Consider the following 131,911-nt stretch of genomic DNA (forward strand, 5'->3'; position numbering starts at 1 on the left):
ATGTTTTCACAGAAGACCTGACAGGATTTGCTGACAGAGTAGATGTGAGCTGTACAAGAGAGAGGAGTCAAGGATGACACTGAGGTGCTTGGCAGAGCAACTGGAAGACTTGCCACAACTCAAGCAGGAAAGACTGCATGAGGGTGGCATGAGAAGGTCAGCAGCAGCTCAGTCACGGACCTGAAGAGTTTGTGATAACCAATAGCTAACCCAAGAGAGGTGTCAAGTAAGAAGTTCAGTGTGTAGGTTTGGAATTAGGGAGAGACATCTGGGCTGGAGATATAAATTTGGAAATCATTAGCATAGACAAGGTAGTAAAAGTCATGAGAAAGCTGATTGAGGACTGAGTCCTGGGACAGTTCAATGAGTAAAAGGTGGGGGAGGAGGAGAAGCCCACAAAATAGACGAAGACGGATGGAGAGGCAGGGGGAAAGCCAGGAGAGTGAGTGATATCCTGAATGCCAAGTGCAGAAAGAGTTATGGAGGAAAGAGTTTTCCACTGGGCCAAATATTGCTGATAGGTCAATACAATGAGGTCTGAGAAATTATGTCTAGATTAACAAAAGGAGAAATAAGTGGTAATCTGGAGAAAAACAATTTTGGCTGAGTGATGGGAGTGAAAATTACTCAAGTGAAGTCAAAAGTAAATGCAAGCCAGGCGAGGTGCCTCACGCCTGTAATCCTAGCCCTCTGGGAGGCCGAGGCGGGTGGATCGCTCGAGGTCAGGAGTTCGAGACCAGCCTGAGCGAGACCCCGTCTCTACTAAAAATAGAAATAAAAATTATCTGGACAACTAAAAATACATATAGAAAAAATTAGCCGGGCATGGTGGAGCATGACTGTAGTCCCAGCTACTCGGGAGGCTGAGGCAGTAGGATCGCTTAAGCCCAGGAGTTTGAGGTTGCTGTGAGCTGGGCTGACGCCACGGCACTCACTCTAGCCCGGGCAACAAAGTGACACTCTGTCTCAAAAAAAAAAAAAAAAAAAAGTAAATGCAAATATGATCCAGTGAGTATAGAGAATTCTATAAAGGGTATCATACCTAAGCAGCATGATCATGAATGACCTAATTTTCTTCTTCCTCAGCTGCATTTTTCAATCCTCATATAATAACTATATAGTATATTTCAATACTTTAAGCATTTTTAAGATTATATACATGACAATTTTAGAAATGTCAGACTGTTATTCAATAATAAATTTATAAATTAATACAATTAAAAGACTATTTGAACATTTCTATATTACAAGAGATTATCATTTTGCTCATGTTTATAAATAAGACTAAAGAATGACTGAAAATTTGAAGGGAAGTAGTTATTGTTCGATAAAAGTCAGCCAACTGTAGGATATTTTATACTCATCCAATATACAAAGTAATTAGTCACATTAAAATATTGAATTCTGTAATGGAAATTAAAAGGGGAGAAATGCAAAAAATACTCATATTTTTAAACTGAAATTTTATAAATTATATAACATGAGGTCTGTTGAATACTATGGTGTGGTGCATACTGAAATACATAATCTGTTCAAAGGAAGGATGACGCGTGCCTGCAGGGTAACTTGAAAAACAAAATTTGCTGCATTAGCAGCACCTTGGTTTTATCAGAAGGGTCAGAAAACAAGTATATGCAAGCCAAATGCAGCCTACTGGCTGTTTTTGCAGGCAAAGTTTCATTGGAACACAGCCGTCCCCATTCACTTGTTTTCTATGACAGATTTTGGACTACAACAGAGACCTTATGGCCCACAAAGCCTAAAATATATTTACTATCTGGCTCTTTATAGAAAAGTTGGCTAACTCCTGTTTTAGTAGATCAAACATCCTTTGATATATTGCAATAAGTTTTATCCAATATACTGAAATGTTTATTAGAAATATGGGTGTACATATAGAATCATTTGGTAATATTCAGATTAATTTGAGGTTCCAATATCTGAATACTCATGCATTGAGAACAAGAAACAAAAATGTAATAGCCTGTAACTTTCTTGGTAATACAGAGAGTGCCAGTATAGCATATAGTTGCCTTTTGCAACTCAGCAGATATTACAAAAAATTCTTAGAAAATTTGCTGAAGTTGTGTCACTAAACTAAATGATTTAAGCATATTTTAATTAGGAAATCATCAGTATACTGTAGCTCTAACTTCACTTTTAAAAATGGTTGCATACCACATTATTTTATGGGTATGGCATTTTAACTATTTCCTTATGGATGGGTAGTTAAATTATCTCCTTGGCTGGGGACAGTGGCTCACATCTGTAATCCTAGCACTCTGGGAAGCCGAGGTGGGAAGATCGCTTGAGCTCAGGAGTTCAAGATCATCCGGAGCAACAGTGAGACATTGAGTCTACTAAAAATAGCAGAAAAAATTAGCCAGGTATGATGGCACACACCTGTAGTCCCAGCTACTCAGGAGGCTGAGGCAGGAGGAACACTTGAGCCCAGGTGTTTGAGGTTGCTGTGAGCTAGGCTGACACCATGACACTCCAGCCCAGGCAACAGAGCAAGACTCTGTCTCAAAAACAAACAAACAACAAAAAAATCAAACTATCTCCAACTTTTTGATATGACAATGCTATAATAAATTTCTATAACATACATATACATAACATATGTATAAAAATATCCTTAACATACATATTATATATCTTCACATGTATTATATATACATTGGCCTATCATATGTATGTATCACAGATAATAAATGTTCTTAACATGTCTGTGTGTTTCCACGTGTCATGTTTTCCTGTAAGATCAAGTCTCAGAATTGGAGCTGCTAAGTTAAATGAATGACATTTTAAAATTTTGATGCCCACTGCTAAATTACCTGTCCAAAAGGTTTTACCACTTTTATTGACCAACAGTCTATGAGGATACCTTTTTTCTTACATTTCCCAATACTGGTTATTATTTTGTTTATACAATATCAGGATGAATGAAAAAAATGGTATCTCATTGCTTGTTTATTTGCATTTTTCTAATTATCAAGAAAGGATGAATATCCCTAGTAAAAGTATAAAATTTGTTAATCATAAATATTAGCCCAAATTAGAACTCATTTTGTAGTATAATAACAATTATCTACTGTTAAACATTGCTACAGGCTCACCTATCCCGCTCTTCATTCTCTTTCCTAGCAAACTGCTGATGGTCAGTTTTTCCAACAGTTCTTTGTTGGACTAATCTGTCACCATCACTACCATCAGTCACATCATCACAGAAGTTTTCAAATACTTCTCTCTCAATAGTTTTGTGCTTCTTCCTTGCTTTTTCAACCTAGAAGAAAAGATTGATATAAAGAATAATTTTTACTACTTTATTCAATAAAAAGCACTTTTTTGTTTTCACTGGTTTTATGCAACATTAATAACAATTTAATTGTCATGATTATAGACAGAACTATTTTGTCCTCATGTTAATTTTATCATTATATATAAGTATTATCATATAATTATGGGATGCAATTGTTATAATTTTTCATTGAAATATTCAGAAAGTCTGCTTCATTTCTCTTGGAGTAAATGAAACCGAATTTCCCCAAGTATCAAAAAGGGACCTTTATTAATTTTTCGCTTGTATGGCCATCTACTCTTTGCTATCTAATATGAATTTTCACCCCATTTGACTGACAGAAATTGAAAAATAAAAAGACAAAGACACAAAATGTGTCATCTTCTATCTTTAACACCTGGATTTTACATTAAACAGCCAGATTTAGAGATGTGACACTGTGGGCCTTCAGGAATGGAAAGGAAGATGCCCCTTTCTGCACTAAGCCATACTTTCCCCACTACATTTTATCAATCTTTTTTCAAGTGGATCCTGGAATATTACAAAATTGAAGGTGCTCACTGAAACCAAAGTTTGCCACAACACAAAAAGCAAAATAAAACTGTCGAGTTGCAAGTGTGAAATTCGGAGAAATGAGATGCTTTCCAACTTCACTTTCAGCAGCCATCATATTTGATAGCTGGAGGATTTATAACTAATTATCTGCTTCAGCCCCAGTATCTACTGGTAATGGAAGTAAAGCCAACAAAGAGCAATTGGTCCAAAGCTCCTAGAGTGCCATTATCTAGCATTTTACGGCACCAAAGAGATGACACAATTCCACAATGCTGAATCAGAAAAATCAGCTGATAAATTCAGCAAAGTAATCAAGAAAGTTAAAAGTGTGATTTTGGCAAAGTAATGTAGTGCCTAGCAGGGGGTGGGAGGCCTCGCCTGCTTTACTTTTAAAGAAGAGAATCTCTAGATTTTGTTTTCAAAACTCAATGTACTGAACTCACCTTTCTACTTTGGAGTCAAATGGTAAACTTTAGTCTGAGAAGAAAATCATACATGCCAAAATGTACCATTTATTAAACAACATACTATCATCGCCTGATGCAATAGAAATATTTGAGAGTGGTGATTTTTTTAAAAAAATGTATGGAAATATATATATTTGCTGTCAAAAATATTTAAAGTGGTAGTGATGGATTTATAAGTTCCAACAGTTTGATTTAAACAGATAAACTTGTACATATGAAAGTACAATAAACAGATTCCTTTGGCTAGGAATACTTATTGCAACTCTCAAGCCTAGATACATTTTTTTAAACTGTTTTCAGTCATTGTTTCCTTCCCATTGTGATCCCATTTTATTGTTTAAATAAATGCAATTCACATTCAAGTCAATAGGGAAAAAATGCTGGAGCTTATTATATTTTTTAGCAATTTCCTTTATGCCTGTCCTGGTGTACAAAGTTATGTGGTATATGGCTCAATTATGTTCCCAGTTCATAGACCACATTGATTGATGACTAACAGAGAGACAAAGGATGGTTAAGGAACAAAGATTATGAGAAAGTTTTCCTGAACTCCAATCATTTAGATAGCAGAAATTACCTATTTCTACACACAATAACATAGTCCAATAATGCCATTTTACACATGGCCTTTCCATAAGCAGAAAATGAGACTGGATCACACAGTTGACAGGGAGAAAAAGAGTGGCAGTGAGGGGGCCCCTACGTCTTTTTGAAGTTGAACTTTTTCTTGCTGTAAAGCCATGAATTCTACTTGTAACATGCCTACTGTTATGGTCTGAGATGCAAGAAATGACCACCTAAAGACCGAATTGAGCCAAATCAAGAGTCTTTATTAGAACTGGCCAGCGACTACTCTCTGCACTGCCCAAAGGCGGCTAATAGCTTCATGCAAAATGTGGGGGCTGTAATCATTTTATGCAGAACATGGGTGTTGTAGTCACTTAGGAATTTCTGTGTTGGGGGTAGCAAGCAGGAGCAAGTAGGTTTACAGAAGCAGAATGGCAGATTACTGATTTTTCAACGCAAAACTCAGACTGTAACACCTACCTCATTTATAAACCTTTGCATATATTCCTGTAATTCCTTTTAATAAGCTTTTGGTGTTCTGTCACTATATGGTGGGCAAGAACTCACATTTTCTAATTAAGTTTTCATGCATTTATATTTATTAGCATCGTGGTTCTCATATAATGGTCCCTGGAACAAGTCCTGCATTGGTTTTCTTTTCTTGTAAGTGTCTGTAACAGCAAAAATAGTGAGCCTTTTTGTTTGAATTATATGTTTCACTTCTTTATGATAGGTAAGCTACAAATTTAAAAGACTTTTTAGATTACTAGACTGAGGCATATTTCTGATGTCTTATTTCCAGTTAGTGGGTTTGGGGTTGATATTTTTTGTAATTTGCATATCAAACTCTTGGTGTTCTTTCAACTGTAACATCTTCTGAGATCCCTGCTTTTATAATTTCTGTATCATTATAAAAATTCTCCTCATCTTTGTTAAAAACATGTTCATTGCCGGTTATCATTTTCACAGTACAATTTATTTCCATTTCAATAAAGTTTAGAAGATGACAGAAGCACATTCCAGGGACCCAGAGTATGCGTCATAGGAAAGGCATCTCTGAGACTGAGGCCTTGTTCAGGAAATGCCACAAATACTACCAAGATACATACTCGAGGTGCCTATTTTTCCTCCCACAATCAAGTATATTATTTGTCAAATAAGAGGGTATTTCCTTTAAGGTTGTTCCTCCTTTAGAGTTAGTTCACCTGCAGAAACTCCTCCTCAGGGCAACAATAATTTTACATTTTTCACAAATTTCACCAAACCTCTGTTTTAACTCATCTGTGATGAGCTTTAGTTTATTCCTCCACTCTACTTTGTCTTGTTTGATTCATATTTCCTCATATTTTACACACAGGGACAACCTGAATATACAGATATATTCACTCTATAATAATCCTTATTTATTTTTAGTTCTTGAGATATTTTTTCCAAAGAAAAAGTAAATGATTAATTTGCTAATTTTGTTTCTCAGGTATCTTTTTTGATAGAGCGCATGTATTAAAAATAACTTTAAGTAATCAAGTATGGGCAAAGAAATATTAGAAAATAATTAAAATTTTACTGAATTAACTGTTAAACTTCTTAATCTATGTTTGACTACCTGCAAATCACTGGATTATAACTAAGAAGAAAAAAAAAATAACAGAAAAAAAAAAACCATGAACCAGCAAACTAAATGTTGTCACTTTTTCTTTGGAATACACTTAATATATTGTGTTTTAAATCTACCAAAAATAAATTAGGAGATGATTTACAGTATTACAAAGGCTTCCTCACATAAAGTGAAAACTAATTTTCCTCAGTCTAAGGTGGGAGAAAAACATGAACCCAACACTTAACATTGGCACTCTTTGTTTAGAATTAACTTATTATGTTTTAAATCTACCAAAAATTCATTAGCAGGTGATTTGTAGTATGGCAAAGCCCTCCTCACTTAAAAAGATTTTTCCTCACCATACCTTAGTGAACCCCCATAGTGCATTTCAGTACTGTTTCTAACGGTTAATAACTAGAGACTAAGTAAACTTTACATTATTAGGAGACAAAATCAATGTCATTCAGAAAGCAAAGCCAATTCTTAAGTTTTCATTCAAATTATACACCATCATATGACAGTGTTACGTACATACACAGACTATCTGCTTAAGTCTAGGTCTGATATATTCTAATGTTCACTAGTGACAGTGGACAAAATAATTTTGGTACTATTTACTAATTTCCTGCATGTAAATTAGTTACAAACTTACTGTTGTACCCTAGCACCAAAGGCCCCCTTCTGCAAAGTACGATTCTCTTCATAGGCATAGTCTTAATGACCCCATCCTCTCCCTGAATGTAGACACTGAAGTGAATTAGAGACCATGAGGCAAAAAAAAAAAACAAAACAAATTCACCTAGGCATTGGTGATGGGCAAAGTAAAACTGTAACTTTGGAAACACTGGGAATGATTAAACTTTTAACTTGAGTCCAACTTAGTGCCCATCACTGTGACATTATTCGTAATTTCTATTGTTTAGTAATATGATACGATATTTGATGTTACCTTCCTTATCATATCATTAGAGACTAGGAGAACTTAACATTATTAGGAGACAATAATGTATAAAAATTAAAGGGAAAAAATTCCAGAAATCTTTTGCCTCTATTCCAAGGGCAAATTTAGGTATAAGTCAGTATTCATTTTGAGAACATTTTAAGTGCTATAACTAGTTAAAAGGTTTTTAAAATAAATATCAAATTATGACAAATTGATTCTAAAATGCTAGTCCAAAAGGTAATTTTCTTTTGACTTGCTTACATTACTAATGCAAAGAAAACAATGTTAAACTAGAAACTGAAATCTAAATTTTTTATACCTGTGGCTGGTTATTTTCACTTCCTTCCAGTTTTTCCTCCTCTTGTTCTGATGTTGCTGCAATGTCTTGTTGTGCTGTCAAATCCATATATTTAGTCAAAATGAGCTACTGAGAATGGTTCCATAAAAGCTACAGTCTTTATAAAAGTAGACAGAAAATTAAACTTCTTTTCATATTATAAATTGAGAGTGTAAATGAAGCTTAATCTGTAGAAGAATATTTACTTCTTTAAAAATACTAATTATCCAAAACTTCAAAAAACCACTCAGGGAGACACGAGATGTCCACCAGTTACCTGGCATACAAACATCTCAAAGATTCCCTCACAAATTCATCCACCCAACAGAAATGACCAAAACCATCAGAAAAATACCCAAAATGTAAAAATACAATAAACACATATAAATTAACACCGCATACTGTTCTGTACTTCATAATAGGGCCTTTTTTTTAACACCATTGTATGTATGTTGTTTTTACTAATAAATTCACACACTTACTGTTACTTTTTACACCCTGTTCTTTGTATCTGAAATGCTTGCCTCTGTTCTTCAGACACATTTCTCTCCATCTTTTAAGAATGAGACTGCTACATGAAATCTTCCTTGATTCTGGCTGTTCCCCCAAACAGGCATCTCCTTCTTTGGGCCAGCCTAAGCACTTCATTGATTTCTCTACTGTATCTTCCCACCTGAACTGTAAGTCATTTCTTCCCATGTTTATCCCCTTTGCTCCTGGACTGTAGGGGACAATCTTTCAAAACATCTTTGGACAAACAGGCTTTTATTGAATAAATAAATGTATAAATCTGGGTTTTGTATTTAAAATTTTTCAATTTTAATGTGCAATATAGTAAATATCAATGGATACAACCCACTTAATACAACTGGCTCTGAGGAAACGCCAATCATTTTTACTGACTTTGTTCCTATATCAGCATTCAGAGAGCTCAGTTAAATGTGGTACATTCATGTGATAAACTTTTGTAAGGAATTTAAATTAAACCAGGGATACTTGTGTCAGTATACATAAATCTCAAAAATATAATGTTGAGTATATTTTGAAAAGTGGCAGAATAATATATATGCTGTACACAATTTATATAAAATTTTAGGACATGAAAACTAATTCCATATAATATTTATGACATACACAAATACACTAAAATATTTTGAAAGTGCATGGGAATGATATACAGCTAATTCCAGGTATTGGTTTTGTCTACACAATAGTTTTTAATACTATACTACAAAAGGCGTAGCACTTTGGGAGGCCGAGGCAGAAGGAACACTTGAGGTCAGGAGTTCGATACCAGCCTGAGTGAGACCCCATCTCTACAAAAATGTAGAAAAAATTGGCTGGGCATGGTGGCCTGTTCCTGTAGTCCTAGCTACTCAGGAGGCTGAGGCAGGAGGATCACTTGAGCCCAGGAGTGTGAGGTTGCAGTGAGGTATGAGGACGCCACTGCATTCTAGCTGGGTTGACAAAGTGAGACTGTTTCAAAAAAAGAAAGTACTACAAAAGGACCCTAAACCCCAAAATTTTGAGGATCACTCTTGTAAAAGACTGTGTTTACCAAATTGTTGTTAAGGAATGTTTAATCACTTTCCTAATTTTCAATAAACAAAGATATCACACACACAGTCTGCTAATCAGAACATGTGATGGCATTAGTGACATAGTGTAACAATGAGATGAAATAATTAAATTTAAAACAATGTGACAACAATAAGGTAAAATAATTAAAGTTAAAACATGACTGATGCTCATTTCAAAGGATCTTCATTTCCATCGTAATTCCATTCTTTACCAAATAATCGTTTAGCAGCAGGCAGTTTAATCTGCATGAGTTTGCACAGGTTCCAGTGTTTCTCTTGTGACTGAGTCCCAGTTTTATCCCACTGAGCTCTGAGGAGATACAAGGTATCATTTCAATGTTTTTAAATTTCTTGTGGCCTGCTTTGTGGCTTAAGATATGATCAGTCTTGGAGAATGTCCCATGTGAAGCTGACAAGAATGTATATTCAGTAGTTTTTGGTAAAATTTTCTGTAAATGTCTGTCAGTTTCTTTTGATTTGCAGTCTGGTTTAAATCCAGTGTTTCTTTATTTGTTTTCTGCTTTGATGACTTGTGCAGCACTGACAGTGGGGTGTTGAAGACCCCAGCAATTAAGATGCTGCTATTTATTTCTTTGCTTAGCTCTAGTAAAATTTGCTTTATGTATCTGACAGCTGCTGTGTTAGGTGTATGTATATTTAGGACTGTTATGTCTTCTTGTTCAATTGCTCCCTTTACCATTATATAATGACCCTCTTTGTCTTTCTTTACCTTTGTTGATTTAAAGGCAATTTTATCTGATATGAGAATGGGTATGCCTGCTCTCTTTTGGTTTTCATTTGCATGGAATATTTTTCCATCCTCTTACCTTGACTCTGTGTGCATCCTTGTGGTTTAGATGTGTTTCCTGGAGACAGCAGATACATGGGTTGTCTTTTCTCATCCATTCAGCCAGCCTATGTCTTTTGAGTGGTGCATTTAAGCTGTTAAAGTTAAGAGATAGAATCGATCTGTGGGATGCTGTTCTGTTCATCATGTTGGGTAGCAGTTTATTGCTTTGTTTTCCCTCTTGTGCTGTTGTTTTATAAGAGTTGTGGACATTAGCTTTTTGGGGTGGTTTTACACTGGTGGGTATCTATTGTGCTGATTTATGTATAATTCTGCTCTGACTTTTTCCTGCAGGGCAGGCCTGGTCGTGGCAAATTCCCTCAGGGTTTGCTTGTCTGGAAAACACTTAATTTCTCCATCATACGAGAAACTTAGTTTTGCAGGATACAAGATTCTAGGCTGGCAGTTGTTCTTGTTTTTCTATTTTTATTTTTTTATTTCAGAATGTTACAGGGGTAGAAACATTTAGGTTACATATATTGCCTTTCACTGCTCAAGGCAGAATTATAAGTGTGTGCATCCCCCAGACAGTGCATACCACACCCATTAGGTGTGATTATACCCACCTCCTCCACCCCTTCCCACCTGCCCGACACCTGATGAATGTAACTTCAATATGTGCACGTAAGTATTGATCAATTAATATCAATTTGATGGCGAGTATATATGCTGCTTGTTTACCCATTCTTGTGATATTTCACTTAGTAGAATGGGCTTTAGCACCATCCCCGATAATATAAGACGTGTTAGTTCACCATCTTTTTTTGTGGCTAAGTAGTACTCCATGGTACACATATGCCACATTTTATTAACCCTCTCATGTATTGATGGGCACTTGGGTTGTTTCCAGATCTTTGCAATTGTGAATTGTGCTGCTATAAACATTTGAGTAGAGATGTCCTTATTATACAATGTCTTTTTTTCCTCTGGGTGGATGCTCAGTAGTGGAATTGCTGGATCAAATGGTAGTTCTCTGAGGTATCTCCATATTACTTCCCATAGAGGTTGTACTAGTTTGCAGGCCCACCAGGAGTGTATGAGTGCTCCTATGCTTTCCACATCCATGCCAAGATTTGTTGTTTTGGCACTTTTTGATAAAAGCCATTCTCACTGGAGTTAAGTGATATCTCATTGTGGTTTTGATTTGCATTTCCCTGAATATTAGAGATGTTTAGTATTTCTTCATATGTTTCTTGGCCATAAGCCTATCTTCTTTTGAAAAGTTTCCATTCATGTCCATTGCCCACTTTTTAACGGGGTTGTTGGATTTTTTTCTAGCTGATTTTCCTGAGTTCTATACAGATTCCAGTTAACAGCCTTTTGTCAGATGTATAGCATGCAAATATTTCCTCCCATTCTGTAGGTTGTCTATTCACTGTAGTGATAGTTTCTTTAGCTGTCCAGAAGCTTTTAAATTTGATCAAGTCCCATTTATTTATTTCTGTTGTAGCTCTGATTGCTTTTGGGGTCTTCTTTATAAATTCTTTGCCTAGACTGATGTCTATACGAGTTTTCCTAACATTTTCTTCTGGAATTCTTATGGTTGCATGCCTTAGGTTTAAGTCTATTATCCATCATGAGTTGGTTTTTGTGAGAGGTGAGAAGTGTGGATCCTGTTTCAGTCTTCTACATGTGGCTATCCAATTTTCCCAGCACCATTTATTGAATAGGGATTCTTTTCCCCAGTGTATGTTTTTGTCGGCTTTGTCAAAGATCAGAAGACTATATGAGGATAGTTTTATGTGTGGGTTCTCAGTCCTGTCCCATTGGTATATGTCTCTAGTCTTGCGTCAGTACCATGCTGTTTTGGTTATTATGGCTTTGTAGTATAGCTTGAAGACTGGTAAATTGATGCCTCCCAATTTGTTCTTTTTGCTTAAGATTGTTTTGGCTACATAGGGTCTTCTCTTGTTTCATATGAAGTGTAGAATTATATTCTCTAGAAAAGTGAAAAATGATGTTGGTATTTCAATACGGATAGCACTGAATCTATAGATCACTTTGGGCAGTGTAGGCATTTTAACCATGTTGATTCTGATGATCCATGAGCATGGTCTGGTTTTCCATCTGTTTGTGTCCTCTGCTATTTTATTCTTCAGTGTTTCATAGTTCTCCCTGTAGAGGTCCTTCACCTCCTTAGTTAAATGTATTCCTAAGTGTTCTATTTTCTTTGTTGCTATTTTGAAAGGCACTCAGTCTCTGATTTGGTTCTCAGTTTCAGTGTTGTTGACTTGTATGAATGCTACTGATTTGTGTACATTGACTTTGTAACCTGAGAATTTGCTGAAATTATTTATCAATTCCAGTAATCTCTTGGCAGAATCTTTGGGGTGTTCTAGATATAAGATCATATCATCAGCAAAGAACAATTGTTTGACCTGTTGTGCCTCCATTTGGATGCCCTTCTTTTGTCTGATTGCTCTGGCTAGGACTTCCAGCACTATGTTGAACAGAACTGGTGATAGAGAGCAACCTTCTCTGGTACCAGTTCTAAGTGGAAATGCTTTCAATTTTTCCCCATTCAGTATGATGTTGGCTGTGGGTTTGTCATATACAGTTTTTATCATTTTGAGGTAATTCTCGTCTATGCCTATTTTGTTAAGCATTCTTATCATAAAAGAGTGCTGAATTTTGTTGAATGTTTTTTCTGCATCTATCGAAAGGATCATATGGTCTTTGTTTTTGCTTCTATTTATGTGGTGAGTTACATTATAGATTTGGTATGTTAAACCATCCCTTGCATCTCTGGGATGAAGCCCGCTTGGTCATGATGGATTATTTTTTTGATGAGCAGCTGACTTCAATTTGCTAGGATTTTATTGGCAATTTTTACATCTATAATCATAAGGGATGTTGGTCTGTAGTTTTCTTTTCTTTACTGGGTTCCTGTTAGTAGGTGGTGTTTGTTAGAGGGAACAAGCTGCCGTGTTGTTTTTGGATCCTGTGACCATCACCACCACAACTGAGGTAGGTCAGGGAATGAGGCTGGGCAAGGTTAGGTTGGGTGAGCCTGCCCTCCAGCTCCACAAATGCTGGTAAGAGGTACGCAGGGACTAAAGGACCATTCCCCACCTCTGGGGTAAGCTACTGGGGAGGGGCTGAAGTGGCCCCAGTCAAACAGAGGGTCTGCTCTCTAATCCCAGAAAACTCCAACAGGACAACGCTCCAACAGGGGAATAGTGGCAGCTCAAGGAACTCTTGGATCAAGCTGAATTCCCTATTAAATTGAGTGGTGGTAGGGGCAGCTGCTCTGATTTGGCCTGAGGCACCAGAGGCACTCAAATGCCATGGGAACCAGTATTTATGCAAATTTGGTCCCCCAGGTTCAGTAAACTCCAATATGGCACTTCTGGGGGGGGCGGGGGTGGAGCAGATGCATTTACAGACCCTTGCTCTCCTGTGCTCCTCTATATCCTCCCAATGGGCATGGGCTCTCACTCACTGCCTGACCCTGAAACCAGGTCCTCTCCCCCATGCCTTCCTGCCCCACCATCAGCAGGCAGGCATGCCAAACACCTATGGGCAAGAAGGTCACCACATGAGGGTGCCCTGCTGGCTCAGGGTGAAAATGCACACCAGGCACGGAAAGGGGCCACTCAGCACAGAGAACTCCAGCAGCTGCTATGGTGGGGGAGGGAAAGGGGAAGAGGCCACGGTTTTCCTGTATTGCTCTCAAACTAGGGGGCAAGAACCAGTCCACCCTCCTCCTCTCTGTGGCTGCAGCACTGCGACCACCCTCCTCTCTGAGCCACAGCAGCCACTCTGTCTGAGGCAGGCTTGGCCAGGAGTGCACTCCCCACCACCTGAGGCAGGCTCAGCCACTCAGTGTAAGCTCAGCCAGGACAGTGATCCCCATTTCCTGAGGCAGGCTCAGTCGCTCAGCATAGGCTTGGCCAGAAGTGCACTCCCTGCTGACTGAGGCAGGCTCAGTCACTCAGCGCAGAGGCTCTGGTTCCTCGTGGCACTCCTCCACTAGATTAGAGCCCTGTGTCCCTTTGCAGGCCTGATGCATCAAGACTGGGGAAGGGAAAAAATAATCTCTTACCCTTTCCCTGAGCTCCAGAAATCCCCCAGCTTGGTTTGTGCCAATTTCTCCCTTCTATCCTCTTCTCTCTCAGCTGTTCAGTTCCTGCTGGTGGTGACCTAGACTCCACTGATGTCAGACCCTGTGGTCCACTCCTGATCAGCTATCACTCTCTGCACCCCTCAGTCCAAACCTCAACTCCTCTACCAGGAAGGTCCGATAAGCCTTGACTCTAGTCAGCCATCTTGCCTGCTCTTGGCTGGCAGTTGTTCTATTTCAGAAGGTTGAAGATGAACCCCTACCCCTTCTGATTTGGGTTTCTTCTGAGAATTCTGCTGTTAGCCTGATGACTTTTCCTTGTAGGTCAGTTGTTACTCATACCTAGCCACTTCTAGAATTTTCTCCTTCATTTTGATTTTGGCCAGGTTAACTACTATGCATCTTGGAGATGTCCTATTTGCTATGAATCTTCCTGGTGTTTGATGTCCATCTTGTAACTGCATATCTGCATCTCTGGTGATACCAGAGAAATTTTCCTCAATAATTCCCTCATATAGGTTTTCCATGATTTTCGCAATTTCTTCTTCTCCCTCAGGGATATCTACAATTTGAATGTTAGTTTGCTTCACATAGTCACACATCTCTCTCAATGATTTCTCACACTTTTTTATACTCCTTTCTGTCTCCTTGCATGACTGAGTTATCTCAAGAGCTTTGCCTTCCATCTCTGAGACTCTTTCTTCTCCTTGGTTTAGTCTGTAACTGATGTTTTCTGCTATGTTTTGAAGCTCCCTAAATTACTCTTTCATTTCTTTAAGTTCTATATTATCCTGGATTATGTTGTCTAGCTCTCCAGTGACTTTTTCATTTTTTATTTCCTGAAAGATTTTTTTGGCTTCTTTTAGATGGTTTTCAACTTTCTCTTCAATTTCATTCATCTTATTTCTCTTCAATTCCATCCATATTCTGAATTCCATTTCTGCCATTTTGGCAATTTCCTTGTCAGAGTCCACTACCGCATCTCCACTGTGATTCCTTGTGGGTGTCAAACTGTTTTGGCTTTCGTATTACCAGGATTCTTTTGCTGTTTTTTTTTTCTCATCTGAATCCTCTTCTCTCAGCTCCAGGCTAATAGGATTGCAGGACACTTGTTCTCCTTTGCTGGAAACTCTCCTGTTTAGTTAGTGGAAGGGGAGCTGTAGCTTTTGTGATGTACTCTGGAATGCTGTACCATCAAGGGAGAAGTGGGTGCAGTGAGAGCCTATATAACATCTGCTCTGTTTTAACACTCAGTTTGAGCCAGTGCTGAATAATGTTCATGTGGGGTGGAGGATTATTCCCCAGATTGTGGTTGGAAGTTTGCATTGGGGGCTAGGGGCAACTCTTTCCACTGTGGCTGTTGTTGTGGGAGACTGCTCTGGCTGGGCTCAGCCAATGGAGGTGACAGTGGCAGCTAGGTGAGTCTATTTAGGCAGTGGTTATAGGTGACTGGGCAGTGGGATTTTGCAGGACCCAAGTCAATGAATAATGTCTGTTCATGGCTGTGATGTCCCAGGGGAAGCAACGGATTTCTGGGAGGTTCCATCATACTAGCAGCAGTGTTGGAGGCTCAGGGATAGTGTCTTGGGGCCTAAGCTATAAAAATCTATGGGACTCTTTGAAAGCATTCCTCAGGGGAAAATTCATAGCCTTAAATGCCTATATCAAATAGACAGAAAGATCAGAAATTAACAACCTAACGTCAAATCTCAAACAACTAGAAAGAAAAGAACAAACCAAACCCAAACTCAGTAGAACAAGAAATAACAAAGGACAGAGTAGAATTAAAAGAAATGGAAAAAGTACAAAAAAAAAATCAATGAAACACAAAGTTAGTTATTTGAAGAGATAAACAAAATTGACAGACTGATTGCTAGATTAACCAGGAATAGAAGAGTGAGGAGCTAAATGACTTAAATGAAAAAGGGGACATTACAAATGATACCACAGAAATACAAAAAAAAAAAAATCTGCGAATACTAAGAAAATCTCTGTGCACATAAATTAGAAAACATAGAGGGAATAGAAAAATTCCTGGAAATATATAACCTCCTGAGACTCAATCAGGAAGAAATAGAATTCCTGAGCAGACCAGTAATGGACAAAATATCCAAGCAGTAATAAAAAATCACTTAACACCAAAAAAAGCCCCAGAGCAGATGGATTCAAAGCCAAATTCTACCATACTCACAAAGAAGAGCTAGTACCCATACTACAAAAATTATTCCATAATACAGAGAAGGATGGAATTCTCCCCAGTGCATTCTATGAAGCCAGTATCACTTTGATACCAAAGCCAGGAAAAGGCACACACAAGAAAAGAATACTACAGACCAATACCCTTATGAATAGAGATGCCAAAATCCTCAATAAAATGCTACCAAACCAAATTCAGGAGCACATCAAAAAAATAATTCAACGTGACTAAGTGGGCTTCCTCCCAGGGATGCAAGGATGGTTCAACATATGCAAATCAATAAATGTGACTCATCATATAAACAGAAGCAAAAACAAAGACTGTACGATCATCTCAATAGATGCAGAAAAAGCATTTGACAAAATTCAGCACCCTTTCAAGATAAAAACCCTCAACAAACTTGGCATAGAAGGAACGTATCTCAGAATTATAAAAATCATGTATGACAAACCAACAGAGAACATCATGCTGGATGGGAGAAAAATTGAAAGCATTCCCCCTAAGAAGGGGAACGAGACAAGCGTCCCCCCATCACCACTTCTAGTCAACATAGTGCTGGAAGTCCCAGCCAGAGCAATCAGGTAAGGCAAAAAATGAAAGGGTATCCAAACTGGGAAAGAGGAGATCAAACTGTTGTACTTCACTGACAACATAATCTTCTACCTAGAAAACCCCAAAGACTCTACCAAGAGATTCCTGGAACTGATAAATAAGTTCACCAAAGTCTCAGGGTGCAAATTCAAGGTACATAAATCAGTAGTATTTCTATACACCAATAAATAACAGACAAACTGAGAGTCAAATCAAAGATTCAATAATATTTATAATAGATACAAAGAAAGTAAAATACCTAGGCATATACTGATGCTTAATCAAGGAGGTGAAAAATCTCTACAAGGAGAACTGTGAAACCCTGAGGAAAGAAATTGCAGAAGACCCAAACAAGTGGAAACATATATCATGCTCATGGGTTGGCAGAATCGACATTGTTAAAATGTCCATAATATCCAAAGTGATTTACAATTCAATACAATCTCCATGAAAATACCAATGTCGTATTTCACAGATGTAGAAAAAATAATTTTACACATTGTTTATAACCAGAAAAGAGCCCGAATAGTCAAAGCAATGTTAAGAAAAAATAACAAATCTAAAGGCATCACATCACCAGACTTCAAAGTATACTACAAGGCTACAGTAACCAAAACAGCATGGTATTGGTACAAAAACAGAGACACAGACCAGTGTAACAAAATAGAGAATCCAGAAAAAAAAAAAAAAAAAACACCTACCTATGAAAAACTGATCGTCAACAAAACAGACAACAATGTAAACTGGGGAAATGAAGCCCTTTTTCAATAAATGGTGTTGGGAAAACTGGATAGCCACATGCAGAAGAATGAAATAGGATCCCTATCTCTCACCACTCACAAAAATTAATTCAATGTGTATAAAACACTTAAACCTGAGACAGGAAACCACAAGAATTCTAGAGGAAAATATAGGAAAACCCCTTCTAGATATCATCTTCCCACAGTCTTTATTAAAAAGACCACAATGCAATCATGGCAACAACAAAAAATAAATAAATGGGATTTGATTACACTAAAAAGCTTCTACATAGCTAAGGAAATAACCAACACAGAAAATAGACAACCTACAGAATGGGAGAAAATATTCACAAGATATACATCTGACAAAGGGCTAACAATAACCAGAATCTACAAGGAACTCAAGAACATCAGCAAGAAAAAAACACACAACCCCATTAGAAAGCAGGCAAAAGACGTCAACAGAAGCTTCTCAAAAGAAGATAGACAAATGACCAATAAACTGGAAAAAATGCTCAATATCACTATGTATCAGGGAAATGCAAATTAAAACTACAGTAAGATATCACCTTACCCCTCTTATTAAATAGAATGGCTTTTATTAAAAAGTCCAAAAACAATAGATGATGGCATGGCTGCAGAGAGAAAGTAACACTCATACACTGTTGGTGGGACTGCAAATTAGTACAAGCCTTATGGAAAACAGTGTGGAGATTCTTCAAAGAAATAAAAGTAGGGCTACCATTTGATGAAACAATCCCACTACTGTTTATCTACCAAAAGGAAAGAGGTCTTTCTATCAAAAAGACACATGCACTCAAATGTTTATTGCAACACAACTCACAATAGTAAAGATGTAGAATCAACCCAGGTGCCCATCAATTCATGAGTGGATTAATAAAATGTGGTCTATGTATGCCATAGATTACTACTCAGCCATAAAAAATGATAAATTAATGCCTTTTGAAGCAATTTGGTTGAAACTAGAGATCATTCTCCTCAGTGAAGTATCTCAAGATTGCAAAAAAAAGAAAAACACAAACAAACAATAAATAACAAAAAACATCACCTGTACTAATGAGCACACATGTGCACGGATGGAAGTAAAACTCAGTGGAACTGAAGTCGTGGCAGGAGGAGGGGAGGGGCAAAAACGTACCTAATGGGTACAATGAACAACACTATGTGGGTAATGGGCACACCTATAGTCGTGACTCAAGCATTACAAAAGCGACTCAGGTAAACAAAAATATTTGTACCCCCTTAATATTTTTAAATTAATAAAAACATGATTGACATATTACCATAAAGCATTTCTCTAGGTAAAGATCAGAATTCCCATGAGCATTGGAAACACTATAAAAATTGTGAAGTCTCATAATTCACCTGTGCATTCCATAATGAGTACAGGGATTCAAATGGTAACTTAAGGGAGGCAGAAAGACCTCTTGATTCCAGGAGCTCACAGGTGAATTCTGTGAGCCATGATCAGGCCAGTGCACTGCACCCAGCATGACACAGTAAGGCCGTGTTTCTAAAGCAACAACAACAAAGTTACCTGATCTGGACGTCTGCACATTCTTCCTTTGTACTATTTTTCTCAAACTAGAAACCTTCCTTGTAATGGCATGCCCAATCACCTGTGAAACAGAGTGTATCATCAGTAATGTACACTTCATACAATGTTTGGTGAATAATTTCAGATTAAAAAATAAATGTTTTTACCTTCAACAGATGATGTTTTTCAGGAAGCCCTAATAAATAAAAGGCACACACAATCAATTAAATATGACAAAGCCAATCAAACAGTCATGGAGAGTTAGTATTGAGATGAATCCTATAGCAAGGCTTTGAAAATAACTACTTTATGCTTTCTGTTTTGTTTTTTTCATGCAGACAGCAACATGACAGAATGAACTAAAGAAAAATAGGAAAATACATTTAATACAATATGCAATAAGATTTCAAAAGTGAGATTATGTTTCAATGAAAACAACTAAAATAGCAAAGTGCACATATACCAATGTGAACAGTGATCTTTAATCAGAGCAGCAAATCATGACCCTGAGAGAATAAATGACAAGGCTGATGGCAGAAGCCAACAGCATATCTTTAATGCAACACGCCAGAAGGGAAAGGGACCCCACCTTCAATTGATTCAAACAGAACAACTGCCAGCCTAGAATTTTGTATCCTGCAAAACAAAGTTTCACAATTGATGGAGTAATTAAGTCTTTTCCAGACAAGCAAACACTGAGGGAATTTGCCATGACCAGACCTGCCCTAAACAAAATACTCAGAACAGCATTATACAGAAATCAGCACAGCAGATACACACCAGTGTAGCCACCTTAAAAAAATACCTCACATCTCTTGTAAAACAATAGAAGAAAAGGTAAAACCGAGCAACAAGGGACCATCCAACACGATGAGCAGACCAACATCCCACATGTCAAGGATATGTGGGGAGGTTATACCTTGATATTTCAAATCAATGAAGTAGTCATTGAAAAGAAAAACAAAGTTCAAGGAATGTGCTATATACTTTTATAGTTTCTAATATTACTTTCCAAAGGTATACCATAGTAATGTCTTAATGATATTTAGGAAACAGCTATTTTATATATAAAAATAGTTTTCTGAGAAAAAGCAATGCTTGTATATTCAAATTAATCTCATTTGATTAACTAATATCAGTGCAACACACATCTCTGGTGCCTAACAGTTACAGAGAGGAGAAATGAACGACTGTGGTTTACCCCAATTCCACCACTCCTTCCTCCTTCCAGTAATCTCTGGGGCAGCAATAACCTAATCTTACGTGTGAGTACAAATTTCCAGCCTCCATCTGAAGTGGGTTCTCTCAAGTTTCCTCATCATTAACTGCAAAATTACCTAGCTAACTTCTTTCTTTCCTCCCTCTGTGCCCACTCACAATCCCTCTTCCTTAACAAAAGGAACCTCCAATTCAGAGGTCTCCATTCTTTCCACACATCATTTCCACCACTTCTTTTCTCTTTGTTTAGCAGCAATATCTTATGTCTATAATTTTAATGCTTTCAGTTGTTTGTTCTTTCCCCTATGGCTACAAACATGCTCAGAAATAAGAGCAAAATAAGGCTTGCCCTTGATTCTGCTATGGTGGAACTGTTCAGCAATGGCTCTTCTACCAGATTTCTCTCCAGGGCAGTCTATTCCCTTGCTAGTCAGGGTGGACCAAGGACAACCATCATCAGCATCGTCCGAAGATGTATTAAAAAGCAGAATCCCAGACCTGCTGAATCACACAAGGTACATTTTTGACAGGGTCCCCAGTTGATTTCTTAAAGTTTGAGAAGCTCTGGTCTGTGCTGAGTGTGCCTCCACACTCCCTTACCTGAACTTACCCTTTTAGAATCCAGCCTCAAGTTGCTTCCTATCACATCCCTCCAAACTAAAATGGCATTACAAATCAGAGTCTCTAATGGACTTTTTAACAAGCTATAGCCCCCCTGATCTCTCCATACCTAACCCTACTGTCTTCTTTCCAATACCCTAATTTTCAACTATGCGACTATATGATATGAAGAAACATCGTTTTACATGACATTCAATTATATACACGTATGGCTGACCACATATGCTTCAGTGCCTCTATGGTAGATGGACATAGCTCTGCGTGATCAGGGACCTCAATCCTTAATGTCTTCCCAACAGTGAGGAACACAGGAAGAGCGGGGAAATTTTGCACTGCTTCTCTGACAGATTTTGGTACTGGGAGCTCACATTATTTTCTTCCCACCATTCTAATGCCTGGCTCTACTTTTTATAAGGGAAGAATTATTTTATTTCACCACCCTGCATTGTATACACCTGCTCCCTTTCCCTTCAAGTACTCCCTCCTGTACTCTCTGCCTTGCCCATTCTTCATTCCCCTTTTCTCCTTTCCCCTTCCTGATTTTCAGCCTTTCCTCCCATGTTAGACTATCTTGAAATGGAACTAAGAATTCACTTCCTTTGGTGGCACTCTCACATTCATCTGTGGCTGACACCTGATAAGACATACAACTTTTCACTATTTCACTTCTCTTTTTTTTGTTCTTGTTGACTATGCATTTAATAGGTGATTTTCCTAGCCTATTAGAATATGTCAGTGCTTGTGTGTTTCAATAACCTTTCTGACAAATGACTTTTCAATGAAATATGCTTCTTACCTTTTGCTTCCTCAGTTACTGTCTTTTTTCCTTTTGCATTGGCAGCCCCAGGAGAATGATGAAGATCCTTCTGCTTAAGATTCTCTGAGAAACCCTGTTAAAAGTAATTATGATATTCAGTTTCATTTAGATTATAAGAAGAAGTTCCATCAGGATTTCCTAATCACATTCTTCAAAAATATCTCAATTTTCTACTGTAAAATCAATTATACTTATAAATAAGGGAAGCGGGTACTGAAAACCAAAACATTCCAATAGAGGACCTCAACTATGCTCTCTACATGGACCTTATCTGTCATCAGCACATCACTATTGATTCTGTAAACCAAGCATGGATGGTCAAAGGAAACATATTCACAAAGTATTAATTTGTGTGCATATTTAAAAAATGAATTTGCTTCAAAATACACAACTCTTCTTGCATTCCCCACCAAAAATAAGAGAACATTCTTAAAATAGAATACCCTGGCTGTTATACTTACAGCATGAAATATTTTCTAGAAAATGTTCTAGAAAAATATTCTAGAAACATTTTTAGTGTTAAAACTAGATACTTGGCATAATGGGAAACTTTGGAATATGTCACATTGAGGATAAACTGAACATTGTCCAAGCTGCTTTATTTAGGTAAACAAGACCTGGAAAAATATTTTTTGATAAAATTTATACTGATAGGAAAAATGGGTGAATAAAAGGACACCACAGTAAGAAAAAAAACCTTTCCTTTATCTTATGTTTAAATCAAAGCAACGAAATTGTGCACATAGTACACAACTCTTTCCCAGTTAACAAATAACGTCAAGAAAGTATAGGAGGCTTAATGAAAAGGCAAGAATCAAAACATTTCTTTTTGAAGCACCCATAATGTGCCAGGTACTTACTTGTACATTTTCTTTTCTACACAATATAATGATGAAAAAAAAGTCATGATGAGGATAGTTAACCCACTCTCTGCTTTCTGGTCATTCCAGGTTAAGAGTAAGATGGTGAACAGATATGATTAATACAACGTGTATAAGTAGAAAATCAGAATGAATCAGACAATCAATAAAGCAAAAACCAGAGGAGTGGCAGGTGAACCTTCTACCTCTTTTTGAACTTGAACTTTTCCTTTCTCAAAAGCCAGGAACTCTACCTGTATCATGCCTACCCCATTCTTAAACCTTTACATACCTTGCTGTATTTCTTCTTTTAGACATCCTTTTTTCTTTCATTTTTTTAAATTTCAAAATGTTCTGTAACTATGTGGTGAAGAAGGACTTGCATTTTCTAATGCACTTTTCATGACTTTATAATGACTAGCATTGCTCTTATCAAATAATGCCTTCAGGAACACTCCTGCCTGTATATATTGGTTTTCTTTTCTTGTAACTGTCTGTAACAGCAGAAATACTGTGCCTTTTTGTTTGAAGCATATGCTTCATTTCTTTGCAGCAGGTAAGCCACAAATCGAAAAGGCTTCTGGATCACTAGACTGAGGCCTATTTCCAATGTCTAATTTCCAATTCCTGGTGGTTGAGGTCATATTTTTTGTCACTTCCACATCAAACGCTTGGTGTTCTTTCATTTCAAGTGTAACTTCTGAGTTCCTTGCTATTTTAGTGTCTGTATCATTAAAAATTTCTCCTCACCTGTGTTAAAAACATTCTCAGTGTCTGTCTGAGTTGTTGTCATTTTCACAGTATAATGTATTTTCATTTAAACACAGCTGAGAGGATCACTGGCAAGAGCATTCCAGGGACACAAAGTAGGAAAGAGATAAAAAGACATTTCCAAGACTGAGGTCTTATGTTCAGGAAATGCCAGGAATACTACAGAGATGGATACTGTCAGTGTGCGCCTTCATCCTCACAATCAAGTATCTTTTTGTCAAGTTAGAGGGTGTTCCCTTTAATTTTATTCCTCCTTTAGAGTTATCATGCAGTATCTCTGCCTAAGGATGACATAGGAAAGTGACTCCCAATGCTGAGAGCCACCTGAAGTCCAAGTGGGTCCTTGGCTTCATACAAGAAAGAATTCTGGAGCAAGCCAGCAAGATAAAGCAAAAGCGAGATTCATTCAAAACCTATAGGAAGTTAGAAAGTCTACTCCACACACAGAATAGATGCAGGCCCTCCCTGCAGAACAGAACTGGCCCCCGGCCTCCTATTATCTTTCCATTTAAGCAATGGGGTGGTGGTCCTCCACCATCTTGGTTCTCACTGGCTAAAACTTGCCCTGCCTTCATCGCGTTTTGATCAGGGCACTTGGAGACTTTGTTTGGAGGCTTCCTGACTCAGGAGGCAATGCTGCAGCAACGTCCACAGCAACCACTAAGGCATCCCCGGCAGCGATGCCGTACACAGAGCAGGACTTGCCAGTTCCCTGTCTGAAGGACAAGCAGGAATTTTGTATTATTGCCAAATTCACCATTCTCTGCTGGAACTCATTTCTCTTGAGCTTTAATTAATTTCTCCAATCAACTTTGCCTTGTTTGATCCACAGTTGCTCATACTCTGGACGTAAGGAAGTCATGAACATACAGATACTCTCTGCTGACCGCAATGCTTATTTACTGCTACTTCTTGAGACATGTCTTGCTTATGCAAAGGTGGAAGATTAATGTGCTTAGATTCTAAGTTGTGCTTTTTGTCACGATGCGTGTTTTCAAAATAATTTTTTCATTACCAATCAAATATAGGAAAAGGAACTTCCAAAATAATTGTAATTTACCAGTACAACTTCGTCAATCTAAATTTATGTACCCACACATCACTGGGATGTGAAAAATAACTTTGCTTAGACGATAGTAAGAAAAAAATATGTACTAGCAAATCTGTCACACTTTGGGTAGGAATTAACATAATTTATTACTTTTTAGGCACACCAAAAATGAATGTGCAGATGGTTTCTACCATTACAAAGCTTTCCTCCTGTAAGAAGATTTTACCTCAGCATACGTAAAATAATGAACCCCTACACTGTATTGCAGTAGTGTCTCTGAAGGTTAATAACTGGAAAGAGGCAAACATAACATCATTAGGAAACAAAATCAACACCAGTCAGAAAGAAAAGCCAATCCTTCAATGTTAATTCAAATTATATTACATAATATGACAGTGTCATGTACCTACGCAGACTATCTATTAAAGCCCAGGTCTAGTATATTCTAAAGCACACCAATGACAGTGGACAACGCAGACTATCTATTAAAGCCCAGGTCTAGTATATTCTAAAGCACACCAATGACAGTGGACAAAATAATTTTGATACCACATCCCGGCTGAGAGGATGTAAATAAGTGACAAACTTACTGGTGTACCTAACAGCAGGGACCTCATTGTGGGAGGAATGATTCTCTTCACAGGCACAGGCTTTATGACCCCACTGTCTCCCTGACTGTAGACACTGACGTGAATCAGAGACCACAAGGCAGAAGACGTATTTAACCTAGGCCTCACGGACTGGCAATACGACAGTGTATATGTAGAAACACTGGGAATGACTGCTCTTTTGCCATGAGTCCAACTCAATGGCCATCACTGTGAAATTGTTCATAATTTTGATTGTTAAGTACTAGGAGTTTGTTCTCGATGCTACCTTCCTTATCATGTAAGGGGCTTATAAAATTAAAGAGCAAACAAAATTCCAGAAATCCTTTGCCTCACTTCCAGGGGCAAAGATTAGATATAAGTTACTATTCAATTAAAAAATATTTTAAGCTTTATAACTACTTACAACAATTTTAACATTAACTATTAAATTATGACCCATTAATCCTAAAATGCCATTCCAAAAGGAAAAGTGCCTTGGACTGGGTCATGTGATTAATGCAAAAAAAAAAAACAATATTAAACCAGGAATTTAAATATAATTTTCTTATACCTGTGGCTGGTTCTTTTCACTTCTTTCACACTCTGCTTTCGCTGGCAGTGATGTTGCCACAAAGTCTCCTTGTGCTGTCAAATCCATATATTTGATTAAAATGACCTACTTAGAACAGTTCCATAAGAGCTACAGTCTTCATAAAAAGATAGAAATTTAAAGTTTTTTTTTGTTGTTGTTCCACTTCTGTAACTTGAGAAAGTGGAAATGAAACATAATCTGTACCAGAATATTTATTTCTTTCAAAAAATGCTTCCAGTTATCTAAAACTTCAGGAAACTACTAGGGGAAGCACTAGACATCACCAGGTACCTGGCAAACAAACAACTGACAGATTCATTCACAAATTCATTCACCCAACAGAAATGAACACAACCACCGGACACAAAACACAATTTTAAAGTATAACAAAACATATGAAGAAACACTGTGTACTGTTGTCTACTTTATAACATTAACACTACCTTTTTTAGCCACATGCAGAGCATGTGGTTCTCATTAAAGATTGCTAAAGTTTCTCTAACTTACCGAACATCTATCAGCATACGCTCTCTTCCTTATATCATAAATCTTTTCCTCTGCTATTCTGACAAATTTCCTTCCATCTTTTAAGACTCAGGCTAAAACGTGAAGCACTCCTTGCTTCCGCCTCTTTCCCCACAGAAACAGGCATCTCCTTTCTTGGGGCTGCCTCAGGACCTTACTGATTTCTCTACTCTAACTTCCCCACCTCAACTGTCAGTCATTTCTTTCCATAGTTGTCCCCTTTGTTCCTGGAGTGTAGGGAATAACCCTCCAAAACATCTTGGGAAAAACAATCTCTATCTACTTAACTCAATAAATATTGGCAGTGGGCTTAGGGGAATAGAAAGGAAAATGGCTTTTCCAGAGATCATGCCTGACCTGAGACTTAAAGACGGAGGTGAAGCGCGATGAAAAGCTGTAGAGGCTGGGGAGAAAGTGAGAGGCGGCCGGGAAGCAGCAGGAGCAAGAGAGAAGCCTGAAAGTGCATATGCGTCTGTCTAACACAGAGGGACTGGTGAAAAGGGCTTTCCCCCTTTGGATAATGCCACAGAGAAAGGCAGACAGGGAGAGGGCTAACTATGGACATGGGGGCAGAAGTCAGGTTATGAAAGCTTTGTATGAAATTGTCAGCTACTTGGATGCTCATAATTCAAGGAAGTGTTCATCATTTTCTTTGCCCTGGAGAGACATCACTCTAAAAGTACTACAGGGAGAAGGAATTCCGGAGGCATATATAGAAATGGAAGGAGATGAAGTACAAGGCAATATTGCCACAGAAAGGCAATGCAGGCCTGAAATGAATGAGTGTTCACAGATACATTTCAGATATAAAATATCACTGCCCTGTCTACCATGCATTTTAACTGAATACCTACATAGATAAATATGGGTTTTGCATTTTACATATTTTGGATTTTAGTGTACAATATTGCAAATATTAACGAAGATCAACAGAAGCTCCTCGGAATCCCCAAGAATTTATACTTCCATTTGTTCCCCTTCTTATCCACATGCAGAGAGGTTAGTTAAATGTGGTGTGTTCAATGTGATCCAATATTATAAGGGACTTAAAGTAAATCACGGATACACGTGTAACTACGGATAGATCTCAAAAATACCTATTACGGAGCAAGTAGAAAAGCTGCTGAATGATGCATAGAGAGTACACCATTTCTATAAAATTTTAGCACCTGATAACAGGCTCAATATAATATTTATGACCATTGACATACGTACTAACATATCTTCAAAGGACATGGCCATGATATCCAGCTAATTCCAGATACTGCTTAATTTGGCACAATAGTTTTCAATACTACCAAAGGACCCTAAGGCCAAAAAGGTTCAGGATCACTGTTTCGAAGACTACGTCTACCAAATACTCATGAACAGATGATAAACTACTTTCCTGTTTTCAATGATCACGGAAATCTCCGCCCCAAGCCAACCCCGCAAAACACAGTCTGCTAGTCAGAACTCAGGACTGCCTCGATATCATCAGTGTAATGACCATCAGATGACATAACTCAAGTCAGAACATGACTGACCATGTTCGCATAAAGCCTTCCTCTAGGTAAAGGTGAGAATTGCAATCAGCATTTGAAACACTGGGAAAATCATGCCCTCTCCTAGTTCACCTCTGTCCATGCCCTAACCAAGACAGGGATTGCACACTGGGAACCCGACGGAGGCAGAAAGACCCCTTGAGCCCAGAAGTTTGAAGTTTCAGTGAGCCATGGTCGGGCCACGGCACACCGGCCTGGCAGACACGGCGAGACCTCGCCTCCACACAGCAACAGAAAAATTTACCTGATCTCGATGTCCACAGCTTCTTGTTGCGGACAGCTGTTTTTGGTCTCGCACCTTGCACTGGGAGGGGACGCTCAGTGGCCTTTGAAACAAAGCACATCATGTCTTCAAGAGGCAACCCCTGCAATGCACTTCAGTACTGTTTCTCAAGGTTAGTAAGTGGAGACTAGGCAAACTTTACATTACTAGTAGATAAAATCAACACCAGTCAGAAACAAAAGCCAATCCTAAAATGCTAATTCAAATTCTGTACCATAGTAAGATTGTCCAGTGCCTGACAGACTCTGTGGTTAACTACAGGTCTAGTATATGTTAATGCCCACTAAGGACAGGTGACAAAAGGACTTTCAAACCATTTACTGATTTCCTGCATAATGTAAGTCACAACTCACTGGCGGACCCTCTCACCAAGGCCCCATTCTGGGGGGTGCGATTCTCTTCAGAGGCACAGGCTGCATGAGCCCATCCTCTCCCTGAACATAGACACTGAAGGGAAGCAGAGAGCACAGGGCAGGAGACACATTTGACCTAGACTTTACTGACCGGCAACATGAAATGTAAACTATGAAACTTTAGGAATGATGACTCATTAAATGTGAGTCCAACAAAAGGCCATGAGTGTGACATTTTTCAAAATTTGAATTGCCTAGTCATACGCATCAGTTTTATGTTAGGTTCCTTTTCACGTAAGGAGGGTATAAAAATTAAGGAACGAACACAATTTCAGAAATCCTTTGCATCTATTCCAATGGCAAAGACTACCTGTAACTTACCATTGAGTTTGAGAATGTTCTGAGTTTCATGACAACGTAAGAGATTTTTAAAATGAAATATTAAATTACGGCCCACTGGTTCTAAAATGCTGTTCCAAAAGGAAAAAAAATCTCCTCTGCTGTGTCATCTTAGTCATACAAAGAAAACAATGTTAAACAAGTAACTTATATATAATTTTCTTATACCCATCTCTCGTTAATTTCACTTCCTGTAGACTCTTCTTCGTCTTTCTCTGATGGTGTGCCAAAGTCTTGTTTTCCTGTCAAATCCATACATTTAGTTAAAATGAGCTTAGAGCAATACCATAAAAGCTATCATCTTCATAAAACTATATGGAAAATTAAAGATTTTTTGCTTTTATAAATTCAGAGATGGCTAATGAAGCTGAAAGTGTAGCAGAATGTTTACTTTTTTAAAAAAATGCTCCTATTTATCTAAAACTTGAAGAAACCACTCGGGGGAGGCACTCGAGATGTCACCAGCTCCCTGGCATAGAAACATCTCAAACGTTCACTCAGAAATTCACCCACCCAACAGAAATGAACACAACCATCAGACACAAAACACAATTGAACACTACAGTGAAACACATAAAAGAACGCTGTATAGTGTCGTCGACTTCATAATATTTACAGGACGTTTTGAGTTACAGGGAGAGCATGTGCTTCTTATTAATGATTGAAAAAAAGATCACTCTTATTTTCTGTAGCTTTAGCAGCGGACACCCTATTCCTTATATCGGAGATGCTTTCCTCTAGTAGTCTGACAACTTTCTTTCCTCTTTTAAGACCCAGGTTCCTGTGTGAAGTCCTCCTTGATTCTGGCTCTTCCCCCACAGAAACAGGCATGTCCCTCCTCGGGGCTGCCTCAGGACCTTACTGATTTCTCTACTCTAACTTCCCCACCTCAACTGTCAGTCATTTCTTTCCATGGCTGTCCCCTTTGTTCCTGGAGTGTAGGGAATAACCCTCCCAAACCACTATAGATATGATGTATGATTTCACAAGTATCATGATCTCAGGTGAGTCCCCCACCACCCTTTCCTCCCATCTTACAGGGTGATGTAACTCCATGTATATGAAAACTTACAGGAACACTTAAAATGGTATTGTGTATATTAAAAATAATTGTTGGAAAACAGTAACACTTTCATGTGCTTGAAGAATGCTAAGCTCTCCTCAACCTTGATTTTTACATGTACCACACTTCTCTCCACCACCCTGGGATGGAAGAATTGAAGGACTGGAGAAGAAGAACCTGGACCCCAACAGACACACACATACTATATTAATTGTGGTTTTTAAAAAACCCAAATCACAAAAAACATACCATCTTAACCATGTCTAAGTGTACGGTTTAGTAGTATTAACTATACTCACCCTATTGTACAACGGATCTCCAGAAATTTTTTATCTTGCAAAACTGAAACTCCATAGCCACTGAATAACAGCTTTGCACCTCCCCTCTCCCCAACTGCCAGCTACTACCGTTCCACTTTCTGAATCTATGAGTTTGACAACTTTACATGTATCATCTGTGTGCAATCATACAGTATTTGTCTTTTTGTAACTGGCTTATTTCCTCACAATATCCTCAGGGTTCATCCATGTTATAGCATGTAAGAGGGCATGCCCTTTTCCAAGGCTACTATTACACTGTACACATATACCACATTTCCTTTACATGGTCATCCATCGGTGAATATTCGAATCACTCCACCTTCTGGCTATTGTAAATAATGCTGCAGTGAAGACAGGTGTGCAAATACCTCTTAAAGATCCTGCTTTCAATTCTTTTGAATTGAAAAACTATGTATCTAGAAGTGGGACTGCTAGAACATATGGTAATTGTTATTTTTAATCTTTTGAGGAGCCTCAATACTGTTTCCATAGGGACTGTGCCATTTTACATTCTTTTCAATAATGCACAAAAATTCCAACATCTCCACATCCTTGCCAACACTTGTTCGGGTTTTTTGTTGTTGTTGTTATTAAGTCATAGGAATTCTTTTATATATATATATACTTTTTTTTTTTGAGACAGTGTCTCGCTGTTGCCCAGGCAACAGTGAGTGCCTTGGCGTTAGAATAGCTCACAGCAACCTCAAACTCCTGGGCTCAAGCAATCCTTCTCCCTCAGCCTCCCGAGTAGCTGGGACTACAGGCATGTGCCACCATGCCCGGCTAATTTTTTCTATATATTTTTAGTCGTCCAGCTAATTTCTTTCTATTTTTAGTAGAGACAGGGTCTTGCTCTTGCTCAAGCTGGTCTCAAACATCTGACCTTGAACGATCCACCCACCTCGGCCTCCCAGAGTGCTAGGAGCCACTGCACCCAGCCAGGAATTCTTTATATGTTCTGCATATTAACATCTTATCAGATATATGATTTGCAAATATTTTCTCCCATTCTATGTGCTGCTTTTTCCCTCTATTGGTAGTGTCCTCTGGTGCATAAAAGTTTTACATCTGATGAAGTCAAATTTGTCTATTTTTCCTTTTGTTGACCTTGCCTGTGCTGTCATATCCAAGAAATAATTGCCAAATCAATGTCATGAACCTTTTTTCCCTATGTCTTCTTCTAGAGTTTTTTAGTTTTCACTTTTATGTTTAGGTCTTTGATCCATTTTGATTTAATTTTATTTTTGTATATGGTATAAGGATCCAACTACAATATTTTACATGTGGATATCCAGTTTTCTCACCCATTTGTTGAAAAGTCTGCCCTTTCCCCATTGAACTACCTCTTGGCACCCTTCTCGAAAATCATCAGACCACATATGTGAGGGTATCTCACAGGGGTCTCTATCGTATTCCATCAGGATATATGTCTCTCTTTACGCCAGTACCACACTTTCTTAATTACCGTACCTTTGAGTAAGCTTTGAAATCAGAAAGAACAAAACTTCCAACTTTGTTATTCTTTTTCCAGATCGTTTTGGCTCTTTGGGGTCCTTTGAGATGCCATAGAACTTAAGATAGGTATTTCTATTTCTGTAAAAAATGTCATTAGGGACAGGCATGGTAATTCACACCTGCAATCCTAGTACTCTGGGAGACTGAGGCGGGAGGATCCCTTGAGGTCAGGATTTCCAGACAAACCTAAGAAAGATCGAAACCCTGTCTCTACAAAACATAGAAAAAAAATTAGCCAGGTGTAGTGGAGCACGTCTATAGTCCCAGCTACTCAGGAGGCTGAGGTAAGAGGATTGATCTCTTGAACCCAGGAGTTTGGGGTTGAAGTGAGCTATGATCACCCCACTGCACTCTTGCCAGCTGACACAGAGAGACTCTGTCTCAAAAAAAAAAAAAGTCATTGGGATTTTAAAAGGATTGCATTGATTGGGGTAGTACTGACATCTTAACAAAATTGTATCTTCCAAACCATGAACACAAGATGTTTTTTCATTAATTTGTATTCTTTCAGTAATGTTTTCCAGTTTTCAGTGTACAAGTCTTTTGCCTTGTTGGTAAAGTTAATTCCTAAGTGTTTTATTCTTTTTGATGTTATTGTTAATGTAACTGTTTTCTTGATTTTCTTTTCAGATTACTCATTGTTAGTGTATTGAAATGCACCTGATTTTTTCATGTTGATTTTGTATCTGGCAACTTTGCTCAATTCATTTATTGGTTCAAACTCTACATGTGTGTGTAATCTTTAGGATTTTCTACACATAAGATCATGTCATCTGCAAACAGATAATTTTGTTTCTTCCTTGCCCATTTGGATGCCTTTTATTTCTTTTTCTTGCCTAATTGCTCTGATTAGATCTTCCAATACTATGATAAATGGAAGGTGGTAAAAGCAGGTATCCTGTCTTGTTTCTGATCTTAGGAGAAAAGCTTTTTGTATTTCACCATTGAGTATCATGGTCCTCTGGATTTTTTATATATGGCCTTTATATATTGAGGTAGTTTCCTTCCATTCCTAGTTTGTTGCGGGTTTTTCTCATGAATGGGTCTTGAATTTTGTCAAATGCTTTTTCTGCCTTTTTTTTTTTTAAGAGACAGGGTCTGATTCTTTCACCTAGGCTGGAGTGCAGTGGCATAATCAGAGCTCACTGCAGCCTTGAACTCCTGGACTCAAGCAAGCCTCCCTTCTCAGCCTCCCAAGTAGCTGGGACTACAGGAAGTGTGCCACCATGCCTGGCTAATTTTTTTTTTTTTTTACTTTTTGTAGAGATGGCGTCTCACTATGTTGCCCAGGCTAGTCTCAAACTCCTGGCCTCAAGCGATCCTCCCACCTAAGCCTCCCAAAGTGCTGGGATTACAGGCATGAGCCACCATGCCTGACCTCTCTTTCTGCCTTAATTTAGATGATTGTGGTATTTTCATCGTTCTGCTAATGTACTTTATTACACTGATTGATTTTCATATGTTGAACTCGCCTTGCATTGCAGGCATAAATCTCACTTTGTCATGGTGTAGAATCTTTTATATGCTGCTGAAGATGATTTGCTAGTATTTATTTGGGGATTTTTGCATCAATATTCACAAGGGATATTTGTCTCTAGTTTTCTTTCTTATAGTATCATTGTCTGGCTTTGGTGTCTGGGTTATTCTTGACTCACAGAATGAGTTTGGAAGTGTTAAAACTTTAGACAAATTTGAGCAAGTTTATTTGAGCAAAAAGTGATTTACGAATCAAGCAGCAGCCACAACTCATTAGTTCACGGTGGTGCTCAGTAAAAATTATAGGAGGACACTGTTTTGGACTGAGCTCCTGTACTAGGCCCCAACACACCAGACTAAAAATCAAAATCGACTCACTCCTGCTGAGATTCCACATCACCAAACCAAACTGAGCTGCTATCTGAATTTCCAAGAGATAACAGTCTAATTTCCCAAACCAACTCAGTTCAATTCAATTGGCATGATAATGAAGTTCCCTCTGCTTTAATCCTTACCAAAAAAAAAAAAAAAGTAAACTAAAGTAACCTGATGTTAATCCATCAGATATTTCTCTGTTGTTTTGTTTCCCTGTTCTCTCTTTACAAAAAGAGTAACTTTAAATGACTGATCCACTTTTGCTCTTTCTGCTTTCTTTGGCCCTTTTCTGTCTATAAAACCAATCTTCTGTGCTCAGCTCATTTGCATATTTATTCTATTTTATAGAATGAAGTGTTGCCTGATCCTAGAATCACAAATAAAGCTAATTTTGTTTTGTTTTTGAGACAGGGTCTTGCTGTCACCCTGGCTGGAGTGCAGTGGCACAATCATTGCTCATAGTTCACTGCAGCCTCAATCGTCCTGCCTCAACCTCCCAACTACAGACATGTGCCACCATGCCCAGCTAATTTATGTATTTTTTGTAGGGATAGCATCTCGCTGTGTTACCCAGGCTGGTCTTGAACTCCTAGCTTCAAGTGGTCCTCCTGCCTCAGCCTCCCAAAGTGCTGGGATTACAGGTGTGAGCCATCATGCTGGGCTCCAATTGAGATCTTTAAATTTGTTGTAATTTTGTCCTTTGACACTTGTCACCAGGTGCTCTGTGCCTGGGGATATACTGTCCAGTTTTCCTATTTGAAATTCTCAACCCCAGCCCGCTGGTGCATCCAATTATTTCTTAGCTAAATCCTAAGCATTTTATAAATACCTTTCCCCTCAAGCAGTCTAGCTAGCCCCACGTTGATTTCGCCTGTAGCTCTCTCATGTTCCTTGATTTACTGTACTCGTTTGAAATTGTCTTCCAGGACAGACTGTGATATTCTATCTTGGGTGAGAACCTCATCCACTTCATTTTTTTCTGTTCCTCCTAAGCTGTCACCCCACCTGCCCACTGAGGACACACAAATATTGTAAATGGACCATCACCTGTTGTAAATACTGAAGGTGTCTGCAGAACCCTGAGAAATCCGCACCCAAGACAGGGTGTGTGGATGTTAATGCCACCTTCACCACAAGAGGGAGCTTTATGGGTTTTTTGGTGTTTTTTTTTTCTTTCTGAAAAATAGCTCAAACCAGTTTCCTTTCTTTTTTATTTTATTTTTTCCTGATCAAATAACTCAGATTGTACAAGCCAGTTCCCTAATGGAATGCACAGCAGTACCCTTTTATCCGTGGGTTTGCTTTCCACAGTTTCAGTTATCTGTGGCCCAAAAATATTAAATGAAAAGTTCCAGAAATAAATAATTCATAAATTTTAAATTGTGTGCAGTTCTGAGTAGCATGATGACATCTCAAGTTTTTTGCTGTGCCCACCCAGGATGCAAATCATCCCTCTGTCCAGCTTGTCCACGCTGTATATGCTACCCGCCATTGGTCACTTAGTAGCTACCAGTTATTGGACCAACCACATTCACATAACTTTTATTACCATACATCATTATAATTGTTATATTTTTTATTGGTTATTTTTTTGTTAAGCTCTTACTGTGCCTAATTTATAAATTAAACTTTATCGTAAGTATGTATGCACAGGTAGTCCCCGACTTAGGACTTTCTGACTTTACAATGGTGGGAAAGTGATATGCATTCAGTAGAAACCCACACTTCGAATTTTGAATTTTGATCTTTTCCCAGGTTAGTGACATATGGTGAAACACTCTCTTATGATGCTGGGCAGTGACATCAAGATGCAGCTCCCAGGCAGCTGCATGATGGTGAGAGTAAACAACCAGTACTCTATAATATACCGTATTCACTAAACTGCATGAGATAGTCAACACTTGAGTATACTATAGGCTTTGTGCTAGGTGAGCTTGCCCAGCTGTAGGCTAATGTAAGCATTCTAAGCACATTTAAGGTAGGCGAGGCTAAGCTATGATGTTCAGTAGGTTGGGCATATTACATGCATCTTCTACTTATGATATTTTCAATTTACAGTGGGTTTCTCAGGGCATAACCAAGGAACATCTGTACAGGAAAAAACATAATATATATAAGGTTCAGTACTATCTTCAGTTTCAAGCATCCACTGGGGGTCTTAGAATATATCCCTTGTGGATAAGGGGGGGGCTATTATACACGAGATAACAGCTGATAGAAATAAAATTAACACTTGCCAATTTGGTTTCATTTACATGATTTAACTTTTCATAGTTTGTTAAGAAATAAAGTCTGTGAACACTGATTGGATTTCCCTGATTCTGAAAAAAATCTGCACATAGAAAGAAGTAGGATTAGCTGAGGTGGGAGGAAGACGACTTGCTGAGGAGGTGACATGTGGGATGAGACCCAAAGTAACATATTAGTATAAAAAGTCAGGCCAAGCACTGGGCGCGGTAGTGCACGCTGCTAGTCCCAGCTACTCGGGAGCTGGAGTAGGAGGACAAAAGGATCCTACTGGTTAGGGCTTCCCATCCATTGGGGAGTGTATTAATTTGCTAATAAGTTACCACCAACTGGGTGGCTTGAAACAACAGAAAGGTGTTCTTTCCCAGTTCTGGAGGCCAGAGGTCTGAAATCCAAGTGTTGGCAGGGCCACACTCCCTGCACAGGCTGTGAGGGAGAATCTTTTGGTGCCACTTCCAGCTTCTGGTGGCTGGGCATTTTTTGGCTTGTGGCCACACTCATTCCTCCAGTCTCTGCCTCCATCTTTACACAACCTCAATCTCTTCTTTCCTCTGTGTATCTCTAATAAGGACACTTGCTGTTGGATCTAGGGCCCACCCTAAATCCAGAATGATCTCATCTCAACATCCTTATTTTAATTACATCTCCAAAGACCTTTTTCTAAGTAAGGTGATATTCACAGGTTCAGCAGCTTAGGACGTGGACGTATCTTTTAGGGGAGGCACTGTTCAGCCCACTACAGGGTGCTTGGCAAAGTCATATACCCACTGAACCATACCGGTTTATCTGATTAGCAAGCACATATGTGGGGCAGAAGGGGAGAAGGGACCTTGAATGCTGTTGCTATAGTTTGGTTTGTTTGATGCCTCCAAATCTAGTGTTGAAATTGATCCCCAATGTTGTAGGTGGGGCCTAATGAGGGGTGTTTGGGTCACGGGGTCGGATCCCTCATGGATGGCTTGTGCTGCCTTCCTTGTGTTAATGAGGGACTTCTCATTAGTTCCCATGAGAGCTGGCTGTTAAAAAGAGCCTGGCATCTCCCCGCCCTCTCTCTTGCTGCTCTCTCGCCATGTGATCTCTGCACATGCTGGCTCCCCTGTGCCTTCCCCCACTCACCATGAGTGCAAGCAGCCTGTGGCCCTCATCAGAAGCAGCAGATGCTGGTGCTAAGCTTCTTGGACAGCCTGCAGTACTGTGAGCCTAACAAACTTTTCTTTTTAAATTTTTATTCTTTTTTTAGACACAGGGTCTCACTCTGTTGCCCAGGCTGGAGTGCAGTGGTGCAACCATAGCTCCCTGGAACCTCCAACTCATGGGCTCAGGTGATCCCTGCCTCAGCCTCCTGAGTAGCTGGGACTACAGGCCTGTACCACCATGCCCTGCTAATTTTTAATTTTTTTTGTAGAGATGGGGTTTCACTATGTTGCCCAAGCTGGTCTCAAACTCCTAGCCTCAGGCAATCCTCCTGCTGTGCCTTGGCCTCCCAAAGTGCCTGGCCCTGAGTATGACCTTTTTTTTCCTATAACCATGGACAACTGTTTTTGTTGCTATAAAAGACCCCAGCTGAGCAAGACCCCATCTCTACTAAAAATATAAAAAATTAGCCAGGTGTGGTGACATGTGCCTGTAGTCCCAGCTACCCAGGAGGCTGAGGCAAGAGGATCCCTTGAGCCCAGAAGTTTGAGGCTTCAGTGAGCTACGTTGATGCCACTGCACTCTAGCCTGGGCAACAGAGCAAGATCCTGTTTCAAAAATATTTTAATAAATACATAAATGTTCATTATATCTAAAAAATACCTTCAGAGCAACATCTAGTGTTTGATGAAATATTGAATCATGGCCTAGCCAAGCTGACACATAAAATTAACCATCATACATGTTTCAACTTACAAAGTGCTCACAAAACTGTCTCATTTTGACTTAGAGCAAATGAAGAGGAACTAATGTATTATTTGTGAAGAGGAAATTAGAGTCACACAATTATACAAAACTAGCATATCAAATCAGGACAAATGAAGATGAAACTAATTGTCATCGTGAAACAAACTTGCAGTCACACTCACGGAGTCATGGGGAGGTTGCCTGGGCATGGCTGCAGTCCCATGTAAACCCTGGCAGTCAAAAGTGCCATGCAAAAGTACTTCTAAGTCCCCCTCCAGTAGTGGTTATCAGCTCGGGCTAGCCTGTGACCTCCTAGGAGGAAGCCCTGAGCCCCGTGGCAGTCCAGGTGGGGCCTAATCACTGGATAGGCCTCCCAGTATTTTCCAGAGTCCCCACCAGAGATCAGGACTGGCCCCAAAAGCCTGGGACAGTAGTCCCAGGCCTGGCCATGTTCCCTCCTTAGGTCTGATCATAGGCAACACCTACTGAAGAGTTTCTTAGTCCTTCTCTAGGGTTCAGGACTGGCCCCTGCAAAGAGGTAAATCCATGAATGCCATTCTAGGGTCCCCCACAACCCACACAAAAATCTTTCAAGGTCACCCTCCAAATGAAGGGACAGCACTAACCAGAGCCAACCAGGGAGCCCCAGGGAGGGTGTCCCAGGTCTGCCCACGGCTGGAGCTCAGGACAAACCAGAAGGCAGAAACAGCACAAGTGTTCATAAACCAATGAGTGGATAAATAAAATGTGATCTATACATGCAACAGAATATCACTTGGCCATAGAAAGGAATGAGGCGATGATACAAGCTACATGGGTGAACCTTGAAAACATCATGCCGAGTGAAAGAAGCCAGACACAAAGGTTACATATTATATAACTCCACATATATGTAAACCCAGGATATGTAAACCCACAGAGATAGGAAGTAGATTGGTGGTTGCCAGGGCCTGGGGGAGGGGGACAGGAAGTGACTGCTGATGGAAATGGCATTTCTTTTTGAGATGAAAATTGTCTAAAGTTAACTGTGGTGATAGCTGCATATGTATATTAATATATTAAAAACTATCGAATTGTACACTGTAAGTGGGTTAATTGTATGATATGTGAATTATATCTCACTAATGCTGCCATTTTTTAAAAAGCTGGCCTGCCATAAGATCATAATTTCAAAGTATAAGAAAGAAAAATATCCTTCTCTAATGTGAAAATATACTGAAGATTAGAATGGGGAAAACAATCATAGTAAAACAAAATTTTATGCGTTCTTTCTCCCAAACAGTTTGATGATCTTTGAAAAGGCCGTAAAAAGCCCAGACGAGGATGAGAAAACTACGTTTGAACTGTATGACGTTATGTGTAGGTTGTGAGAGAAACTCATACGGTGAAATAATGACTCATTTTTTAAAATAAGACGGCTTCACAACTCAAAATGTCACCAGAAGAGGGGAGTCAAGTAGGACTTTCTTAGTTTCTTTCCTAAAAATGTAACCTATTTGGAATCCAACTTTGACTTCACAGCTTCAAATTACTTCTATGCTTTAAAACCATTTTCCCTGAGAAAGAGAGGTTTGACTTATACTGACATCCAATGTGCTCTGAGTGTTCAAGATGATGGACATTTTGGATGTGAGCAGTAGCCGACGATGAATTTGCACATGAAGTCCTGACTGACAAATAGCTGGCATAAAAACAAGCCTGTTGATACAAAACGGATGGAAATTTTTGAAGAGCTGGAAGCCAATTCCTATGAGTCAAAAAAAAAACAAAAAAAAAAAACCAAACCTGTTGTTACTGGTAAGCAAAATCCATACTCAAAGGCTTTGGTTGAGAGGATGCTTAGCTTGATGTCATGACCTTGGACTGACACCAAGAATCAGAGCACTGGAGGCGTCAAAAAATGATGTCATGTTTGAATACATTCAGGTTGCAAAGTATTATTGGAAAAGAAAACTGAAAGATTGACTTTTAAAACGAAGCTGCAAAAAAAAAAAAAACTGAAAGAGTAAACATACCCTATCACATAATGGGACAGAAAAAAAGTCATCATTATTTTTATTGACTGTTATCTTGTTAAATATTAGTACCTGATTATTAAGTCGTATTGCATTCACATTCTCCTTTTACAAGGTCTTACCTTTATGTTACCTTTATGTATCTCAAGAATATGCAACAAATAACCTACAAAATTTAATAACAATAATCTATAAAATTTAAATATCCAATAAAGAATTTAAAAAGGAGTTTAAATAAATTGCTGTATCAAAGGACTGAAAGAAACATTATAAAATGTTTTTTCTCACACACACACATTGTTTAATTAATCCTGCTATAAATTACCACTAATCGGCAGTGTTAAGTAGTTCTGTTGTGGTTTTGTTCAAGCAGCATTTCTGCAACAGTACAGTTAAATAATACAGACTAATACTAATATATAATTTTAAGTTAACTATCAATTTTTCGTTTTTCTATGTTAAAGTAATAACTTTGTCTAATTATTATCCATTACATTACCGCTCTTCTGGCTCGAGTCCCCGACCCTGCTCTTCACAAGCCCCACCCTCACAACGGGCTCCGCCCCCGAAATGCCGCGTTTCTCTGACGGGCCCCGCCTCCTCAGCGTCTAGGTTCCACCCCTCGCGACTGGCTGGTGCCCGCGTAATCACGGAGTAGGGCTCGCCTCTTCCGGTTCAGGTTGTCATGGTGGCGCCTAGTTCGCCCTGCGTGTCTCGTCTTTTCCGGTCTCAGTCCGGCGTGGCAGCACGGACAGGCTACCCTAGGTCTTTCAGACCCTATCTGTTATGAGGGCGCCCTGCCTCTTCTTCCGGCCACAGCCTGTCATGGCGGCGCTTTGAGTAGCCACTTCAGGAGCCAACCTGCACTGTTGCCCTGGCTCTTCCTAGGCCCGGCTCCCATGGTAGCGCTCAGGGTTTACCGGAAGTAAAACATCGGAAGTGAGGCGTGTCTCTGCCCGGAAGCGAGCTCGGCGCTGGGAAAGATGGCGGCGGCAGCGGGCACTGTCGGCAACGCGGAGCCTTACGAGGCCCGGCCTTTCGGGCTACGGCACGGGAGGCAGCCCAAACCCGGGTCGCAACCGTGCGCGCCCCTTGCCGCAGGGCCGGCGCTTATAGCGAGCGGCGACGAACTGGTCGCCGCAGTGTGGCCGTACCGGCGGCTGGCGCTGCTGCGGCGCCTCACGGTGCTGCCATTCGCGGGGCTACTCTACCCAGCCTGGGTAGGTGCCGCGGCTGCCGGCTGCTGGGGCTGGGGCAGCAGCTGGGCGCAGATCCCCGAGGCCGCGCTACTCGTGCTCGCCGCCATCTGTCTCGCGCACGCGCTCACTGTCCTTTCGGGACATTGGTCCGTGCACGCTTACTGCGCGCTCACCTGTACCCCGGTAAGTGTGTGCGCACGAGCCCGACCCCGGCGCGGTTGTGCGGGGCGCTGCTGCGGCCTTCTTGTCAGTCCCATCTCCAACCGGGCCTCCCGTCTGCCGGGCCTGGGTCTCCAGCGGACCCCTCTATCCTTTGGCTCAGTCTTAATCCTGACCCCGCTGCTGACTTGCAGTGTGACCCTGGCGCGGGTTATTTACTTTCTCTGGAATTCCTCCCTGGTGTGGTCATTTAGATTTAATAAGATAATGCCTATAAAAGGCTTAGGGTAGGGCCCGGCGTACCTCGCTGTTTGGTAACGCTTTTTAATGCTAGCTCCCATACTCTGTTGTTTCCCTGGAAACAGTCCTGCCTTCCTTCTCATCTGTCTCCTACCTTGGTGTTCAAAGTGTAAAACTAGACCTGTGGGGTGGGTTTCTCCCATCTATAAAGCTTGGTCTAAAGACTCAAGTCCTACTAGCCAGCGCTCGGCGATCTTCCAAACTATGAACAAAACAAGCATGATATGCGATCAGTCCCAGTGTTTAAGAGGAGCAGGAGTTACTTATGAGCAATTGACTTAACTGCTTGCAGTCTCATTATATGTCTGTTTGGAAGATGAGAATGGTAATGGTGAGAACTGCTCAGGATGCAAAAGTAAGGCAGTGATTGTGACTTGTAGTCTAAAGTTTTGAATGAGTCAGGGAGCACCGCCATAGGAGGCAGTGACCATGAGCTGCCCTGGGTCAGCAGTTGACATCCAGTGACTGCACCACCTTCCTCTGGGCCTGCCTCAGATGACACTGCCAGTGAGCCTCCCCTCTGATCCCAGGTGTGTGTCTTTCTCAGGAAGAGGGAAAGAGACAAAAGCCTTCTTTGGCTGCTAATGTGAATTGAAACCTCATTCTTCCTCTTAGAGAGTAAACTCATTCTCCTCTCTAATAGGACTTATCCCAGGGGAGGGACTCAGCTTGGTGGCTTTGAGTTGGTATAATGAAAGATCTCAGTGAGGGACAAAATAAAGGAAGGGAGTGGTGTGGGAGAGTGTGACCTTCCCCAAACTTCCAGCTGCCTTTGTCTTGCAGCTAAACAGCATAGCTGTTAAGTTCCTCTCCAGGGATAGAGAACTGGGAGGAGGTAAGCAGCCCAGTGGTTAGGAGAGGCAGATCTGGGTTTGCATCAGAGATCTCAGACAGGGCTGCTTCTGCTCTCCCAGTTTCAATTTCCCCCTTCTGTAAAGTGAGAAACGTAACACCTACCTCCCTGGTGCCATTGTGAGAGGCAGACATGATAATCTGCAAAGCCCAGAGCCAGCATGGTGTATAGTGCCTTGTACTTTTCTTCCATGGCATTATCAGAGATTGTGGCTGTATATTTGTCATTATTTTCCACCTGGTTTGTTGGCCCATGAACTCCCCAAGGGATGACGCTTCATTTATCAGGGTCACCACTGTGCTCCCCACTACCCATGCAGCAGGATGAATACAGTTTAGGACTGAGGGAGCACTAAATGAGCTCCATTCAGTGCCTCCTGTGTCTTAGGTGCTGGGGAAACAGCAGTGAACAAAACAGGCAAATCCCACTGCCTTTATGGCATTACTAGGAGAGAGAACTCACAGTCAGCAGTTGATAAAGAGAGATAATATAGGCATGAGGATGGGAACTTTGCCAGGGAACTTTAGATGGGGCAGCGAGGGAAGGGCTCCTAAGAGGTGAAGTTTCAGCAAAGGCCTGAAGCGACAAGGGAGCCAGCTATGCTAATGTGTGTTCAGGGCAGAGAAAACAGCACATGCCCTTAGCCAAGGCATGGACGTGCCTCCTCTGCTTGAGGACACAGGGAGAAGAGTGAGCAGGGTAGGAGAGGAGACGGAACCGAGCAGGAGGCCAGATAGGTTGTGACAGGGGCTTGGCTCATGAATTGAGGGTGGACTGGGTGCCTAGTAGCATTCTTCCTGTTTGAGTTCATGTTACAGTCAGCAGAGCAGAGCCCTGGGCATTGGGTGCTGTCTGTGACCCCAGCTTTAAGATACAGGACCTGGGCCGGGTGCAATGGCTCATGCCTATACTCTGGGAGGTCTAGCACTCTGGGAGGTCGAGGTGGGAGGATTGCTTGAGCTCAGGAGTTTGAGACCAGCCTGAGAAAGAGGGAGACTCTGTGTCTACTAAAAATAGAAAAATTAGCCAGGTGTGGTGGCGCATGCCTGTAGTCCCAGCTACTCAAGAGGCTGAGGCAGGAGGATCGCTTGAGCCCAGGAGTTTGAGGTTGCTGTGAGCTAGGCTGATGCCATGGCACTCTAGCCCAGGCAACAGAGTGAGACTCTGTCTGAAAAGAAGAAAAAAAAAAAAGATACAGGACCAGAGGCACAGCAAGGTGGTGTTCCTTGTCCCTGGGATGGACTGGGGAGTGGCTGAGCCAGCATCCAGTGGCATATTCTGGAACATGCCCATGAGGCCTCTGCACCCAAAATCTCCCCATGCGGGCCATCAAACTATGGGCTGAGAAGAACTCAACAGCAATGTTTTGCCTCTGGCAGGAGTATGACCCCAGCAAAGCGACCTTTGTGAAGGTGGTACCAACCCCCAACAATGGCTCCACCGAACTCGTGGCCCTGTACCGTGACAAGGTAGGGACCGAATGCCAGGCTGCCTGTAGCAGGGGTTTGGGTGGGAGTTCCAGGTACTGACACCCAGGTCAGGAGCCTCTGCCACACACATGCCTTCTAACTCAGGGCGAAGACGGGCTTGAGGTGCTGTCCTTTGAATTCCAGAAGATTAAGTATTCCTACGATGGCCTGGAGAAGAAGCAGTTCCTCCCTGTGGCCTTTCCGGTGGGAAATGCCTTCTCATACTATCAGGGCAACAGAGGGTTCCAGGAAGACTCAGAGATCCGAGCAGCTGAGAAGAAATTTGGGAGCAACAAGTGAGTTCCTGGCTTCCCTTAGGGTCCTTTGGCCTTCCTGCCCCTTCCCATTCAGGAAGCGGAGACAGAGGCCCATCCTGGCCGCCTTTTTAGCCAGACATGCCAGGTGAACGTGGCGCTGTTTGCGAAACATGCTCTAGTTTAGTTTACCCCAAACCTGCCTGCTGGCAGGAACCCCCAGAGGGCCTGGAGCCCTTGCCTTGTGGCGTGAAACCCCGAGTGTGCCACTCTTGGCGGGAGCTGGCCCGTGGCCCCTTCCCAGTAACAGTTGGCTGTTCGTCCTTGTTTTCTTGTTATTGCACTTCCCCTCTTCATCTTAAATTCCTTAGGTTTCAGTCCTCACTGTTCTGCTCAGACATATGTCAGCGTTTCAGTAATGGTGATAAAGACATTGGTGATCCTGATGGCTTCTCTTTTGTACTGGGTAGAATGGCCGATGCTGGCTTTGGTTTTGAGTCTCTGGCTGAAACTGCAAAAGTTAAAAATATAATCAGCATCACCAAGGTGTTACTCCCCCAAGACGTCAACCCAGCACCAGGCAGAAAAAACAGGCCCAGGACCCCTGCCAGCCCACGTGCTCTCTCCTTTAATCTTTACCAAAACCACGAGTGCTGGCGCGGCTGGGAGGGGCAGAGCTAGGCTCCAGATGCTGTGGCTTAGCTTCAGGGCCCCCATCCTGGCCGCCACAGCAATGGTCCTCAACCTGGAAACCCACAGAGCTCCTAGGGGCTTCTTCCTCACTTAATTGCTTTTCAGTAGATTACAACTGTGTTTACCACAACTATCGATCTAGTACGAAGATTTATAAGAAATACTTACCCATCTCCTCTCCCTGAGGTCACCCACATCAATGGCCTAGGACAGCAACGTTCCCTTTCACACCATTCTTCCTGCTCGTGCAAAGGCGCCCACCAAGATGCGGGAGGGGGCTCTCTTGTCACTGTTTGTTTTCATAACAGTAGGGTCATTCTTCATGTTTTTCACATCCCAGGCCTGGGATGTCCATCCAGTTACAGGGCAGGATGGGGGCGACCGTGGTTGACAGCAGAACACCCCCTTGGGCCCAGCTCCTTGCATTCCAGGGCTTCTATTCCAGCAGTTTTTAGGAACTCCCAGCTTCAGTGGGGGTGGGGCTCAGGCTCCATCTTTTGGGCCCCTGGGGGAATTTGCAGCCAGTATCCAGCTGCCCAGGCCTCCTCTCTGCGACTTCAGTCAGGCACTCCTCCACTTGTCACGTCACCCAAGCAAATGACGGGGTTCTTGTCTCACACCAGCCCCGCAACTGCCGGAAGAGCCTGTTGGTAGACTGAGAAGCTTCCTCGGGCTCCTGCAGAGCAGAGGGCTGTGGGCAGGCAGCATGTCTGCCCCAGGTGAGGCCCGGATGAGGAGAAGCCTGAAGGCTTGCCCAGGTTCCCAACACCCACCCACGGCTCCTCATGTTTCGGGCGAGCGGAGGTGTCAGGGTGGGGCCTCCACACCCTAGAGGCCTTACGCCAGGAACAGGATGTGGGGTCTGGTCGCTTGCAGGGCCGAGATGGTGGTGCCTGACTTCTCAGAGCTTTTCAAGGAGAGAGCCACAGCCCCGTTCTTCGTGTTTCAGGTAAAGCGGCAGCTCTCGCCATTCTCGCAAACCTGTCTGCCACTTCCAAACGCCCAAACCCTGTCCCTGTCCTCATGCGTCAGAGCCTGTGGGCAGAATAGGCTCCCGGGGGACAGGATGGGTGGGGTGGGGACAGACAGGCTGATGTCCCACAGGTGTTCTGTGTGGGACTCTGGTGCCTGGACGAGTACTGGTACTACAGCGTCTTCACGCTGTCCATGCTGGTGGCGTTTGAAGCCTCCCTGGTGCAGCAGCAGATGCGGAACATGTCGGAGATCCGGAAGATGGGCAACAAGCCCCACATGATCCAGGTGTGCGTGGTGGGGAGAGTCCTGCCCAGTCTGGGGGTGGGCACAGTGCAGGCACGTTTCCGCGGTGACACTTGCCGCCCCTCACTGCCCAGGTCTACCGAAGCCGCAAGTGGAGGCCCATCGCCAGCGACGAGATTGTTCCCGGGGACATCGTCTCCATTGGTGAGGCCCAGTTCCACTCCATCCAGGTGGGAGCCCTGCCTCCGGGCCTCTGGCCAACCCTCCTGCCCTGCCCTGCAGGCCGCTCCCCGCAGGAGAACCTGGTGCCCTGCGACGTGCTGCTGCTAAGGGGCCGCTGCATTGTGGATGAGGCCATGCTCACCGGGGAGTCGGTGCCGCAGATGAAGGTGGGTGGCAGGAGGTGGGGGGTCCTCAAGCTACTCGGGAGGAAACAGGCCAGGAAAGGGCGGGCCAGTGGCTGGGCCAGGATCCCACCCAGGTGCAGATGGCGGAGGCGGGTGGGCTCGGGTGAGTGCCGTGGACAGGAGGAACTGGGAGGTGGTGGGAAGGAAGAAGGTGAGAGAAGCCAAGGGCAGCCAGGGTATTTGTGGGTGCCCGGGGGTGTCAGAGCAGGTGGACTGAGAGAGGGGGTGAGTCCTGGGAGAGGCGGGTGTGGTGGGGTCACAGGGAGTGGGAACTGCAAGTGCAGGGCGAGAGGAGACGGGATGCCGCCCCCGGTGAGGGTGGGGCCTGGGACCTGGGTGGGATGCGCCAGGTCGGGCAGGGAGCCCCATGAGGTCAGACTGGCTCATCGCAGCTGCAGGGCCAGCTCTCCAGAGCTGGGGAAGGAGGCAGAGTGGCCCCGGCCATCCAGGTTCACCACCTTCCTCCCCAGGAGCCAATCGAAGACCTCAGCCCAGACCGGGTGCTGGACCTCCAGACTGACTCCCGGCTCCACGTCATCTTTGGGGGCACTAAAGTGGTACAGCACATCCCCCCACAGAAAGCCACCGCAGGCCTGAAGCGTAGGTGCCTCGTGGGTGTCTGGGGTGTCCTGGCTTCCACCCCCTCCTCCCACATCTGTTTGATCGTGAGGGAGTCAGGACCAGGAGGCAGGAATGACAGTGGCTCTGCTTGTCTCCCCAGCGGTCGACAACGGGTGTGTGGCCTACGTCCTGCGGACTGGATTCAACACGTCCCAGGTGTGGGGCCTTGCCTGGATCTGGGGAGGTTGGGCCCCAGGGTGAGCGGGGGACATTCAAGCCATCACCCTTTCAGACCCCAGAACATCCAGCCCACAGGCTCGGGCTGGCAGCAAGTGCCTGGGCCAGGGCCAGGGTGCAGAGGCCAGCCCAAGACCAGGCCTGCTTTCCCAGGCCTCAGGTTCCGGTGGGAGCCCGGACAGCAGAAAGGTGTCCTCTGTCCCTCCAGGGCAAGCTGCTGCGCACGATCCTCTTTGGGGTCAAGCGGGTGACCGCAAACAACCTGGAGACCTTCATCTTCATCCTCTTCCTCCTGGTGTTTGCCATCGCTGCTGCCGCCTACGTGTGGATTGAAGGTAAGCGCCACGGCCCCGACCGGCCCCTGTAACCCCGCCTCTGAGGCCCCAGGCTGGCAGGCCCTGTCTCTGCAGGCACCAGGGACCCCAGCCGGAACCGCTACAAGCTGTTTCTGGAGTGCACCCTCATCCTCACCTCGGTCGTGCCCCCTGAGCTGCCCATCGAGCTGTCCCTGGCCGTCAACACCTCCCTCATCGCCCTGGCCAAGCTCTGTGAGTGTGTCGGGTGTGGCTGGGCACTGAGCGGGCCGGGGCCTGGCAGGACCCCTGACGCCAGCTCCTGTCCCCAGACATGTACTGTACGGAGCCCTTCCGCATCCCCTTTGCTGGGAAGGTCGAGGTGTGCTGCTTTGACAAGACGGGAACCTTGACCAGTGACAGCTTGGTGGTACGCGGCGTGGCTGGGCTGAGGTGAGCGTCAGGGGCCCTGGGCTTAGGGGCTGCCCAGCAGGGGGCTTCTGGGAGGTCTGGGGACAGCCCGAGCCCCCGCAGTGAGGGCCTGCCTCAGGGGGTCTGTCTCCTAAGGCTTCCTTAAAGTCTCCAGGGTGAGAGGTGGCGGTGGCATGGAGGCTCAGTTCGGGCCTAGAGCAGCCAGCCAGCCTCCATCCCACACTGGCCGTGTGACCCACACACGCGATGCTTGACTTCGGGGGCATCTGTGAGGCAGGTAGAGGTCTCACAAAGACCCAGCCTGAGACCCCCAGTGACCGACACAAGGCGAGTGCTCCATGCGGGTCCCTCCCCTGGGAGAGGTGCAGCTCCACCCTTCTGCCTCCGCCCGGTAACCAACGGTTACCCCATCCTTGCAGAGATGGGAAGGAGATGACCCCCGTGTCCAGCATCCCAGTAGAAACACACCGGGCCCTTGCCACATGCCACTCCCTCATGCAGCTTGATGACGGCACCCTCGTGGGTGACCCCCTCGAGAAGGCCATGCTGACCGCTGTGGACTGGACACTGACCAAAGGTGAGGGCTGGAGCCTCAGGCCCAGCCAGGGCGAGCCACCAGCTCTCACGGCCCGGGCAGGCGGGCCGCACCCCTCAGACACCTGGGGAACAGGCAGGCCCACGACTCTGGCATTGCCCCAGACGAGTGGGCACAGGCTCACCTCAGAGCCAGGGCAGGGCACGTCCTTGGGCATCCCCCTGGGTTGGAATCTGGCCTTCCCTGGCTGAAGCCATAGTGCTAGGGTCCTCCGACCACACGTCCCCCAGCTCTGACCCCCTCTCTAGCCCAGAGGCCCCCAAGCAGGCCCTGGGAGAGGCAGGAGGGAGGTGGGGAGGCCGGGGGAAGAGATGGGGGCTTGGCTGCCTGTTTGGAGCAAAGCCCCTCAGGACTCGTACTTATTTGTTTCCAGATGAGAAAGTATTCCCCAGAAGTATTAAAACTCAGGGGCTGAAAATTCACCAGCGCTTTCATTTTGCCAGTGCCCTGAAGCGGATGTCTGTGCTTGCCTCGTACGAGAAGCTGGGCTCCACTGACCTCTGCTACATCGCAGCCGTGAAGGGGGCCCCCGAAACCCTGCACTCCATGGTGAGCCAGCCGCGGCCCGGGGCGGTGGGGAGGAGGCGTGGGGCGGTGGGTGACATCCCCCTGCGTTCCCTGCAGTTCGCCCAGTGCCCGCCCGACTACCACCACATCCACACTGAGATCTCCCGGGAAGGAGCCCGCGTCCTGGCACTGGGGTACAAGGAGCTGGGGCACCTCACCCACCAGCAGGTAAGGACCCGGGCTGCCCCCAGCCGCCCCCACCATGTGCCTGGCCGTCAGCTCCTCCCTGGAGTCCACCCCCTGTCCCCTACAGCTCCATGGTGAGTGGGTGCCATGGGTGCAATTTCGTCCTCCACCTCAGCCTTCCTTCGGAGGCCCCAAGTGGCACTCAGTCCTCAGTCCCCCGCCATGGGGGCCCATCCTGTCCTGGCTCCCGCGGCCACATCATGCAGAGCACACCCAGACCTCGCCTGCCCCCACCTTGGGGTGTCCCACACACCCTGCTCCTTCCCTGCCGAACCACCTGGTGCCTGCAAGAGCTTGGCACCCTCAGCTCCCTCACCCCGTGTCCATCATCCACAAATCTGTCCTCCGGCCCCCACTGCCAGCACGTCTGCCAGGTTACCGGTGTCTGTCTGCTCCGTTTTCAGTCTGCACCCTGCAGCTGCGGGATCCTTCCAGAGCCTAAGGTCAGGTCGCAGTGCTGTGTGCAGAGGCCAGGCCTAGGCTCTCGGCCGCCTCATTCCTGCACCTGGAGCCCCTTCTCCCAAGTGGCACGGGCCCTCACCCCCTTCAGAGCCGCCATGTCTGAGGCCTTCCCGCCCCGCCCACCCCCCACCTGATTCCATCCCCTGATCCTGTCTGCCCTGCCCCCACCTTCATCTCCCCCGTGGCTCCCAGCCCTCTGATGTCTATGACTTTCTTTGTCACGTTTGTCCTCGGGTAGAATGTGAACTCCCTGCAGGCAGGAGTGTTCTTGCCTAGTCTCTGGCATGTGGTGGAGGGTACGTCAGGGACATGGCCAAACCCCATTACTTGGAGAGTCCCAACTTTGTTGACATGGAAGCTGAGCCACGGGGGGCTCCATGATGTGCCCACGTCCACAGCTAGGAGGTAAAGGTACAGTGGGGGGCCCAGGCCACCCAGCCGCTGCCAAACCCCGTCCCTCAAGGGTGCCTAGCACCTCTGTCCTCCTGACCTTAGCATGTCCCTGCTGCAAGGACAGGAGCTTCACTCACCTCCCCTGTACTCAGCACCGTCACAGGAGGTTGTACTTGCTGAGGAAGTGTCCGCTGTCCCCCTGGCTCCCAGTGTGTGATCAGAGCTCAGCAAATGCAGAGAGGGAGTGGCGGGAGGGACAGATGATGAGGGCACCTGTGTCCCCCCACAGGCCCGGGAGGTCAAGCGCGAGGCCCTGGAGTGCGGCCTCAAGTTCGTCGGCTTCATCGTGGTCTCCTGTCCGCTCAAGGCCGACTCCAAAGCCGTGATCAGGGAGATCCAGAACGCGTCCCACCGGGTATGGACGGGGCTGGGCTCCACCTGCAGAGAAGTCAAACAGGCAGGAATGTGACAATTCTAGCCTCACAGCTGGGCAGGCAGTGGGGGGTGGGCACTCAGGTCTTTACAGCGAGTAGACTGCAGATTTTGGCCCAGCGAGATTATAGCTCAGGTGCTTACGCTGGTCCTGGCCCAAGGACTCTTTGGGACTCACCTGTGCCAGTCCCTCTCTCCTCCTTCTCATTGTTGAAATGTTCCCCCGGGTAGCAGATACCAAGCCAAGAGGGTCCACACCAGGGGCTGGCTCTTAATCTGCATTGCAAATAAAAGCTATGGGTGTTCTCGGAAGGACACACAGACATGTGTCTTTTGTGCAAAACACCCTGGGTGGGGGTGGATTGTGGTCCTTGGAAGTCCATTCAGGGTCTCTATTGGAGGGCCGGGAGCTCCCGCCCTGGCCTGCCTTAGGAGACTTGGCAGCAGGTCTCCAGGCTGGATTTCTGCCCCGCTGGGCCCGCCCTGATGAACCTTTCTGCCCCTCCCTCCCCCAGGTGGTCATGATCACAGGAGACAACCCGCTCACTGCCTGCCACGTGGCCCAGGAGCTACACTTCATTGACAAGGCCCACACGCTGATCCTGCAGCCTCCCTTGGAGAAAGGTGAGGCCCCAGCACAGCCAGAGTAGAGGGTCAGGGGATCCTGAGTCCAAGAACAGCTCTCATCCCAGCAGCCCACCTGTGTACCAGGCCTAAGTGAGCAGCACAGTATCCTCAAGTACCTGTCACCACGGTGGCACCGCTGATCACAGCCCTGGCCCGTTGGGCACCTCAAGCAGCATGTCGGTGGTCACTGGTTCTGGCATCTGGGGCATTTAGGTGTTTATTTACAGTAACAAGGCGGTGGTGGTCACACCATATCAGGTTTCCTGAGTGCTCATGGGCAGATGCTACTCTGGCCTCATCCTTACACCCACCTTGGCCCCAGCAGGCAGCCCACACGCTGAGTGCTCAGTGTGGCCAGACCCCAGGCTCCACGCACGTTACCGCTGGTCCCTCCCCACTGTCCTGCCCCACATGGGACAGTTTGCCTTCCTGGCACAGAGGAGGAAGCCAACTTAGTCAGCTAGTGGGGCCCCTGCTGTGTAGACAAGGGAACAGAGGCTCAGGAGTGGACACACTTGCCCAGGTCACTCAATGTCACCATGGCTAAGGATTGGAACCCAGAAGGTCTGACTCCAGAACTCATAGCGTCTAAGCTCTCCTGAGTGACTCTTTAAGCAGCGCTCTGGTGTCAAACTAATGGAAGGGCAAGTCCAGCCCTAGCACCTCCTGGATATGGGCATGGTGTCTGTTGGATCCCCCTGGTGCATGGCCTGGGTGGAAGCAACAGAGGGTCCTAAGGGGAATCACATTAAGCAAGGTTGTCACAGGGCCAGGCAGGAAGGAAGGTGCTGCTGGGTAGGGTCAGGCCAGGCGGCTTCTGGAACTTCCCAACCCACTCTCAGAGTACTCAGTCCCCACTCTCATCTGCACTGTTGGTCCTAGGTCTCCTTCTGTCCTAGTCCCAGGTACTGGGCCCTTCCAGGGCCCAGGGATTATGGGCAGTTAGCCCAGAGGGGACGGCGAGGACTATTGATTGACAAACGAAGCTCCTCTAACAAAACAGCCACAACAAAAGCCAGGTGGAGATCGGTTTCCCTCCCACTCAAGACAGTCCAGGGTGAGCGGTCCAGTTGCAGGGTGAGCATCTGAGCCCAGCCCAGCCAGCGAGAAAGAGGAAGTGGATGACTTGGGAGCCCTGTCAGAGTGTATAGGGAGCCTGGCCTCCTCCGGAAAGCGGGATAAGCGGGATTTCAGATGGGCTGTAGGGGCAGAGATTCATTAGGTGATGAGCTGGTGTCAGGGACCTTGCATGAGGTAGGGAAGCGGCTTAGCTGAAATTGGGCTGCCTGGGTTCTCGGTTTCCCCACCTGCATCTAAGGGTTCTTTGGATGTTCTCGGTGGAATGTCCAGAGCAGGGCTGGGTGCCCGGTGGGGCTCAGGTCGGTGTACGTGGGTTGTCATCTGGGCAGCAGTTGGGATGGGTGCGGATGTGGGGCTTCCAGAGAGGAGAAACCAGCCAGTGCTCCAGTCCAAGTGCTGGGCAGCTGAGCCCCCGTCCCTGACCCTGCCTGCCTGCCCCACAGGCCGACCGTGCGAGTGGCGCTCCATCGACGGCAGTATTGTCCTGCCCCTGGCCCAGGGGTCCCCGAAGGCGCTGGCCCTGGAGCACGCGCTGTGCCTCACAGGCGATGGCCTGGCCCACCTGCAGGCAGCCGACCCCCAGCAGCTGCTCCGCCTCATCCCCCACGTGCAGGTGTTCGCCCGAGTGGCCCCCACGCAGAAGGTGCCTGCAGGGACCTGGGGGGAGGGGCACAGCGTCCAGGCACACAGGCCCTGCTCAGCCCGTCTCTGCCCATGCAGGAGTTCGTCATCACCAGCCTGAAGGAGCTGGGCTACGTGACCCTCATGTGCGGGGACGGCACCAACGACGTGGGCGCCCTGAAGCACGCTGACGTGGGTGAGCCCCATGGCCTGGAGTGGCTGCTTCCTCCTCAGACCTGGTGTTAAGGGACACGTCACTGAGCCAGAGAGATAGACCCAGCTCTCCCTGTACAGGGACAGTCCCGGGGCATTCATTCCTGTGAGGCAGCAAGTAGCACAGGGGAGGGAAGGGCCGGCAAGGGCAGGGGGTCCTAGGGGCTTCAAGGGCAGGAAGGGACATGAGGGTCCAGGAATAGAGGTGGAGGCCACGGGCCGGGGAGAGGGGGGACAAGTGGGGAAGGTGACTCCAAAAACCAGGAGCTGAAGCGCTTGCCGCGGGGTCACGGCCTCCGGGCTGCTGTCAAGAAGACACAGGTGTTCAATTCAACTTTAAAGATCAACCTAATGTGGTTTTTGTGCTTTTCCCATACTTATCTGCTTCGTCTAGTCAAGTGTTTATGAAGTACCATTTACCTTCTAGAATTGTGTTTCTTGGCAGTCCATTTCTTTGGAAATCAGTTTAGGTTTGACCCATCTAAATATCAGTGTGTTTCTTATTTGATTTGCAAGGGAGGTTCCTTGGTTTGTTTTGTCAAGTAGTTTGGAAAGCAGAATGGATGCTCTCCGGGGTCTCCTTGGGAGGTCTGAGGACAGTTCTGCACGAAAACAAGCTGCAGAGCTTGGTGCACCCCGGTGTGGAGCCTGCTCCTGGTCCTGACGCCCCCGCCCCCCAGGTGTGGCGCTCCTGGCCAATGCCCCTGAGCGGGTTGTTGAGCGGCGACGGCGGCCCCGGGACAGCCCCACCCCGAACAACAGTGGCATCAGGGCCACCTCCAGGACAGCCAAGAAGTTGGGGCTCCCACCCCCTGAGGAGCAGCCAGCCTCACAGAAGGTGAGTCTCGAGAGGGCAGCCATCTGTGCCCCCCTCTTGGCCAGGGCTCACCGCCTCCCACCCCCACAGGACCGTCTGAGCCAGGTGCTTCGTGATCTTGAGGACGAGAGCACGCCCATCGTGAAGCTGGGGGACGCCAGCATTGCCGCGCCCTTTACCTCCAAGCTCTCGTCCATCCAGTGCAGTGAGTCCCACGCTGCCCCTGACCCCCCGCCCACCCTGCCTGGCACCCTACACCCACACTCGCCTCCTCCCACCCCGCAGTCTGCCACGTGATCAAGCAAGGCCGCTGCACACTGGTGACCACACTGCAGATGTTCAAGATCCTAGCGCTCAACGCCCTCATCCTGGCCTACAGCCAGAGCGTCCTCTACCTGGAGGGAGTCAAGTTCAGCGACTTCCAGGCTACCTTGCAGGGGCTGCTGCTGGCCGGCTGCTTCCTCTTCATCTCCCGTTCCAAGGTGGGCCACGGGTGCTGGGAGGCCAGGGATGTGTGGGCCAGCCAGGCCGGGCTGCTTCAGGCGTGGCAACTGTCATCCCCAAGTTACAGACAGGGGTCCAGGGCCTAGAGGTGGGGGCCGTGCCCGGGTGGCACAGGCAGTGCCAGCAGTACAGTGCAGACCAAGGCTCCCGGACCCTTCCGAGGTGCACAGCTTGAGGTCCCACACTGTCCGTGGGCAGAGGTCTCGAGTGGGCCACACAGAGCCCCATAGGCAAGGAGGGGACAGTCAGGGGTACAATTCCTCAAAAGGGTAAAAACCCTCAGTGGGTCGTGGGCTCTAGGGGATGGCCTGGTGGACAGCCAGGGAGGCTCACGCAGCACTGACACTCAGGCCGGGGCAGGGAGGCCCCGGTGGCCAGAGAGGGTAAGTGCTGGGCTGCCTGGACCATGAGTGCCCCGTGGGCTCCGGGGAAGGCTTTGGTTTGCGCCAGTGCAACAGGAACAGGGAGAGTGGGATCTGCTTCATGATTTTAAGACCCCTGTGGCTGCCAAGGAGAGCGTAGACAGCAGGGCCCAGGCCAGGAAAGTGGCCCTGGGATGGGAGGGCCGAGAGGCGGGCAGGGATCTGGGGACTGGTGTGGACTCGTGACCACCAGGGTTTGGTGGCCGCTCTCTGCATGAGGCTTCCAAGGAGGCAGGGGTTACTGCCTGCTGAGTGGGTACCACAGTCCCCTGGGAGAGCCAGGCCCTGACCTCCCATCCCTGCCGCTGCAGCCCCTCAAGACCCTCTCCCGAGAGCGTCCCCTACCCAACATCTTCAACCTGTACACAATCCTCACCGTGATGTTCCAGTTCTTCGTGCACTTCCTGAGCCTTGTCTACCTGTACAGGGAGGCCCAGGCCCGGAGCTCTGAGAAGTGAGTGCCACCCCCAGAAGAGGTAATGCCCCTGCAGTCAGGAATGGCAGGAGGATGAATGCCCAGACACTGACGGGAGAGCCTGTGGGTCGTCTGGGCCAGGGAGGGACACAAGGCCAGGCCAGTATGGTCAGCCAAGCAGGGGCCTGGCTCTATGCCAGGGCAGCAGGGAGCCATAGAGGGTGTGTGAGCAGGAGAGGGAGCCGTGACCCCCACGCATCCCTGCAGGCAAGAGCAGTTTGTGGACCTGTACAAGGAGTTTGAGCCAAGCCTGGTCAACAGCACCGTGTATATCATGGCCATGGCCATGCAGATGGCCACCTTTGCCATCAACTACAAGGTGAGGCCTGGCTCCCCGCTCCCTGCATGCCCCGCCTGCCCACCCAGCACCCACCACATGCAGCTAGCTGTCCATCCCCGCAGGGCCCGCCCTTCATGGAGAGCCTTCCCGAGAACAAGCCCCTGGTGTGGAGCCTTGTGGTGTCACTCCTGGCTATCGTCGGCCTTCTCCTCGGCTCCTCGCCTGACTTCAACAGCCAGTTTGGCCTCGTGGACATCCCTGTAGAGGTGAGTGGCCCTGAGGCCACTGGGGCTCGGCTCGGGCCTGGCTGTGGGTCACTGGCTCACTGGCCCTCCTGTGGAGGTGACCTGGCCCCAGCTGCAGGTCCCCGGCTCATTGCCCTTCCTGCCCTGACAGTTCAAGCTGGTCATAGCTCAGGTCCTGCTCCTGGACTTCTGCCTGGCGCTCTTGGCCGACCGTGCCCTACAGTTCTTCCTGGGGACCCCGAAGCTGAAAGTGCCTTCCTGAGACGGCAGTGCTGGCATCCACTGCTCACCCTGGCTGCTGCCGGGCAGGAACCTGCCAGGGCCCCGGGAGGGAACGCTGCCCGCCCCCCCCACTACGGCAAGGCCATGCAGCCTTGCCCTTGGAAGACTGAGCTGGGACCCCCACAGCCCTCCATTGGCCTGGCTGGTAGAACCAGCCCTGGGCCAGCACCTTTGGTAAATAAAGAAGCATCTGAGATTTTAAGAAGCCCTGCCTCCACCTCTGTCTGTGCCATACCATGTTTACTGGGGGGGGCCGAGGGGGGTCAGGTGGTCACTGAGGAAGGTCCCAGCACCCTCCCTACAGGCCATGTGAGATTGTTAATGATGACACGCTCTGTAGCACGTTCAGCACTTGGGTGGGCCAAGCCTGCACCCCAGAGAACTCTATTATTTTCTAGTGTGACAATCACCCAAGTATTTCTGTGGTCTCAGTTTCACATTTTAATAAACATACTTCCAAGTATTTCCAGCCACACGTTCCACTGAATGCTGGCCGTGGGTACCTTTTCATAACTGAAAAGCTGCTTGTGGCAACTCCCAGGGCAGGGCTTCCAGACAAGCCTCCCGCGCTCCCCACCCTTTACCCTCAGCTGCTTCATGGTCCATGTGGCAGAGTGTGGCCAGTGGCCTGAGGAAGTCCCTGGGAACAGGAGCAAGGTGGGGGCGGAGGAATGGACCCCCGGGGCGGGTCTCAGGAGAGGAAGAGACATCAGACCCCACAGCAGGCGTGCCTTGCAGTCAAGAATGTTGGAGAGGCACTGACTCCTTGAGATACTGGGGGTGGGGGGGCCTAGGACAGTGGACCTCTCTGTCCCCCTCATGCCTAAAAGGGGCACTCTCTAGCTGTGCTGTAATCCGGGCTTTAAGAAATTGATTCAGGTTTAAAGGTCACAGGCCAGAGGTGTCGGATTTAAGAGCGTTATAATTCGATTGGAATCCGCCGGGACTTAAGGCCTCCTGGCTCAGATGGGTTGGGGTCCAAGAGACCTCCCGGCAGGGGGTCACTGGGTCTTCATGGGATGGAAGGTGCTCGTGCAGGCGTCCAGGGCTGGGCGGGCTCCGTGGGATCACTGGGGGCGGGGAATGCCGTGGCTCTGTGGGATTTGGGACAGCAAAAAGATCTGGGGAGAGAAAGCTTGGCCCGGATGGGTCTTAGGATGCCCAGGTCTGGGGCTCTGCAGGCTGGAGTGGTCGTTCAGGGATCTTTAGCCAGACAGTGTAGCGGGCGGCGCTGGTCCCGCGCGCCCGCAGGGCTTCCGGGCTGTGGGGCGTGGCCTCGACTGGGCGGGGCGACGCGGAAACCAGGCAGCAGCCGCAGCAGCAGCAGGAAATCGGGGCTGGGCCCCGCCGGCGCATGACCCTGTCCCCATCGTGGTCCCCACCGAGCGACACCCGGTCCTAGCCATGGATGCAGCAGAGCCGGGTAGGGGTTCTGGGATTCGGGAGGGACCTCACTGGACCATCCTCTCACCTCCTAAATTGAGGGGCTATACTCCTGTCCCTCTCCATCTGGAGAGCCTGCATGGGAAGGCTGCAAGGATCCTCCATTGTGGGGACCCTCATGCCAGGAGGGGCCTGCGACACCAGCCCCTGATTCCTCCCATCCCCCTTCCTATCCCTTGCCCCTGTCGCCTGGGGGAGGGGGCCCAGAAAGGGGAAGTGGCCACTTCTGCTTCTGATTGTTGTGATGGGGGCAGGGTGTCACGACCGCTGAGGGAGAGGGCAACACGGTAGGGTCCCCACAGGGCTCCTCCATAGCCTGGGAAGCAGGCAGTGCTAATCTGGGGCCCCTAGAAGAGGGGGCGGGGGCAGCAGCAGAAATGTGGCAAGGTCCAACTTGTGCTTCCGGCTGTCTTTGTGTCTGTAGTGTATGTGGAGTGTCATTCTGTCTTTATGTCTCTCGTGGTTTCAGTTCCTCCATGTGTGTTTCTGCCTCAGGCTCTGTTCCCTTCTGTCCCATGTGTATTTCCATCTGTCTGGCCTGGAGTCCATGTGGTTCCATTGTCAAGCAGGGTCTCTTTCTCAGGGCAGTGTGGCAGCATCTGGGGCATCTGTTTTGTTGCTTACTTCTGGGTCCACGTAGACCTCTGAGCAGCTGTCTCTGTTTGGTAGTGTCTGTGCCCATCTGCCTGCCCAGAGTTGGCCCCACCCAAGCCCACTCTCCCTCCATCCCACACTCCTCTCTCTCTCTCTCTCTCCCCCACTCCCCAGCCCCACTGTCCCTTTCTAATGAGACTGGTTGTGGTGTAGTGGGTAGAGGAAGGCAGTGGTTGGCCCATGTCTTACACTCTCTTCCCCCAGGTTTTCCCCCAGCTCCCGAGGGCAGGAAGAGGTACAGTGACATCTTCCAGAGCCTGGACAACCTTGAAATCTCACTGGGGAACGTGTGAGTCTGAGCCTGGGTCACCCCCAAATCCTGCCAGGATGTGCCAAATCCCTAACCATTTAGGTGCACTGAAGCCTCACTTGGAACCTGCATCATCCAGACCAACTTACCTAATAATCTGAGAAGTCTAGGATGGAATCCTCCAAGACACCTGTATATCCCAAAAGTTGCCCCCCAAAATTGACTGGAAATCCCCAAAGTGGTCCTAGGACCCCACATATCCTTCTTGTGACCCCTTAAAACATTTGAGATCCCTCTATAATATATTCTCACTCTATGAACCCCAAAGTTACCTGGGGCCCTTCAAATGCTATCTCAAGTCCCATTAAAAAACTCACCTGGTTCCCTCAAAACCCCATTCTTCAGACCTCCCAGATATAAGAGATGCCACAGAGGTGATGTCCAGGACCATCCCCCAAACTGCCCCAGGGTCCCCAGCACCCCTCAGCAGGACAGACTGGGTGGAGTGTGGCATCCTGACACCCTTACCCCCCAGGACCCTTGAGATGCTGGCTGGAGACCCTGTACTCCCAGGAGACCCAGAGCCTAACAAGGCCCCCCCAGCTGCTGTGGTGAGTGAGGAGTGGGGGGACAGGGAGGAGCAGCCCCAGGAAGAAGGGCATCAGGGAGGCAAGGCCCTATCCTGTCTGCTGCTGAATGCCATCTCCCTCCCCACCAGAACAGTGAAGCCAGCTGTTGGAGCAGCCCCTCCCTAGAGGGTCCTGCACCCCTCACAGGTAGGGGGCTTTGAGACCAGGACTATGGGGGCAGAAGAGAGTCCTTCCTTCAACAAGTCACCATTGACCACCTGTTCCATGCCAAGCATTGTCAGGTGCCAGGAACACAGTGCACACAATAGATTCCAACCCCTGCCCTCAGGGAGCCCCCAGTCTGTGTAGAGAATCTGTAAAATTGCAACCAGGACAAATGATCCCACAGGGATGTTGGGGGAGTTGTGAGGGTGTAGGACAGGGGCCACTCACTGGACTGGTCTGGGGCCTCAGAGAAGGCTTCCACAGGAGGGTAGGGTTCAGAAACCAGGGGTCCACCCATCTGCCCCAGGGGAGGAACTGGACTTGCGGCTCATTCGGACCAAGGGGGGTGTGGACGCAGCCCTGGAATATGCCAAGACCTGGACCCGCTATGCCAAGGAGCTGCTGGCCTGGACAGAGAAGAGAGCCAGCTATGGTGAGGACCCCTTCTGCCCCCACCCTCGGCCAGAGGCAGTGCCCAAATCCCAGCTGGACCCAGAACCCCTGCTGTTTCTCCCCACAGAGCTGGAGTTTGCTAAAAGCATCATGAAGATCGCCGAAGCTGGCAAGGTGTCCATCCACCAGCAGGTAGCCATGACCAGGCCCCCCGAGACCCCCAAAGCCCCCAGAACCCCAGCCTTGGCCCCACAGATCCTCAGTGGCCTCCTACATTCTCCCCCTACCCCGAGGCCCAGAGCCACATGCCTCTGCAATACATCTATACCCTGTTTCTGGAGCATGACCTCAACCTGGGAGCCCTGGTCATGGAGACAGTGGCCCAGCAGAAAAGAGACTACTACCAGGTAAGGGGGTATAAAAAGGGCACCTTGCTGTCCTTCACGTTCCCAATAACCAGGGAGGAAGGCATCACTGCCATCATCACCATTTTACTGATGAGGAAGCTGAGGCTCCGGGATGCTCAGAAACTTGCCCAAGGTTACCCAGCAGAGATTCAAACCCAGCTTCCTGTGCCATTGCAAAACCATCGCGCTTCTATTTGTTTGTGGGGAGCGGCAGGAGATGCTGAGTGTTCTTAGGAGAAAGTCTCAGTGTCTCTGGGTCCAGGCAGAAAGAATGGGGTGACCACTGAGGCTCTGCGTGGGGTGGGGGACAGCAAGTCTGAGTGAGAAGACCTTGGGGGAAGGGGGGTGGAGAATATAGACTCAGAAGAGAGTCCAGAGCAGGCAAGGCACATGGGTACGGGAGTAGAAGGATGGGGTGGGTGCCTCTGGGGTGTCCCGGAGGCAGCATTCCCATCCCCCACCCTTGCCAGCCCCTGGTTGCCAAACGGACTGAGATTGAGAAGTGGCGGAAGGAGTTCAAGGACCAGTGGGTGAAGGAGCAGAAGCGGATGGTGAGACCTGGAGCGGGTGGGGGACGGGCTGAAGGAGGAGAGGCAGGAGCGCTGACCTTCCTGCCACCACCCCCCAGAACGAGGCGGTGCAGGCGCTGCGGCGGGCCCAGCTCCAGTATGTGCAGCGCAGTGAGGACCTGCGGGCGCGCTCTCAGGGGTCCCCTGAGGATCCAGCCCCCCAGGCCTCGCCTGGACCCAGCAAGCAGCAAGAGCGGCGACGGCGCTCGCGAGAGGAGGCCCAGGCCAAGGTGGGGACCGGGCCACAAGCCCCTTCAGCGCTTTGGCACCCCCCACTGCCCTCCGCTGTCTGCCCCATGTGCTCTCTGGCCTGGGTTTCCCCAGGCGCATGAGGCAGAGGCGCTGTACCAGGCCTGCGTCCGCGAGGCCAACGCGCGGCAGCAGGACCTGGAGACCACTAAGCAGCGGATCGTGTCCCACGTGCGCAAGCTGGTGTTGCAGGGGGACGAAGTGCTGAGACGAGTGAGGCCCTTCCCCACGGCCACCCTGCCCTCACCCCGTTTGGACTCCGGCTGAATCCCACCCCACCCCGCTCCCCCACCCCGCCCCCCCCAATCACGCAGGGGGCACCTGGTACTATGGGCACTAGGACTAGTCCGTTTCCCTCAACCGCCAGTTCTCACCCCAGACCTGACTGCACCTGGCTGTCAGCCCCACCCCCATGGGGTCCTGTCCCCAGGATGATGCGGCCTCCACTCGTCCTGGGGCCATCTACCCTAGTCCCTAAGCTACCCCAATGTGACAGGCCCCGCCCACAAACCCTCGCCGCGATCCAGATCCGCCTTTAAGGGTCAGGCCCCGCCCTACCTCTGGCTCCGCTCCCAGGCCCCGCCCCTCCTTGACCTGCTGCCTCCACACCGCAGGTGACTCTGGGCCTGTTCCAGCTAAGAGGGGCGCAGGCAGAGCGTGGCCCCCGTGCCTTCGCCGCCCTGGCCGAGTGCTGCGAGCCCTTTGAGCCCGGCCAGCGCTACCAGGAGTTCGTGCGGGCGGTGCAGCCTGAGGCCCCGCCGCCCCCACCACCCGCCTTTTTCTTCCAAGAGTTCATTCCCTCCGCGCACAGGTGGGCCGCAGGAGTGGGGGTGGGGAAGGAACCCCCGAGTCGCGATGCCAGGCCGTTGGCACCATGGGGATGGGTACTCGAGGTCAGAGAACTCAAAACCTCTGGAATTTTATTACTCGACGTTTTCTGGGAGTTGGAGGGGTTGTCCCTTTTCTGGGAGGGACGGGACTTTGGGACTATTGCATTCAAGGGGCCACGATCGCCCAGCGCAGAGACTCACTCCTGTAATTCCAACACTTTTGGAGGCGGATGTGGGAGGATGACTTGAGGCCAGGAGTTGGACACCAGCCTGGGTAACATAGCGAGACCTCATCTCTACAAAAAGTTTGTAAAATCAGCGGAGCCTGGTGGCACGCGTCTGTAGTACTAGTTACTCTGGACGGAGGCTGAGGCAGGAGGATCCCTTGAGCCTAGGATTGAAGGCTGCAGTGAGCTATGATTGGGCCACTGCACTCCAGCCTGGGCAACAAAGTGAGATCCTGTCTCTAAAAAAAGAAAAGAAAAAAGAAAAAGAGGCCATAATGTTCATGGGCATCAAGGTTTGCAGACCCAAGTACTTGGAGGTGGGACCTAGACACAATGCCTGCATGTCATCATTCCAGGCCAGTTTCCTAGGGATCAAGCCCTCAAGCCCCTGTCATTTCAGCTCCCCTCTGGACACCAGAAAGAAACTCTCCGGGCCTCTACCTCCAAGGCTGGATGAGAGGTCAACTGAGCCAGGCACTTGGGAGGACTCAGGCACCAGCTGGCAGGGTAAGTGCAGTGAGGGCAGGGTAGGGATGGTACCAGGGCAAGGGGCCGTCCTTATTGACCTGTCCCCACCTAGGGACTCCAGGCCCCACTCCAGGCAGTGATGTGGACAGCATGGGTGGCAGCAGTGAGTCTCGGTCCATGGACTCTCCCACTTCGAGCCCAGGTGGGGATAGGACCTGGCCCTGACCCACAGCCCACCTCTGACCATCCTCCAACCCCTAGCCAAGCTCTGACCCTCAATCTCTAACCTATCCTTTGATTTCTGACCTACCCCACACCCCTGACCTGTTTCCTTAACCTCTGACCTATTCTTTTGATCCAACTTCTGAACCACCCCCAAGTTGTTGACTCATTCTCCAACCCTTAAACACTGACCTGTCTGATCCCCCCTCCTGACCTCTGACTCCTTCCTTGTGGGCATCTGTGAGTAGTAGTTCTGGAAGCCCTGGAATCTCCCATGACCCCTGTGACCCCCAACCTCTGTGACTCTCTGACCCCAGGCCCTGACACACGGCGGCTGGTGAAGGTTTCATCCATAGGCACCGAGTCCTCAGATGACTTTGAGGAGCGAGAACCTGGTGAGGCTGGAAGCAAGTGGGGCAGGATGGGACACAAGGTGGACCAGACACTCCTGACCCTGTCTCCCTGCAGACCTGGGAGACGGGCTGGAGAACGGGCTGGGCAGCCCCTTGAGGAAGTGGATACTGTCCAGTGCGGCTCAGACCCACCGGCTGCGGCGGCTGCGGGGCCCAGCCAAGTGCCGCGAGTGCGAAGCCTTCATGGTCAGCGGGACCGAGTGTGAGGAGGTGTGGCCTGGGCTGATGACCAAATGGCCTCTGCTGACCCCCAATCACCTCCCTGACCTGAGATCCCTACAACCTTGCTGCCTGTGAATGTGCCCTGATCTGATGATCTATAATCTCCAGTTCCCCAAGGAGCCCTACGACCTTCTCTTTCCCCACTGGCCCCCAATGACCTTCCTGACCCTGTGACCTTCCTGCAGTGCTTTCTGACTTGCCACAAGCGCTGCCTTGAGACTCTGCTGATCCTCTGTGGACACAAGCGGCTCCCCGCCCGGACACCCCTCTTTGGGGTCGACTTCCTGCAACTGCCCAGGGACTTCCCAGAAGAGGTTCCCTTTGTGATCACCAGGTGCACGGCCGAGATAGAACACCGCGCCCTGGGTGTGCAGGTGCCACCTTGACCCCTGACTGTCCCCAGAAGTGACCCAACCCTGTCAATGGCTGGATCATGAGCCAGGTGTCCCTTTCCTGCTTTTGCTCTGCAGGGCATTTACCGGGTCAGCGGCTCCCGGGTCCGGGTGGAGAGGCTGTGCCAGGCTTTTGAGAATGGCCGCGCATTGGTGGAGCTGTCAGGGAACTCGCCTCACGATGTCTCAAGTGTCCTCAAGCGATTTCTCCAGGAGGTGGGTGCTCAGGGGATTGTGGGGGGACTCAGGCTGAGGACCCTCCACAGCCCACCCACACTCTTGTCACCCCCACCCATTCCACCCCCAGCTCACCGATCCCGTGATCCCCTTCCACCTCTACGATGCCTTCATCTCCCTGGCTAAGACCCTGCATGCAGACCCTGGGGACGACCCCGGGACTCCCAGCCCCAGCCCTGAGGTTATCCGCTCGCTGAAGACCCTCTTGGTACAGCTGCCTGACTCTAACTACAACACCCTGCGCCACCTGGTGGCCCATCTGTTCAGGTGTGCATGGGTCCCTGAACCTTGAAATGTGACCCCCTTCCCTCAACATGTGACTGCTAACCTGCAGCTGACCCCTGACACTGATCTCAGACCTTTGACATGTGTTCTCTGAACTCTGAACCTTAATATGTGACTGGTAACTTTGGGTACTGACCCCTGACCCCCAACTCTGGGCATGTGGCTGCTGGTCTCAAACAGTGATCAAGACAACTTAGCCATCACATGGGCAAGTCACTGCTAGGCTTGCCTGTGGGTGCTACCCTTACCTTCATCCCGTGCCCTGACCCTTCTCATACCATCTCCAGGGTGGCTGCACAGTTTGAGGAAAACAAGATGTCTGCCAACAATTTGGGCATTGTGTTTGGGCCAACACTGCTGCGGTCACGGGATGGTCCATGGGCAGCCAGCACCATCCCTGTCACCTGCCTGCTGGACTCGGGGCACCAGGCCCAGCTTGTGGAATTCCTCATTGCTCACTACGAGCAGATCTTCGGGAAGGATGAGCTTCCCCTGGCCACTGAGTACCCACCCCGAGACTCCAGCCCCCAGCTGCTACCTCCACACCTTGGCCCAGACCCCCAGCCCCCAGCCCTAGCCTTGGACCCCAACCCAGACCCCAAGCCCCAGATTACCCTGGAGAAGCATACAGAGGCCACACCTCCCGAGGTAGGAACCTGCTGGGCCCATGGACTTGGAGAGGGCCTTCTCTCTGTTTAATTCTGTCACTGTCTATCTTGTCTTCCTTCCTTCCTTTCCCTTTAAAATCTCTTTCATTCTCTTCCTCTCTTCCTCCTCATTTAACCCACACTCATTCTGGAAGGAATAGTGAGGGATGGCAATGATGGATCACAGCAGGAGACAGCCCTGCAGAGGTACTAACGTGGGTGACCATTCATTCCTTCCACAGAATGTGTAATGAACACTTACTATATGCCAAGGATTGTTCTGGGCATTGCAGATACACCAGTGAGCTAAATATTCAAAGACCCCATCCTCTCAGCCCCTACATTCCAATGGGGAAAGATCAACAAGAAACAAAAACTATGATACAAAGTCAGTTATGTAGGACGTTATGAGGTGACAGTGATGAGTGTAACAGTGGACAGAAAGGGTATGGTGAGGGATGGGACAGCAGGAGCACCAAGGTAAGACGTGGAAGGGCATTTTGTAGCAGTAAGTAGGATGGTGTGGGCAGGTCTCACAGAGAAGGTGGATTTGCACAAAGGCTGGAAGGATGTAAGGGAGGAGCAAGCCATGTAGAGATCTAGGGAAAGGTGTTTAGGGCAAAGGGAACAGCCAGTGCAAAAGCCCTGTGGTGGAAGCATGCCTGGTGTTCAGGACACAGCCCTATCCTGTAGTGAATTAGAGGAAGGTGGTGGGAAGTAAGGCCAAAGAGGAGTGGGCCCAGATGGCTCTGCCAGCTGCCATTGACCTCGCACCTGTTATGAATGAGTCACAGACCACTGATGGACGCACACCGACTATGCATGGGGTACTATATAGGCTTCCCGCCATCCTCTCCACAGTCCTAATAGGCCCTGAGTGGTTAAGTGACCCTAAAAGGGGAGCCATTGCAGGTGAATCTTTAACAGAGCTCACGCATCAGGATCCAGAGCTCAGCTGGGAACCAGGAAAATGGTGGCAGTGGCCAGAACAACCCATGCCCAAGGCCTGTGCTCCTGGAATCCTGCTACACCTGCCATTACTGAGAACACGGGCATGCCCCATAGCAGCGCAGAGCTGGGAAGGGCTGCCAATGAGCTGCGGGTCTCTGAGAACTGGAATGGTTCATAAAGTGAAAAGCGAGAACTCAACGTAGAAAGAACTCAAGCTGCTATTACCATTTAGCTAAAGGCAGAACAGTGAACATACACAGATATACTAGAAAGCAGAAGTAAGCTTCATGCGGTTGCAGAGAGCAGCACAAGATGGTAGTTCAGAGGCACTGCCTAGTCCTAATGTGGAGATGGCTGAGCTACTCCCTGAATTTTTTTTTTTTTCCCCTAGAGACAGGGTCTCACTTTGTTGCTGGGGCAGGAGGGCAGTGGCATGATCATAGCTCACTGCAACCTCGAACTCCTGGGCTCAAGGTATCCTCCTGCCTCAGCCTCCCGAGTAGCTGGGACTATGGGTGTGCACCACCATGCCTGGCTAATTTTTGTGTTTTTTGCAGAGATGGGGTCTCACTATGTTGCTCAGGCAGTTCTCAAACTCCTGGCCTCAGGCAATCCTCCTTCCTCGGCCTCCCAAAGCACTGGAATTACAGGTGTGAGCCACCCCACCCAGCCAAATAGTATACTTTTAAGGGCATCTTCTATCCTCACAATTGCGAAGGAATTTTTGAAAATCCAGGAACAAGCCCTCAGCTCTCCAAGAGTCTCAAAGAACTGAGATTTTATTGTTGGGGTCTCATTTTTGGGTTTCTCCCTGCAGATTCCAACTCCACAGGGTGACCAGAGAGAGGAAGAGGCTGAAGATACCAAAGATGGGGAAGGGGAAGGTGAGTTTGTTGTGGAGTGGCTCAGAAGTTCTAGGGGTACCCCTGCCCCAGGGTGGCTTAGCTGAGAGATGACTCCTGGGAGGGTGTCCAGAGAACTTGGGGGTGCTCAGCATTGACCACCCCACTCCACAGCATCCAGCCAAGGCCCTGAGGACTTACTCCTGGGGACACAGTCTCGTGGCCACTTCAGCCGCCAGCCAGTGAAGTATCCCCGGGGGGGCGTGCGGCCTGTCACCCACCAGCTGTCCAGCTTGGCCCTGGTGGCTTCCAAGCTGTGCGAAGAGACCCCAGTCACATCAGTGCCCAGAGGGAGTTTGCGGGGGCGGGGGCCTGGCCCTGTTGCCGCCTCCCGTGAGGGCAGCCCCCTGCGCCGTGCCCCTCTGCCTAAGCATTTTGAGATCACCCAGGAGACAGCCCGGCTACTCTCCAAGCTGGACAGTGAGGCTATGCCCAAGGCCACCTGCTTCCCGGAGCCCCAGCCTGAGGAAGCCGAGGACCATCTCTGACCACCCTACCACCCTGACTAAGGAAGGGCCCAGGACTGAGAAGATGGATCCATGTCTCCCTAGCTCTGCCAACTTGGTGGCCAGACATTGGGCCAGGAGTTCAATGTTGGGGGGTCCAGAGAATTCCTGTAACAAAAGACTACATGGCTTGAAGGAGGCCTAAAACCTTTGTGGGGGCAATGTCCCAGTATCTCCCCCCAGACACAGGTCACTGCCAAGCAGCAGGGCCACTCAGGCTCAGAGGTCACTCAGGGTCAGTACTCAGGGTCAATACAGGTCATGAGATCCTTGGAATCCACCCTAGTCTCCTACTCCTGGACAAGGGTGCCTTTTGCTACTTTAGTTGTGGTCATTCCCTCATCCCTGCCTGCCTCCTTCACTGACTCCAAGAGACCTGTTCCTGGAGGAGGTGGACAGCCCAGACTCTACACCCTGGTGGTGCCCAGGGTCTGGGGTCTGATGGCCTCTGAATAAACTGTGGCCTGTGTACCCTTGCATGTCTGTCTTTGCCGGGGGAGGCTTGCAGGGGAGAGAGGCCAGTGAGGGCAGTACCCTTTGTTCCCACTTTACCGACCAGGCAAACCGAGGCCCCATTCCTTTATCACCAAACTCCCCGGGAGCACCTACAGGCAATTGAGGTTGAGTCATGCCGGAGCTCCGCGTCCCCGATTGGTCCTGCGCAGTCAAACAAATACAGTATGACAAAGTGCAGATAACCGGGACAATGGGGCTGTGTGCTCTGGATCGTGGGAGCCCGGGGACGACGCGGAGGGGAAGCTGCAGGGCAGGGCCGTGCAGGGGACAGCGCCGTCCCGGGGTGAGGGGCGCCGGGGCGGGATTGCAAAAGCTTGAGTGAGCCCGACGGTCAGCTGGGGCGGGTCTGCGGGGCAAGGAGGCAGCGCCGGAGCCGCGAGTAGGGAGAGAGCAGGGAGAGCCGAGGCTGGGCCGGGGTCCGGGCGGTGGGAGCCAAGTCGGATCAGGGCGTGGCTTGTAGCTCGGCGGCCGATTGGACGCGAGGGAAAGAGCGGGGTGGGGTTGGGAGGGTGGGGGGTCTGGAGTAGGGCGCGGACCCGGAGACCACCCCGAGCTGCGGCCGGGCGGCGCGAGGTTGCGGCGGGAATCCTCGGGTCGCTGAGTGACTCGGCCTCGAAGGCTCGAGACTGCAGGCGCGTAAGGTGTGCAGGCACCCGGGTGGGGGTCCCGCGCCGGAAATGGAGAGGGGCAACCGAGGGGCCGCGAAGCAGGGAGGAAATAGGGGGGCTGCGGTTCCGGGCGACCCCGCTCCCGGCGCGGCCGCGGAAGCGGGGCTTCCCCAGGTGGCGGGAGCGGGGCGGGGCGGGGCTCCCCCAGGTGGGGGGGGCGGGACACGGGGGCGGGACCGCGGGGGAGGGGCCCCGCCTGCCGCGCCCTCTCGGCAGCCCGCGGCGGGCACACCCGGACGCTCCTCGGCTCTCGCTGCCGGGCCATGGGCCTCTGGCCCGTCCCGACCCCTCGCGAGCCCGACCGGTCTGCGGCGTGACGGGCGGCCCAGGTGAGGCCAGCGCGGACGGGAGGAGAGTGGGACCGGTCCAGAGGAGGGCGCGGCACGTGCCAGCAGGACTGGGCCGCCGCCCCCTGTCCCTTACCCCTACCCACTCCCCAGCCTGGGGGCGCCTGGAGGCCCGGCTGGCCGCGGCCTCCAGGACCCACTGTCTTTGTCCCGGAGTTCGCCAGGGTCCTCGTTCCACCGGAACGGCTCGGTGCCCCGCCCGTTTCGAAAGCACTCGCACCCAAATCCTGCTGCCCGGCTTCTGAGGCTGCCTCTCTGCACACTCTAGTCGGCTGGTCGCCTCCACGCCCCAGCACCGCCCACTCGCCCGTGGGGTCCCAGCAAGTGACCTCGCCCTTGTGTACACACGCTGCCTGGTCTCTGCTCCCTGCACTGACCTCAGCACCAAACTGACCCTCCCTCATCTCGTCCCGCACAGCTCACCCCTTTGTCCTGCCCTAGCTCTCCTTAATCCCCAGCCCCACTGGGTCACAGATCGGTAGCATGTGTGCCGGGATTGGACTGTACATGGGTTTTGTTTCGCTTCTCCAGGTTAACAAAACAAAGGATTGACTTGGGTGATAGCTTTCATAAAAGTCTTATTAGTAGGTAAGAAACAGTTGTTCCCCTGCCCCCACCCCATGGAGCTTGCTTTTTCCAGATCACCATGGTCCACTTTGCTCTGAGACATCTGAGTTTGAGACCCTTGCCCTGTCTGTCCTGACCCTCCTCTCTGGCTGCTACCCCCTCTTGTATCTTTCCAACAGGGCCACAGTCACTGATCTATCTCTCTCTGTGCCCCTAGATGGTCACTATGGGCCAGTGCTACTACAACCAGACCATTGGCTTCTTCTACAACAACAGTGGCAAGGAGCTTAGCTCTCACTGGCGGCCCAAGGATGTGATTGTGGTGGCCCTGGGGCTGACTGTCAGTGTGCTGGTATTGCTGACCAACCTGCTGGTCATAGCAGCCATTGCCTCCAACCGCCGCTTCCACCAGCCCATTTACTACCTACTGGGCAACCTGGCTGCCGCCGACCTCTTCGCCGGTGTGGCCTACCTCTTCCTCATGTTCCATACCGGTCCACGCACGGCCCGGCTCTCACTTGAGGGCTGGTTTGTGCGGCAGGGTCTGCTAGACACAAGCCTGACAGCGTCAGTGGCCACACTGCTGGCCATCGCCGTAGAGCGGCACCGCAGCGTGATGGCCGTGCAACTGCACAGCCGCCTGCCCCGTGGCCGTGTGGTCATGCTCATCGTGGGCGTGTGGGTGGCTGCGCTGGGCCTGGGGCTGCTGCCTGCCCACTCCTGGCACTGCCTCTGTGCCCTGGACCGCTGTTCGCGCATGGCCCCCCTGCTCAGCCGCTCCTACCTGGCCGTCTGGGCACTGTCCAGCTTGCTTGTCTTCCTGCTCATGGTGGCCGTCTACACCCGCATTTTCTTCTATGTGCGGCGGCGAGTGCAGCGCATGGCGGAGCACGTCAGCTGCCACCCTCGCTACCGGGAGACCACGCTCAGCCTGGTCAAGACTGTTGTCATCATCCTGGGTGAGTGGGGCCCTCCTTAGCTCATCCTGGGCCACAGGAACTCCACCTCCCCTGCCCCTCAAAAGACCCTGGGAGACAATGAACAAAACAAGTGACCTGATAGTAACCTGATAGAGCGTCATGGGAGGAGATGATTGGGGTGAGGAATATTCTCTGGGGAGGTGACATCTGAGGAGAGACCTGAGTGCTGGGGAAAGGAAAAGAGGACATAGAAGGTGACAACTCTTAGGCAGGACCAGGCCAGAGCCTTCAAAGAGGAAATGCTGGGCCTGTGAGCAAGAGGGGTCAGCAAGGCCCCAAGGGGCAAGGACAGGAATCAGATTTTGTTTTGAGTTCTATGGGAAGCGCTTAAGAGTTTTTAGCAGGAGTAGTGTGGTCACTAAGAGTTTTTGGCAGAAGTAATGTGGTCACTCTGGCTATTGGATGTACAGTGGACTGGGTGGGGGAGGTGGCAGGAACTACCCCCCTGAGGCTATACCCGACCCTTCCAGAATGAGGACCAAACCTGCCCAGTGATTCCTTTCTCCCAACCAAATAACAATCCTGTCCCATGGTGACCTCCTTTCCCTCACTGAACAAATCTCCATGTTGAAACGTCCAGGGCCCTGGCCATGATATACCAGTCAGGAAAGGTGTCCCCTCTTAGCAGACTGCACAGTTATTGCCGAAGTTCTAGAGACTGCCCCAGCCCTGAGCTCAGAGCATTAGGTGCCAGGCCTCCCGACATTTTGCCTTGCTTACCTCGGCCTCCATCCCACAGGGGCATTTGTGGTCTGCTGGACACCAGGCCAGGTGGTACTGCTCCTGGATGGTCTGGACTGCAAATCCTGCAACGTCCTGGCTGTAGAGAAGTATTTCCTACTCTTGGCCGAGGCCAACTCGCTGGTCAATGCTGTGGTGTACTCATGCCGAGATGCTGAGATGCGCCGCACCTTCCGCCACCTCCTCTGCTGCGTGTGCCTCCGCCGGTCCACCCATGCATCTGCCCGCTGTGCATCCTCTGCCCAGGCAAGTGCCAGCACTCGCATCATGCTTCCTGAAAATGGTCACTCCCTGATGGACTCCACTCTTTAGCTACCTTGGACTTCAGTGGGATGCAGCAAGCACCACGTCTGCAGCCCCTGATGCAGCACCTGGCTCAACCCAACCAGTGGGACAGACTTAAAGGCAGACCCCAGGACTGGCATGGCACAGCACCACTGCCAGCCCTCCCCAGGCACACAGCTATGCCTACCCAGGGCACAGGGGTTTGGGGTCATCGCCAAGTGCCTGGAAGAGTCAGATGGAGTGCAGGAATCTGGCTCTCCAGTCATCTCAGGTTTTGGGTTTTATTAACGGACACTTTTCTATTGTTACTTTATATCCCTGGTAAGCCCTGTGGACTGAACGGTTCCTCCTGTATGATGCCCTGAGTGTTAAGGGTGGGAGAGATGAGGGCTGTCTCTGGCCATCATGCCCAGTGTGACAGGATAACAAGGATGGACTGTGGAAACACCATCTTTCCAAAGGTGATTCTTTAGCAGCACAAACTGAGGGGTGCTGAGCTGGGAAAGGTTTGTGGCCCCTGGCATCCTCCACAGGCTGGCCTGTCCCTGTCAGAATTGAGGGGTCCACAGGGAGGGCATGATATGAGGAGTAAACCTTTCTTTTCACTCTGAGGTCTCTAAAGCATTTTTTGTTATCAATTCAGACAGTCTGTCCCTGTGTCTGGAAATTGTCGACCTTGGCTCAGGCCTGGCAGGGATCCTTCAGTGTGGCATCTCTTTGGCCCTGTTTTCATTCCTCTTCAGTCTCTGGCCGTTACTCTTTCTTGGTGGGGTCTTGCATCTGTCCCCTACTTTCTCTGTTGTTTGTCTCCTCCTTCTGTTCCTGCCTCCATCTGGCCACCTGCCTGTCTGTCTTCCTCCTCTGGAGCCCAGGGTGGTCTCTGGTCCATATGAGCCCTCTCATTCCTGCCTGCCCTCTTGTCTGAGTCCAGATTGTTAAAGGTCACATCCCCAGCGGTGTCTATCCCATTGCCTACCCTATCACCTACGTTCACACTGGGAGCAACAGATAGTGGGGTCCAGGTAGCAGGATGCAGAACTTGAGACCTGGCACACCGATAGCACTTTAGGTGCATTATTTAATCATCGCCTGCATCTTATGGCACAGATATTACACCTATTTTCATGTGAGGATAGTGGCTCAGACAGGTTGCAATCTGGCCCATGGTTACACAGCTTGGAAAGGGCACAGAAATGCATTGAAAGTTCCCTAGGGAAAGGGCTTCAGATTCCCACAAAGCCCAGAGTTGGTCACAAGCTCACCCAGGTGCTTTCCTCACCTCACCCCACAGACCCCAAAGCCTCAAATGTGCCAGCCCCATGATGAGCCCCCTCTCAGATGCCCCCGCCAGGCACAGTGTGGGCCAGGACCTGGGCTTTCTGCTCCCAGACAGGGTTATGTTTCTACTTCAGTTTCCCATGCTGAGTAACAGCTGATATTTGACCCTAGGTCTCTCATCAGAGGCCAAATCTTAAACCACTGAGGGACCAAAAAACATCTAAGTCCTTCTACATTAAATGGGTCTAGGTTTCCCTTTGGGAAAACTCTCGCCCTCTCCTCTATGATGAGGCAAGAATGAACTGAGGTGTTGGGTACTTCTCCAAGGTCCACGGTGGGCAGCATGGCTCCTAGGGCCTGGGGCCTAAATCCAGAGGTGATGACCGAGGCACACACCCACAAAAGATGCAGTCCCTGCCTCCATGAGGCTCAGAGCCTGTTGGACAGACATGTCACTTTGGGTGCCAAGGCAGCAAACCAATTCCTATGATGTAGAGACCCCCAATGGCCTCCAAAAGGCAGCTGTGTCTGTGTCTCAGGTGCTCTAAGCTGGCTGCCTTGCATCAGCATCCTCCAGGCTCTAACTGTACCCCTCAGGTCTCCTTTGGGATCTTGTTCCATTTCCTCTTGTCAATCTCTCCTTTCCACCAAGTGGCTTCAAGTTTTTGACTCTGCTGGTCCCTGAAGCTTTCGCTGCTCTCCCTGTCAAGTTCTCTGAAGGACACACTACCTTTCAAGCCGCCTGGGCAGTGCTGTGCTAGAGACTGACCTCTTGTATAGGACACAGCTCTTCGCGTTCCCCATGTGTTCTACTACTTCCTGTTATCGAGGCCAAGCATTGGGTTTCCTTCAACAAGAAGCTTCCCCTGTTGTTCGCACATGCTGTCCCCTTTATAGTCTCCTGACACCTCGAAATCCAGCCACACCATATGGTGTTTGAATTTCCTCTCCTGAATTTCGTTTCCAGCAGTAACGAAAGAAAATGGGCTCTGTTTTGAAGGGTTCCCGGCCGGTCTGAGGACCCTTTACTGAGACTACATCTGGAATCTGTTCTCAGTATACAGGCCCTGGGAGGTCCCATGACTTTGGAGAAGGGATTCCCATCCAGTCTGTTCCTTTTCTCTTGCATGAGGATCCTTCTCTACACGCCATGAGTCCTAACAGCTAGAAACAAAGGCCGGTGAGGATTCGCTCTGACTTGGGGTGCACCACAGGGTGGGCACTCAGTAAACATCCTTCCTTCATTTGGTAGCCACGTGTGGGCATTTTCTAGGCAGGAAACACTGTAGACAGAGAATGGATAAACAAGCGAGGTCCCCCTTAAACTGGACCTGGAAAGGTGACTAGAGTTGATTTCAGCAGAGGAGAAAAACACTCAGTTCTGACCTCCTTCCTGTCATCGCCACACACACCTGCACCCCTCAGCCAGGTGAAAGGGGATTGGAAAGCTCCAGGGGAAGAGCCAGGAGCCCTCGTGACCCACCTGATGGGGTGAGGCTGAGGGGAGCATTAGGGGACTGAGCAGGGGTCTGGGGTTCCGGACTTCTGGAAGTGAGTGGGGGGTGTTAATGGGGCTCTGAGATGAGTGGGGAGTGTTGACAGGGCTCTGAGAGGTGTAGGCAGTTCTGAGGCGGAGGGAGTGGTTGGAGGAAGAGTGGGGAGGTCTGAGAAGAAGCGGGAGGCCCTTAGGAGGAGCAGGACTCTGAGGAGATGCGAGAGACGCCGAAGAACGCCGGGGCGGCGAGAGAGATGTGGTGCGGACTAGGGCTCCTGAAGCGCAAAGGTACGGGCGCTGCTCTCGCGCACGCTGGAGGAGGGTGGCGGAGAGAAGTGCCGTTGCCTTAGCAACCCCCAACTGCGTTCTAGGCCACTGAGGGGCTGTTCGGGGCGAGTCCCGGAGGCGGTGCGCAGCTCCAGTTGGCTGACGGCGGCGGTGAGGCGTGTCTATGGGCGGTGCCCGGAGGCGGTTGGCTGGAGGCGGCGACTAGGGGCGGGGCCCAGGCGCGTGAGCGAGCACGCGCGCGGTGCTGGGACGGCGGCGGTTGGCTGAGGCGCCCGCGAGCTAACGCTGCTGGCCCGGGGGCTCCTCCTCCGCGCCCGCCCGGTCGCGCCGCCCATGGACGCCCAGCCGCCCGCGTCCGGGCCGGGTCCCGCCACGAGCGACGTTCTACAGCAGATCATGGCCATCACTGACCAGAGCCTGGACGAAGCGCAGGCCAGGTATTGCCCGCGGGCGCGGCGGGGCCCCTCAGCCTGGCGGGGGGATGGGGCGGCCAGGGGGAGAGGCCCGGGGCGGGGAGGGGCCAAGGGCTGCCGGGGGCGCTTGCGGAGGCCGGGAGGGGGGTTGCGAGGACGAAGGATGTAGGGGGTTAAAATGGCACGGGGTGGACCCGCCTTACGGGCCTAAACAGTGGGGTGAAGGTTTTGGGAGCTCGGGCCGGGGCGAGAGGATTCGGAGTTGGCGTGAGAGAGTGCGGGGTGGGAGGTGGGCACACGCGGGACTTCTGAGGCGTGGTTGGGTTAATAGGACTTACGCGGGTGGGAAGTTTTGAGGGCAGATGATGGAGCGTGAGTGGAGGAGACTGAGACTCGGGACTGTCGGTGTAGGAGACCGAAGAGTTGAGCCGGCGTGATTTGGTGTGGAACTTTCCAGAAAAGGGTCAATGGGTGGGGGAGTTGAGTAGCGACGGAAGACCCATTTTTTTGAATTCGGCAAGTATGTTTTGGGGTCTTACTATGTGCCTGACACTGAGCTGAGTACTGACATAGTGCCTGCTCTCAGGTTTGTGGTTTCGGAGAGAGAAAGTAAGTAGCGAAAAATAAGTTTTGGTAAAAGCTAAAAGGACACTCTGGGAGGCCGAGGTGGGCGGATCGTTTGAGCTCAGGAGTTAGAGACCAGCCTGAGCAAGAGCGAGACCTCGTCTCTACTGAAAAAAGAAAGAAAGAAAGAAAGAAATTAGCTGGACAACTAAAAATATATAGAAAAAATTAGCCGGGCATGGTGGCGCATGCCTGTAGTCCCAGCTACTCGGGAGGCTGAGGCAGGAGGATCGCCTGAGCCCAGGAGTTTGAGGTTGCTGTGAGCTAGGCTGACGCCATGGCACTCTAGTCCGGGCAACATAGCGAGACTCTGTCTCAAAAAGTAAAAATAAAAAAAGCTAAAAGGAAAGGGATCTGTGCTGTAGGAAGCCAGGTGGAGAAAAGCAGCTGTGGAGAGGGGACAGCACCTTCAGAGCTGTAGAAACCAGAGCTTGGGAGAGAAAGTTCCCAGCCTGGGAAAAGAAGAGAGAAGCCAGGGAGAGAAAGAGTTGAGTTTGAAGGGAGGCTGGAACCTGATCACCCGGGGCTTACAAGTCTCAGTAAGAAGTTTGGATTTTATTCCATTTGCAATGGGCAAAACAAGGGGACTTTAAGCCCACCTGTCTGGTTTGCCTCACGCATGTGTCAGCCAGCCAGGATTGCTAGAATCTGTATTTGGGGCCCGCTGGAGTTTTTTGTTAGAAAAAACAGAAAAGACTGAAGTCCTTTTGGAGGATGAGGCCTTGTTGAATGGGGCCTGTTTGGGGGTGAAAATGGTCCCTGGGGGTGGAACTCAGGTCTGGTGGTGAGGACCGTGCAGCCACTGGAGGATACACTGGGGGATACAAAACCAGGTAAACGGCAGTCCCAAGAAGGAAGAGGCAAAGGAAAAGGTGGATAAAAGCATGCATTTGTTCATGAATGTGGGCTTCTTGTGGAATGTTGACTCTTTCTGCAGTTCCATAGCCTCTACCTGGAAAGTTAGGAGTCCTCCTTGCCCTCCAACTATTTCCATTCTGCTTTTTGGAATATTGTGCCAGGTGCTGGAGATACTAAGATGGCTAAGATGTTCTCTGCCCTCTTGGAACTTATTGAGAAGTAGAGTGTGTGGAAGACTAATTTATGAGTAGTCGTCATAAGAGGAGTGTTCTATGTAGAGGTAATTCCTGGTGCAAAAGAGCTGGGCCAGGCGAGGGTGCCTTTCTGTGATGCCCTGTTAGGCTAGTCTGAAAGCAGGGACTTTGTTGTGCTTCCCTTTACATTCCTAGGGCTGTGCAGAATGCCTGGCATCTAGCATTCAGTAAAGTTTCCTGGCACTGAGGAGATTCTGGAAGGATTAATAGGAGCTGGAGGTGGGGGGGGAAGATGGACTCTTCACACCCAGGAATGTCACCACAGAGGCAATACTTTGGGCGTGTCCTGGGAGCTGCCTATGATCCTTCCAGTCTGGGCAGGAGCAGCTTAACAAGTGAGCTCCAGTCAGATGTGGCCTTCCTCAGGCATCTGTGACCTAGCACAGCCCCAAGACGGCTGCTTTTTCCTTGCAGCAATCTCCTGAGATTCTGATGTGCTTTAGAATGGAATGCAGTCAGTCACCTCTTCCTTACTGTTTTCAAAGACAGCACTTTTTGTTTTGTGTCTAAGAAATTAAATAGGGGGGGTATATTCATGCTTGATAATATAGCTGTTAAGTAGCTGGTTCCTGGTTCCTGGTTCCTGGCTTCTTTCTGAGGTTGGAAGACCCCTGGGGCTTTTATTTTGAGACTTTGGAAGCTTCCAATCTCTCTCACTTCTTTGGACCTGTCCTTTAGATGAACTCAGGGCCCTAAAGGTCACCTGGGTTCAGACAACAGGTTTCAGTCCCCAGGCAGACCACTTACTCCACTCTGGAGAAAACACAGCTGGGTGGGTCTTTTCCTCACAGTAAACTCTGCAGCCTGGTAGATTATCAACCTGGGAGGGGAAGCAGGTTTTTTGTCTCTTGATCAACTGACAGGGTGAGGCTTTTGCAAGTCTTTCTGACCCTGCCCTCTTTCAACGTGCCCACCATCCCTTTCGTAACCCCTGGAGTCAGTTCAGCTCAACTGTTTAGCAAGAAAGAATTTTTCATCTCAGATGTGAGGCCCCCTCAACCTGTTTCATCACCAGAAGTGTGTTTAAAGAAGGAAAAAAATACCTTTTTTCTTAAACCTGGATTCTTAAATACACCTTTCTGCATTATTAGGAAGGCAGCTTCAAGTGCTTGTACATAAGTCAGTTTGTCATTATAGCTAAATAGTTTTGGAGTATCGAACTATGTCTTGTTCTTCCTTTTAGCTACACAGCTAATGACAGGACATTGGGGACTTTGGAATGTACCATCTTAGATTAGGGGATTAGATAAATCCTACTTGGTTGTAGTACATAATTGTTATTATACATTGTTGAATTCAATTTGCTAATATTTTATTGAGGGTTTTTACTGTGTGAGAGATATTGGTCTGTAGTTTTCTTGTAATGTCTTTGTCTGGTTTTGGAATTAGGGTAATGCTGGCCTTACAGAATGAGTTAGGAAGTATTCCCTCTGTTTCTATCTTCTGAAAATATTGTAGAGAATTCATATAATTTCTAACTTAAATGTTTAGAAGAATTCATTGATGAACACATCTGGGCCTTGTGCGTTATGTTTTAGAAGGTTATTATTCAATCAATTTCTTTAATACAATTTCTTTAATACATAGGCCTGTGTAGACTGTCTTTATGTTCTTGTGGGAGTTTTGGCAAGTTGTATCTTTCAAGGAATTGGTCCATTTCATCTAGGTTATCAGATAAAAAGGGCAAAAAAACTTTACATATAGTAAATAAAATATGCTGGAGAATGGTCACTGTTCTACATGTTTTAGGAGCAAGCAATGCGGTATGTGGTGGAATATCTGAAACTAAAAAGATGATATTTAGAAGTTAACTTTTAGGCAACCTAACAGAGCCTTCATAGCTTTTCTTGGGAAGAAAAGATTTGTCCGAACTTTTTTTTAATTTGACTTTTACTAGTCTGATATAGGTATTTTCTACTAGTAGAGATTTGCATAACTTTCTTTTTTTTTTTAAGAGGGTCTTGCTCTTTGCTTGTTCACCCAGGTGCTGGAGTATAGTGGTGTGATCATAGCTCACTGCAGCCTCCAACTCCTGGCTTCAAGTGATCCTCTGGCCTCAGCCTCCCGAGCAGTTGGGACTACAGGCATGCACCACCACGCTCGGCTAATTTTTAAAAAAACTTTTTGTAGAGACAAGCTCTCGCTATGTTGCCTAGCCTGGTCTTCAACTCCTGGCCTCAGGCGACCCTCCCACCTCAGCTTGCCAAAGTTCTGGGATTACAGGTGTGAGTCACCGTGTCCAGCCATATAACTTTCTTAATACCTTGAGTATTTCCGCACATTGACTTTGTTTGTTTGTTTGTTTGTTTTTGAGACAGAGTCTCACTTTGTTGCCCGGGCTAGAGTGAGTGCCGTGGCGTCAGCCTAGCTCACAGCAACCTCAAACTCCTGGGCTTAAGTGATCCTACTGCCTTAGCCTCCCGAGTAGCTGGGGCTACAGGCATGCGCCACCATGCCCGGCTAATTTTTTTTTTTTATATATATATTTTTAGTTGTCCAGATAATTTTTATTTCTATTTTCAGTAGAGATGGGGTCTCGCTCAGGCTGGTCTCAAACTCTTGACCTTGAGCAATCCACCCACCTCGGCCTCCCAGAGGGCTAGGATTACAGGCATGAGCCACCGCGCCCGGCCTGACTTTGTTTATAATATGGATTAAATTCTAATAATTAAGGGGAGATGATGTAATTTTGACTATCCTTAAAACTTACTGAAGTGGCAAAACATGAATTATCACCTGAATTGTGTTCCCCCAGTCTTAGTACCTTTGGAATAGTAAATTGCAGGACAGAAGCCATTATAAATATGTATATTAATGCATGTCAGTGAGCATTCAGCTTTCAGCATACCCATTCAGAGAATGCAAGGGCTCGGGGGAATTTATGATTTGAAATTTCCCAGAACCAGATAGCATTAGCATGAGAGGATCTATTAGCCCATACCTGGGAAGTAGAATTTCATATTTGAAATTTTCTTTTTCATTATCCTTAAGGAGATTCATTAGATACCAGTTACCTTCATGCTCCACGGTCCTTTTTCTTAGCTTGCTTGCAGGCTTTAGTTACTCTCTTAGGTTAACGTGCTTAGCTTGACTTGGTCTAGTACCAAAGGAAAGTCTTACTGTTCTTGGTGTACTTTTTTTTTTTTTTTGCGTCAGAGTCTCACTCTATTGCCCAGGCTAGAGTGCAGTGACATCAGCCTAGCTCACGGCAACCTCAAACTCCTGGGCTCAAGGGATCCTCCTGCCTCAGCCTCCTGATTAGCTGGGACTACAGGCACACACCACCACGCCCAGCTAATTTTTTGTATTGGAGAGATGGCTAATTTTTTTCTATTTTTAGTAGAGACAGGGTCTCTCTGTTGCTCAGGCTGGTCTTGAACTCCTGACCTCAAGTGATCCTCTTGCCTTGGCCTCCTGAGTGCTAGGATTATGGGTGTGGTGTACTTTTCTAAGTGTTGAATTTTGTTGGTTTTAAAACAATTTCCTAAAGCTATCTAGGATCTTAGCAAAATCGCTTTTGAAGTGCTTTTATTAATGAAATGTAAGGCAATGTGCAGAATCTCACAAATGAGCAAGTACCATTCATTCATTTTGGTGACAGTGACTAAGTGCCTGTTATCAGAACACAGTGGTTGATGATGATGATGATAATTTCCCTCATTTAAACCTCTCAAGAATCCTACGAAGTAAGTTTTACTGAGTTTCTAGACAAGAAAGTGGTGAGATAATAGCGGGTAGCTGGATAATAGCGGATAGGTAGATAGAGATCTGGGCATGTTCTCTTGAACTCTGGTGCTGAGCTGCATCCTGTCCCTGCTTTTCCCAGGCCTACCACAGAATTCACTGAAATCTGACATCACTTCCTGCTCAGAGGAGCTCAGAGGAGATTGGGTGCTGTGGGAAATCAGACAGTCCGACTCAGGCTTCACAGGACATTTTTTAAAGTACATTCTCACAAATGAAATCTCATTTAGTCAGTAAACTTTTATTTTGTGCCAGGTCTTGTGCTGGGCTCGGGGATGCAGCAGTGAGTCCCCAAAAGAGACTCATCTTTTGGAGAGGCAGATGCTGGCATGGTGGCCAGCAGACCAAAAACAGCAATGAGGAATTAGCCCTTCAGCAAGACAAGAGCTTGTGGAGCGTGGGCAATGGGAGTATGTGACCCCAGAATCCAGCTTAAGTCAGGCTGGGGACAGGAACATGCTCCAAGTGGATGCCCATGATCTGGACTCAGGCAAAGAAAGCAAGGGCAGCATTCTAGGCTGGGTGCAAGCATGTGTGCCACAAAGGCACGGAGCACGAAAGGTGCCCTTGGCTTCTCCTGCTCCCTTCTTTAACCATGCAGCCCAGCGGTTCTCAGCCCTGTTTTTGACTTCTCCACTTGCCCTAGTTAGATCTGGAGATGTCAGAGCTCTGTCTTCAAACTCTTCATTTCTACTCTCTGCCAGTTTGACATCTCTGGCTTCTACCTTTTCCTCAGTTCAATAAGTCTTTGCTCAGCTAGGGTGCCAAGTAGGGCCTAGAGTTTCCAAAATGAGCAAGTTAAGACCCTCTTCACAGGCATCGAAGCTGCATCTAGGCTGGCCGTGGTAAATGGTTTAAAGGGAACAGAGAAGGGGGTAATGAATCCAGGCTGGGACAGGGCAGTCCATCGTAGTCTTGGGCCTTGGAATAGAAGTAGGACTTCCCCAAGCACAGAGGAAGGAGGGATCGGAGAGAAGCTGGGGAAGAGCCTTGATTGCTTTGCTAAGGGGCTGGGGTTTATTGAGGCAGGCGGTGAGAAGCCATTTCACATGTCTGATCAGGAGAGATAAGCTGTGGTTTTGAGTAAGAAATGTAGTAGTGTTGGTTGGATCAGTCAAGTAACAAATGAGGAAATAAGGAACTCTTCACAGACTTCACATTTATTCCGTTTAAAAGTTGGTTTTGGCAGGCACAGTGGCTCACGCATGTAGTCCCAGCACTTTGGGAGGCTGAGGCAGGAGGATCACTTGAGCCCAGGAGTTTGAGGCTGCCGGTGAGCTATGATTGTGCCACTGCACTGCAGCCTAGGCAACAGTGAGACCCTAGCTTAAAAAAAACAAAACAGAAACATTTTTTTATTCAAGTCCTGCAGATTTTTTCTTGTGTCACATTAAAGAATTTTTCTTCTTTCCTGATTCCAAAACTAGCTTCTTGGCCCAAGGCTTCATTTTGCTTAAATTACTGTGATAATGTCCCTAGTTGAATTTAGGTATCCCTATATATTCTCAGTCCCCATTTACTTAACTGTTTTATTTCTTTGTTTGTAGGTTTGTTTTTAGGGTGACATCTATAGATGATTGATGACATCTGATGACATCACAGTGATTCCTCCCAATTTCACTTTTGCAAAGAATCTTTTTGAAATGCTGAGGGCATGTGACTCCTGGGCTGCAGTCCTCTCCTCTCCCCTCTTCTCCCCTCCCCTCCCCTCTTTCTTTTCTTTCTTGTTTTAGAGACAGTCTTCCTATGTTGTTCAGGCTAGCCACAAACACCTGGGCTGAAGTGATCCTCCCAGCTCAGCTTCCCAAAGTGCTGGGATTACAGACCTGAGCCACTGCAGCTGGCTGAATATATCCATAAATCAAATTCCAAATTCCTGAGTCATTTAAAGTGACACCTTGCTAACAGATTGTTTCATAATTTGTAAAAGTATATTATAGCTAAAATTAGGAACTATACCATATTGTTGGTAAACACCAGAATGTGGATTGTATTCTACTCGTTGCCATGTTCCTTGGTCCTGACACAGTGACCAACATAGGTTCCACAATAAATTTTGTCCCATAAATATTGAATAAATAAGATTGGAGGGGGATAACACTCTATGCTTTCATTTTCTGGCATTTTCTATATGACTCTCAATCATTTTGCTATAGATTTTTAGTATTGGTTTTAAAACAATATTCAGAATTTTGGTTTGGGTTTTTTGGTTGTTGTTTTTAATTTAGAAGACTCCTTGGAAGTCTTTCTATTTATTTAAAGGATTTACTATTTCTCCTTCTTTGGAATGTTACTTGGGTTTTTTAATGCAGATATGTGAATTTGGTAGAGCATGTCATATGCTTGTTAGGCATGCCAGCGCCAGCCCTGTTTTTCTCCCCACAGTTCCCATTCTTTGGCTTACAATCTATTAAGTTATCAGCTATCTATTGCTGTATAACAAACTACCACAAACCTAGCAGCTTAAAACAACAGACATTTATTATCTCATAGTTCCCTTGGGTCAGGAGCCTGGGCACAGCTCAGCTGGGTCCTCTGCTCAGGGTCTCACAAGGCTGCAGTCAAGGTGTCAGCCAGGCCATGTTGCCATCCAGAGCTCGGGGACCCCTTCCAGTCTGGAATTCTTGGAAGAATTCAATTCCTTGTCCAGTCCAGTTAAAGGACTGAGGTCCCTGTTTTCTTCCTTCTATCAAACAGGGGCTACGCTTAGCTCTAGAGGCTGCCTGTAGTTCTCTGCCACCAGCCCTTGCATGTTGTGGTAGCTGGCTTCAAGGGCAGCTGGTAACACACTCTAGTCTGCTGAGATGGAGTCTTAGGTAACATAGCATAACCATGGGAAAGACTATACCATCACCTTTGTCACACTGCAAGTCACAGGTTCTGCCTGAACTCAAGGAAAAAGAATTATACAAAGACATGAGTCATTGGGGGTTACTTTAGGGTGTGTCCGCCAAGGAAGTTAATTCGTCCCTTTTTTCTTTTCTTTTTTTTTTTTTGAGACAGAGTCTCACTCTGTTGCCTGGGTTAGGGTGCTGTGGCATCAGCCTAGCTCACAGCAACCTCAAACTCCCAGGCTTAAGCAATCCTTCTGCCTCAGCCTCCCGAGTAGCTGGGACTACAGGCATGCGCCACCATCCCCGGCTAATTTTTCTATATATATATATTTTTAGCTGTCCATATAATTTCTTTCTATTTTTAGTAGAGACGGGGTCTTCCTCTTGCTCGGGCTGATCTCGAACTCCTGAGCTCAAACAATCCGCCCGGCTCGGCCTCCCAGAGTGCTAGGACAATTCATCCCTTTGGTGACACTGTGGACTCTCGCTGGTCAGTCCCACTTTACCTAGTCATTGATGATTTGCAGTCAGCTGTTTGATCTCTAGACCAAGAACATGCTCTCAGAGCTCAGGCATTTCTTTTCTTTTCTTTTCTTTTTTTTTTTTTTTGAGACAGAGTCTCACTGTGTTGCCGGGGCTAGAGTGAGTGCCGTGCCGTGGCGTCAGCCTAGCTCACAGCAACCTCAAACTCCTGGGCTTAAGCGATCCTACTTCCTCAGCCTCCCCAGTAGCTGGGACTACAGGCATGCGCCACCATGCCCAGCTAATTTTTTCTATATATATTTTTTAGTTGGCCAGATAATTTCTTTCTATTTTTTTCGTAGACATGGGGTCTCGCTCTTGCTCAGGCTAGTCTTGACCTCCTGACCTTGAATGATCCTCCCGCCTCGGCCTCCTAGAGTGGTAGGATTACAGGTGTGAGCCACCACGCCTGGCCAGTCCCCAACCTTTTTGGCACCAGAGACCAATTTCATGGAAGATAATTTTTCTTCTGGAAATTAACTGGACAACCAAAAATATATATAGAAAAAATTAGCCAAGCATGGTGGCGCATGCCTGTAGTCCCAGCTACTTGGGAGGCTGAGGCAGTTGGATTGCTTGACCCCAGGAGTTTGAGGTTGCTGTGAGCTAGGCTGATGCCACAGCAGTCTAGCCCAGGCAACAGAGCAAGACTCTGTCTCAAAAAAATTAAAAAAGTAAAACCAAAAAGGTTGGGGACCACTGGTGTAAGGCATCTTGGCAGGTGTTTGGCTTTCCTCATGGTGTTAATCACATCTGACTTATGTCATGAAGTTAGTGATTTTCAGGTACGTTATCCAGCCTTGGCAGCATCTTTTAATAGTGGATGCTTGGATGACAGAGTTATAGGATGTAAAATCATAGTCCCAGTAAATGTTAAAGCAATGGCACGGTGCCCATGAAAGTTGTTCACAGAAGTTCTGCTACATGTACACACCACTGCCATTTCAGTTGCCCTTACTGTCTCATTTGCATTATCAAATTCTCCCTCTAGACTGGCTTTTTGGCATGTAAACATGTGCTAGTATCTCCTATTTTTAAAAACACTCAAAGAAAGAAACAATAAAAAACCTCTCTTTATTCACCCCTTGGTCTTGATCTGTACCTGGGATTTGTTTTAATCAAGTATGGTAAAAATGACAAATATGGAGACAAATGTCTTTGAAAGAAGAGTTTATTATTTATAGTTCCCGAGAGGAGGGGCATACCTTGAACCACATGCGGAAGTACCTGGGTCGGTCAGGAGACAGAGGAGTGGGGGGAAGGCACCGCCCAGAGTCTGTCTAGTGATTTCCTCAGGAAGAAATGGGCAAGGCAAAGTAGGCAAGTTTGAGCAAGCTTAGGTTGGATAGTTTAAATAATTTCTGCAAGCTCTGGGCTACAGGAGTGGTCTCTAGTTGTCCAGTACCTGGTCTTGGGGTGATTTAGGGCAGGGGAAATATTGGCTTGGTGTACAAGTGTTAGATAAAGGAGGTGGTTGGGAATATGGGCCTTTGATTAGTCAGTTTGTATATAAAGGGAATGAATGTTCATAGACAAGTTTATTATCCCTAGGAACTAGCTAGCCCTGGGCAGGGCAGTCCCTCCAAGCCCCAGAGTGTAAAAGCAAAGTAAACATGATTAATACACTCCTTTTCTTTTAGCATCTGCTGCAGTTGTTTGCTCTCCTTGATGATAAAACATCAAAGACTTGTGGTACTTCCTCTCCACCTCTACCTTCTCTCCCAGCCTTCTCCCCCTTCTACTGAGTCATCCATGACCTCCATGTTGCTAAATCCTAATTCTCTTCTGGGTTATGATCCTGCTTAATCTGTCAGAAGCTTTTCTCACAGATTACTTTTCTCTCCTTGAAACTGTTTCTTGGTTCTTCCTCATTGGCAGTTTGGTGTCAGTCCCCTTTGCAGGCTCTTCTTCCTCCTCCGCTTGACCTCTGACAAGTCTATGTTCCTGAGCCCCACTGTCTCCAGGCTCCTGTGGTGATTTCCTCTAGTCTCAGGGCTTTAAGTGCCATCTCTACACCAGCGACTCCCCATCCGTATATTGTATATCATCTCCTGCCTCAAGTCTAGATCTGTATACCCAGCTGCCTATCTGATGCCTCCTCTTGGGTAGCTCAAAATCTCTCATGTGTAACCTGATCAAAACACAGCTCTCCTTTACAAACTCTCCTCCCCAAAGTTGCTCTCCTACAGTTCTCCTATCATAATGAATGATGCCACCATTGACCCAGTTGCTAAGACCTAAAGCCAGTAGTTATCCTTGAATCTCCTCTTTCCTTATAACCTGACACCAGTTTATCAGGAGGTCCAATTGGTTCCTTTTTCAAAATCAAAGGTATGCCTGTTTTTCATCTTCAAAATTAAAGACAGATCTGTCTGCTTTTCATGTCTATTACTGTAACTCTAAGCTGGCAGCATTTCTGGCCTGTTTGGAATATAGTCACCTCCAGGCTGGTATTCTTGGTTCTACTTTTGCCTTCCTGCAGTCCAGTCTCCACAGAGCATCCACAGTGTTTTTTTAAAAATGCATTTCACTTAAGGATAGGCAAATAGATCCATGGAATGGAATTGAAATTACAGAAATAAATCCATATATTTATGGCTGATTGATTTTTGGCAAGGGTGCGAAGACCTTCAATGTGGGAAATAATAGTCTCTTCAACAAATGGTGCTGGGGCAGGTGGATATCCACATGCAAAAGAATGAACCCCTTACACCATATACTCCTTATACCATATGTAAAAATTAACTAAAACACAGTTCATGAATCTTTGTGACCTTGAGTTAGGGAATGATTTCTTAGATATGACATCTTTAAAGCATAAGCAATGAAAGAAAAAAATAAATTGTATTTCATCAAAATGAAACACTTTTTTGCTTCAAAGGACACTCCTAAGAAAGTAAAAAAACAGGCTGAGCAAGAGCAAAACCCAGTCTCTACAAAAAATAGAAAAATTAGCCCAGCATGGTGATCTGTGCCTGTAGTCCCAGCTACTTGGGAGGCTGAGGCAGGAGGATCTCTTGAGACTGGGAGTTGGAGGCTGCAGTGAGCTATGATAATGCCACTGCACTCCAGCCTGGGCAACAGAGTAGGCGGGGCGGGGAGGGGGAAGGAAAGGAAAAAAGTAAAAAGACAACCCACAAAATGGAAAAAGAGATTTGTAAATCTTATCTGATAAGTCTAATATTCAGAATGTGTGAAGAATTTTTACAACTCTGTGATAAAAAGGCAAATAACCCATTTAAAAATTGGCAAAAGATTAAATAGACATTTCTCCAAGGAAGATATATGAATAGCTGATAAGCATATGAAAAGATGCTTAACATCATTAGGGAAGTGCATATAAAAACCATAATGAGATACCACCTCACACTCACTGGGATGGCTATAAGAAAAAAGATGGACAAAAGCAAGTGTTGATGAGGATGTAGGGAAATTTGAACCCTCATACATTGCTGGTAGGTATGTAAAATGGTACCGCCACTTTGTAAAACATTTTGGCATTTCCTCAAAAATTTAAACATGGAGTTACTATATGACTGAGCAGTTCTACTTTTTAGGCAGATGTTCACACAAAATCTTATACATTAATGTTCATAACAGCATTATTCATAATAACAAAAAGGTGGAAACAACCCAAATGTCCATCAAGAGATGAATGGATTAACAAAATGTAGTATGTCCATACAATGGAATACTTGGCCGTAAAAGAAATGAAGTACTAATACTGCAACCTAGATGAACTTTGAAAACTAATATGGAAGAAGCCAGACACAAAGGCCACGGATTGTATGATTGTATTTGCATGAAATGTGCGGAAGTGTAGACACAGAAAGATGTGTGGTTGCTGGGGGTGGGGCAAGGGGAGAATGTGGAGTGACTGCTAATGAGAACAGGGTTTCTTTGGGTGGTAATGAAATCAGTGATCTGGAGTTAGCAGTGATGGTTGCACATTGTTAATGTATTACAAGCCACTGAACTGAATACTTTGAAAAGGTGAATTTTATGGTAGGTAATTACATCTCAAAAAATCAACACTAAAAAAAATGCAATTCGTGTCATATGACAACCATTCTACAAAATCTTCTATTGCTTCCTATATTAGTTTTCTGTTGCCACTGCAAAAAATTACCAGATTTAATGGCTTAAAAAGCACAAATTCATTATCTTACGTTTCTTTAGGTCAGAAATCCAATATGAGGCCAGGCACGGTGGCTCACGCCTGTAATCCTAGCACTCTGGGACGCCAAGGTCAGAGGATCACTTGAGGTCAGGAGTCCAAAACCAACCTGAGCAAGAGCAAGACCCCATCTCTACTAAAAATAAAAAAATTAGCTAGGCATGGTGGTGCGTGCCTGTAGTCTCAGCTACTCAGGAGGCTGAGGCAGGAGGATTGCTTGAGCCCCAGGAGTTTGAGGTTGCAGTGAGCTATGATGACGCCGCTGCACTCTAGCTGGGGTGACAGAGTGAGATCCTGTCTCAAAAAAAAAAATCCAATATGGGCTCACTGGGCTAAAATCAAGGTGTCGGCAGGGCTGCTTGCCTTCTGGAGGCTCTAGAAAGAGTCAGTTTCCTAGCCTTTTTCAGCTTGTTGAGGCCTCCTGCATTCCTTGTTCATGGTCCCTTCGTTCATGATCAAAGACAGCAACATAGCAGGTCGCTGACCTTTATATCATCACAGCTCTTTCTCTGACCACAGCTGGGAAAGGTTCTCTACTCTGAAGGGCTCACGTGATTACTTTGGGCCTGCCTAGATAATCCAGGTTAATATCCCCATCTCAAGGTCCTTAACCTTAATTACATCTGCAGAATTCTTTTTCTATTTGTAAGGTAACATATTTAGGGTTCTGAGGATTAGTGCGTGGAGGCCGTTATCCTGCTGACCACGATTCACATCACAGGCAGGCAAGAGCCAGAGTTGTCCCCGACTTACAAGGCTCCACTTGCCTCTCTAACTTCTCATCGCTCTCTCTCCCCCTCACCCCTTGCCCTAAGCACCCTGGTTTCAAACAGCCAAGTGTGTTCTCACAGGACCTTTGCACTTGCTGTTTTATCTGCCTAAATTATATACCTCTCTTCAGCCCTTTTCTTGGTTGACTTCTTGTTAGTCCAGTCTCAGCTTTGATGTCACCTCAAAGACATGCAAACTCTAGTAAACCTTCTAGCCATCACTATCATGTGACCCAGTTGCCACAAAGCACCTGCCATGGCTGCTGAGTCTCTTGTTTGTGTGTGTATTTTATGTCTCCTGCCCCCTCCATCTTAACTGCCACACAGGTAGAAACCTCAACTGTCTTTGTCTGACACTAGAGTGGTGTGTGACAACATAGTAGGTGCTCAGTAAATACCTGCTAAGCTAACATCGTGTGACCCTCAGGGAGGATGGCTGGTGTTTCTGCTTACCCACCAGAATATGCCACTACAGGACAGTAGCATGAACACAGCTTTCAAATCATTGGACCCTGAAATTTTGTAGTTCTTGAGTTATTTGCAGTGTTTTAACTTACATTGTTTGCATTGTTTATACTTCTACATATAATGGAAATGTTTTGAATATTTATATATTGCTTGATTTTAATTTTGCACAAATCAAATTTATATTAAATATAGTTATACTGCATCTTCATAAGAGGGATTATCAACCACCAGGACTGGCAGACTTGGTTCAGTTTGATTTCTCAATATGGAGGATCTTTACTGTGGGGACAAGATGACTCTTCCCCTTTTCTCATGTGCTCCTCTGTCGCCTCTCTTTCAGAAAGCATGCTCTGAATTGTCATCGGATGAAGCCTGCTCTCTTCAGTGTGCTCTGTGAGATTAAGGAAAAGACAGGTAGGCTGTTCAGAAGACACTTCCCGTGGGGGCCCAGGGCTGCCACAGCCTCATGCACCTCTGGTCTTGTGGTTTGGCCCTGAAGTGCATTGCAGCGGATTCACTCATCACGTCTGTCTTCTGCATTGGGTGGTCGGGATGTTTGGTTTCTGCTTTACCACTGGCCTGGTTTCTGGTGTAGCACACTGATTTATTTTGTAGTTTACAACTGGAAAAATACTGTTGCAAATAAGTAACAAACAGCTGCATTCTAGATATGAGACCTAAAACATGCTGTGACATTAACTTGTGTAGAAAAAGGAAAGATGACAAAATTCACAAAGTTGGATAATAACAATTTTGTATGTTTAAACATCTAAAGTTAAAATAGTACATGTATTTTTTTTAAGCCTGGGCTTTAAAAAAAGAAGTTAAATAGTACAGAGAGTTCTTATATACCCTCCTCCTGGCTTCCTCTCTGGTCAACACCTTCAGAGCCACAGTGCAACATCGCAATCAGGAAATTGCCCTTAGTAGAGTGCTCCTTAGCAGAACTACAGACCTCATTGGGGGATTCTCCAGTTTTTGTCCTAATGCCCTTTTCTGGTCCAGGATCCCATCCCAAATCACATGTTGTAGTTAGTCAGCGTGTCTCTTTAGTCTCCCCTGATCTGTGACAATTCCTCAGTCTTTTCCTTGTCATCCATGACTTTGAACTTTTTAATGAGAACTGCTCAGTCATTTGTAGAACATCCCTCAATGTAGTTTTTCTGGTGTCTCCTCATGATTAGAATGAGGTGGTGCGTTTTGGACAGGAGTTCCACAGAGGCAATGTGTGTCCTTCTCAGCACATTGTGTGGGGGGTACATGCTGTCAATATGTCCTATCACTGGTGTTGCTGACCTTGATCACTTGTTCAAGGTTAACATTAGGTTATTAAGTATGGAATGTCCAATTTCGTTAAGTCTAAGTTTGACAGTTGATATCTTTGACACTTCTTGTTTTTTTATTGTGAAGATACAGCCTCAGTCTTTCAAATGCTCATTTTGACTTGTGATTATCTTTCAAATTTTTTTTTAGAGTAATTTTTGTGAAACCATGGCTAAGTCAAAAATTCGTGTTATTTTTGAATATGAGTTTTGTCATGGAACCAATGCAGTGCAGACAGCTCAAAATATCAATGAAATGTTTGGGAAGGATGTGACTAATGAACACGTAGTGTGTTGATGGTTTCAGAAGTTTTGTTTTGGTGATTGTCATCTTGAAAATGAGCCATATGGGTGACCTGAGACCAGGGTGGATAATGATGAGCTGAAAGCTGTAGTGGAAGCGAATCCATCTCAACCTATGCGTGAATTAGCAACAAGGTTTGATGTTACTATTCCAAGACTATTGGACCATTTGAAACAAATGGGCAAGGTAAAGAAGCTGGACAGATGGGTACCGCATGAATTAAATGAGCATCAGAAGAGAAATTCTCTCAAAGGTTGCTTTTCTCTGCTGTCACAACATGAAGGTGAACCATTTCTACACCATATTGTTACATGTGATGAAAAATGGATTCTGTTCGAAAATCACAAGCATTTGGAACAATGGTTGGATAAAGATGAAGTGCTGAAACACGATCCAAAACCAAATAGTCATGAAAAAAATGCTAATGGTGTCTGGTGGTCCAGCACTGGTATTATCCACTACAACTTGATGAAACCTGGTCAAGGGATTACAGCAGATGTCTACTGCAACCAGCTGGATGAAATGATGAGGATGCTTGTGATTAAGTAGCTGAGATTCGTCGATAGAGAGAGGCCAATCCTCTTGCAAAACCACAGGTTACAAAAAACAACCCTGCTCAAACTACAGAGGCTAGACTTGGAAACTCTGTCATCCACCGTATTCCAGACCTTGCACCAACTGACTACCACTTCTTCCAGGCTTTGGACCACTTCTTGCAAGGAAAAATATTCAATTCTGAACAAGCTATGGAAAACACATTTTGCGATTTCATCCCCACTTGCTCTCCAGGCTTCTTTGCTGCTGGCATAAGCAAGCTACCATTAAGATGGCAAAACTGTATGGAGTGTTTAGGCACATACTTTGATTAATTGTATTGCTTCTTGTTTGAGATATAATCAACTAAACTTTTGATTCGAAGTCAGACATTTCATATTTAATGACCTAATAACAATTTGAAGATAGTTTACAAGAGAGGCCACCAGATAAGATGAAGATACCATTAAAACAAAAGATCATTGGCAGGAAGGTTGTCACTTGGTTTCTTAAAGTGAGTTGGTCTCTTATTTTACAATTTTTTTATATTTTTTTATTTTTTTAGAGACAAGGTCTCACTTTGTTGCCCAGCCTGGAATGTAGTGATGCAATCATAATTCACTGCAGCCTCCAACTCCTGAGCTCAAATGATACTCCCACCTCAGGCTCCTGAGTAGCTGGAGTTACAGGTGCAAGCCACCACACCCAGCTCCTGATGGTCTCTTGAGGTCCATTATTTGAATTTTGTGTGTCACTTCGGAGCATCATACTTCAGATATGCTGGGGCTTGTAGAAAGTGTATATGTCATACAAAAGTGTGTTTTTTTCTGCATCTCATTTTGATGTGAGAGGGATATGTACTTGACAAATGCTGTGGCTGAGAACAGCAACAGAGTCTGAATTCTCTCTGTGCCTCTAGCTGCATGACCCTGGTACTTGACTGAGCCTTTCTCTGTTCCTGGTGCTCCTCTTATCTGGGGCCAATGATGACGTTTAGCTCATGGTTATTGAGGCCTCAACAGAGGACTGTATGAGTTCATACATGTAAGGCTGTGAGGAAAATGCCTGGCCTTCAGGAGTCATCTGGTGACTACAGGAGAAATTCAGTTTTAAACCTACATTTAAGTTTCACATAAATTCTGTAAAGACATGATATCCCCCCCCATTTGAATTTGTTTAATGTGTAACATAAAATTTACCATTTTAACTTTTTTTTTTTTTTTTTTTTAAAGAGGAAGGGTCTCGCTATCTCACTGTCACCCAGGCTGGGATGCAGTGATACGATCATAGCTCACTGTAACCTGGAACTGCTGGGCTCAAGCAATCCTCCTCCCACCTCAGTCTCCTGAGTGGCAGCAGGGATTATAGGAGTATGCCACCATGCCCAGCTAATTTTTTTTTTAATAGAGATGGGGTCTCATTATGTTGCCCACACTGCATTTTAACCATTTTTTTAACTTTATTTTTCAGAGCAGTTTTAGGTTCACAGCAAAATTGAGAGGAAGGTACAGACATTTCCCGTGCACTGCCTGCCCCACACGTGCACAGCCTCCCCATTATGAACACCCCCCATCGGAGTGGTACATTCGTTACAGTCGATGAACCTCCATTGACAGATCAGCATCACCCAGAGTCCGTAGTTTACATTAAGTTTATGCCAGAGTTAACTCTTGGTGTTGTACATTTTATGGGTTTGGGCAAATATGTAATGACATGTGTCCACCATTATAGTATCACACAGAGCAGTTTCACTGCCGTAAAAATCTCTGTGCTCCACCTGTTCATCCCTCCCTCCCATCAGTCCTTGATAACCACTGATGTTTTTACTGTCTCTGTAGTTTTGCCCTCTCCAGAATGTCATATATTTAGAATCACACAGTGTATAATCTGCACAGGTTTTAAACTTCTGCACTGAACCTAGAATGTGGCTTGAATTGTATGGTTATTTATACATTTGCACGTGCAAACATAAATTCCAAAGACATTTATTGAACTAAATGTTTGAACCACAAAAGTGGTCCATGCCCTTGAAAAATCTCTTATGAGGAGGGCCATTTTAACCATTTTTAAATGTGCAGTTCAGTGACATTAAGCGCATTCACAATGTTGTATAAACATCACCACTGTCCTTTTCCAGAACTATCTCATCTTCGCAAATCGAAACTGTACCCACTAAACACTAACTCCCCATTCCCCTCTCCCCCAGCCCTTGGCACCCACCATTCTACTTTTTGTCTCTATGAATGTGACTACTCTAGGGACCTCATGTAAGTGGAATCATACAGTATTTGTCCTTTTGTGTCTGTCTTATTTCAATTAGCATAATGTCCTCAAGGTTCATCAATGTTGTAGAATGTGTCAGTTTTATTAAGGCTGAATAATATTCCATTGTATGGATGGACCACATTGTGTTTATCCATTCATCTGTTGATGGACATTTGGGTTGTTTCTATTTTTGGCTATTATGAATAGTGCTGCTATGAAGATTGGTGTACAAATATCTGTTCAAGACTCTGCTATAAGTTCTTTTCAGTATATAGCCAGAAGTGGAATTGCTGGATCATATGGTAATTCTATGTTAACTTTTTTGAGGAAGCACCATACTAGTTTCCACAGCAGCTGAAGCATTTTACATTCCCACCAGTAATGCACAACTCCCAATCCTTGACAACTCTTGTTATTTTCTGGTTTTTTGATAATGGCCATATCTCATTGTGGTAGACATGATATTCTTTTATATTTGTTTGACATTTTTTTGTATTCTGACCCCTGAGCAGTATATACTTGCTTGACATTTTAAAGACTCTTCCTTTGATGACCGCAGATTTGGGGTACCATATTAGTTCAAAGAAACATTTCATTATGCATCTTCCTGGTATCACTCCTTAACCCGAGTAGAAGCCAGGATTTTATTTATCTTTACCACCACTTTCCCTTTTCATAAAAGCCAGCCTGTGGTAATTCTTTAACCTTTCTTTTTCTTTCCTTTTTTTTTTCCTTTGAGATGGTCTCCCAGGCTAGAGTGCAGTGTCATGTCATCATAGCACACTACAACCTCAAACTCCTAGACTCAAGTGATCCTCCTGCCTCAGCCTCCTAAGTGGCTGGGACTATAGGCGTGAGCCACCGGGCTCAACCTAATTCTTCTACTTTCTAACCTGGAAGCCTATATTCCATTTGGTTTGCAAAGCCATTGTAGCTTGACTGGTCTACATTTGTTCTCAGAGGTCTATTTATATGTATTTAACTTTTTGTTTTGAAACAATCATAGATTTGCAATAATGTTCCAAGAATAGTGAGAATACATTTTCTTCCTGAGCCATTTGAGAGTAAGTTGCCAATGTGATGCCCCATGACACTGACACACTCAACATGTTTCCTTCAAACAAGGAAATTGTCCTGTTTACCCACAGGACAACCCTCACAGCTGGGAAATTAGCATTGATACAACACTATCATGTAATCCTCAGACCTTATTCAAGTTTTGCCAGTTTTCCCAATAATGTCCTTTATTTTAATTTATTATTTTTTTTAATAGAGACAGCGTCTCACTCTGCTCAGGTTGGTCTTGAACTGCTGAAGCTCAAGCAATCCTCTTGCCTCGGCCTCCCAGAGTGCTAGGATTACAGGCGTGAGCCACCATGCCCGGCCTCCAATAATGTCCTTTATAGCAAAAGGACTGGGGTCAGAATCTTGTGTTGCATGTAGTTATATCTTTTTGGTTTTTTTCCATCTGTGACAGTCCCCATCTTTCTTTGATTTTCATGGCCTTGACTCTCTGGAAGGTCACAGGCAGGCCCTCCATTTGGGTTTGTCTGGTACTTCCTCAACATTAGATTTCTGCCCAACAGCATTGAAATGATACCCTGTTCTTGTGCAGAAGCCAGTTGGGTGGTGCAGCTTCCATCCATCCCGCCACTGGTGATGTTAACTTTAATCATCAATAAGATGGTGACTTCTTTTTAAAGTTGTTCCTTTTCCCTTCAGAGTAAGTATTCTGTAGGGAGGTACTCTGAGCCTGTGTACATACTCCATTTCTCATTAAAATTTCCATTTATTTATTTTGTATCAGGACGGATTCATGGAGTCCTATTTTATCACCATCAGTTACTATCATCATTTATTTTGACAGCTCAAATTGTCCCAGATTTGGCTGATGGGAGCCCCTTCAAGCTGGCTTCATGTATGTACTTCTGACACGTCCCCGTTATCCTTCCTTACTTGCTGCCATACCTATTCCAGCCTCATGTTCTATCCTCCTGCCTCCGCCAGTTCTCCAAGGAGACCTGGTTCCATTTGGAGTAGATCTTGGTCCTAGACTTGCCCATGCGTGTTGCTGCTCCTGGGCACTCTCAGGACACAGAGCTAAAGAGTATTTGTGGGTGTATACGTCTATGTGTGTACACACACACACATATTCACATCTGTTTTTCCTTATCCATACATGCTGAAAACCATACATTCATTCCAATATCCTTAATTCTAGTTCACCACCATAGAGTTCTTGCTATTTTTCTCTTTTTAGATTTATAGATCCTTTCTCCAACAGTGAGAACTCTGCTCCTGTCATCTTTGGGACTTGTGCTTATTTAATCATTCCCCTGCCCCTTTATCCCCATATATACCAATCCAGATATCGACCCCTCTTTACCCCTGCCCCTGACCAGGCCACTGCCTGACAGCCCCTATATTGACACCCCTGTTGGTCTCCAACACCCAGTGTCAGCTGGCCCTCCTCCATGGATACCGGGTGCTGGGCCGTGATGCCCCATCCCCGCTCAGATGCCTCTCATGGGTGTGTGAATATCTGATGGCCTGTCTTGTCTGTTCCTTATTAAATTATAGGGAGCAGATGTTACAGAAATGGAAGCACAAAGGTTAGGCTGTCTTGGGGGACCAGACACACAAGCTTCTTGCTAGCAGTAAATTGGTTTTAAACAAATTTGCCTTCAAACCCCTGGCAGCACTCCCTGCTGGTGCTTCAGCATTCTGGGTGGTGACCTGGACAGGCAGTAGTCCTGCACCCGAATGCGCCCTGAGTCCTGTGTGCCGAGAGAAGCTGCCTGCAGGGGACACAGCCAGTGTGTGCCCACCCCCTGGAGACACTGGCTATAGTCATATGCTCCTTAGTATCGTGAAATTGTGTAATGTTGATCCATGTCAATTTTTGCCTAATAAAAATAAGCCAGTGTCAGTACCGCCCATTGGGGCATGTGTGCCACCAGACACAGGTGCCTGAGCTGTCCCCTCCCCACCTGCCACCCTGCCCTTAGGAAGCAGCCCTTTGGGGGCTCCCCACTGCCCACAACAGGTGTTTAGCAATATAAAATATGGAATTTAGTAGTAGTAAAATGCAATTTTAAGAAGTATTTTAATCAACTGTCAGGAAGCTGTCATTCTTGACCTTTGTCCTGTCCATGAGCTGCTGGGACTGAATGAGAAACCAGTTCTTAAGAATGTGGGTGTTCCGTCTGGGCACGCCTCTTTTTAGCTCCATCTGCCTCTGTGTAGGCAGTTTCAGGAAAAATAAAGGATCGATATCTACTGCTGCCGAGGTAGACAGGTGTTGTCTGTTTCAATCCCTGACATGACCCTGCCCCAGCCTCCCAGGCTTCAAGGACCTCACTGGGACATTTTTTTTTTTAGAGATGAGTTCTCACTGTGTTGCCCAGGCACTCCTGGCCTCAAGTGATCCGATCCAGTCCTCTCCCCTGGGCCTTCCAAGTCGCTGGGATTACAGGCATGCGCCACCGTGCCTGGCTTTCGCTCAGGACTTTTAACTTGCACTGAGCTGAATCCCAAGGCAGACGCAGGGCTCAGAGCACAGGCCACACATGTCCCATCTGGGCATTTCTTCAGAAATAAAGGCTTTTCCACTGACTGACTCCAATGTCCAGGCACAGGGTGCATTTTGGAGTGCAGGGCAGGTAAGGGGCAGCAACTGCCCAGCCTTGAAAAGTGTGAGCTGGGATCCTGCACTGCCCAAGAGAGTCGGTGGCCGCCTTTTCTTGAGTGTCAACTTCAGTGTGTCTTCCCATCAGTAGGAAGTGCAGTCAGAGAGCGCTATGGGTCCTACCCGTGGGCCACAGGCCTTGATGTGAAGAACAGATCGGCCTTCTAGTCTCAGGGACAAGCTGGCCAGTGGCAGGAAAGTAAATGAGATGTCCATTCTGTTCCATCTTCCCCCAACCCCATGAACAGAAGTGGCCAAGTCTTAGCCCAAAAAAACTGTTGCTGCTGGATGAGCAATCCCATGAGCTGGGATCCTGGTGTGTCTCACACTGGGACACAACAGGACGTGGCTGCTTCCCCACTTAACCTCCAGTTCTCACATTGCCCTCTGGCTAAGTCTGCAACAGGCCTTTAGGGTAAAGACCAAACTTCCGCAGAGCGTTTAAAGGCTGATGGGCATTAATGTCACCTGGGCTGTGGGTCGGCAGCTTGGTGCTTCCAGGAGTCGTCGCCCTGAGCCCTCCAGCAGCTTCAGGCAGGCCCTGTTGCTCCTGTTTTACAGATGAGCAGCAGGAAGCTCCGAGAGAGGATAGGGGCCTGCCCGGGGCACACCCAGGCACCCCACAGCCAAGCAGTGTGCTGCCCCTCATACTCCCCCACCATCCTTGCATGTGAAGGGAACCCTTCCTGTCCCTCACGACCTGTACTCACCGGTCCTGTGTGCACACCCATGTCACGTGTACTCATGACTATTCCTGGCCAGTGCAGGGTCCAAGATGCATTGTGTTCTTGGGCCTGTCCTGGTACCTGCACTCTGTCTGTGTACCTTATACTTTTATTGAATGAAAAACTACTTCTAGTGACTGATACATATTAACTGAAATCCCTTTCAAATCCGGTTCATCTTATATGGTTTGGAAGATTGAGTATCTGGGGGCCTGACTTAGACTTAGAACACGGGGCTTGTCATTCACTTCAGCCTGAAAGGAAAACAGTCCTCCAGGTAAGCTAGTGTCACTGGGCGTCCTGGAAGCACTCTCTGGCCAGTCTGAGGAATGGCCTAGCGTCAGCTTTGCCACGCCACGCCACGCCACATCACATCACGGTGCCTGGGTGTTCCTGCCTAGGGTGGCCTCTGAAGGCCAAGGGTACTCTTGGTGTGCATGCTTCCTTTCAAACTCTCCTTCCCAGAAACAGCTGTCCTTCTTGGTGTCTAGAGGAGCTGTTCTGAGGAGAATAAAATAAACCCTTGTTGGTTGGAGAGCTTTGAATTTAGCTGAGAGGACCAAATACTGGCCACAGGCCCGGCCCTCTGCTGTAACTCTGAGGCTAGGTGCCCTACACAATTCAGAAGTGTTTGAATTTGAGGTATGTCACACTGATGTTCTCAACAAGGAATGAGGTGTGGCCTGAATTCAAACAGTGGCATTTGGCACCAGACCAGGAACAATCTCCCACGTTGGAGTGGGTCAGGCTTTGCCTCCACGTGAACATGAGTGTCAGCTTGTGTAAGAACCTTCCAGTCTTGAATGGCAGGCTGGCAGGCAGCTCAGCCCAGGCATGCTGAGCCCCAGAGGCCCCTGGCAGACTTACCCAGCCCTCCTGTCTTGGCAGTTCTCAAGGAGGGGCCTGCTTAGTCTTCTCTGTGCTGTGACCATCCCCTGTGCTGGTCTGTGTCTCTCTGAAGAATGAGAAGTCCTGGAGTCCCATGTTAGCCAGGCTTGCTGTGCTGTGTGAGCGCAGATGGCTCCTTCCAGGGGAGTAAATGTAAGTTATTCATCACATCAGGGAACGCCGTTTGGTCCTCCCTACTGCTGTACATTGGCCTTGCTGGTAGTTGGCAGGCAGAAGTATCACACGTTTCCTTTCCTCTTCAGCTGGTCAGGGCAGAATCATTGTCTGTAAGTTCATTCAGCCTCCTGGTTGGGGTTGCACTGTGCTCCCAGGGGTTTCTTACTGTCCCAACAATCACCTTGAGGGCCAGCCTGTAGCCTCTCTGGAGCTCAAATCACTTTTCTTTCTTTCCTTTAGAGACAAATTCTCTCTCTGTCACCCAGGCTGAAGTGCAGTGGCGATCAGCTCGCTGCAACCTTGAGCTCCTGGGCTCAAGAGATCCTCCTGCTTCAGCCTCCTGAGTAGCCAGGACCACAGGCATGCACCACCACACCCAGCTAATTATTATATTTTTCCGTACAGATGGGGTCTTTCTATGTTGCCCAGGCTGGTCTCAAACTCCTCGCCGCAAGCGATGCTCTCACCTCAGCTCCCAAAGTGCTGGAATTACAAGTGTGAGCCACCACACCCTGGCTCTCAGATCCGTTATCTAATCAGCTGTATTATGGGGCTGAGTCCCATGTACAACATTTCTCTAGGGCTGTACTGGGAGTGGACCCTAGAGCTGGGGAGCTGTTTTCCAGGTTGTTTTGAGCGTCCTTCCTGGACCCCAGTCTCAAGGTGACTCCCGAATCAAGCTTCTGAGTCTCATCAGCTGACACTCGCCATAGGGCTGTTAACATCTGAATTAATTAAAACCAGATACAATTAACCAGTGCATTCCTCAGCCTCTCTAGCCACATTTCAAGTGTTCAGTAGCCACACGGGGCTGGTGCCATCAGTATTAGTGCAGGTCTAGAACATTCCATCATTGTGAAAGTTCTATAGGACAGACAAGTGAATCAATATATACAAATCAAGGATTATGAAAACAACCCAATGTCCATGATGACTAGAAAAACAAAATGTGGTCCATCCATACCATGGGATACTATTCAGACATGAAAAGGATTGAAGCACTGATTCATGCTACAACGTGGATCACCTTGAAAGCATGATGCTGAGTGAAAGTAGCTTGGCACAGGTGGCCACATAATGTATGATTCCATTAATATGAAATGTCCAGAACAGGCAAATCCACAGAGACAGAGAGATTAGTGATTGTTGAGGGCTGGGACAGGGAGTGGGAGTGACTGTTAATCGGGAGGGGTTTCCTTTTGGGGGGATGGAAATAGTGTTAGTGGTAGTGGTTGCATAACCTTGGGAATAAACTAAAAACACTGAATTATTCATTGTAAATGAGTGGATTTTATGGCATGCAAATTATATCTCAATAAATCTATTATAAAATCACCTCAAGGACTGGTAGGGATCATAGCTCAGAGGATGTGCCTATAGCTTAAGGCCTTAGTACACACACATATTCTTGTGAATTAGCATTTATTTTTACAGCATCTAATACCCGGTTTAGGTTTCATCTTAAGGCTTAACCATTGGCTGAAATTATCTTGTGCTTTTGTTTCTGGTTTGTTTTCTGACTCCCTCCCTGGAACACCAGCACTACAAAAGCACAGCGCAAGTCTGCGGTGCATCCCTGCCCCATCGTGGCAGGCTTGGCACACAGCACCTACCAGTAAATGTCTTTGTTTTTTTTCTTAGAGAACAGGTTCTTGCTGTCACTCAGGCTGGGGTGCAGTGGCCCAATCATAGCTCACTGCAGCCTCAAACTCCTAGGCTCAAGCAGTCCTCTCACCTTAGCCTCCTGAGTAGCCGGGACTACAGACATGCACCATGATGTTTAGCTAATTAAATTTTTTTTGTAGAGGCAGGGTCTTGCTGTGTTGTCCAGGCTGATCTGAAGCTCCTGGCCTCAAGTGATCTTTTCACCTCCACCTCCCAAAGTGCTGGTGTGAGCCATCATGCCCAGCGACCAGTAAACTTCTTGATGGCATGAAAGTGACTAATCTTTCTTGACATAAAATGCTGAGTTGTTCTGTCACCTAGAACGTGCTTGATTAACATTTGTTCCTGGGGCAATTCCTTTTAGAGTAGTTAGGGCATTGGCCCACTTAAAAATCTTAGATTCTCAGACTAGGAACTGGTAGGACATGATTAGTATGTGTGTTGCTGGGCTGGTCACCTCCCTGCGTGAGACTCAGCCAAATAAAGACACACACCTTGCAGTGGCTGCCGCCTAGCTTCTGAAGCATGTAGGCCTTTCCCCACAGCTCCCATTAGTTCTCGTTCAGTTGAAATTGGAGCATTTCTTTGGTTGAGAAATAAAAATGTTTATGGTGGACAGAAACCATCCGTAAGTACCATATTTCTTAGCCATGGCTCTTAAATGTTTGCTTCTCCTCATAGGAGATAACGGGCTCATTTTTCCAGATATTTTACCTGGCTACGTTTAATATTACAGTGTTTTGCTGTCTTCCTTTTGCGCTGTGGCCATGTACAAGGAAAACAGCACAAGAAAGCAAGCCTAATCAAATCACAAATCATTCTACTCTGCATCAGGAGTCCATATAGTAGTTTATTACAGAATTTCAGGGCTTTAATTAACAAGCATGTACACATAGGGAAAAGAAGTCAATTTGCACATTTGGTTGAGGTTCCAGCACCTTCAGTTGTGACCAGTTGTGGTCTATCTGAATTAAGGATTAATTAGAGATGGTGGAAATTTGCCTAGCATGCTAATCCCTTGTCTGGGTGAGTATCTAGTATGTGGCACTCATGATTGCAGAAAATGATGAGTGTTTGTTAAGGAGTATTCTTTTTTTAAAGTCCTATGGGACTGAGAAAGTTCAGTGACTTCTAAGGATGTATCTAGAATATTGCTTAAATGGACTACCCTATGGGATTTGGCCTCAAAGGTAAAGGCAGGCAGTTCTCAACACAGACAGGCTGCATTCCAAAGTCTCCTTGCGTAGAGTTAAGAACTCAGTGTTCTTTATCCCCAGGGAACAATAATATAAAACAGCCCTTGTTTGTGTGGATGGCCAGCAGCAGCCAGTTGGTCAGACCCCACCTTGGGGTCAGTTTGGGGGCACAGTGGAGAGGAGGGGAAGTTGTCCATTACATCTGTGACTCCAGCTGCAGGGATGCCCTTCAGCCTGTGGGTGGGTCACATCTTCTCCATCCTTACCTGCTGCCTGTTGGTCCATCTCTGTCATGGGGTTCTGGTCATGTCCTTTTGACTAGCCCCTGCAAGACTGAGCTGAGGAGGGGCCTCCCTGCCTATATCTTACTTGAAGCAGTGCCTCTACAGCAGCAGTCCCCAGCCTTTTAGCACCAGAGACATGTTTCAGGGAAGACAGTTTTTCCATAGACCAGGCTGTAGGGGGGTGGTCAGCGAGACAGAGCTCAGGCAGTGATGTGAGTGATGGGGAGTGGCTGTAGATACAGATGAAGCTTTGCTTGCTCACCTCTTGCTGTGTGGCCCAGTTCCTGACAGGCTGTGGACTGGTACCAGTCCGGGGACTGGGGACTGCAGCACTAAAGTATCTTCAAGTGGCGCGTGCCTGTAGCTCTAGCTATTGGGGCGGGAGAATTGCTGGAGCCCTGGAGTTCAAGGCTGCAGTGCACTATGATGGCTCCTAAAATAGCCACTGCACTCCAGTCTGGGTGACATTGCAGGGGCCTGCCTCTAAAAAATAAAGCCATAAAGCATCTCCAGGAGGTCTGAGGTTCACTGTGGGATTTGATGAGATGTCTGTTATCAGGTTAAGAAAGGTTCTTTGTATTCGTTGATTTTGCTAAGGGTTTTTATGGTTAATGAGTACTGTTTTCATTGATTTTTTTTTTTTTTTAATCTTTTGGGTTGTGGTTTTTCTCCTTTAGGTCACTGTGTTGATTTACATTGATTTTCATTTGCATTTATTAACATTCACTTTCCTTTACATTGATGATTTACACTGATAGGTTGTTTTTTTTTTTAACTTTCTTTTTTTTTTTTTGGAGACAGAGTCTTACTCTGTTGCCCTGGCTAGAGTGCCATGGTGTCAGCCTAGCTCATGGCAACCTCAAACTCCTGGGCTTAAGCGATCCTTCTGCCTCAGCCTCCTGAGTAGCTGGGACTACAGGCATGGGCCACCATGCCCAGCTAATTTTTTCTATATATTTTTAGTTGTTCAGCTAATTTATTTCTATTTTTAGTAGAGACAGGGATGATGGGGGTCTCGCTCTTGCTCAGGCTGGTCTCGAACTCCTGACCTCAAGCAATCCACCCGCCTCAGCCTCCCAGAGTGCTAGGATTACAGGCGTGAGCCACTGCGCCCGGCCTACACTGATAGGTTTTGAAAGCACTTGTGTGCAGAGATAAATCGTCTTGGTTATGATTTATGTATTTATTCACACACACACAGACCCTGCTGCCTTTAGTTCGCCGGTTGATTTAGCCCTTTCAGCTCCATCTTCATGAATGAGACTGGACCATGCTTTTCTCCCGCAGCAGCCCCCGTCCCTGTGAGTTGGTAGCACGGTTCTCCACGCAGCATGGGGGTGGCCTTTTCTCAGTCTATTCTCCGAGGCACCTTGTTGAAGAAAAGGTTGCTTCTTTTGAGGATATGGTAGCACCAGTCTGTAAAATGGCCTGATGTCCTTCAGGGAAAGGTTTCTTAGCCCCAGTTCCTATTTCCTGAGCATGATTCTCTGAGGCCAGGTGTGTTTCAGGAGCTGGGACAGCAGCGGTGAATGAGACAGTGATGGTTCCGAGTGAGCAGGGTGACTCCAGATGGCCATAAGAGAGGGAGTCCTGTGCCCTAGGCATGGAGAATGGAGATGGGGCAGGCAGGAGGGTCAGCCTCTTGGGGGACATTTGAGCCAGGACCTGACTGATGGGACACCTCTGCTTCCTTGCCGGAAAGCTCACTGCAGTCTCAGGCAGGCAGGAGCTCGGTGCTCTAGGAGCCCTGGAAAGCCAGACTGGAGCTGAGTGGTGAGGGGGCTGGGCAGCAGTGGGGGACGCCAGGAGCACGCAGGGCCAGATCCAAAGAGATGGGGCCTTGGGTTCTCTGAGGAGAGTCCTGCCCACCCCTCACCTTCACTGTGTCAGGCTCCTGGCCTCTTGGCTGGGGCTGCCTGCTGGTGTTCCCACTGTCCTGGCCTCCCCTCTCTTCCTCACACCTGTGGATGCTCTCTCTGAAATTGAGCAGCTCTGCTTCCTCCATGGGCCTCTCATAGCCAGTCTTGTCTCCTGCTGCTCAGGCCCAACCCCCAGCCCACCCCGGCCACTCCAAAACCCCACACCTATTCCCACATTGTCACCTTGCACCTTAGCAGGAACACCCTTCTCAGCTAGTAACCCCCAGTCCCTCAGCTCCCAAAGCTAAGTGCTGCACCCCAAGGTCTGGGTTCCCATGGCAGTGTGGTGCCCCTGGGCTGGCGTCTCTACCCTAGGGTGGTAATGACTCAAAGGGGAAGCAGGCGATCTACAGATGCTTGCCAGGAAATAGGTTTACCCTCCAAGAGGGTCATTTCCAGACTGTTCCACACCAGCTCTTAGTGGACCTGAAGAGTTAGGCTCTGGGACTGAGGCAGTTCAGGGACTCACCAGAGCTTCTGGCCATGACCCAGGCGCAGCCATCAGGCTGCTCCGGCCTCGGGCAGGGTTTTGGCCACTGCAGCCTGGTGCCTTTGTGAAACACAAGCAAGATGATCTATTAGGAAGAGGAAAGGAAATAATAAAAACAGATGTATAAGGTAATAAGCGTGAAAGTTGCACTCAGTTCCATAGACGTATAATTACTCTGTCACATTGCTATAAGTTTGTACATGCTGGTGTCTCTGGGGCTTCGCTGTAGGCAGGTGACAGGCATGGGCCAGCCCAGAGCATAGAACACACCTTTCCAGGAGTCCTGGTCTGGAGTGTGGAGCAGGGCAGGCAAACTGCAGGGTTTGTAAGTAAAGGTTTTATTGGAGCACAGCTGCTCATTGCGTTACATAGTCTCTGTGGCTGCTTTTGCAAGATAGCAGCAGTTGAGTAGCTATGACAGAGGTGAACTGTGTGGCCCACAAACCCCGAAATAGTTACTCTCTGGTGATCCCTGGCATAAGGGATTCTTTGCCTCTGAAGCAAGGACAGGGAAAGTGGGTGAGGGATGGTGGTTTCCAGAAGGGTGGGCATCTGCAGAGCTTCCCTGCTGGTGAGAGGAAACTTCGATGGGATGCCAGGTGGAGGTCCTGGGGACAGCCCTGGGGCCCCTGAGCTGGGGCGTAGATGCGGCTTTTCACAGCAGCAGCTCCTGCCTGGGTGGGGGCAGCGGGCCACACACTGCCCTCATGATCTCATTGAGTCCTCATGCGTGGAATCCCATCTGAATGATGCCAGAACTGAGGCTCAGAAACTGCCCATGTCCAGGAACAACTGGCCCTGACCAAATCCAGATTCAAACCAGGTTCCCTGACACAGGGGACTGGCCTCTGATCTCTGTGGCCATAGCCAGTTCCGGGAGCCCCTGAGGGGTGTGGCTGCCATGCATGGTTGAATGGGTCTCCAGGTGAGCCTAGAATGAGTTTGGGACACCTGTGGTCTGTTGGATGAAATGAACTCTGATAGGAAACGACTCCTGGGTCACAAGTACATGCTCCATTGGTGTCCACCCCTACGGAGGAACCTGGGGAGACCCAAAAGGTAGAAGCTGCAGCATCAGAAAGAGCAACCCCAAGCTATTTAGACCTTCCCAGTTGCTGGTACTTTTTTGTTTTTTTTAAAGCAGTTGGGGTCTAGGTACAGAAGGTTACTTGCCATGACCACGTGTCTTCCCTTTCCCTGTCTTCCAGTATGGGAGGCATTGTTTAGAGAAGAAACACCCTCACAACAAATGACAGTGGTGCCAGTGACGAGTACCTTGTCAGATTGTAAATGAATTACCTTATGACCTTTGGCTCTCTGCCTACAAGAGAAGTTGGAGCTGGTGGAAGTTGAGCTCACATTCCGAGAATCGGGACAGGAAATGTTACCCTCCGCACAGGTCCCAGTTACCATGCTGGGTGTCTCCTGCGGAGCTATGACTGGTGGCCAGTTCCTTCCAAGATGCTGGCAGGAGGCTGTTCCAACCCCAGCCATTTGTCACCCCCAAAGCTTAGGCCTAGATCTTAGTACTCAGTAAATTATCAAAAAAAGCATCTTGCTTTCTGGAAAGCAGGAAGTCTCCATGTTTTTTCCTTAATGTCAGTTCTCACCTGTGACTGCAGAGACACTCAGTGGTGCTGTCACTTCAGGTGTCTGCCTGAGCTGGTGTGATCAGAATGAGCTGGGACTGTAGGTGCTCAGTGTGCACTGGGGCCCCTAGCCCTGAGGTCGGCACACGAGGCTTCAGCTTTCTGTCATCACAGGGCTCCTCAGAAAGAGGTTTGGCTACCTCTCACTTGGCTTCGGTCCCTCCGTCGGTTCCAGAGTGCACACCTGTGGGTGCTGGGGAGAGAGAGCTCGCTCTTCACAGTCAATAGCGCAGGAGGCCCTGCTGCCACAGGTGAGGAGCTCAGCTTCTTGCCGGTTTGAGACAGCAGGGAGGGAATGAGGTGACCCTTTGCTGAGTCCCACACCCTAGCGGGCAGAGTTCCTAGAGTCCACCAGGAACTCCACCAGTCAGTGCTCAGAGCTGCTCCATTCACAGCCAAGGGCAACGGCCAATGGGTGACACAACGGCCACACAATCGGAAAGCAGCTGACATAAGGGACCAGTTGGGGCATCTAAAGTCTCTGGCCCTTAACCCATGGATTAGACTTCCTCAGCCCAGCCTCACGCCCCCAGCATGAGAGGAAGCTGGAACACAGCCCTGCTGCCGAGCAAGAGCATTCACGATGGCTGAGGGAGCAGGGGAGCAGTTTGGGGAAGTCAGGGCCAAAGAGACCACCTCTGAGCCTTCTGTTTTCCCCCGTGTTTTTGTTTGATAAGGAGAGAAAAATAAAAACAGCTCAGGGTTATGTTCCTGTCTCAGTCTGCTCAGGCTGCCTTAATAAAATCCCACAGACTGGGTGGCTTAAACAACAGAAGTTTTTTCTCACAGTTTCAGAGGCTGTGAAGTCCAAGATCAAGGTGCCAGCAAGGTAGATTTCATTCTGAGGCTTTTTCTCTTGGCTTGTAGGTAGCCACCATTTTGCTGTGAGCTCACAAGGCCTCTTTGTGAGAAAAAGTGAGCTCCCTGGTGTCTCTTCCTACAAGGACAGTAATCTTATCAGATCAGGGCCACACCCTTATAACCTCCATTAACCTTAATTACCTTCTAAAAGGCCCATCTCCAAATACAGTCACATTGGGGGCTAGGGGTTCATGTGAATTTGGGGGAACACAAACATTTAATCGATAGCAGTTTCATATTGTTTCTTACAAAAAACATAATATTCCCAATTTTATTTTATATCGTTGTTTGGTTTACTGGGGTTTTTTTAATCACCCTCAGTACATCGGGAACAGAAGGAAATCCAGCAGTTTGACAGGGGGTGGAGGGTGCCTTTGTTTAGTTCTGTCTCCATGTCTGAGTGCCTCCAGCAGAGGCTGCCCCTAAGCTGAGCCTCTGGTCCCCAAGGCCTCCCAGTGTGCCAGTTGAGAGCCCTGGGGGATCTGAGAGGCGTGGCTGAGATGCTCTGGAACAGTCCACCAGGAACTGAGCTTGCTGTAATTGATGGTAACAAAGGTCTAATGACCATAATTACGCAGCTGTGGTGCACTGGGAAGACAAGAGCATGGTGCTGAGGGAGCTGCAGGCTACACACGAGGAAGCAGCTGACAGCAAGTGAAGTCCAAATGCACTAGTGTGGGATGGCAGCCCCCCCCCCACACACACACACAGTGACTCATGGTAGTGATCGAGGCACAGGGCTTTCCTGGGTAACTTATTTTTTAAAGCTTTGCTTTTTCTCAGACATTTATACATTTGCAAAAATGTGTAACCTTAAATAAAGCTTGTACCATGTGATTGCCTCTCATAATGGCATCTTCAAGAGACATGCTGTTAATACCACAGGGCCCGAATGTGATGGGTATGTTGTCTGTGCCCAAGTTCATGCACATCTGGGCGCTTCTGGTCTTTCAGAATTACAAATACTGTGGTAATGTGCCTCCTGTAAATACATCTTTGTTTACAGGTGTCATTGTTCTGTAGGATAAATTCTCAGAACAGGAATTTGGAGATCAAAGATTATGCACTTGTCAATGTTAAAGATCTTTCTAAAACTCCCCTCCAGAAAGGCTGTGCGATGCATACCCTGTGAGGAGTACATGAGAAAGGCACCGGTGTTCTCGTAACCTGAGAGTTTTAATTGGAGAATAGTAAGTCCTGAAGGTTTTTTGGTATACTTTTTAAAGCTTTTTTGGTATATTTTTTAAAATCAACACCTAGCGTGGTACCCGGCTTGTGATGTGCTTTCAGATGAATGAAAGAATGCCATGTGTCCTGAAGCAGCCACGAATCTCATGCACACACCGGCAAGCAGGTACATACACACCTGTGTGCACACACACGAAACACACTTGCATTAAGCTGCATGTTCCTTTCCCTAATTCGATTGAACCTGTGATGGAAGGTGTGGAGGTGGCTTCCTCCTGCATCCCAGGTGTCAGGCATGCGGGGGGCCCTGGGAAGGAATGGGTCCTGTGTGTCTTCCTCCACCCACTCCGATGCCTGGCCTGGACCTCAGCACTGAGGATGGAGCTGCTGAACAACATACAGGGCCTCAGCAGAGTGTCTGCCACGCTCTTCAGAGGCTGGGCAGGGCTCTGAGGGGGACAGTTCACAAAGGTGAGTTTAGGAAAGGTCTTAACGGCCGGGCTTCAAATTTTGGAACCCCTGTGAGTGCCAGGGAGTTGTGAAGTCTTTTAAACAAAAGAATGGTGTGATGAACACCGCCTTTGAAGTTAGTTGGCTTACAGGTGTTTGTGACCGGGAGGAGGGGAGGAGGCCTTTGCTCCACAGGTTGTAGGGGGGAAGGGAGAGTTGGTGTGGTAGGGGCCCAGGAATGGGAAGGGTAAATGGGAGATCAGTCATCCAGGTGGAATCAACAGGATTTGAAAACAGAGAGACTAGGGAGAAGATGGCCATTGTCCATTGTGAGCCAGGAGGATGGGGGGGCGGTCGTTACGGGCAACAGGCAAATGCAGGTTAATTCGGAGAGCTGCCTTTACCTGTCTGTCTGAGAGTGTCCACCTGCTGTGACTGCCTTCCATATCCATAAGGCCCAGACTGTGGGGGCGAGCACCCTGAGAGCACCGTTCTGAGTTGTCTGTCCAAGCTCATGGCTGCTGCCGGTGTGGGGGAACTAAAATTGACAGCTGGAGAGTCTTTTTTTTTTGAGATAGGGTCTCGCTCTGTTACTGGAGGCCAGAGCCAGGGTGCAGTGGCAATATTATAGCTCACTGCAACCTCAAACTCCTAGGCTCAGGTAGGCAATCCTCCTGCTTCAGCCTCCCAAGTAGCTGGAACTATAGGCACATGTCACCACACCTGGCTATGTTTGTTTTATTTTTTTGTAGAGATGGTCTTGCTGTTGCCCAGTCTGGTCTACAGTGTCATAAAGATAAAGATTGTTTGAGAATTGGGTCTCCAAACTGGAGGCTAGCAGCTAACTGAGAAAAGGGACGCCTTTCCTTTAGTTCTTTCAGAAGGAGTGTAGGTGCAGCCCAGTGGGACAGAGTGAGTGTTGAGGAGAGGCCCCAAGGATAGGGCAGCGGGAGTCTGCAGCCTGGTCTGGCTCTCTGGAAGGGGGTGTTCTCTAAAGCTCTGAGGCCAAGGGCCAGAGTAGTTACCAGGCTGTAGGGAATTCGTCACTGCCAGCGGCGCACTTTTAAATAGATGCGTGGAGTCAGAGGAGTGCTTCTGGGAAGAGATAGAGCCGAACCTGAGTGTATTTAGAAAGGTAGCTTGGGAGGAGTATCTGCTCCAACATAGTTCAGCAGGGATATGTCCTGATGCCCTTCTTCATGGTGACGGTTTTCAGAGATGTTTATGAAATTTTAGAAAACACAGAAAAAATAAGAAAATAAGGCCAGAGTCAGGGCCACCGCCACCACCATCATCATCCTCCAGAGCCTCTGGGACCTTCAGTGCCACCGCTGCCGAGTCCCCCGTACCATCCCCCTCCTCACCATACTATGGGGGAAGACCTTCAAGCAGCGCCACACCTTCAAACAAAGAGTAAATGGTGTCTGACTTATCCAAGAGCAGCATCCTACCAAAATCCTGGTGGTAATAGCACAAATACAAGGGTGAGAAGCAGCTTTCTGTCCTGGATAAAACCAAATTTCTTATACTTGATCATGTCAACACAGGTGACGTCATCCAAATAATTAGAAGGTGCTTACAGCCTAATGCTAATCAAGCCTTCTTCCTGTTGGTGAACAGACATCATGGAGTGTGTCTCCTCGCCAGTCCTGGAGGTGTATGAAAGTGAGAAGGATGAAGACGGAGTCCTGCATGTGGTATATTCCTCCCAGGAGATGTTTGGAATGATATTGTCAGTGTAAGACTAGAAAAATGCATCTATTCTAGAACTTTTTAAACTCTTAGCAAGGAAAAAAAGAGACATTGCCAACTGAGATTGATCAGTTCATCTAATCACAGATCATCAAAACAGTCACGTTCCCACCGAGAAGTTTTAGGAAGTTGTTTTTGTATTTCAAGCAGAAAAACTGAGCTCCAGATGAGCACATTCAGCTTTGGAAAACTATATTATTTAACCTAGGCTATCTTGTTTGCATTCTAAGTTGCCAACAACAACAAAAAAAGAAAACAGACACCCTTGATCCCACCAGCTAGAGAAAAGCTTCTGTTCCTATCTGGAGTGTTGGTTTCCAGTCTGCTTTCTGTGCATGTCTGTGCTAGTGTCTATTTCTGTTTGGCCAGTCTCTGCCTCTCTCCCCGTGTCTCTCTTCCCCACATAGGACACAGGCTTTGGGCAACAGCAGACTGAGCTGAGAAACAATCTTTCACTTCTTCATTCAGCCAGCATTACTCTTCAACTTCTTGTGGCCAATAGAAGAACGGCCCCATCTGACCTTAAGATGGGGAGGCACAGTGGCTCACACCTGTAATCCTAGCACTCTGGGAGGCCAAGGCAGGAGGATCGTTCAAGGGCAGGAGTTCGAGACCAGCCTAAGCAAGAGCGAGACCCCGTCTCTACTAAAAATAGAAAGAAATTATCTGGACCACTAAAAATATATATAGAAAAAAATTAGCCGGGCATGGTGGTACATACCTGTAGTCCCAGCTACTCAGGAGGCTGAGGCGGTAGGATTGCTTAAGCCCAGGAGTTTGAGGTTGCTGTGAGCTAGGCTGACGCCATGGCACTCTAACCCAGGAAACATAGTGAGACTCTGTCTCGGGGAAAAAAAAAAAAAAAGATGGGGAGCTGATTCAGGGTGTACCCCCGTGGGCCCGGGGACTTCACAGGTGTCCGTACAAGTGGACGAGGGAGCCCAGAGAAGGGTCACACAAGGTGTGATGTGAGAAGCCACAACCAGTGGCTTTGAGATGGAGGAAGAAGTAAAGGATGAAGGCGCAGGGAGGCCTCTAGGAGCTGGAAGGGCCAAGATTCTGTCCGGAGTCTCTGGAGCCCCACAGCCCTTGGGGCGGCAGCCAGGGAGACCCTCTTCACACTCCATCCACACAACTGTAAAGTAGTGAACTGCTGGTGTTTTAAGACACTAAGTTTGTGGGAATTTGTTACAGCAGCAAGAGGAAACTCAAATGCTTTAATGTCATTAAAAAGTCTCTGAAAATATGATTGTTGGCGGCTATATTATAACATCATTTTACAGATTATATTCTGGATCTACCGTAATGTATTTAACCAGTCCCAGGTGTTAGCTATTTCAGCTATTTCTAATTTATGTCCTTATTGTCAAATTAGACAAATTTGTATCTAATTTGTGTGGCTAATTTGTGCCGTGGACCTTCACTGCCGGGGTTCTTAAGGATAAGTCTGCATCTCTGTCACCTCATCCCCCCATCCATGTGGCCTTGAATGTTTAACAGAATGTGGACTCTTGTCGCAGTCTTCCAATTTTTCTCATATGGCTTTTGCAAATTTTAATTGAGTAAAGCATAATTTTGGAGAGGGAAGAATGCTATCTTCTGTTAAGTATCAGCTTTGTGGTCAGTCCTTGGATCTGCTTGCTGCTTTTTTTGTTGTTGTTTAAAATTCTGGTTTATGAAATTTGTTGCATGTGTGCTTAATAAATGAACACTAAGTGTAGAAGTGGGTGTATCTAAGGGAAATCCCTGTAAGCATATCTCCTGAGCTCCTTCAGTTTTGACTAGTGAGTTTTTGACCAAAAAAAAAAGGTTACCTATTATATAGGTAATAAGAAAAGGACACTTGTAAGTAACCATCTATATGATCTGATTAAACTGAATTGTTATCTGAGCACTTAAGTCAGTTAGTAGCTGACGTATTAAGACAGCTATTTCCAAGAAGATACTTTGTTTTTCTGAAAAGTCAGAAACTAGATCAACATCTTCACCTCCTTCCCCCATTCCCTGCCTCCCTCCCCTCAGGAAACACCCCGCCCCATCTTCCACCTGTTCTTTTCTTTGTAGCTGCAGACAGTTCTTCTGTCATTAAAGAAGCAAACAGAACACAGACACCCATGAAACCGGCCTCCTTGAGCCTGAACCTGCTCTGGCTCTTGCTGCAGCATCTCCTCCCTGCCCTGCCTGGCTCCCACGCTTCTCTGGAACTTGCTAGTCACATTCTCCCCCACTTACCCCTGCAGCTGCTTTTGCAAAGGTTAGCAACACTCTCCTAATGACTAAGCCCATTTTTTCACCTTCTGTGACTTTTTCTGGTTTTTCCTCAACCTACCTGATAATGCTTTCTTTCTGCCGCTTCCTCTGCTTCTCCCTTAAATGTTGGTTTTCCATTGGTTGTTGGTTTTCCATTTCCATTTTCAAATGGCCGCCTCCTAGACAGCTAGAGATACAGGTGTGTGCATAGAGATTTCTCACATACACCCCTACCTGCTGACGACCCCAAATACAGACTTGCAGCCCAGACAATTTGCTCGACTCCCAGGAAGCAGCCGCCTCCTGGCCACCTGGACACCTGTGCTTAGCTGGGTCACGGGACCAGGCTAAGGCCACATTTTCACCCAGCCCCGCCTGCACAGGCTGCTGCTCTGTGCTGTACTTGGGGAGAATGTGGTGCCATTCATTGTGCCACTCATGGCAGAATGTGGGAGTCATTCTGGATTCTTCTGTCACACCTACATGGGGGGGGCACAGATCCCATGGATTGTCTCTCTGACTGCCCTGTAGCTGACCTGAGGTCCCCACAGCTGTGTCCACCCTAATGGTGGCTACTCCTTGACTGCTTCCCCTGCGCCTTTCAGTGGAGCTGGGACAGCTTTTCCAAATTGCAAGGCCAATTGTCTTGTGTTTCTGCTTGTAGTCTTTCAGTAGTTTTTTCATCTTTCTTTTCTGGCGCCTGTTTTTTTTTTTGAAACACGGTCTTGCCCTGTTGCCCTACCTAGAGTGCAGTGGTATCATCGTAGCTCACTGTGACCTCAAACTCCTGGGCTTAACCAATCCTCCTGCCTCAGCCTCCCGAGTAGCTGGGGCTACAGGTGCCACCACCACACCCGGCTAATTTTTCTATTTTTAGTAGAGTTGGGGGCTCAGGCTGGTCTCAAACTCCTGACCTCAAGCGATCCTCCCGCCTCGGCCTCCCAGAGTGCTGGGATTACAGGCATGAGCCAGCACGCCTGGCCTCTGGCACCTTTTTGATCAGGAATTGCCTTGACAACTTTATAGCAACAACCTCACCCCTACCTCCGTATACACAACAGACACAACAGCCCCACACCAGCACCATCCTGTGCCTGGGCCAGCCATGCTGCTGCTTGCCTTCTGCAGTGTGCCCTCCTCCCCAGCACTTCTAGAGAAGGGGTTCAGTCTTCACCAGCACCAGGTGCCCCCACAACCCTACCCTGCCCAGGCCCTGCTACGTGTGGCCAAGTTCTGCCCACATGGGCTGTGCCAAGCTGCAGCTTGTCCCTCTCCTTTCCTCTCTAGAACACACTCCAGAGGGTGGCACTTAGACCAGCGTCATAGTGGGTTACTCGGTGTCTGTTACCAGATCTAGTAACAAAATGAAGTATTCCTTTCCCCAGAAGGTGCTGTACAAAATGTTCAGACAGAACACGGGTGCTAATGTTTTGTTGTGGTTTGTTATCTCTCCAGAAAATGGATCCTGATTTGTTCCTGTCTCTCTTATCTAGCGGTAAGCATCCATGGCATTCAGGAGGAAGATCCCCCGCATGCTCAGCTCACCAGGCTGGATAACATGCTGCTAGCTGAGGGTGTGTCCAGGCCGGAGAACAGAGAAAGAGGAGGACCAGCGGTGGTGGCCGGCCCAGCAACACCAGGTGGCTGTCCAAATGACAATAGCATTGAGCACTCTGACTACAGGGCCAAGCTGTCCCAGATCCGACAGATTTACTACTCTGAGCTAGAGAAATATGAACAGGTGATCTTTCTGCATGGAAGAGTTTCTATCATGTGAATGCGCATTTGTCAAAGCAAAACTTGGAACGCTAACCACCTTTCCTTTGTGGCGCAGAACAGGGAGTACACGCAGAGGTGGCCAGTGTTACTGAAAGCCCTTTCCATTGACTTCTCAGTCACCAGTCTGTGTGTGAGCCAGGGCGTGGCAGGTGGCTGGTTCAGTGTGGAGCCTGCCACCCCTCGCTGCCCTGCTGCTCAGTCACAGGCTGGCCTGTCTGTGTCCCCACCGCAGGCCTGCCATGAGTTCACCACACATGTCACCAACCTTCTTCAGGAGCAGAGCAGGTTGAGGCCCGTCTCCCCCAGGGAGATCGAGTGCATGGTTGGCGTCATTCACAGCAAGTTCAGTGCCATCCAGATGCAGCTGAAGCAGAGCACCTGTGAGGCCGTGATGACACTGCGCTCTCAGTTCCTCGATGCCAGGTCAGGCATGCACACTGCCAAGACCCTGAGGGTGGGCTCTGAGGAAAGTGACAGGAATCCGTGCTGGCTGGGGTTGAAGATAGCTGGGAAGACGATCCTGAAGTATTGATTGCTCTTTTCAGAATTGCTAGAAAACCATAGTTGGGGATGGGGGGCTGTTCCTAGAGTCCCGTCATATTAACGTGGACACTGAGGCTGTCTATCTTTGCAGGCGTAAGCGACGGAATTTCAGCAAGCAGGCGACAGAAGTGCTGAATGAGTATTTTTATTCCCATTTGAGCAACCCTTACCCCAGTGAAGAGGCCAAAGAAGAGCTGGCCAGGAAGGGCGGCATCACGGTTTCCCAGGTGATATCCTATTCTGCCACACACCGCCCCCCTACCCTGTACCTGGAAGGGGTGGAAGGTTGAGTTTCATGAGGACAGCCAAGGAAATTAGTTTAATATGTGGAGGGACAGTGTGGAACAGGAGCCAAGTGTGCAGGTTCTGTGTCGGCCCGCTTAGGCCCAGATCCCGGCTCTGTGCTGTGAATGTGGGACTGAGGCAGGCGCTCTCCTCCCTTAACTGTGAGACAGCAGTGCAAGTGCAGCCCCCAAGAGACCTGGGGACTCCCTGAGGAACGAATGTGGAGTGTGAGCTCCCTGAGGTAACGTGGGTGGAGTGTGCAGTCCCTGACCCTATAGCTTGCTAGTCTGCCCCTAGCGTCCTCTGGAATTGAGGGCAAAGGGGGGAGGTACTGAGGCAAAGAAACATTCCAGAGGGTTTTAAAGTGGGAACAGTAAGTCCAGGCCATGCGCAGGGGCAGTGTGAGTGTGCAGAGCAGGGCCTAGGCATAGTATTCCTGCTCAGGCAGGCACAGCCCCCGCCTCTGTGGCAGCAGTAGTGGCAGGCCCTAACACACGGCATGGCTCACCGAAAGTCACCACAGCCCTCTGAAGTAGCCCCTTCTCTGCACTTCACAGTTGGAGGGACTGAGTTTCTAGTCCTAAGGTACCACGCTCTGTTCCCACCCTACCCAGGCTGAGTCCAACTGCATCTCTGTGACAAAGAGCACATGGAAGCCCTCAGGGTCACACAGGGAGCGAAACATCACACAGGTGCCAGTCACATCACCGTTTGCTCACCAGGAACTGCTGTGGTGTCACCAGAAACAAGGCCAGAGCTGGAGCAGGGGGCAGTACCTCTGGGTCTGCAAGGCCCTGGGAGGACTGTCAGGTGCAGCTGCTGCATGGGAACTGCCAACAGTTGTCTGAAGAACAGCCAGGTTCACTTCATGGCTGGGGCCTCTGGAGAGCGGATGGGTCTTGCGACTGAGACTTCATCTGGAGAGAGGGTTGCTTTCAGACAGGAGTTTAAAAGCACCATCCACGTTCCAGGCACTGTCCCACTGTGTGGCCTGGGCCCTGAGATCCCCCACCCACCAGCAAGAGAATTCGGTGCTAGAAGCCCCTTCCCACTTTGGTGGGACCACCAGGTCTTGGGACATCTTGAAATGGCTGATGATTAGTTGAAGGGGAGGGTCTTTCAAATTTGGGTGCAGACATTATACAGGCTGCAAGGTTCACCTAAGAAGAGATGGGGAGCAGGAAGGGCACGATCAAGGAAGGGTGTCACAGCAGGGGGCCATGGACATCTTCAGGACAGAATCAGCTCCAGATCCAGGCTGAGGAGACCCGAGGCAGAAAGGGGGCAGGGAGCCCAGCCGAGGCGGGGGTAATGGGGGGCCTCAGACAGCGGCAGCTGCCTCAGCCAGATGCCTGGGCAGGGAGTGGCTGGTGGCTCCTGAGCTGCAGCAGGTGGAGAAGATGCCTCAGCCTGGGTGGTGCTGTGTGCAGCCACTCCCCATGGAGAAGGCAGACCCTGGCCAGGGGCCCACCCTCCTCCAGGCACTGGGCCTCTTTCCTCCCAGCAGTGGGTCCTATGTCCTTGATCCCTCCACGCAGAAAGCTTGCTCCTTGTCCCTCTAAAATGCCATGGAAAGTATTTGTTGCCATTCTCTGCAGACCTAGTTCCACAAGTTCTGGAGCATTCCTTGTAGGTAAGTGGAAGCCAACTGCTTACCTCACATGGGTCAAAAGATGGCCGCCTCATGCCTGGGAACAGTCAGGGAAGAGGCACTATTTTAGGAGCAGGGAGCACACAGAGGCATCTTTTGTTTCACAGTTAACATTGCAAGGATCATGTAGGGACATTAAAGAAAAACTTTTTTTTTTTTTTAAAGACAGAGTCTCACTCTGTCACGCTGCCTAGATGCACTGGTGGCATTGTAGCTCACTGCAACCTCAAACTCCTGGGCTCAAGCAATCCTGCCTCAGCCTCCCGAGTAGCTGGGACTATAGGCGCTCACCACCACACCCAGCTAATTTTTCTATTTTCAGTAGAGACGGGGTCTCTCTCTTGCTCAGGCTGGTCTCAAATTCCTGAGCTCAAGTGATCCACCCGCCTCGGCCTCCCAGAGTGCTGGGATTACAGGGGTGAGCCACCGCGCCTGGCCAAGATGAACACTTTTAAGGAGCAAAGGTCATCCACCATCCTACCCATCACTCGGTGGTTTCATAGCTCTTGTTATGTGATGTGTATATTGCACTTGCTTTGGGATACTGAGCTGCGGCCCTGGGTGAGCACCAGGCGTCCCCATGCCTGTAGGAAGGCACTGGCCTGGGGATGCTGACCCAGGGGTGATTCTGTTCCAGGAGACATTTTTTGTCATAACTTAGTGGGAGGATGCCCCTGACATCTGGTGGGTGGTAGCCGGGGACACTGCTCAACCCCCTACAATGCACAAGACGCTTCCACAGAGAACGATGCTGCCCCCAGCATCAGCAATGGTGCTGAGGGTGACAGGCCCCACCCCGGGGACTCCAGTGCTGGTTTGGAGTCAGACCTGGGCTCAAATTCCATCTTGGCTCTGGCCAGCTCTTTCACCCCTGAGTCTCTGCTTTCTTACAGCATGAGTGTGATAACAGCTTCTTCCTGGGTCGGTATGAGGAGTAGGCAAAGCAATATATGAAAAGTGCTTAAAATAATAATAAAAAATAAAATAAGAAAAATAAAAGTGCTTAGCTCATTGCCTGGGTCATTCCAACTATCCCACCAGAGTTCATCCTTGTCATTTGGTAAGTTCTGCACTTGATCACTTTCCATTCTTTCCTTAGACTGAACTCCCAGCAGTCTAAGGGTTACTGGGTCCCAGGGGACACATGTCTCCGTGGCTCTCCCTTTCCCTACAGAGGAATCCAGAATGTGACCTGCAGCCTGCTGCCACAGGGAGCAGCAAGTGGCGCTTGTCTCTTATGTCTCTGAGTGTGTCATAGGCATTTCTGCTTTCCTTCCAGCTTCTTCCTCAGTCCAGGTTCCAGCAGCACCTTGTTCTTAAGGAGCAGAGTTTATGTCTCTCCCTTAAGATACACTGGGTCCAGGGTGTCCTCAACCCGTGTGGACATTTCCCTGGGTCCACGGTTATCTGGCACCACCTTCTCAGTCCCAGCCTCCGAACCAGCCCCCAGACTGAGTGCGTCCAAAGCCTTTTCCTCTCGGGCAGTGGGAGCAGCAGGCACCTCAGAGGGACCCCACTGTCTGTTCCCATCATACCTCACCCTGGCTCAGCTCCTCCAGCAACTTCTATGTGGGTGTCCACAGGTCTCTAACTGGTTCGGCAACAAAAGAATCCGGTATAAAAAGAACATGAGGAAGTTCCAAGAAGAGGCTACCATTTACACGGGTAAAACAGCCGCAGATACCACCGAAGTCGGGGTCCCAGGGAACCACACCAGCTGTCCATCAACACCTAGCTGCGGTGAGTGAGGCTGGCCCAGCCCGGGGACCATCGTCTGTTCCCATGTGGCCGGGACCACCGAGCCCATCCAGGGAGGCTGCCACGGGACCACGCTGCCTCTCCCCAGCTGGTCACTGTGAGCACTCTTTCCACTGTTCTGTTCGCATTGACCACGGCCACAATCCTGACCAACAGATACCAGCAGGCAGTGCCGGTGCTGCAGGGACAGAAACACTGGTACCAATAAGAAAGGACACAAGCAGTGTGGTGGGGAGTGCCCTGCTCTCCCCACCACGGGTGGGTCCTTTCCCCCCCCCCACACACACACACAGCGCTTGGGAAGGGCCCAGGCCAGACGCCCACCAGCCTGTTGCTGGCAGAGGGGCTGGGTGGATCCCACCTGAGGGTTGCCACCGCTCTGCTGGCTGCTGGCTTCTGCTGTGACACTCATCCTAACCCTCCCGTCTCTTCCAGGTTTGTCTGGGCCCTTCATGCTGACCAATGCTGGGGGTGCCTTTCTCACCTTGCAGACGCTGGCCTCTCTGCGGCCCTCCCCTGGAGGAGCCAGCCTGCAGTCCCAGGTAAGTCTGAGGCAGTCCTCTGGAGCCCTGGTGGGTGGCTGGTCCTCAGAACGGGCCATCTTGTTAGCCACCTCCCAGCCTGACCTCAGGGGGGCTCCCTGGAGGTCCCGGCAACCACATGGTCTGTGTTGTGACGACTGTAGGTTGGCTGAACCACCTCCAGGGGCACAGCTCTGCGGGGCCCACTCCGCAAAGACCGTGCCTCACCCCCACCTCCGCCTGTGGCAGGGTGATAACTCACGGCAGCTGCCAGGAATAGTCAGCGGACACAAGGCCCCAGAATGAGGGCTTTGGCTATGGAGGGGAAGGATCCTCCTCCTGGGGGAGCATGGGGAGGAGGTGGCATCTGTCCCTGGAGAGGAAGGGGCAGGGAGCCAGCAGGAGGCCTGAAGGAAAGATGGGGCCCTTTCCCCTGCAGATGTGGGGCCCTGTTGGGCTCAGACCCACCACTTGCAAGTGCCACAGTCCTGGCCAGGAAGGAGGGTTTTGCACCGGCACCTCCCTTCCTGCTGTCTGATGAGGAGCTGCGGGTGCCCAGCTTGGCCAGAGTAAGGATTCGTTTGGGGACTAGGAAGAAAACGAGCCAGGAGTCTCGGACAGCTGACGTGCCCACCTCTCACAGGCCCAGCCTCCCCAGATGTTCACAGGGGCCTGACCCAGCTGCAGGTGGGGCTGGGGGGACCTGGTGTGAGGATTGTCCTGACAACACCACGTAGGCACAGGTGTGATGTGCCCACCTCAGCCCTGCAGAGCCTATAGATTTCCTTCGTGGAGGTGTACCCTGCAGAGCCAGGCAGCACCCTCCTGACCAACCACTGGGGGGCTTAGAATAGACACTTCCTGGTGCTGTGGGCAAGATCTGCCCTGGCAACAGGCAGTGCGCACCCTACACTTGCTGCCCTCCCGTCACCATGGCAACCCCCAGCCAGGGCACAGGTGACGGCCTCCTCTTGCCCTTTGCACCACTGTGGCTCAGTTCTGTGCCTTGTGCATAGCAGGTGTGGGTGTGTGTAAGATGAGTTAGGGGCTGAAGGTCCCGGCTAGCACCAGCCCTGGACCTACCAGGCTGTCCTACCCACCCCACGTAGCAAGCAGATATCGTCAGGGTCCTGGTGCAGATGCCACAGCCTGCAGGCACCCCCATGGGTACTGTGCCCGACTTGGCTACCGTATCCTGCCTTCGTCTCTCAGAGCACCCCCCACCCCCAACGGCAGGCCCTGTGATGACCTGTTGTGGCTCACAGCTACCTTTCCCTGTGCCCCTTACAGCCTGGGCTCACACAGATGCTCCTTCACAGAGCCAGCAGCCCTCCCTCGGCCCTGGGCACCAGCCTGTCCCCACCCCTTCCCCACTAACCTCTTCCTTTTGGGGACATAGGCCTGCCATCCATTTTCCTGACTAAATGCCAGGTGTTGTGTGTCCATCCGAGGGCAGAGTGCCCCTCCGCAAGTGCACCTGCCTGAGCTGCTCTGAGACCGACAGGCCCTGCGTGCGCCGTGCCCTGCACAGTGGGGTGGGTCCTGTGGACAAACGGCCTAGAGTGGCTGGGCGCCACACCATCCCTGCACCACAGATGGAGCCCCAACCCCTCGTGATGAGGGGTGCCCCCTGCCCATCAGCCATGGGCACTGCCCTCCTTGCTGCCAGTAGCCTCTTTCCTCTCACTGAGTCTTACTGTGGCGTTTTGGGGACTGTCGTCAGCTCCAGGCCTGACCTCGTCTCCCATCCCTCAATGTGCAGAAACCCCAGCTGCGCTTGATGCCATGTCAGTCCTTTGCCAAAGCCCCTGGGGCTGGCAGTAGAGGTCAGTTTGTCCACATCACAGGTCAGGTGGTGAGGCGGCCGTGACCCAGGACTGACCACTCTGTCCCTTCCCTCCGCTCCTGGCTCCCCTTTAGGGTTATCTGTTGGTATGATCTGAGCCTCCCAGGGGCCCCTGGAAGGCCTGCCTCAGGGACTTGAGGGCTGGTGGTCACTGGTCTCAACAGTCACCGCTTCTGATGTTCAGTCTCTGTCTTTTCAGGCCAGAGGTGGCTGGCAGGGGGCCACCCCCCCACTGTTGACCACGTCACCTGCTGGAGACCCTGGCAATGTCAACTCTGACGCATTTCGTTAAGTTTTGGGGGCAAGCAGAAAGGAGTGCCACACAGGCTTCTGTACTGGCACTCATGTTGTCCTGCACCTGCCACTGATGACCTCAGAACACCCAGGACGAGGGAGATGGTGGCCCTGAGCCCCCTGTCCTGGGCCCTGCCTGCAGCGCTGGTCTGCTGGGATTTACGATGGCTTAAAACGCCACTCGTTCTCCCACCTCATTTGTGTTCTTAATCTTAGCAATTTTATGGTAAGACTGAATTGTCTCTTCTAGGACTTGTCACAGATTTTTCTCATTAAAATTTTTGACTCATTTTAATCTTGATGTGTGTTCACTAACAGATTGGTTTCAGGTTGTGGCTGATGCGGTGGGCACCAGTCATAGCTGCGAGTGTTGTGTGTGATGTGCTGCCACCCACCTGTACCACTGTGCGCCGCATCCCGCACTGTGGGTCAGCTCATTCTGTTCCGATTTAAATCTGTCCTGAGCTCAGAATTCTATTGGGAATTGGTTTTGCATTTCCTGTTGTTTTTGCTGTTTTTCTGTTTTTTTATTTTGTTTTTAGCTGAAAAGTCACTATAGACAATAAGCTTCCCAAGCACTTTTCCTGCAGTCTGTGCTGTGAGGTCCCATGAGCCATTGCTGGCCAAGGCTTGGCGCTCAGTGTCCCCCAACTCCTGGGTCTCCCTTCTGTCCTATGCTTGAAGCTTCAGAGGGACCCTCCCCCCCCTTGCCAGGTTGTGGCTTCCTCGCCTCCAAATGAAGCTGATGGTGTGGAGCTGGACTGTTGGGAGATGTGAACGTGCTGCCAAGCCTGGAGCAAGTGTCCCCTGCCCCCCATCAGTGTCGTGGTCACCCCAACTCCACGCTGTTAGCTGCCACCATGACCAGTGACTGAGCTCCTGTCCGGAGTGTTCCGTCCCTTGACATGGCCCGGGAAGGCTTCCGTGCACCTCCACACCAGCTCACCCCAGGTCCCGGCCAGCTGGATGTACCAGTGCCCTCCAGGTCCTCACCTGGCTCTGGGAGGGCTCCATCCAGGCCAGGGGCCGCCCACACAAAGATGCCGGCATCCCAACCTGCTCCACGAGGGCCGAGAGTGGTGGCCACCGCGCATCGGGGTGGGGGTCAGCCCTACCTCTGATCTTCACTGGGCTCCTGCCTGGCCCCAGCTCTGGCAGTCCCCAAACCCAGCCTCTGCCGCAGACTCTCCAGAGTCTCAGCCAGGGGCCAACAAGTCCCCAGGCCTCTGTGCACTGTGGTCAGGCTGCTCCCGCCTGCTGTGTCACCATACTTTGTCCTCCACACGCCTCCATTTCTGTGGTTTCTAAGAGCCAAGAACGGGATCTCAGCAGCAGGCAGTACCAAAGGGCACAGGAAAGCACCTTCGTCCCTCCCTGTCCCATCCTGACCCCTTCCCCAGGTGTCTTCTGCTGCAATGCTCTGTGATAGGGCACCCCAGCCTGTGTGGCCCCACTTGTCACACAACATGTGCTGTTGCCCCCCTCACTTTTCCCCACATGATACATCTTGGAGGTTGCTCCTCGTCCATCCCGGAGTGGCCACCACCTCTGTCTCTTGTGTAGCCCCAAGTGTGGGATATTCAGAGGATTCCCATCTTTGCTGCTCCCTGGAGTTCAGCCTTGTCACAGGGTTGATGGCCTTGCCACCCTTCTTTCTTCCCTTGCTGCCTTGCATGCTGTCAGGGCGGGCCGGGGACAGCCATCAGAGACCCCTCAGTGCAGCTGCGACGTTTCCACTGAGCCCTGCTGATCGTCACCCCCATTCCTGCCAGCACGATCCGTTTGGGTGCTGGGCAGCCCTGACATCCAGGGCCCTGGACTCTGCAGCCTGGGTTGTTGTGGGGCCAGGGCATGACTGGATGGGAGGGGCATCTGGGGACGAGAGACGAGGAGACGTCCCTCTGCCTGCTCCTGGCCATAGCGGGGTCAGCTTGTGGTCCTACCATGGGTTTGCCTCCCCACAGTGTCTTGTCTGGGTTTTCTATCATTTGCAGCCAAAAGATAGAAGTGACTCCCTCTCCCTGTCCCAAGTTCCTGTCATCGCACTTCAGGAGGCTGAGACGGGAAGATTGCCTTGAGGCCAGGAGTTTGAAACCAGCCTGATCAACATAGCCAGACCCAATCTCTACAAAAAGTAAGAAAATTTAGGTGGGGGTGGTAGCACTTGCCTACAGTCCCAGCTACTCGGGGAGGCTGAGGCAGGAGGATTGCTTGAGCCCAGGAGTTTGAGGCTGCTGTGAGCTGTGATTGAATCATTGCACTCTAGCCTGGGTGACAGAGAGACACTTTCTCAAAAAAAAGGAAGAAAAACACCCATCAGGGAAGGTACCCTTCGGAGGCAAGCCCTGCAGGTGAGTGAGGGCGCACGCCGGGGCACTGCCTGGCCCAGGATACCCGCAGACGGGAAAGGCTCTGAAGGTGCCAGCACTTGGGGGCATCTAGCATACTCAGTCTGTCCTGGATGATCCAGGCAGTGTGTGGCTAAGTGTCCCTGAGCTGGTGGCAGAGGTGAAGGTAAAGCCACAGGACTTGCTGTGAGCAAGAGTGGGGGTGCCTGGAGTCTGCAGAACAGACAGGGAAGGTGGGGGGGGTGTTCAGCTCCGGACTGTCAGGCTTGAGATGTCTGTCTCACAGCTGGACGTGCTAGCCACGTTCAGGGGAGACGTCTGCCCTAGAAAGAGCAGTTTGGAAGTCAGGAGTGGCCAGAATATGGGACGGAAACCAAGAAAGGATGTCATGGAAACCAAAAGACAGACATATCAGGAGCAAATGTGAAGCTCCACCAGGATAGAGAAGTGACTGCTGGACCCAGCAGCAGAAGTGACAGTTTCAGTGGCGCGATGGGGCCTCAAGTCAAGAGAGAACCGGCAGCTCCAGCAGTCAACTCTCGAGATTCACAGCAAAGACATCACCGGGGGACTTGGGGTGTGGGAGGGAAACTGAGGCAGCAAGCGACAGAGAGCTGCTGGGCAGGTTTGGGGGAGGGTGGGATGTGCTAGGGCAGCCCTTCTGGACACTGGAGACAAAGCAGCCACGTGTGTGTCTGAGACTGGCGCTGAGCCCTTGGTCTGCGTTGCCTGCGGCTCTCCTGCACCCTCTTGTGGCCCTGGGGTGACTGCAGGTCACGTTTCGGAAATTCAGAGCTAGACCCTCCCCCAGGTCCAATTCTGCACATAAAGTCTGCTTTGTTAACATTTTGTAGTGCGCTGTTCAAATATGCCCAAGATGTGACCACATGACAGTATTCGAGCCGTGAAGATGATTACAGGCACGTAGGGGAGTCCTGGGGACTCACCCTCTGAGCTCTCCCGTACTGCCTGCTGGGTGTGCATGTGACAGGTGGGGAGGCTCAGAGGCTTCCAGACCTGTGCCCCAAGCCCCCCTTCCCCTTAGGAGGGAGCAGCACAGTGGGGGCTCTGAGCCTAGAGGGAGTGGTGCTGGGTGGTGGTGGGTCTGCCCTTCGGTACAGCACTCAGGAGAGCAGGTTTCTGGAATCTGTTTCGATTAAAAAGTGTACACACGCTTTACCCCATCATTTCCTTAAGACCTTTTCTATAGATCCATGTGTATGTGTGCAAAGGGTGAGGCGTTTATTGCCATATTTTTTGTAATTGCAAAAAATGGGAAACAAATGTCCATCAAGCCAGTGGTTTACCAGGCATGCAGTGGGATACTTTACGGCCGTTAGAAAGGCTGGAGTTAGCCGGGTATGGTGGCACACGCCTGTAGTCCCAGCTACTCAGAGGCTGAGAGGGCAGGATCCCTTAAGCCCAGCAGTTTGAGTCCAGCCTGGGCAACATAGCAAGACCACATCTCTTTTGTTTATTTATTTTATTTTATTTCTTTTTATTTTTTATTTATTTAATTTTTTTTTTTTGAGACAGACCTTGCTCTGTTGCCCCAGGTAGAGTGCAGTGGCATCATCATAGCTCACAGCAACCTCAGACTCCTGGGCTCAAGTGATCCTCTGAAGGAGTTGGGACTACAGGCGCAGACACCACACCCGGATAATTTTTTCTATTTTTAGTAGAGACAGGGTCTTGCTCTTGCTCAGGCTGGTCTCGAATACTTGAGCTTAAGCAATCCTTCCGCCTCCCAAAGTGCTGGAATTACAAGCGTGAACCACCGTGCCCGGCGACTGTGTCTCTTTTTTAAAAAAAGACTGAAATGGCATCTCCACACAGGGGTGAGGAACCTGCAGCCTTAAGGCAAAATGAAGCCTTCTAGGTCCTAAAGTGCGACCTTTTGACTGAATCCAAATAAAATTGTTTTATTAAAAGGAGTGCAGCAGAGAAAGATGAAGCTTTTCTTAACTCTGATGCTTAAAAAAGAAGAATCTTGAAATCAAAGGGCCTCAGGTTCCCCACACCTGGAGGGTGACAGTTTGTAAAGATTTTTTAAATGGGGAGAGGGAGACTTTTATCTAGATATCTCTGGAAGAAGACAGTAGTCACAGACCTGGCCTCTAGGGAGGGAACCAAAAGGCTGGGGGATGGCAGGGGAGACAATCTCATGCTTCTCTGTGCAGATGCTCCCCGACTTATGGTGCGGTGATGTCTGGATAAACCCATTGTAAATTGAAGATACTGTAAGTTGAAAGTGCATTTAGTACACCTAAACTACTAACCATCACAGCCTAGCCTTCCCCCCTAAACATGTTCAGAACACTTATATTAGCCTACAGTTGGACAAAATCATCTAACACAAGCCTATTTTATAATAAAGTGTTGAATATCTCATGTAATTTGTTGAATACGGTACTGAAAGTGAAAAACAGGATGGTTGTATGGGCACTTAAAATATGGTTTCTACTGAATGCCTTTGCGCTATGTTAATATCAAAAAATCATAAGTGGAACCAGTATAAGTCAGGGTCCATCTGTATACCCTTGGACACTTTGCATTTTAGAAATCCTTAAGAGAGGCCAGACATGGTGACTCATGCCTATAATCCCAGAACTTTGAGAGGATTGCTTGAGGCTAGGAGTTTGAGACCAGGCTGGGCAACAGAGCAAGAGATCCTGTCTCTGCAAAAAATAAAAAACTTAGCTGGGCATGGTGGCATATGCACCTGTAGTCCCAGTTACTTGGGAGGCTGAGGCAGGAGGATTGCTTGAGCCCAGGAGTTCGAGGCTGCAGAGAGCTATGATAACACCACTGCACTCCAGTCTCAGTGACAGATTGAGACCCTGTCTCTTAAAAAATAAATAAATAAAAGTTAAAAAAAGAAATACCTAAGAGGTTGGTGTAGGGAGGTGAGTGAGAGCCCTTGGAACTGGGACCACTACCCTCAGCCTGTCCTGCTTATTACCCCCACTCTGACTGGGGCCTGCACGTGCGTTATCAGGGGTTGCACCTGAGAGGGGCTCATCTGGAGGGGGAACTGGAAGCCAGGACACGGGGAGGAGGTGAGCAGGGGGGTGGGGTGAGGCCCAACTGCTGTCTCGCCACTGGCCACCAGGGGTCGCCCTGACCCACAGATCCTGCTGAGAGCATAGAGCTAGAGGCCTGGAGATCTTCGTCTTCTGGGCTGGGGACCCAGGGATGTAAAGTCCCTACCCGGGCAGCTTTGGGGTCTGAGAGCTGATTCATGAAAAGAGCTGGGCTCAGGGCAGGACAAGTTACCATCATGTCCCTGGTAATGCGTTTGACCTTCCTCCCCAGGTCCGGGTCCCTTCCCAGACATTTGCATATATGTATATTGCTGGCATATAATTTGCATGATTTAGGTGAATTAAATTTGTGTGGTATTTACATAGCTCTTCATAGATTTGTCTTCTGTGAGCCACTGACAGTGAGTGACTGGGGATCTGGGTCAGCCTGAGCTGTCTCTGAAGTGGGTGGAGTCTGTGCCTTCCCCTGACCAAGTTCCATGAAATCACATCTCTCTTTTTTTTAGAGGCAGGGTCTCTCTCTGTCACCCAGGCTGGAGTGCAGTGGCATCATCATAGCTCACTTCAGCCTCAAACTCCTGGGCTCAGGTGATCCTCCTGCCTCAGCCTCCTGAGTAGCTGGGACTATAGGTGCGTACCACCATGCCCGGCTAATTCTTCTTCTTCCTCTTCCTCTTCCTCTTCCTCTTCCTCTTCCTCTTCCTCCTCCTCCTCCTCCTCCTCCTCCTCCTCCTCTTCCTCCTCCTCTTCCTCCTCCTCTTCTTCTCCTCTCCTCCTCTCCTTCTCCTTCTCCTCCTCCTCCTCCTCCTCCTCCTCTCTTCTCTCTCCTCCTCTCCTCCTCCTCCTCCTCCTCCTCCTCTTCTTCTCCTCTCCTCCTCTCCTCCTCCTCCTCCTCCTCCTCCTCCTCTTCTTCTCTCCTCCTCTCCTTCTCCTCCTCCTCCTCCTCCTCCTCCTCTTCTTCTCCTCTCCTCCTCTCCTCCTCCTCCTCCTCCTCTTCTTCTCCTCTCCTCCTCTCCTTCTCCTCCTCCTCCTCCTCCTCCTCCTCCTCTTCTTCTCCTCCCCTCCTCTCCTCCTCCTCCTCCTCTTCTTCTCCTCTCCTCCTCTCCTTCTCCTCCTCCTCCTCCTCCTCCTCCTCCTCCTCCTCTTCTTCTCCTCTTCTTCTCCTCTCCTCCTCTCCTTCTCCTCCTCCTCCTCCTCCTCCTCCTCCTCTTCTCCTCCTCTCCTCCTCCTCCTCCTCCCCCTCCTCCTCTTCTTCTCCTCTCCTCCTCTCCTTCTCCTCCTCCTCCTCCTCCTCCTCCTCCTCTTCTTCTCCTCTCCTCCTCTCCTTCTCCTCTCCTCCTCTCCTCCTCCTCCCCCTCCTCCTCTTCTTCTCCTCTCCTCCTCTCCTCCTCCTCCTCCTCCTCCTCTTCTTCTCCTCTCCTCCTCTCCTCCTCCTCCTCCTCCTCCTCCTCCTCCTCCTCCTCCTCTCCTCCTCCTCCTCCTCCTCCTTCTCTCCTCCTCCTCCTCCTCCTCCTCCTCCTCCTCTCCTTCTCCTCTCCTCCTCTCCTCCTCCTCCTCCTCCTCCTCTCCTTCTCCTCTCCTCCTCTCCTCCTCCTCCTCCTCCTCCTCTCCTTCTCCTCCTCCTCCTCCTCCTCCTCTTCTCCTCCTCTCCTCCTCCTCCTCCTCCCCCTCCTCCTCTTCTTCTCCTCTCCTCCTCTCCTTCTCCTCCTCCTCCTCCTCTTCTCCTCCTCCTCCCCCTCCTCCTCTTCTTCTCCTCTCCTCCTCTCCTTCTCCTCCTCCTCCTCCTCCTCCTCTTCTTCTCCTCTCCTCTCCTTCTCCTCTCCTCCTCTCCTCCTCCTCCTCCTCCTCCTCTTCTTCTCCTCTTCTTCTCCTCTCCTCCTCTCCTTCTCCTTCTCCTCCTCCTTCTCCTTCTTCTTTCTTCTTCTTCTTCTTCTTTCTTCTTCTTCTTTCTTCTTCTTCTTCTCTTCTTCTTCTTCTTCTTCTTCTCTTCTTCTCTTCTTCTTCTCTTCTTCTTCTTCCTCCCCCTTCCCCTCCTCCTCTTTCTTCCTCTTCTTCCTCTTCCTCCTCTTCTTCCTCTTCTTCTTCCTCTCCTACTTCTCCTTCTCCTCCTCCTCCTCCTCCTCTTCTTCTCCTTCTCCTTCTTCTTCTTTCTTCTTCTTTCTTCTTCTTTCTTCCTCCTCCTCCTCCTCCTCTTTCTTCCTCTTTCTTCCTCTTTCTTCCTTTCTTCCTCTTCTTCCTCTTCTTCCTCTTCTTCCTCTTCTTTCTTCTTCTTCTCTTCTTCTTCTTCTTCTTCTTCTTTCTTCTTTCTTCCTCCTCCTCCTCCTCCTCTTTCTTCCTCTTTCTTCCTCTTTCTTCCTCCTCCTCCTCCTCTTCCTCTTCCTCTTCCTCTTCTTCTGTTTTTTGTTTTTTTTTTTTGTAGAGATAGGGTCTCACTATGTTGCCTAGGCTGGTCTCAAACTCCTGGCCTCTAGCGGTCCTCCCGCCTCGGCCTCCCAAAGTGCTGGAATCACAGGTATGAACCGTGGCACTCGGCCCACATCTCAACTCAACTATCCATTTAGTTGAGGCAGAGGCCAGTGTCACCGGGGCAGGGTTCCAAGCAGTTGGACACAGGACTGGTTCAGAGTCTTGCGTCAAGGAGGCCACCCAAGAGGTCCCAGCAGGCATGTGTGCTCTCACCAGCTCCCGGCCCAGGCTGACACTCTGACCCGGTTCTGGGCAGGAAGGCTGCAATACCCTCCTTGATCCACACATTAACCTCACCCTCCCAATGGAGGAAAATCCTTTCTTATGTTCATCGTGCCAGCTGGCAGTGGATTAGCGAGGAAGGGGGCTGGCCTTTGAGTTAGACTGTTTGAAATGGTGGCTAAACACCTGCCATGTGTGATCCTGCTGGGGGCGGGCCACACAGCCCCCATCACATGCCAGGGGGTGCTGGGCCAGCAGATCTCTTAGGGGTCCTCATTTGGGGATAGTGAGAATTTGGAAAGTGAGGGGTAACACTTTCAATCAAAACACATCTCCATCTGTAGGAGCCTGAGCTCAGGGAGCTGGGGGACCTGCATTCTAAATCGGGACACCAGAGCAGCCTGGAAGGGACCCCGCTGGCCCATGATTGCACTGATTTATGCAGGAAGCACCAAGGCTGACACTGCCAGGGGACAGTTCAGGGAGCAGATTGGTGCCGTTCTCACTCACTTCCCTCAGCTGAAGCTTTAGGGGAATGGAGGCACAGGGAGGGCACTGGGGATGTGTGTGCAGGTCCTCTCCCCCAGGATTCCCCAGGCCCCCACCCTGCCACCTATCTGGGGCCTTCATAGGCCCTTAGCGGCCCCTGCAGCCCCCTGCGGACGCCCTTGGGCTGGTCCCGCTGCCTGGCCAGGGCCTCCTCACACCAGGCACCCCTGTCGGGAGGGGCTGGACCCCGCCAGGAGCCAACCCGACCTGCCAGAACCCAAGAGAGGGCTGGAGATCCTGGGTTCGAGTCCTGCCTCTGCATCCTGCATGCTGCCCACTCTGAGCCTGTTTCTCCCTCTGCGAAATGGGAATAGCAGGAGCTTCCACCCTGGAGGCCTTGTGGGAGTCGCGCACACAGTAAGGTGTGCAGGGGTGCTCTCGAGGGGTCGGGGGTTATGTTGTCCCCTTTTGCCTATGGGGACATACAGGCTGGGAGAGGGAGGCCGCTCCATTCGTCTGCCAGGCTGTGAGGGCTGGAAGGTAGACACGAGGGTGGACTGGCCTTACCTCCCTGCCCCTTCTATACTGGGCTACCAGGCCTATTCCAACACGAATAGGACCCGGGCGTGTTTACTACCAAGCCCTGGCTTCCTTTCCCTCTCACAGTCCAGTTCCTCGCTCCTTTATCCCCACCGGCCCTACAAGATCCGTCTTTGAGGTCATTGTCTTCTTCACCAACCCCCTCAATAAGCACACTCCTTCCACAGGGCCTTTGCACTGGCCGTCCCCCTGCCTGAGCACCCTCTCCTGCCCTCTTGCCTGGCTCACTGCTGTCCTCCTCCCAAGACTCCTCTTCTCTGGGCCCAGCCCCTCTTGCCAGGCCCTGATGCCCCAGAGTGAGTCCCTGACTCTCCACCACCCTCCCCGGCTTTCTTCCCCACCAGCTGCTGGTGACCCCAGACCTCGGAGGGGTGGGGACCCTGGCGTTTCTCTTGCTGGGCGCTGTGTTCTGACCGCCATCCTGGGGTAGAGAAGAGGGCAGCTGGGGCCTGTCCCTGGCTGAGCTTGCTCTCTAGGCCTGTCGCCCCCACACCCTGGGGCTGGAATCGCCCCCTCCGCCACGCATGTGGAAGCGGGGAGCTGTGTGGCTCTAGGGACAAAGCTGCCCCTCTCTGGGACAAACCCTTACACCTACCTGGCCAATGGGGGTTTTCTGGACCAAAGCAGGTCCTGGGGCTGGGGGAGGGGAGAGGAGAGGCATGGTCTGTGTAGGGGCAGGTCTCCAATCTCAGTCACCCCACATGGGACTTTGGTTGAAGTTTACTGGCAGCATCTGGTTTAATTTCACAATCTCTACCGTGAGAGGGGAGGAAGGGTTCCCCTCCAACCTCAAATAACGGCCACAACCGCACACCCTCCCAGGGCCACCAATAAGGGTGTGATCCCGAACCCTAGTAAACATTTCCAGATCCCCTAGGCCATGTGTAGCAAGATTTAGAGGACCCCCCAAATCCAGGTCAGAGGAATATCAAGGCCAAGTTAGAGTGTGCAGTGGCAGCTTCAAGTTCCCCCATAGAGCAGTTCCAAGAAGGAAGTTTCAAGGGCCCCTTCATCAGTGTCTGGTGAGGCCCTATACTCAGTCCCTAGTAAACATTTTTATTCCCCTATGATTCTAGGAGGGGCATTTCAAGGCCCAATACACCAGGGCCCTGGAGAAAGTCTGGAGGCCCCCAAACTCTAGTGAGGAAATTGAGACCCCAATTTGAGTGCCTTGGGGAGTCTCAGCCTCCCTTACCCCACACTAATGCAACATCCTCCTGTGAGTGGGTGGCGGGAGCTGAGGCTGCCTGGTTCACCCCAGCTCAAATTCCTGCCCTCTCATTTGTATTACTGAGGGTCACAGTTGCAGTTACTGAGCACCTACTGCATACCAGCCTTGCATTCACCAAGACCTGAAGAGGCAGAGGCCTTTGTTAAGTTTAGTCCCCTGCTGGGTCACTACAGAGACTCCTGAGAGCAAAACTCATCCTCTT

At 48.4% G+C, this 131,911-nt stretch overlaps 4 protein-coding genes across 12 annotated transcripts; all 4 read left to right on the forward strand.

Annotated features, from left to right (window-relative positions):
• The first annotated feature begins 40,553 nt into the window (after positions 1 to 40,553).
• On the forward strand, positions 40,554 to 56,337 carry ATP13A1 (ATPase 13A1). 5 transcript variants are annotated; one of them, XM_045551478.1, is made up of 26 exons: positions 40,556 to 41,241; positions 43,750 to 43,839; positions 43,945 to 44,135; positions 45,663 to 45,735; positions 45,891 to 46,046; positions 46,139 to 46,208; positions 46,287 to 46,393; positions 46,882 to 47,011; positions 47,133 to 47,188; positions 47,418 to 47,544; positions 47,620 to 47,757; positions 47,835 to 47,955; positions 48,354 to 48,511; positions 48,903 to 49,078; positions 49,154 to 49,264; positions 50,427 to 50,552; positions 51,085 to 51,193; positions 52,720 to 52,919; positions 52,997 to 53,093; positions 53,791 to 53,948; positions 54,018 to 54,132; positions 54,213 to 54,409; positions 55,165 to 55,307; positions 55,536 to 55,647; positions 55,731 to 55,874; positions 56,005 to 56,337. In XM_045551478.1, the coding sequence occupies exons 1-26, from the start codon at positions 40,843 to 40,845 to the stop codon at positions 56,113 to 56,115; spliced, it is 3,615 nt and encodes a 1,204-aa protein (XP_045407434.1). In that variant the 5' UTR covers positions 40,556 to 40,842; the 3' UTR covers positions 56,116 to 56,337. The 5 variants fall into 5 exon arrangements, with proteins under 5 accessions (XP_045407424.1, XP_045407406.1, XP_045407416.1 ...); XM_045551468.1 differs by having other exon boundaries at positions 40,554 to 41,241; positions 53,791 to 54,132; XM_045551460.1 differs by having other exon boundaries at positions 40,555 to 41,241; positions 46,139 to 46,393.
• A 1,077-nt stretch (positions 56,338 to 57,414) lies between these two features.
• On the forward strand, positions 57,415 to 67,667 carry LOC123638177 (GEM interacting protein). Of its 2 annotated transcripts, none has more exons than XM_045551594.1 (21): positions 57,415 to 57,558; positions 58,437 to 58,521; positions 59,018 to 59,093; positions 59,201 to 59,258; positions 59,584 to 59,709; positions 59,797 to 59,861; positions 59,963 to 60,076; positions 60,547 to 60,627; positions 60,705 to 60,875; positions 60,970 to 61,107; positions 61,509 to 61,705; positions 62,352 to 62,458; positions 62,532 to 62,621; positions 62,959 to 63,036; positions 63,110 to 63,264; positions 63,462 to 63,650; positions 63,747 to 63,884; positions 63,976 to 64,172; positions 64,478 to 64,838; positions 66,606 to 66,672; positions 66,805 to 67,667. In XM_045551594.1, the coding sequence occupies exons 1-21, from the start codon at positions 57,540 to 57,542 to the stop codon at positions 67,176 to 67,178; spliced, it is 2,886 nt and encodes a 961-aa protein (XP_045407550.1). In that variant the 5' UTR covers positions 57,415 to 57,539; the 3' UTR covers positions 67,179 to 67,667. The 2 variants fall into 2 exon arrangements, with proteins under 2 accessions (XP_045407550.1, XP_045407558.1); XM_045551602.1 differs by having other exon boundaries at positions 62,541 to 62,621.
• A 903-nt stretch (positions 67,668 to 68,570) lies between these two features.
• LPAR2 (lysophosphatidic acid receptor 2) lies at positions 68,571 to 71,908 on the forward strand. Of its 3 annotated transcripts, XM_045551879.1 has the most exons (4): positions 68,607 to 68,709; positions 69,259 to 69,315; positions 69,512 to 70,253; positions 71,014 to 71,908. In XM_045551879.1, exons 3-4 carry the CDS (start codon positions 69,512 to 69,514, stop codon positions 71,325 to 71,327), a joined length of 1,056 nt encoding a protein of 351 aa, XP_045407835.1. In that variant the 5' UTR covers positions 68,607 to 68,709; positions 69,259 to 69,315; the 3' UTR covers positions 71,328 to 71,908. The 3 variants fall into 3 exon arrangements, with proteins under 3 accessions (XP_045407824.1, XP_045407835.1, XP_045407833.1); XM_045551868.1 differs by lacking the exon at positions 69,259 to 69,315 and having other exon boundaries at positions 68,571 to 68,709; XM_045551877.1 differs by lacking the exons at positions 68,607 to 68,709; positions 69,259 to 69,315 and having other exon boundaries at positions 69,330 to 70,253.
• A 2,721-nt stretch (positions 71,909 to 74,629) lies between these two features.
• PBX4 (PBX homeobox 4) lies at positions 74,630 to 121,604 on the forward strand. 2 transcript variants are annotated; one of them, XM_045551828.1, is made up of 9 exons: positions 74,630 to 74,798; positions 89,366 to 89,439; positions 114,126 to 114,373; positions 114,644 to 114,834; positions 115,046 to 115,181; positions 118,474 to 118,630; positions 119,084 to 119,190; positions 119,609 to 119,738; positions 121,215 to 121,306. In XM_045551828.1, the coding sequence occupies exons 1-8, from the start codon at positions 74,695 to 74,697 to the stop codon at positions 119,705 to 119,707; spliced, it is 1,116 nt and encodes a 371-aa protein (XP_045407784.1). In that variant the 5' UTR covers positions 74,630 to 74,694; the 3' UTR covers positions 119,708 to 119,738; positions 121,215 to 121,306. The 2 variants fall into 2 exon arrangements, with proteins under 2 accessions (XP_045407784.1, XP_045407788.1); XM_045551832.1 differs by lacking the exon at positions 119,609 to 119,738 and having other exon boundaries at positions 121,215 to 121,604.
• Positions 121,605 to 131,911: the final 10,307 nt, after the last annotated feature.

The sequence above is a fragment of the Lemur catta genome, chromosome 1 (genome assembly GCF_020740605.2).
Source record: "Lemur catta isolate mLemCat1 chromosome 1, mLemCat1.pri, whole genome shotgun sequence".
Classification (NCBI taxonomy): Eukaryota; Metazoa; Chordata; class Mammalia; order Primates; family Lemuridae; genus Lemur; species Lemur catta.

Excerpts from the sequence above, each read along its gene's own strand:
- ATP13A1 (XM_045551450.1), top strand. The coding sequence starts at position 40,843 with ATGGCGGCGGCAGCGGGCACTGTCGGCAACGCGGAGCCTTACGAGGCC. Across the intron at positions 41,242-43,749 it reads GCGCGCTCACCTGTACCCCG|GAGTATGACCCCAGCAAAGC; the intron begins GTAAGTGTGTGC and ends TGCCTCTGGCAG. Across the intron at positions 43,840-43,944 it reads TGGCCCTGTACCGTGACAAG|GGCGAAGACGGGCTTGAGGT; the intron begins GTAGGGACCGAA and ends CTTCTAACTCAG.
- LOC123638177 (XM_045551594.1), top strand. Across the intron at positions 59,710-59,796 it reads AGAGAAGAGAGCCAGCTATG|AGCTGGAGTTTGCTAAAAGC; the intron begins GTGAGGACCCCT and ends TTCTCCCCACAG. Across the intron at positions 61,706-62,351 it reads TTCATTCCCTCCGCGCACAG|CTCCCCTCTGGACACCAGAA; the intron begins GTGGGCCGCAGG and ends CTGTCATTTCAG.
- LPAR2 (XM_045551868.1), top strand. The coding sequence starts at position 69,512 with ATGGTCACTATGGGCCAGTGCTACTACAACCAGACCATTGGCTTCTTC. Across the intron at positions 70,254-71,013 it reads GACTGTTGTCATCATCCTGG|GGGCATTTGTGGTCTGCTGG; the intron begins GTGAGTGGGGCC and ends TCCATCCCACAG.
- PBX4 (XM_045551828.1), top strand. The coding sequence starts at position 74,695 with ATGGACGCCCAGCCGCCCGCGTCCGGGCCGGGTCCCGCCACGAGCGAC. Across the intron at positions 114,374-114,643 it reads AGCTAGAGAAATATGAACAG|GCCTGCCATGAGTTCACCAC; the intron begins GTGATCTTTCTG and ends TCCCCACCGCAG. Across the intron at positions 118,631-119,083 it reads TCCATCAACACCTAGCTGCG|GTTTGTCTGGGCCCTTCATG; the intron begins GTGAGTGAGGCT and ends CGTCTCTTCCAG.